Source organism: Brassica napus, chromosome C8 (assembly GCF_020379485.1).
Source record: "Brassica napus cultivar Da-Ae chromosome C8, Da-Ae, whole genome shotgun sequence".
In the NCBI taxonomy this organism is placed as follows: Eukaryota; Viridiplantae; Streptophyta; class Magnoliopsida; order Brassicales; family Brassicaceae; genus Brassica; species Brassica napus.
This window is the reverse complement of record NC_063451.1, coordinates 34,163,817-34,307,995: the sequence shown is the minus strand read 5'-3', so window position 1 is coordinate 34,307,995 and position 144,179 is coordinate 34,163,817. Positions and strand designations below refer to the sequence as shown.

Below are 144,179 nucleotides of genomic sequence, written 5' to 3'. Positions count from 1 at the left end.
TATGTGTTACATTCTTGTTGGGGTTTGAAGTTACTATATGGGCTTTAAGGCCCCATATAGATTAAGAGTTAAAGTGGAAATCAATCAATCCTAAGTTTGAAGTGTTAAAGTGGCTTCAGAGCTTCAACGGTCGGAAAATCACTAAATTTCTTTTGATCAGGCGACTATGAATTGCGAAGTTCGCCGAGCCACATTTTCATGAGTATTTATTTTCTGATTGGTCTGTTGAGGTGCTTGATCCTAGACGTTTATTATTCAATATAAGAGAAGTTAAGTGATGTGATTATATATGTTGCTGAGTTTTATAGTAGTACAGTTAGACTAACCATCGTAGAAGAGCTTATGGGTTGTATACTTGTATGGAAAAAGTTTCTTCAGATGTAGCTTAACAACTGAATTATGCAATGAATGAAGACAATCTTTAGCATCTTCACAAGCTTGGGAACTTAACTTCCAGTTTTTTGTCTCCAAGTCTCGAGTGAAGTCTTTCTTCTCTTTGAAGAAGAAGAAGCATATACATTTCTTTGAGATGGAAATTCCACAAATAGCGTCCAAAGAATCACAGACTACGTTAAGTAGGAATCAAACCTATATCATGTAGTATTTGTTTAGGAAATGTGTAGGTGATTAGAAAACTAGAGAATCCATTGAAAGACTAGAGTACAAGCTAAAATGGCTGATCTCACAGAAACAAAATAACAAATAATTTGCACTCCTGATACTCGGGATCGAAAAGTTGATATGCTAGTAACATAAGACAAAATGATTAACCTCAGCAAGGATTAACCATCCGGTTTGTGGTCGTTGCCATCTAACTTGGTGTATATGATTACTAGTTGCTGTGACACGTTAAGCTTGATCGCCAATACAAATTCTTAGCTATTCATGAACCTCTTCTGATGGTTGTCTGAATAATTTCTCCTCACTGATCTGTCTCCTCTGAAAAAAATAAGTCATTTTCGATTATTTATAGCCTCCACAGACCACAGTAGCCAGATTGGTAGAAGTCTTATTAAGATTGATCCATTGCTGTTGTGATGCACTGAAAAAACAGTTCGAAACTTGTCCTTCAAGGAAACTAAAAGATATGAAAATCTTGTAGAGCAGCATATTCCAAATAGTTTCCAAACAAAGTCGACATGGGATCTACATTGATTATCCGGTGTAGAATATTTGCTTTAACTGCTAACGCTTTATAGGTCACATGCCTCCACAGTAACCAGATTACAGATGGGGACTAATACTCTGCTGAGCAGATCCTGAGTCTTGATCCAACAGACACTATAAAACAAATTCTCCGAAGTGAACAACACACAAGTTCTCCCCTGGAGATCAGTCTAGTCCAGAAGTAATTTAAGCGCAAGACCTAATCCTTATATGATTAGAACAAGACTTGTTCTAAACAAATATCCTCATTTTCATTCTAAACCACTTGTGCAAGAACTGTAATAACAGAGTAGAAAGTAACAAGGCAAAAGATCCTTAAAGAGTCAACAAAAGAAAAAAGCCACAAATTCTAAAAAGACCAGACACACACTAAAAGAGTAAGAGATGATCCCTAGAAGACTGACAAGGGCAATAGAAAATCGAAACCCTCTCGTAAAGACAGAAGCTTTATGAAAAAGTCATATCTTCATTTGAGGGAGTTCCTCCCAGGTGTTGTGATGGAGAGATCCGGCCACGCAAAGTACTCAACGGCGTTGCTGCTCTCTAAACCCTCGAACTGCCACGTGTACGGTACCGCAACCCCTGGGACATTAGTCGTCGCAGAATCCCCCACGGTCGAAAACGGCCACACGGCTCTTCCGAGTCCGAAGCTGACGTCATCAAAACTCGACCCGAGCCCGATTCCGATAACCGACCCGGTTCCGTGCGCTGCGTTGTTCTGGTTCAACAGAGAGGTGAAGTTGCCGGAGAGAGATAAAGCGCTTCCCTTTCCGTCGTTTTCGAGCGGAGCGGTTACGGTGTGGCTAACGCCGTTAGAGGTCGACGAGTGAGGGAAGAGAACAGGTGTCGCTTGCAACGGAACGCTGCTGGTTCCGGAGCAAGTGCGGGAGCGTTTCGCGGATTTGCGAGTACCGCCGCCGACGGGAATGTCGCGGAGAGTCCCGCCGTGAGTCCAGTAACGGCGACAGGATTTGCAGAAGTGACGAGGCTGAGAGAAGTTGTAGTTGTTGTAGTAACAGAACTTTGTGTTGGTCGAGTTGCAGCGAGGACATGGGAGCTGCTCTTGCTGCTCGCTGGCGGTCGGAGGAAGCCCTGTTATCACGCCGTGAGGTCTCATCGCTATCTGTCGTGATTCGCCGGAGTCAGACATCATCATGGTGTGGGAGAAGCTTTTCTTGTTTGTGTGTTTTGGGCTCAAAGGTTGAAACTTTAGTGGGATTTGGGGAGTTTATATGGAGAATGGGTATGGAGAAGAAAGTCAGGCTTTTTTGACAGAGGGTGTTGGGTTCATTTGAGGCCACGCTCTCTCTCTCTCTCTCTCTCTCTCTCTCTCTCGTCTTTAAAATTTGTCTTTTTATGGGGTTTTCTTGGAATAGTTGAGTCGGCTATTGATTGTTATGAACAGTGATGGCTCTGTTTCCTCACTAGGAGTCGGCTCACTTCATTACGTAGGTGGCTCTTCTTTCAAAGATCTCAGTTTGAAACAATGACATGAATAAAACCAAAAAAATCTCACATTCTAATTTCTACAACCTTAAAATGTTTCTAGTGATAGCATTAGCTTACTAGAGGTTTTGAAATTTACTAGCTTAGTTTAATATTTGAGTTACAGTTTAAGATATAAAACTTTTTAAGGTAAAGTGGAAAACACATACAAAAACATTGCACCTAAACTGCCGCCATGAAATCGTCGCAATATTTGACTATTGCGAACAGTAGTATTGATTAAGTGAATAGTGTGGCACACTGAACGTTTTCATTGACATATCCGAGGTTGCAGTATATGAAATTAAAACGTTCTAATCCTACTTCATATCTTATGAAATAATAAATAAACAAAAAATGAATAACTCCATTTATGGAGTAAATCTTATTATGAAATCAAAAATAAATAAACAAAAAATAGATAATTTTATTTATATTATGAAATGAAAAATAGAGTAGGATTGAAACATCTTTTATTTTATACTCTTTTTTAGTCAATTTTAAAGTAAAAAATGAAGTGAAGTAGATGCCCTTACCTATCTTATAAATCATTTTTAACACACAGAGAGAAACAATTATTGTACTTGTTTGTCTAATAATGCGAATGTTTAGCCACAGATTCATGGCGCTGCCTTTATGTTTTCAAGTTTTAAAATCAACAGACAAAACCCATGTTCGGAATCGCGCTAGGCGTGAGTCGGGCGGTCGGCTTGGGCCTAGCGAGTTGTAGAAAAATCAGAGATTAATCGCCGATTAATCGGGGATTAATTTTTAATGGTTATTCAATTTTCAGATAAAGTATAGATATGAATAGGTGATTTCCATTTCAGGTAAAGATGTTATCTATGGCAAAGTGGTTTCTGAAGCTTAAATAAAAGGGACAATTCGCGAGTTCGATACTCAGTTTCCGTTTTCTACTATTTTTTGTTTTTTCATTAACGGCATAGTTGTAATTTTAATCATCTTCTTCCTCAATATGTTATAGGGTTTCGCAAACTTAATTGTAGAGCCGCCACACCTTTGTTTCACTGATTTCATCAGTTTCTTTTGCGTTTTTCTTGATATTTATACTTAATACTCATAGATTTAACATCTAGAACTCGATTATAAGCTCAAAACCTCAAAAACTTGAAATTTTTTGACGATTCCGAGTTATTGGCCGAATAAGACGAAATCGCCTCGCTCAACCTCCGCCTAGCGTTTCGCCGCCGCTTAATCGGGTGGTGCGGCCGCGTTTTAGAACATGGGACAAAACTAATACTCCCTCCGTTTCATATTGTAAGGAGTTTTAGAGAAATGCTTTTGTTTCAAAATGTAAGTAGTTTTCGTATTTTTAGGTAATTTTTATATTTATTGAATACAGTGTGACCAATCAAATTAAATAGACTTATTTTTTATTGGTTAAATTATATCTAACCTATTTATTATAAAATAATTTTTAAAAACATAATAATTTTTTTAATTTTCGTGTTTTTAGTCAAAACTACTTATACTATGAAATGGAGAGAGTAATAATGACACAATTTACCTCTTGTGAAAAACAAATGCATGTGGAATAAAAACAAGAGAAAACAATGATACGGAGATAATGCATAGAGAGAGAGAGGTGGTGTTAGGTCGCAGTAGGCAACACATAGGTAGGAAGACTATTGAGCTTATCAATGTACGGCCAGTTCTCAGTAATTCTACAATTATTATCTCTTAAGTTTTTTTATTATTTCAATTATTTGAAATTTTAATTACTATTTTGTATTATGCTCGATTATTAGAAAAAAATAATACACCAAGCAATCTAATTTTTCGATATTTCATTTTTTCGTATTACAAATAGTAGTAATTTCGGTAAACGTTTGAAACATATAAGCGAATGTCTTCACTAATGTTATTTATTTATTTGAGTGGCAGATTTAATGTAACTCATTAAAACAATATCATAATTAGTGTTATTATTCGACAATATAAAAAGAGCTGAATTCATGTTCCAGAAAGTTGGAAACAAGTGACACGTTTTCTATAATTTTCGTTGGATTTTAACTTGAAAAATGGATAACTGGATTTATTGTATACTTTAATATGAGACGAATTAAATTATTATTTTTTGTTGTATCACGCAGCTTTCGAGATTAAAGTCCAAAAGTTTGATCCTGTTTCATTGTTCGCTGTCCAAGAAAAAACAATATTGTAGTAGTAATGTACCCAAAACATTTTGTTTGTTTATATGGAGATTATTCTTTATTGAACTTTTTTTTACTAAAACTGTTCTTCGAATTAAATAGGCAGGTGAAAGTCGCTTATTTATTCGAAGTTTATCACAAACGTTTGCGGGATTTCCAATCAACACAGGTAATGGCGGTGGACCCTGCTTTCGTGTTTCTTCAGTAATGTCGTATCATAAGTCTTACAAAATTATCAATTATATAAATTTTGAAACAGTTTTTGGTTTAAAATTGTTTAATGTAAATCACGCTGTAAACTTATGATGTTTCTTGTTTTGACAGCGAATCAGAATCTATGTTAGTCGACTAACCGTTTTGTATTGGAGTTTGATTGTTCAAGAGGACCACATTAATCCTCCTAAATCGTGACCAAATCTATGCAGAAGACATGATTATGAGATCTAAAGTTAATACATGGTGCGTAAACAAACATAACCTTTTCTAAAGAAAACAAGACTACGATCATCTTGTAAGTGTGACAAATTAGTATTGCATTTTTCTTCTAAATTAAAAAGCCTATCACTCAAATTGAAATGAGTATATAAGTAAATAAGATTGTCACCATTTATATGCCAACCACAAAATGACATAAATAAAATATTATAGAAGGAATCGGAGTCGGGAGACCGCAATCAGAGGAAAATGTGTGATGATAAATCTTCACGCCTTGTCCCAACCCTTCCCATCATTCTGTCTCTCTCCGCATTTCTCGTTCACTTCTCATCTTCTTTTTCCCTTCTCAATTAAATTATTATCATCATAATACTCGTTAATTATTTGTAACTTTCCATGAAAATAACGAACTTTGCAGGTTAACGTCAAAAAATACCCTACAAAACATAAAATGTGATAAAGACAACTGACAAATCCGACGTTTTCTTTAAAGTAAAGTTTTAATACTGGTCTGGTCCGTGTATGTGTATATAAAAAGGAAATAGAGTTACAAAACAATCTTACAGAAATACGTATAGAAAAACGTCAAAAGAAAACGGTCAAAGAGACAAGAGTGAAGCTGTCGGGTCGGGTCGAAAGGGGTGGATAAGCACGCGCAGTCGGAGGAAGATGATATGACCCACACATGAACCACCATCCAAATCAACGACTTATTTCTCTCTCTCTCTAGTCGCTTTCACACCCTAAACAATGAAGAGAGAGAGAAGAGAGAAGAGAGAGCAGAGAGGTGTGGTTTGTGTGTTGTGTTGTGGTGTGCCATATGGGCAGACGATGTGTCTTATTGTTATTGCAGCCGTCCTTTCGTTGTCCGTATCCTGGTCCGGACCGGTCCTTTCAGATCATACTTCTGACACACTCTCCCTTATTCCATCTCTTTCTTCTTGTCTTTTTCCTTCATGATCATCTCTGTTTTCTGATTCCGATTCTCAACAACCTTTGATCTGAGTATGTTTTAATATTTTTCGTATGTGCATCAAAATTTAGTTTTATCTACGATCGCTTGAGAGCCCACCCAATGTTTTTTTTACCCTAGTTACCAACTATAAACAAGTCTACAATTGACTATTCCCTTTGTTCTTTCTTTCTTTAATAAATCTGAGTCTTTTTTTCTTGACTGAAAAAAAAAGAAAGGAACACAGATTTATCATTTAGACAAGATTACATAGAAACTCAGAGTTTCTCGATATAGATTCATTATAATATTAAAAACTGGAACAAGATTACATCCGCTATACGCAAGGGATAAAGTTCAAATATATCATTTCGACAAGTGTAATAGTAGTGTCCATCATAGCAGATATTGGTACATAAAATTAAACTATACCACATGAGTTATACTCCATATCTACAATATCAATTTTTTTTAAAAACAGCTAAACATTTTTATTTGAAAAAGGGCTTAAAAATTAAAACAGCAAAACATGAACAAAATGTATTGTAATTTTAAATGTAATATAACCATATATATATAACCAAAAATGAACAAAAAGAAAGATGAATATCACAATGTTGGAAAAAAAAATTACATTAATTTTTTTTTCTCAAATGTTACTACGAAGGTGGATGAGATTAAAGGGAGACGAGCTTGGAGTCACCGTACAGTAATTTGTCAGCAATGAGAAGATTAGCAGCTTCACTAGGCTGGTACGGGTCCCAAAACTACAAGCTTTGACCGGTCCTTGCAAAGACACGACGTTGGTCCACATGGCAATATCCCCGCCAATCTCCCTTCCGTCCCACAGCACGCCTCTCTCGCCGTCCTAAACCCTATACATCACTTTCACATTGATCAATAAAACTCGCACAAAATCACAATTTTTTCGAGAACATTTTCCTTAATAGTGTAAAACTTTTAAACTAAAATTCCCTAGTCAAAGCTCAACCTACTCACAGGCTAAAATTCATGACCCTAATATAAACCCAAACATGTAACTGCTCATTAGATGTTTTTTAAAACCAATGGGCCGATATTATATTCTTACCATATTCTTTGTAGTTGACAATGAGGTCCATGATAGACGCTGGCGTAAACGAAGTGTACGTCTTTTAGACTATCTTTCAATTCCACCAGCAAGAGATCTTTGAGACGAGCATTGTACTGGAGAGTCAGCTTGTTTGTCAAATCAACACACTGCTTATCCTTTAGCTGATTGGTTGATCTTTGGTACGGTAAACACCCGATTCGAGCCACATTACCCACCACAAATTTACGACCATATAATCTCTAACGTTTCATCCCACAAAACTATTTTAATTAACAGCGATCAGTAGAACATAGTGTTCATAATTTTTCCAGCATACCTTGAGTTGGCCACGGAGATGACTAACATGTCCTCAACAAAAATTTCAGGAGTTTGTGTTAATCTTGCTTGTGCCGCAACAAATGGGACTAGATAGTCGATGAGAAAATTATTTGAGCCAATAACTAAGGAGAATATTGATTTATTTTTGATGTGATCTCTGGCCTTTTCTTCACCTTAAAGTTTATCGAACTGCTTTCTTGTAATGGTAAGGTAATCAACTTGTACATCCATTCCTAGCCGATTCACCTATACAATCGTAATTTTGAAACGTTAATTATATAAAACAGTCTAATGCACATTTAGGTACATGATCAAGCAATTAAGGTAAAAACAATAATTTAACAAATTTATAAAAAAATATTTTAATTTTTTTTAACGTGAACCTTTTAAGCGGACCAAACGAATGCTATACGAAATATACGTCACATAAAATGTGCAGGAAAGCACAAAACACTAACAAATACACTTCCAGCAGGATTGAGAATTCCGCCACCACCAGATGCGTAATTGACACCATTTTACTAGTGCTTCACCATTTGCATTTGTACTAGATATGGAACTGCATAATTTGGCTGCCCTAGCTATTCTCTTGTAGACAACAAGATAGATTAAAAATAGAGAAATTAGGAGCTACACCAACAAAGTATAGCGTAATTAGCAAAATACCAACCTTAAGCGTTCATACACTGTGCATTTTTTATTAATACACAAAAGTCCCTACCCTTACTTCTCTCCAACTGACAATCTCGATAGGCCAGATCTTATACGAAGATTTTACGCGGATTTTGCAAGCTGTCACAAAATCTTCTCAAATATATTGTTGTCAGAAAGCAAACACGTACCGTCTCTTCTATGTCATGTAGATAGAGTCAATTTCGAAACTTCATTTCTCATTTCAACATCTTTCTTTTGTAACTCTCTCCCAGATTCCATATTTAATTTCTAGATCAGTTATTCAACCATCATCGTTGGATTTACCGGAGACGATGAAATCAGAGGCTATTCAACCACCTCCGTCGGAGAGAATTTTTTCGCTGCCGGTGAAAAAACTTTGGGGGTTCGCATGCGGTATCAGACAAATACTCAACTCTCAAGTTCTCTGCTGATGCGTCTCCGGTGAAGCTCTCCACAGCTACGTCTCCGATGAAGCTCACCGTCTCTGTATCACCGATCACTTTCTTCTTCCCACGCGTCTTCAGTGAAGCTCTCTGCAGCGCGTCTCTGGTGAAGCTCTCGGCCGTAGCTTCTCTGGTGAAGCTCTTCGTCGCTGCGCCTCCGGTGAAGCTCTCTGCCGCTGCGCCTCTAATGAAGCCTTCGGCCGCTGCGTCTCCCGTGAAATTTATTTGCCGTTGCATCTCCACTTGAAGCCTTCTCTAGTGAAACCTTAAGTTATATATGTTGTAGGATTGACAAGTCATATAAGATCTTCATTAACCGTGTACATATTATATTGCTTGTATAACAACTTGATACTAAAAAAAAATCCAGTTTTAGTCTCAAGTAACTCATTTTATAAAGGTGTATATATTATATTAGCTGTCTAACAATTTGTCATTTACCAAAGAAAACATTTCCAAAGCATTATTTGTATATTTATTTCATATATCATAGCTATGAGCTTGATTCTTATGATAGCAAAGAATGTGATATTCAAAATCGAACGAGTTTATCTAAATAACTTGTTTGTTAACCGTGCAAATATTCTATTAACTGTCTAATAACTTGACAATACAAACAAATCAATTGTTATCCCAAATAACTCATCTTCTAACCGTGTATATATTATGTTAGCTGTCCAAGTCACTTAGACGTCTAACCTTTCTTAGTGCGAGGTAAATTTATTTTTAGCTGAGCTTTGTCTATTTTATCTGGTTACAACATTTTTCAAATATTTTGTATTCCCTTTTGGTGAAACTAATATTATTTTAAAAAAAACACATAAATTTTTAGTAGGGTATACACCATCTTAGTATAACATTTGTAATTATTCATATGTTTGTCTAATAGAATTTACAAATAATATTTGTATTTTGAATGTTAAATTTCAATTAACTTCAATGGAAATATCAAAGAGCTTTTACACAGCCTAAGGTAAAACAAGTTTTGATGATACTAAGTCATTTAGACGTCTAACCTTTCTTATTGTGAGCTAAAACTATTTTTAGCTGAGCTTTGCCTATTATATCCGGTTAACAACATTTTCAAATATTTTGTATTTCCTTTTGTTGAAACTAATATTATGCTTAAAAACACACATAATTTTTTAGCCGGCTATACACCATCTTAGTATAACATTTCAAATTATTCATATGTTTGTCTGATTCAATTTACAAATGATATTTTTATTTTGAATGTTAAACTTCATTTAACTAGCTTGCAACCATCATGTTTTATATTTTTTCATTTACCTAACTTTATATGGATATCTACTATTGTATTTTATTTAAGGTTATCTATTAGAATATATGTAAAAATAATGTGTTAGCGATGAAAATATATAATTAGCCGTCCAGGTTTTGTTAATTGGCCAGTAATATTTTTTATGCAAGTTTGTAACCCGCACATATGTCTTTCAGATCCATTGCTGATGTGTATTTGCGTCACTTTGAACCACTGGGAATTTCTTCTACCACCAAAAGCTACACCGCCACCGAAGTTGCTTGAATTTAATCTACCAAAAACTAGCAGTGATCATTGATCTAGGTTTCTAATTTTGGATGAAACTATTGGCTATAACGGGAAGAAAAGCTCACATCTGATATCTATCACACTCTTCACGATGAACAAACGAGGAATTCGATGGAGAAATAAACCTACAATAATAACAAAGAGTTCATAATCTATAGGTGTACTGTGACCACTGTTAATAAAAGGAAAACAACAAAATCTTCTCCGAGAATTTAACACAACAACCGAACAACGTGGATCGTCGTGCAATCTTAGTTGTTAAGGATTCCCTGCGATTGCTGGAATAATCTTCTCAGATAAAAACACGACGGAGGAGTAGATATGGAAAGGATTGTGGAAGAGAAATCAAAAAGTTTCACTAATTCTTTACATGGTTTCTCTGTCTAAAGAAAAACTAAACAAAACCTTAACTAAATCTATAAAATATCTTCCAAATCCTACTACTGCACACCTAAAAACCTACTTGCCTAAAGATTAAAACGAAAGTAGCTTAAAAGGGATAGGAAAGTCATTTATCATCACTCTGAAACACTATACAGCCTAAAGTTTTACTGTTTTTGGTATATACTTAATTTCCATGTCTTTCATTGGTTTTGAGCTAATTAGCTCTTAAAAATAGACATTAGTATAATTATTACAATAAAATAGATATTGATTTATCTTTTTATGAATGTTTTAACTAAATTACCAACGATGTCTGCTATGGTACGGCCGTTAGTAAATCGGCCGGTTGGATTCCCACGGGGTGGTTTGAAATTGATGCCATTAGGAGGAGTATTGACTATAGACAACGTTTGCAAGTAATTGTTATTTCCCGCATCCACTAGCGAATCACCAAAAATGAATGATGCAGCTAAGCCGTTTTAGTCTGCTGCGTTAGCTATTCATGAAGATCTTGATCCAAGGAAAATATGAAGAACGAGACAAAATAAATAGCTTTGTTCATTGTCATGAACTGGTTTCTAATATTGCTTGTGTTACGGGTGTTCTTTGACAAATTAGTGTTTATATAAATAACTCATATAAACTCTTTTGACGGGTTAAGAAGCTATGAAAAGCAACCTCATTTGTTCGATTTTAAACTGGATTACGTTGTTTAACAAACAAAAAGCTCTTTTCATGGTCAACATGTTTCCGATGTTAGCACTACAAAAACAAAGAGAGTTAGGACACCAAACTTTGTGGTTGTTTGTGGTTGGGTCACGAGCTATTTCCCATTATAACTACATATTAGTAATAAGCAACTTCAATATCACAAAAATTCAGTTTAAGAATATTGTTTTGATAGGAAACTTGAAGCATCAAACCCGTCTGTCTGTTCTCACGGGTGGAAGAGTATCTTACATGGTAGAGACCTATTGATAGGAAACTTTGGAAAAGCTTTAGGAAACGGATGTACTACAAGGATATGGAAAGACTCCTGGATCTCCCTAGATCAACAGTTCAAACGTTATGGCCCTATACCCGAAGCGGCACTAGACTTAACTGTCTCAGATCTTCTAACTACTGATATGAATTGGAACAAAAACAGGAATGAAGAGCTCTTACCTAATCTCTCGACACAAATCCAATGCTTACGTCCAGGCCATCCAGAAACAGAAGATATCTTCATCTGGCAGCCGCTTCCATCGAGTGTATACTCAGCAAGATCGGGCTACTGCGCTGCAGTATCACAAAAACAGACATCATGCTCAACACAAACCTTTGACTGGATACGAGATGTGTGGAAACAAGAATGCTCACCACAAATGAAAGTCTTTCTATGGTCGATCATCCAGAAAGCACTTCCACTAGGCGAAAATCTACAGAGCAAAGGAGTAAGGTCAGAGGCAGTGTGCATCAAATGTAAGGAACAAGAAACGGCGATTCATACCTTCTTTATATGCCCATTCGCACGTGAAGTCTGGGATAAAGTCCCTTTGAAAAATGTAGTTCACATAGCTACAGGAGATAACATTAAAGAGGTAATAGCCGCATTCAGAACCGCTTGCTGCCTCCCACCGACAGGTATATCCAGAACGATTCTTCCCTGGATTGTTTGGTCACTATGGACAGCAAGGAATCTACATATCTTCGAGAACAAAGTCTTATCAGCAGAGGAAGTGGCAACGAATGGTCTAAGCCTAGCTAGAGAGTGGATCAACGCACAAGGAACGGTACAACGAGTCAGAGAAGAAATACCTAGATCAATCAAGAGTAAAACTCCTCAGGCGAATCCACTCCTTGTCAGCACATGCAGATCTGACGCTGCTTGGGATAAATCATCAAAAAGGGCGGGACTTGCTTGGAGCATAACAGGAGGAACACTGAGAATCGACAGACAGGGAAGCCTCACTGAGAATCATGTCTCTTCTCCGATCGTCGCAGAAGCCCTAGCTCTCCGATCGGGTCTCATCACCGCGGTAGAACTTGAAATCCCACGGATCAGAATTTTCTCTGACAACTCAACGCTCATCCGAGCCATCAACTTCGACATGCAGACCAAGGAAATCTTCGGAATCATCCGTGATATCCATCGAATCTCCTCTGCGTTCATCGAAATTTCTTTTCATCATCTATCTCTTGATCTGATCAAAGATGTCGATCAGATTGCCAAAAGGACCCTACGCGGCCCAAATGTTTAATTTCCCTGTTTGGGCTTGACTTGGGCCTGAGGCCATGTTTCTTTAATTTCCAATTAATCAAAGTTGTGCACAAAAAAAAAAGAATATTGTTTTGATATAACATACAGTTGTATCTTCTCACGAAGATGATACATAATATATTTTACTTTTATATTAATTATAATTTTATTAAATAATTTTGACATTTATAAAACTATATTTTATATATTAATTTAAATAAAATAAAATATTATATCATCAGAATATTATCTTGAACTCCCGAAATACTAAGCATGACACTGCATACATACATATATATATATATATATGTTGTTAATAATGCACATAAATACACGGGCCATGGCTTGGGTCGTCATGAACTTCAGTGCCGGTACCACTGAAATTGCATTGCGCCTTGGTGGAACCTTCGTTCTGGTAATACAAGTTCATCACAAACGACGCATGATCTCTGAGAGTGTTTGGTTCGTAGCAGACTCCACCTGGTTGGATCGGTGTACAATCTCGAAAACCTCCTGAGTCGCTGCAACACCAATCTATAGTCGCTTGTAGTTGTTCATCTGTCGCATCAGAATTCGCCACACACCATACATTTCTTTGGGCCATGGATACTGTTGATATGAGGAGGAAGAAGAAGAGCACTGTCAATGATAAAGACATTGTTGTTGCCACCATGTCTGATTGTAGATGATATATGTTAGACGCGAGAATCTTGAATGAAATCAAAAAACAAAATGGGATGAAAAAATATTATGCGGTAGCACTTTTGAAAAAAATAAGAAAATAGACGAATACATGGAGTCAATATTTGATTATTTCCTTAATTTAATAAATCGTCCGTAGGTGAGAAGTTTTTCGTACGATTTTTGAGTTTCAGGATAAAACCACATGAAATTGTTTTGTTACACCAAAAACAGAACATCTGAACTTATTATTCACACTATATTTTTGAGACTTACTTTAAAAAACTTGAGGTATTGATGAAACTTTTGTAAGATTATTATGTATGAGTATAGATTGTTATATCTTTAATAGAAAAGAAAATATGTATATATATATGAAAATTTCACAAAGCAAAGCTACTCATAAAGTAACTTGGACATTTGTCAAAAAGTTTAATAAGCTTTAGCCATTTGTCACTAAGTTTACTTTGGTTATTAACCAAGTGTACTTAGCTTTACCATGTGTCACCAAATTGATTTATCTTAATCACTAAGATAACTTAGTCATTAAGTTTTCTTAGCTTAAACTATTTGTCTCCAAATAGACTAAATTTAGTCATAAATTAATCTTAATGATTTTTCCTTGTTTAAAGATAACTCTTTCATTTTACTTAGGCCTATGGACTTGCAAAATGTGGTGACTTTTCTCCACATAAAATACAATATTTACTTCACTTCACATCAGATTAGATTTTTACCAAATCCATTAGGCTTGTGAAAATTCTATGCACACACTTAGTTTTACTCATTCGGTTATGCTTGTAAAAATTAGTTCCAAAATCTACACTATTAAAACACCATCATTCTTATTTTTTTTTCTTTTAATGAAAAACTCAACTGACCTAAAATGTCCATACTTCTCCAAAGAAATTTTAGTTTTTATTAATGGCATATTATTTTTTTAGTTTTTAGACATAAACTTATGTAACTACTAATTCAATTCATTTTAATCATGATCCATTAAAACTTATTCTGAAAATTATAAATTTAACTTTCTTAACAGGCTTAAACCTATTGTATGATTATAAACAGAAATAAATGAATATCTACGTTAAAATTATAATAGTACTATGTTTAACTATAAAATATTAATGTCAAATTGTAATCAGATATAAATTGAAACTAAACTATTTTTTATTAACATAAAATTTATTAACCTACGTAGCAATCATATTTTAACATTTATAGTTAACTCAATTATATCATAAATGGGTATTTTACAAAAGGGGTTTTATTATTTAATTTCCAAACTATATCTTTCTTGCATGTACATACCTTGAGATGATATAATATGTGCTTCAGTCTTTAAATACATGCTTTCCACATTGATTCAGCCTCTAACATTGTATTATAGGGGAATTAAGTATCCCACAATTTTGTTTTTCAACAAAATAATAATATATTGATATCATAAGCATTTTACAAGATACAAACACAATTCAATACAACCATTGATCCAAATACAAGAAGTTGGAAATAATTTCGATGAAAGAGTAAGTACAAAAAAAAAAAAAAAAATTCGATGAAAGAGTAGAGAGTAACCATGTTTTCCATAAGAAAGTCTTGTAGGCTAACAGATGAAATCTGTTATGCCCCTCTTTGACATACTTTTTATGGCTATCATCTCTTGGATGAAACTCCAAAATGCACTTGACAATGCTTCTGCAAATAATTTTGATTTAAGAATTGTTGTTGGTGTATATAGACCTTTCCTTCTCGTTGAAACCAATATATGCGACCATTCTATCAACATTACCCCATGCTGATGAATGATTAAATATCCATGTCAAATATGGTATAAGAAATGCGGTAGTTTAGGTAAATTCCCAAAATTAAAAGGTTTAGAAAATATATACTTGTAAGAATACATCATCATTGTTTGTAGTACTTTGCATTTCATATAGCGAAATATTCAATAATATTTAGAAATTATGTTACCTCTCTATTTTTAACATAAAAATCATGTTATCTCAAATACAAAATTTTTAGAACAATGTGTGCGTATTTCAATGGTCCATACAAAGCCAGGTTGTTTTTTTTTGGGAACTTATAAAGACAAATTGTTTATATCGAGATATGTTCTAAACATAGGGAATTTTACACATACTCGTCAAAAATACTGTAAGCGTATATATAATATTCTTTGACTAAAACTTCCATAGTTACATGTTGATTTTCTTCTAAAAACGTTTGATGCAGTCTATTATATACTTTTTGCTTTATTTAACTGATAATACTCTCATACATTTCATACGAATGTTTTATCTTATGTGATGTACAAAACCAAATAATTTCTAAATCGATATTTTAAGGAATGGTAATGGATCAGTTGCACGGATCGTGCTGCAAAGGAAAGGCCTTAGAGCATCATTTAGCTTATGCAAACTCACTTAAGTTTCTCAGATATTAGAGAATGTGTTTTACCATTCACTTGTGTTTCTATTAGTTTTATAAATAACTAAATAATAAAAGAGTAGTGCGGGACAGAGTGCGGGAGAGTTTTGGTCTTCAACCACACCCGTATTTAACAAGAGATGAATATTGTGTGGTTAGAAGAGTACGCTTCGAATGGTAACAGCGGTTTGAGCGGTACGAGACAAACGGATTGGATAATGCGGTACTTCTCAACTGCGGTTTGTATAAGAGAAACGCATAATGCGGAACAACTGCGGATCGTCTAAAATAAACGGTTCAAAACAAAGTATGAATGGTGACAAATATAATGAATAGTGCAACTCAGAGAAGTATTTATATTTTCAAACTAAAAAATTGGTGGAACTAATATAATTCTTTTAAAAGTATTTTATACATTTGAAATATAAAACTAAATACGCTATTAGTGAATTTTTATAACTAATATCTTGTGTTATTTTAAAATTATAATTGCATTAGATGTTGTTTAAACAAAATTAAATAAATTATAATATTTATTATATTTTTACAATAAAAATAACTTTTTTACAATAAAAATAACTTTTTTACAATAGTATACACTTTTTTTTTCTGTTCAACAACAGTAATCATTTTGAACCACACCATATTTATCTCTTGTTAAACATGGGTGTGGTTGGAGACAAAAACTTTCCCGCACTCTGTCCCGCACTACTCTCTTATTATTTATTTTATTTATAAAATTAATAAAAACACAAGTGAATGGTAACACATATTCTCTACCGCCGTGCGTTCTTTTCATTCCGCAAGTAACATCCGAGGCCATTCGAAGTTGTATACTATTGCTGAACAGAAAAAGAAGAAAAAAGTGTACACTATTATAAAAAAAGTGAATTTTACCATAAAAATATAATAAATATTATAATTTATTTAGTTTTGCTTAAACAACATCTAACACAATTATAATTTTAAAAATAAAACAAGATATTAGATATAAAATTTCGCAATAGCATGATAAATTTTACATTTCAAATATATAAAATAATTTTTTTAAAATTATATTAGTACCACCAATTTTTTAGTTTGAAAATATAAATATATCATATGTATTCCGCAATTATACTATTCATTTTATATGTCACCATTCATACTTCGTTTTGAACCATTTATTTGAGACGATCCGCAGTTGTTCCGCAATATGTGTTTTTCTTATACAAAACACAGTTAAATCATACTGCAGTATCCAACCCGTTTGTCCCGCACCGTTTCAGAGCCTTTAAATAAGTTTCTCACGACAATTTTTAAAAAATAAAAAGAAAAAAGAAAATTTTGAATCATTGAATATATTTGTATATGAGTCTTTCTAACCAGAGACAGTCTTTCTATTTCTCTTCCTCTTTTTCATTGTTTCAGATTATTTTAATGGCTAAAGACCTACCGAGATCGTGGGTATAAGATAATGATTAATAGAAGGAGGCTTCCTAGCGGAATATAAGAAAGCGTCTCTTAATTTTTAACTAAAAAAAGTTAAGAATTGGTTTTTAGCTTTTTTAGTTAAAAATTTAGAGACGGTATCTTATATTCTGCTAAGAACCCCACCCTAATAACCTCCATTAATCATGCTCTAAAACCTATATTAAAAAAGAGTTTCTCTGTCATAATATGCATAGCTTTTTAATTTGTCTGAGCTAAACCAAAGTTGATTTAAAATTGAGAATAACCGTATAGTTAACTGAATACTATAATTTCAGTATTTTTTTGTCCGAACAGAGTATATCCGCCGAATATACGACCTTATAAAATATATTCTAGAACAGTGTTAGAACATGATTAATGGGAGAGATCTTTTGGGGTTCTTAGAGCATGATTTGGTATTTTTATGTTAAGATGTGTCTTTTATATTTTTTATTTATGAAACGTTTTTTTAGTTAAAAATTATGAGACGTATACATGCGTTGATCATGGTCTTATAAACTGTTGGATCAATCTTTTTTTTTTTGGATCAATCTCTTTTACATAATAAACATTTAAATAATATAGTGTTTTTCGCTTGCGTACAAAAATATATAACTATTTATTGTGGCTAATTCTCCCTTGAGCCGAGAAGCTAGGAGCCACCGTTAACCTAGAAGAACCACCAGACGAATCTGTCATAAATTCCAACGGCGGAGAATTCTCCGAAACACGCCACATCTTCACCGACCTATCTAAACTCCCACTGTACACAATCCACCGTCTCTCACCCGATACAGACTCTTGATCTCTCTCCACGGCCAAACACTTCACCGGACCTGCATGTCCTGTCAAAACCGAAACACACGCGTGCTCTCCACCTCTGCCGCCACCACCACCGCGTTCGGGTCTCCTCCAAACACGAATCCCAAGATCAGCAGAACCACTAAACAACAAATTCCCCGCCGCGAAGAGACAAAGAACAGCGAGTTTATGCCCTTTCAAAATGCCGCCGTTTTTCATATTATCATCCCGTTCCCAAAAGTTAACGGTTCCGTCAGATGAACCGCAGTAAATTAACATCCCGCTCTGATCAACCGCTATCGCCGTCACGGCGCAGTCTTGTTTCAATAACGTTTCGGAGAAGAAATGTTTCGTCTCCTTGGCTTGATCCTCTCTCCTCCACACTTTAACCGAACCATCCGCTGAACCGGAGAAAACCAAACCGTCAAAACCCGCGACGACCGCGTTCACCGCGTCATCGTGCGCGTTCACCGACTCCAAGCATCTGAGGTCAGAGACTCTCCACACTTTAAACGTTTTATCCCACGACCCCGAATACAAAAGCCTCCTGTCTTCGCTTAACGCTAGACACGAGATGGCGTCAAGATGTCGGAACCCTTGCGCGCTTGTGCTGGTTCGGTTCCGTCTCATGAAACCCAAGTAAGAGGAAGAGGCTATGGAGTTTTTGATGTAGTCTCGGATAAGCGGCATGGTGCCAACGCGACGGAACACGCTCGAGTCTTTAGACGAGACTTTCCAAACGCGGATCTTCCCGTCTTGATGTCCGGTGAATATCTTGTCTGCTGCAAGAACAATAGCTTTAACCAACCCGCTGTTGGATTTGAAAGTGGAGAACTCGATGTGGTTTTTCCAAACCCTAATGTTCTTGGAGTCAGATCCTGTGAAGAGTAAATCGCCAGAGGTAGCTAAAGAATAGATGTGGCCTTCTTCGCGGACCAGGGATCCCATGAGAATGTTGGGAGAGTAGTTCTTAGGTTCTTTGGCGTGCGACGCCGTGGATTTTGACGCAGAAGAACGTGGCGGTTCTATGACGTTGGGATCGACTTGTACGGACCATGGTGATTTGGACAATGGAGAAGAGCAGCTTTCAGAGGGAGTTACATCGACGTATGTTATGTCGTAAAGGTCAGGGTCTGGATCAGTTTCTACTTTCTTTAGTTTTGTAAATTTCTGGCTGTTGGTGTCTTTGCTTGAAGGCATTTCAAAAACAAATTAGGCTTGAAGAAGAAGAAACAAAAGATTGGAGATGATGGTGCCTATCTTGAATTTATGGATAGTTGTGTGTTCTATATATAGTTCATACAAAATCACAACCGTTTAAATCGGAAGAACCCTCCATAGTTTTTTTTAGAGATGAATACAAATAATAGTTGCATCTATCTAAATTTGTTAAATATATCTCATAGCAAAAGGAATTGCATCATCATTGCGATCTTCTTGATTTCTATATCCTCCATTATCACTGTTATAATTAACTAGCATAAGAAGCATTCATTATAAAAACACATTAGGACAACTTTTATATGTTGAAGTTTTTTGGTTGGGGTCGGCCCAGAATATAAACCACCTAGCCTGTTGATTAAGACATGGCATTTTTAGTTTATTTTCCTGTTAATGTATATAGATAAATAATATTGATAGTTTTATAGTTAGAAGAATATTGCTAAGGTATTTTTAGTTAAGTTTTTTCATTGTTTTGCGGATTATGAGCACCTTATTAATAATAAATTCGATTTATAATAGATTTATAATCTAAAACTAAATGGTAATGAGTGGATTGACATTATTTATGTATATATTAGTTAATTGTTTTTCAATTACCAATGTAAGATTTTCATTCATTCATTGATTCTGTACTATGTGAAATTTAATTAGAATTAGTGAAAATTTAATTAATATAAAATCAATTGATGATAAGTAAGTAGATTATATCAATTTATATTAGTTAATTATTTTTCTAAAACTATGTGAGATTTTCATTCATTCAACTTTCAATTTCTTTCAAATAGTTTTTTTTAAAGTTTTTGTCACAAAATAGCTCTCAAAAAATAAAATGATCAAAATAGCTCTTTTTATTTTGAAAATTTTAATTTTAATTTTTTATTTTTAAAAATTTGAACTTATCCCCAAAACCCAACCCGTTAACTCTAAATCTTAAGTCTTAGATTAGTTAACCCTAAGTGTATAAATGTATATTTACTTTTTAATAAAACATCTTTTGGTCATTTTTCTCTTTTAGAGTCTATTTTTGTGAAAATAAACTAAAAAAAATAATATCTAGGAGAATTTTTCGAAAAAAAAGAAGAAAACATAAAACAGTACCATGTTCATCAACCAAAAGACACATGCATGTTCCTCGCTTAATACGAATGTGTCTACTACACAGTTCGTTTGTGTTGGTATGTTGCTCATACAAATAATATCCTCAAAAGTAATCTCATCTCTTCTGACGAGCTTCCATCAACAAGTTGCTACTCCACCTTTTCTGATGAGCTTCCATCAACAAGTCCCATAATCAATCTTAGAGAGGAGATGCGTCTATCACCACAAGCCAATATCTCATCAAGTCCTACCACAGAAGACGACGACGGCGTGAATAGAAAAAAATCTCGATTTGCATCGCACCACGTTGGAACCGAACCCATGACTGCCCACTTGCTAGCACTCAAGTCGTACACATGAACTACTCCATCATAACAAGTTCGTAACACTAAACACTTTCCGTTGTAAGCTTCTACGTACCAAGTAACTATTTTGTCAATCACTCCGTTCTGGATCTGCTTCTCGAGGACCCATTTGGGATCACTGAGAATGTTCTCATTGGCTGATACCAAAGTCAAGCTATTAACTCCGGGTGCAAAGAGCGTTCTCGAAGTCAATCCCCGGGGGAAGTCAGTCTGGATCAGCCGTGCTTGCTCTGTTTCGGGGTTGAAAGCTATGATGCTTCCGTCGTTTCTTAGCCAGTGAAGAGACCCGTTCAAGTAAACAGGGTTCTTCATACGGTCATCAAGATTGTTTGTGTGGCAAGTAAGTGTAGTTTTTGAATATGTCCATGAGTCTCCGGCGTTAATCTCGAAACCATACTTCGTTTGATCGGTTTTTGCCATCTCGAATATGTACACAACTTTGAAATTCTGTGTGGTTCGATCAAGCTGATTAACCGCGAGCCCTAGCTGCTTTCTCTTGTCCCGACGAGTCAAGAATCGAAACTTCTTCCTAATGGGGTTTGTCACGCATAGACGACCATCAATGAAAAGTAGAAGAAGGCCTGAGCAGCATTCCAAAATATGACACTCCATTAACCTGTTTTTGGTTTTATGTGACCTAGAACCGCTGTGTGGGTGGTGGTAGACTAGGTAAGGTGAGCCATAAGTGGAGATATGAAGCAAACTGGATTTTATCTGAGAATAGTATTCAGATACAAAAGAAGGATCGTGTATATGGGACTGGAGTGATGTATTTGTGCAACACAACATAGCCAGAGCTCTGAGATCTGTCTTGAAGAGAACCTTGTTCAAGAGATGGCCAGGCAAGCTGTCCATTATCGGAGAAATTAATTGGGGTTTTGTTATGATGCTAGGTGTGTTCGTTTTTTTTTCTTTTTTGTGTGTTTGTGTTTGTATTTATATATAGTACCTACGAAAATTCCAAGAAGAAATTTGATTTGCAAATTTATAAATTAAGTATAAAAAGGGAAAAGATCTAATAGTTTGTTTATTAAAAAAGAAAAAGTAAATTTGACTCTTAATTATAAATTTGACTCTAATTTTGTTTAAAAACTAGTTTAAATTTCATACTTATTTTGCATTTAAGTCATTTATTATCAAAAACAGTACTTATCAAAATGTCATTACTATATTCTTCAACTGAGCAGGAAAAATAAAAAATAATGATTTTGCCTTTAGACAAACTTAATTTGTACAACCACTACTTTGTAGTAGATCTGACCACTACAGTGTTAAAGGCTTTCATTGGGAGTATATGAACAGCCAATGATGATGGCGGAGGTGTAGACAAGGGCGGAAGGAGAAGGAGGTAGTGGTGTAGGTGACCAGGAGTATACGAATCTCGTTTGGTTGCTGTGGTTTGACGGAGGCAAAGGAGGTGGTGGTGTAGGAGACCAGTTTACCCTAATTTGCTTTGCTTTGGTTTGTATGATAATTGGTTTCTAATACCAGCTTAATTTTGTAACCAGTTAACCGATATGTAGTTTGGGTTGTCAATAAAATATATTCTAATTACAAATTTCTTTTTTATTTTAATTAAATTTTCTTTTAACATGAAATACCTTTTATTTAATTTACTTAGGCTTTGAATAGTGACCAAGGGACGAAAGGGAACACTGAATTCCTTATCATTCCAAAAAAAAATCAACATTCACAAGGAATAATTTTTCCTTCTTATTCATCTCCATTCCTTTTTTTGTAGAGAAATATAGAACAAAAGCATTCCTTGTTAAATTTGATAAGGAACAATCATTCATTTTCATTCCTGCAATTTTATTCCTATATGTTCATTTCCTATTCGTTCCTCGTGTTCCCGAAAATGTCACCAATCGGAGTCTTAAACTAATTAGTTTTATAAATATAATTAAAACATATAAAAGCCACGCAATAACTATAATTTATTTGGTAAGTATTTGTTAATTGCCACAAATACGAAGTGACTACTTACAGATGTGTGACAGAAATATTGTCACAAATTGTCTCGTACTTACTAACGTATTTGTGCGTAACACTTTGTGTCAGTTTTGTGACAACTTTATCTAGTAACAGTTTGTAACAAAACTGATACTATTGTAATTGTCTCTATAGTTGTGACATTTTTATGACTAAGTTGAATTTGTGACGACTTTATTGTGACCTTTCAGAAACCGTCACATATCGGTCACAATAGATAATATGTGACAAATTATTTGTATATTGTGACTAAAAACATTGTCACAATATCCATTTATTCTTGTAGTGCATGTTTTATATATCCCATAAACATAAATTTATTTCTCTTCGGTAAAATATATATTTAATTATTTATATACTTAATTAATTAGAAGCTCAATAGATTTTTGTAAGAAAATTTTCACTTTGACCAAATTTACTTAACTTTCATAGATTTAATAGAAATTTGTTATATTTAGTTTCTTCGGCCACATATTTACTTAATTTTTACGGATTTATACAAGGTTTCTAGGTTTATTTTTCTTTGACCACTGATTTATTTAGTTTTGATAGAGTTAATTGGGTTTCGTTAGATTCTTTGACCACTAATTTACTTAATTTTGACAGATTTAATTAAATTTTGATAGATTTGATCTGACCATAAATTTATTTAGAGCATCTCTAATGTTTAACTTTCTCTTCCTCCAAATTTGAATTTCTTAGAAAAATAAAGTAACATATTCTCCACTGGTTTTCTTTATATTTTCTTCAAAAAAAAATTATAAATATATTCTCCAATGTTAAGATTGCCATTATGTTCCTTTGAATCCGAGTGATGTAGTTATCTGTTTATGATTGTAGTTGCTTTTACTCATACTCATACTCATATACCATCATGATGATTTGATTAGGTGGTTGCTGATAGAGGACCTAAGATCAAGTACTTTGTATCTATCAAGTTTTGGTAAGATCAATCCTAATCAAGATTGTTCTGATCGTATATCTTATTACCATTGTTAGATACCAAGAATAATATTCTTTGGTATCTAACAACCAGTGTCATATTTGTGCTAGTGGCTTGTTGATTTGCTTCTGGTTGTGTATTGTTTTAAACCTCCATGCTTCCTCTTAATATTCTTGAATGTTCATGAAATGCATGAGACGATCATTTCAAACAGTCTATTCTACGAATGAGTTAGTTGTGAAGACAAGAAACGTCATTTGCAAAACTAATTTATATCATCCATGGAAAATTATGATTTTCTGACGAAGATTTAGTAGAATGATATTAATTTTCGTCACATATTATTGTCTGTCAAAAATTTCATCAATTCTTTGCCTAATGTTTAACTAATGTATTTACTTTTGAGATATTAAAGCATGTCCATCCATAGAATTTAAGTAAAGTTAAAAAAAAAACAGTTTAGCGATAAATAATAATAATTAAAAACTAAATAAGTATTGAAATACTATTGAGTTAAAGTTCACATCTTGAGATACTCATTTAATTTTAATTATTACTAGATCTCGACCCGCCCAACCGCGCAGATTTTTGTTTTCATTTATTTTTATATAAACATTTTGTTTTCAATTCTAAATTATTATAATATATATGTGTCTATCAATTTTTAAAACATAATAAGTTTACGATATATACTCATTTAATTTTAATTATTATTTGTCAATAGATATTTTTAGAGAATTACATGGGTGCTTCTAGGCCTGGGACGGATCCAGATATCTGGAAAATTCAGGGTACCCGGATCCGGATCCGTGAATTTAATATCAGGATCCGGATTCGTGATTTCCGAATATCATTCTATTACCCGCGGATATCCGTATCCGGATCCGGATCCGTAAAAATAATTAAAAATACTAATTTTTTAATATACTACATAAATTAAATATTTATAAATATATTTATATATGTCTATAATATTGTAAAAACCAAAATATAATATTATAAGATTAATTCATGTATAAATATTAATATATCAAATATAAATATTTATGAAATTTAAAAATTTAATGTGTTTTAAAAATACGGATCCTGATCCGGATATCCACACCTAAAAATTAAGATATCCGGATTCGGATTCGGTTTGGACGGATCCAAGATTTTACTATCCGGATTCGGATCCGTGCACTCCGAATATCTTATTTTCGGAGCGGATCCGGAGCAGATCTCGGATAGAATCCAGATCTCGGATCGAATCCGGATCTCGGATCGAATCCGGATCTCGGATAATAAGTCTCAGGCCTAGGTGCTTCTATAGAAGAGTCTCTAGCTAGAAAAAAGTATAAAACAATGAGAATTCGGCCAAAAAAAATATCAACTTTATACGAATTGCCAAAAGAAACATGAACTTTTGAGCTGACCAAAAAAACACCAAACTTTCATTGACTTTAGAATTAATTAACAATATTTTCGTTGACTTGCCAATTTAGCACGCCGTCAACAAATTTAACAGAAATATTTGACATCGTTTATTGTTGGCGTTAAGTGAAACGGCGTTAAGTGAAACGACGTCGTTTTATATGATTTGAAATTAAAAATATATAGACCCCTGGATTTGAACCCAGGTTGGTTGGTCAAATGGCAAGGTATTTTAGCACTAGGCTACTCACATTTTCAATGTACTTACTAGCATGTTTAGTTTTATTTGGTACATATTAAATATAAAAAATTCTCTAAAAACTTAATAAGATCTTTAAAATTCCAAAAAAATAAAAAATAAAGAAGATTTTTATAAAAAAATTATTTTTCTTTTTAAAAAATAAAAACTCTTCCAAAATTTTCTAAAAACTTAAAAAGATCTTTAAAATTCCTAAACAATTGAAAAAATATAGAATTTTTTTATAAAATTAATTTTGAAATTAAAATAGAAAATAAAATTTTATTTTTTCTTTTCATAAAATAAAAAACTTCCAAAATTTTCAATTTTTTTAATACATTTGCTAAAAGTTGAAATTAATTATACACACATAAAAAGTTGATAATTGTAATTTTAATTTTTTGCATTTTATTATAATTTTTTAAAAAATTGGATTTTTTTTAAAAAATGAAAATTTTGGAAACTTTTTGACTTTTTAAAGAAAAAAAATATTTTAATTTTAATTCAAAATTAATTTTATGAAAATTTTGGGAGATTTTTTTCTTAAGAAATATAAAATTTTATTTTTGTAAAGAAAAATAAAATTTTATTTTCAATTTTAATTTCAAAATTAATTTTATAAAAAATTTCTTTATTTTTTTCAATTTTTTGGAATTTAAAGTTCGTTTTAATTTTATAGAAAATTTTGGAAGAGTTTTTATTTTTTAAAAAGAAACATAAAATTTATTTTCAATTTTAATTTCAAAATTGATTTTATAAAAAATTTCTTATTTTTTAATTTTTTGGAATTTTAAAGATCTTTTTAAATTTTTAGAGAATATTTTTATATTCAATCAGTACCAAATAAAAGTAAACATGTTAGTAAGTACGTTGAAAGTTCTACTAGCCTAGTGATAAAAGACCTTGCCATTTGACCAAACAACCTGGGTTTGAATCCAGGGGTCTACATATTTTTAATTTCAAATCATGTAAAGCGACGTCGTTTCATCTCATTTGAAAACGACGTCGTTTCACTTAACACCAACAATAAACGACATCAAATATTTCTGTTAAATTTGTTGACGGTGTGCTAAATTTGGCTAGTCAGCGAAAACATTGTTAATTAATTTTAAAGTCAATGAAAGTTTGGTGTTTTTTTGGTCAGCCCAAAAATTCATGTTTCTTTTGGCAATTCGTGCAAAGTTAAGGTTTTTTTTGGGCGAATTCTCGTAAAACAATTAAACAGTATAAAACAATTAAACAGTAAGGGAGAAGGACGTTAGATAGAAAGAATTGTCTCTAAACGAAGGTACTTTCTATCGTTCTAAAGAAACTATGAAGCCATGTGTCTTCTTCCAATTCACATGCTTTTTTTTTACATTCTAAATTTAATTATTCAACCAAATTATTAATATAATTATATGAAAGACTCATTGTTGATAAATTGACCACTAGTGATGCTCTTAGAACACCCGAGGCGTGGAATTCTCAACAAGTTTGTAACGATTATAATGAAAAAGAGAAAATGTAAAGGATAGAGAGACGAACCTTGAAGAAATAGACTTTCGACAAAATTGAAAACTTATTTTAAATGTGTCACTGTATTATTAGTTCATTTTTGCTGTTGTCCTTTATATTTTAAAATCTACAACTAAATAGTAACAAATATAATGATGAAATATTTAAGAGGGTACCTAACCAGAGACAATCTCCGATGTATTTTCTTATTTTTACCTATAAAATAAAAGAACTCTATAATAGAAATGAGTTTTGGTCCAATATATTACTTTAAAATAGAGATCTACAAATATAGAAGAATACTATTTCTTTCTCAATAAATAGAAAAAACAACAATTTATATTTTAGAGATAAAAATAGAGATTTTAGAATGATTTTACCTCTAAATGCTATTATAAAGATATAAATAGAGATAAATTGGAAATATTCTAAGGGCTTGTCCAACTGGAAGTTGTAATGAATATCTAATGATTTAGAAAAATAAGAAAAATACAAAATTAGGAGAGAAAATACCCATAAATTCTCAATTAAGTCTCTGCAACGTACTTATAAGAACTCCTTTCTCCACATGTCATAATCTAATTAGTTTAACTATTTAATTTTAATTAAAATTTAATAATTCACTTATAATGTTTTAAAATAACAATTTTTGGTGTTAGTAACCTCGTTATAAGAACTCATGCGTTAATGTTGTTCTAATGATGCTCTACTTCTAGTGAGTGCTCTTACTCATAGAATGCCTATGTGGAAAACTTTCTCGTGCTGTAGAGATGTAGATTAAATAGAAAGATGCACATTGTTCGAAAAAAAGATGCTCAAAAATATAAGGGATGAATGAGTTTCAACCCAAGTAAGGTGATTTTCAGTAGGGTGGGCATTTCGGTAATTTTCTCAATTCGGTTCGGATTTGGTTCAGTTTGGTTAATTCGATTCTAGTATTTTTTCAATTGAAATAAACCATGCTTAGTTTGGTTTGGTTCGGTTCAGTTTGTGTTTGATTCGGTTTATATTCAGTTCAGTTTGTATTCAGTTCGGTTCAGTTTGTTTTTTGGATCAGTTTAATTAGGTTTTTCTTAGTTTATTTTTTTGTAAGAAAATTATATTTTAAAACATAAATTATGTAAACATAAATTATGTGAACTAAATTCAATATAAAATTGAAACAAAAACCTTTAAAAAATCACAAAAGTATATAAAAATTAAAACAAATGAAAGTTAACTAAAATAAAAAAATCAACATCGTTAGTAATGTCTCTTATCCCTTATATATTAAAGGATAATCATTGTAATAAATGCGTTACCACTAAACTGCACACATGTCACGTGTAAAAGCATTGTAATAACTGCGTTCACACTAAAATGAACACATGTCACATGTAAAGAGATTCTCAGCCAAACTCTAATGTTCACACTATGTACTTTACGATTTTTAATATACAATTTACATGCATGGTTCTTCTTTACTTTATTTTTATTGTTTACAAATAGAACTGGACAAATTATTCATAAATTTTGATTCGATTCGTTATCCGTTTTGATTCGAACCAAAAAATCTGGATATCCGTTACTCTACGAAGCAAATCAAATACTAAAATACAATATCCGTAAAAAAACAAATAAAAATATCAATATTTATAGGAATAGATATCCAATTTGATCTGTTATATGCATATATATATATACATACATATATTTAAGGAATTATATATAAGTTATATATTATAGTTTATATGAATTTTACACTATTTTTGTTTTCAAATAATTTCATTTTAAGAATTTTATTTTTCATGTATTATTTTGAAAAAATATCTTTTAATATTAATTAACAGTATCTTTATATATTTATCAACCATATTTATATACTTTTACATAAACATACATGTGCACATTGACGTGAGCACCTAATAACTAAGTATTTACGACAACTGAAATATCTAATTTTTTTGGAAGTTAAAATATTCTTTTTCTTAATGCTTATTTCACTATCAACCAAATTGTAGTAAAATGATTTGTCTTAATAATTTTCTTTTCTTTTTTTAACTATTATACGTTTAGAAACTATAATATGAAACCATTGGTTCGACATCACGACTATCTAATATTCATAACATAAAAACAAACAAATAATAGTAATTTTTGATTATCACAGGAAAAAAAGAACCAAAAACATCAAACATTTTAACCGAACAAATCAAATAAATATTGATTTAAAATGATAGTTATATTTTAGGAGATTAAAAACCAAAAAATAACCTAAAACCGAACCGATATCCATATTAAACAGATTAATGTATCCTTATTAAAAAGTAACGAAACTAATAATCACATTCCGCGCAAGGCGCAGGTTATTACCTAGTATCACTATTAAAAGACATGCAATCAATCATCTTCCATGTAACGTTATGGAGAAGAACTTTCGTTTTTAATAAAATTTGTCTTAGGTTTTAGGTTTTATGTTTAGATTTAACATCCACGTTTACATATATAAGAATATAAAAATACATATTTTTCTATTTTTTTAAATCAAATATTTTGATGATTACATATTAGTTTAGAAGAATATATATTAATGAATAGTTTAGAAGAATATAAAAATGGATAATACATGGTTTGGTATTAGAATTTTAGTATATTGGTATTACTAACATTTTTAATTTAAATAATTACAAAAACACATCGGTTTTTTGGTTCGGCTTGGTTTTAAACCAAACCGAACCATTCGGGTAGGAAAAATATTCAACCGAATGGTTTGAAATAGACTTTGGTTCGGTTTGAATCGGTTTCGGTTCGGTTGGTTCAGTTCGGTTTTTTTGCCCACCCCTTCACATTAATTTAAACTAATAAAAGGAATAATTATACCTTCTTATAGCTAGCAGAAGAAACGCATTATGAAAAATACGATTTGGACCACTTTTATATGTTGAAAAATTGAACAATGCGTTGGTTATTGTTATGTTGAATGGAGTTACGATAAAATATACAATCTGATCAAGTTCCACCACTTCATATACATGATCGAGTGTTGGAAAAAGATGTTCTCCATTAGGTTCTTGTAGATATCAATCGGTCTAGTAACCAATATTGTGCTGATATTTTGGCTAGGAGAACTTTACAATCACTATTTCAGTGGTGTATGTTCCATTCTGTTCTAACAAGATAACTGGAAAAAAAGAAAAAAATCTTCTTGATTTTTATTTTCCCCATCCTTTTAAGTCAATGTAATAAAATAAATCATAACTAGCATAAGAAACATATATATTATGAAAAGATGTTTTGGACAACTTTTTACATATTGAAAATTTGAACATGTGTTTGCTATTTTATGTTGAAGTTTTTTGTTGAGTGATTTTAAGCAAACTAGTAATGACAAGTTTTTAATTTTATTACCAAACATTATAACATTGCTAAAAAGAGAGACGACGACGGTACTTTATCTTCTCCACAACAGGTTGCTCACTTTGGAACGAATTTGTTTAAACCAGTCTTCTTTTCTTGTTGGTACTTTGCTCATACAAAAAGTTTTGTTCGGCCGATCTTTTCTTAAGTTGATTTTCAACTTCTTCGGATGAGCTTCCATCAATCAGTGCTATAATCGAGCTTAGAGAGGATATGCGTCGATTACGACAAGCCAATATCTCATCAAGTCTCACTACAGAAGACACAGACCGTGTAAACTGAAAAAAATCCTGATTTGCATCGCACCATCCCGGAACCAAACCCATGGCTACCCACTTGTTAGCACTCAAGTGGTACACATGAACTACCCGGTTGTAATCTCTACACTCAATCAACACTAAACACTTGCCGTTGTAAGTCAGAACGTTCCAATAATAAAGCTTCTTTTTGTCCATCACTCCGTTGTGGATTTGCTTCAGGAGGACCCACTTGGGTGACGATCACTGAGGATATTCTTAAGGGCATAAAAGTAAATGACTTCCTTGGTTGCCGATATCAAAGTTATGCTATTATCGCCAGCAGCAAAGAGCGTTTTCGAACTCAGTCCCCGGGGAAATATGACAGGGATAAGCACTGTCTCGAGATTGAAAGCCACAATCTATGTTGCATGGAAACTCCGTTGAAGGTCTGTTTCACGTTTCACGTTTCGGAAACGTTTCAGAATCGGAATCTCTCGGAAACTCGCGGAAACGCATTGGAAACTCGTTTCTTAAAAATCTCAGTTTGGAAACTTAATGGAAACTTGAGTTTCTATTTTGGAAACTTGCGATTCTGTTTTGAAAAGAAAACTCTTTTTATTTAATTTTATTTTAGAACAAATTATATAAATAATTAATAAATATAAGGATTAGTTTGTTATTTTGATAGCGGTCATGGAGCTAATGAAATGAGTTAAAGATGATGTTATTGATCTTTTGTTTATTTGTATTCTAAGATATACTAAACATAAAAAAAATGAACTCAAATATTAATTAATTATATATATGCATATATATTTATAGACGTTTCTAAAACGTTTTGAAAGTAAAAAAATCAAAAATCATGTTTCCATGTTTCATCAGTTTCCATGAAACCTAGGCCACAATGCTACTGTTCTTTCTCAGCCAGTGAAGAGACCCGTCTACGTAAACAGGGGGTTTCATTAGATCACTTGAGTGGCACGAAAGCGTCGTTTCCAAACGTCTCCATGAGTTTCCACCGTTGATCTCAAACTTATACGTTCTTCCAACATCGATCATGTGGATGACTTTGAAACTCTGGGTGGTTCGATCAACTTCATCAAGCGCGAACCCAATGTGCTTTTTATTTTCACGTCTAGGTACCCCAGTGAAACTCATGAACCTAGACTGATTAAAGAATCGAAACTTATTGGTAAGTGGATTCAAGACGCATAGAAGATTATCAATGACTAGTAGAAGAAGTCCAGAGCAAGATGCCAAGATATGGCTCTCCCTTAAGCTATCTTTGATTTTGATTGACCTAGAATCTCCGTTAGGGTTGTAAGAGACATAACGTGAACCATAAGTAGAGATATGAAGCAAATCGGATCCGACAGGAAAAGAGTATTCAGATTCAAAATACGGGTCGTTTATATGCGTTTGGAGGGATCTATTTGTGCAACGCATCATCGCCAGAGATCTACCATGAAGAGAATCTTGTCCACAAGATCCCTAGGTAAGCCGTCCATTATTGGAGAGACTAATTAGGGTTCTTTGATATAAAGTTTATGTTGAAAGCTATGGCTTCAGCTTTAGTCGGACGTAAATCGCATTATATCTATATATATTATCAATGGGCCACAAATCAGGTTTGTCAGCTTAATGGGCTCCTAGACTTGCCGCCCAAGCTACATGTATTTGTTGAGCAGAGCAGAAAAAAGGAAACTCGTTCTGGTTTAAAGAGAAAAAAGAAAAATAGTAACCTCCCAGGCTGTACAGATTCATCAAGCCTTGAAGATTTTTACAGTTGGTGGAGGTGGTAAGTATTTGGGTTTGCCGGAACAGTTCAGTCGGGTAAAGTGTCTGATTTTCAAGGGGTTGTTCAGAGTGTTAAGAATCAATTGGGACCTTGTTATAATCAATATTTATCTCCTGCTGGTAAGGAAATCTTGATAAAATCAGTTCTTCAAGCTAAGCCAGTGTATCCTATGAGTTGCTTCTTGCTCCCAAAAACAGCTGTTGAAGTTAACTCTCTTCTATCTGGATTCTGGTGGGGTCAAAGTGACCGTAAAAGAAAGGTATAATAGATTTCTTGGAAAATATTGTGTTTACCAAAGAAGGAAGGTGGTATGAGATTCCGTGATTTGAGAGCCTTCAATTTGGCTTTATTAGCTAAGCAAGCTTGGAAATAGTCCAGAACCCTCAGTCCTTGCTAGCAAGAATCTATAAAGGAAGATACTATAACTCGTTGACATTCTTACAGTCGACAAGTTCAACTAGTTCTTTGTATGGATGGAAATCTATACAAGAGGGTAAAAACCTTCTAAAGAAAGGTTTGGTTTTGCAAGTAAAGGATGGGAGAAACATACGGGTTTGGGAAGATCTCTGGCTTCCAGGTGTTCCTCCACGCAGATTGGTATCTCCTTGTACTCATCCTAACATGAGAGTTTCTGAATTTATAATTCTACAGCAACATGGAATGTGGATAAGTTGAATGCATTACTTCAGCATGAAGATGTCGAGTTGATCAAATCAATCAGGCTATCGAGGTTTAATATGTCAGATCAATATGTTTGGCCATATACTACAAATTTGGAATATACGGTAAAATCAGGCTACTGGACAGCTACCCATGATTTTATGGATGAAAATCCTATCATCCCTCCTGAGGGATCTTTGGTTCTAAAGGCTCAGATATGGAAGTTAGAAATTCTCCCCAAAATTCAACGGTTTCTTTGGAAAGCTATTTCGGGAGCTATACCTACTTTGTTCAGCTTTGCTCTCGTGGGATTAATACTGATCCTGTTTGTCAGAGATGCTGTTTGGAGGAAGAGGCAATCAATCATGTTCTGTTTTCCTGCCCTCATGCACAAGCTACATGGAGATGTTCAGGTTTGCCGGTATTGAACATTCAGTCTCAAAATCTTGAAGATAATATTTCTGCCTTGTTTGATATTATGAATGATGCTGACATTCCAAGTAGGATCCCAAAGCTTTCATTTTGGGTATTATGGTATATTTGGAAATCTAGGAATGAATTCCTCTTTGCTCAAAGAAATGTTCACCCCATGGAGGATATTTATGGAGCATCAGAAGCGAATGCTGAATGGAATTCAGTGTATGTTGGAAAGAAATCTACAATGGAAAATTCTACTAAACCATCCTCATGGCTGTCTCCTCCCTCAGGTTGGTTAAAATGTAATTTTGATTGTAGCTTCAGAAATGAGAATGGTACTGCTTGATTTGGATGGATCATTAGAGATGATGAGGGATCGTTTATTCTTGCTGGAATGGCTCGGGTAAATAATGTATCAAATGTGTTGCAAGGAGAAGCCTTGGGGATTATTATTTGCTATGCAACAGGTGTGGATTCGGGGTGTGGATTCGGGGTTTGAGAAAGTTTTGGTTTGAAGGTGATTGTATTGAACTTGACCGGGTAGTGAATCAAGTGGTTCTGAATCATATGCTCAACTTGGTAACGTCCTTCATGATATTCGCCATTGGATGTCCCTACTACCTGATTGTTCTTTAGGCTCGGTCAATCGTGAAAGAAATATGGAGCAGATACCTTATCACGTCATATTTTCGACGAATAAGTAGATGTTTCAAGTTTTTCAGTTCCTCCTTCTTGTATTGGCCATATACATTATAATTATCAATGAAACGTTCAAAAAAAAAAGTAACCTCCCAGGCTACATGTATTTCTCGTTATTTCCTTATCTCTTCCAAAAAAATTAAGAACTTTCATCAATATAATGAACCGCAGTCTCTCTCTCTCTCTTGTTCGTTTTCTCTCAAAACCCATGGCATTCGACGATGATCTTCCTTCTCAACTTTCAAAAGATGTCAAGAGACAAAACAGAAAAACAAAAACTGTTAGAAGCAAAGATTTTAAAACACTCATTCGCCTGCCACACGAGCTGCACATGTGGCAAGGCACAAAGGACACCACACCGTCTCTCCCAAAGCAATTAGATGCATCCAAGTTCTCAGAATGATGAAGCGACGCCATGCGCGCTCTTCAGTTCCTCGCCACCAACGGTAACTGTAACGACCCGATTCTGGTTTCAGAACTCGTTAGCTGGCTAAGGCCCAAGCAATACCCGAAGCCCCGTGATGTTTGTCTATAAATACTCATTTCTCCAGTTCTAGTAGCTTGTTTGCGTGCAAGAAAAAGAAATCAGAAGTTGAGAGAGAGAGAGAGAGAGAGAGAGAAGTGGAGATTGCACCACCTGTGTTTGCCACCGGAACCACCACATGCCGTGACCACATCGAGCTCATCACCGCTGTCCGCCCTAGCAGTTACTCACAAGAAATCGCCGGAAACCACCGCCTCATAAGCTTTGTTTTCGTCCGTTCAGTAAATCGGCCATATCCTCCTTACTATTGAGAATCTCGCGCATGCAACGCCACCACTATGTTCCTATCATCGAGGCAAAGCCGTAGCCGTCGACCTCGCCGCAATCGGAGCCCGGATGAGCCTGCACGCGCCCCCGCAATCATCGCCATCCGCGTGCGTGAAGTCGACGCGCCACCGCCGGAAATCGCCTCTGCCGTTCTCCATCGCCTCGCCGTCGCCGTTCTCTGCCGTCGTCCGCTGTCGCTGTCGGTAAGCCTCCGCCGTCGCCACCGGTGACCGTCACCGGTGACTCGCATGTGACTCAGTCAACTCGGCTGAGTCAACTCAGCGAGTCAACTCGGCTGAGTCAACTCAGCGAGTCAACTCGGTAAACCGGTTGGTTGACTGGTTCGACCGGTTTAAATTAATTTTGGTTCGGTTAAGGTAAATCGGTTGGTGATGTCAAATTGATTTCTGGTCAAGGGTTGACCTTTGACTAGCGAGTTCACTTTTTCGCAAACCTTGACCAGTTCCGTTTTTAACCGTTCGAAAGGCGTTCTGACCCAGAATTTCGATCTGATTTCAGATATGGAGTCTATTTGAGAAGCTGGAGTTCATAGACACTACTTTTCTATTGCTAAGGTGAGGGTCTATTCCCGAACTTCTCGTACTTGGGATATGACTTCGAATATGCATACTTTAGTCTTAATATGTTTCTGTCTCTGTGAAATTGAATCTGTCGAATGTTTGTTTGGAGTCTGTTTAATAGTTAATTAGGTTCTTTGCTTAAACCAGAATAGGAGTCAGATGATCCAACCTTGCTTGCATAATTGAAATTGATATAAATATGTATAATAAATATATATATATATATGTAGTATTGTTTTCGGGAGGCAGACTTGGAGTCTGCCTGTGGCTAGTGGGGCAGAAGTTTGTACCTGCACGCTAGAGTTGGGGGGATACGGCGGCTTTAATTCGATCCACGTCGTATTCTCGAGATCGATAAATCGTCCACGGGCGGTGTGTATGGGCACTAATCCCGTACGTGTACCCCGGAGAGGGAGGCTTATACTGGAGGGGTGATACCGGGCACTATCTCGGCGTTTGGTCCGTTAGCGAGCAGCGACTATATATATATTTATACGCTGGGACCGTGATTGCTTCTTAGGTACTTTAGGTGCCATGCTTGTAACATGTTTGGATTAAATTATGTATATTTGGAGTGTTATGTCCGGGTCCATGTACTCCGGGGATAGCATCCCATACCTCACTGGGCGATTCCCATGTCGCTCACCCCTCACTCTTCCAATTTTCAGGTGAGACAAACAAGTATGTGATATTTGAACGGACTTGGTGCTACTAGACTTTTCCTTCGGATTTTTATTTGGGTTTGGGTGAGTGTAATTGGGTCTATGGGCTCTTATATTACGGGATATTATTGGTGGCCCATCGTCCTTAGTGAGAGGGAGACGGGTGTCACATTGTTATATGATGATGCGTCGGGGATGACACGCTGTCCTCCAGATAGGAGGTGACGGGTGTCACAATTTTGGTATTAGAGCAAGGTTCCGTCCCGGGATGGCGGTCAGGGGATTCGGTTTTCAACGTTCTTTTTGTTTAAAAAAAAATATTTGGAAAATTCTTTTAGCACCATTCGGTCCAGTAATTACTAACTCAAATGTCTCTCTTTCTATGAAGATGAGTAAAATCATCGTCATTCGTCCTTCGACTAACATGATCCCACCCAGATGGTCAACAGTTGGGCAATGTCTCAGTTGATCAGATTGCTCAGGAGTTTATCAGTTCTTCTGTCATTGTTCTGAGGTTATCCAGGAGTGGACGTGATGTTTCTGCCGCCACCAAGGTTCAAGCCGTCGTTCCACGAGTTTTGTTACGGGAGATTATGTGGTATGAAATTTGAGCCATTGGTTGGCATGTATTATTTGTGTGTATGAATATGTGACTATTTTAGAGGTATGTTTAGTTGTAAACTCGTGGGGATCGCTTTTGGATTGGGGGTGCAACAGCTTACGTTGTGTTGATATTGGAGTTACGCATGGTTTTGGTTGCCAGTTTTTGGCCTTATTAATCGTTTCAGAGATGTGTTAGTTAGGACAGCTGGCATATGATGTGAAAACTATTTATATTCATCGCGGTGTACCACTTATGCTTGGAGGGCTGATGTGTTCGGAGACTCGTCAGAGATGGAGCTACGATTTTACGATGTCATCCTAGGGATGGATTGACTGTCACGACCTCGAGTAGTGTTCGATTGCCTGAGGGCAAGAGTTCTTATTGATGGAGCAGATAGAAGTTTTTATTGCATGCATGCTACATGTCGAGGAGTTATTAGATACAAGAGCATATGGATTTTTGGCGACCATTTCGATGGTTAAAGACGATGGACAACATGAGTTGTAGGATCTTCCGGTTATTGCAGATTATGAGGATGTAATTGTGGCCTTTGGAACGGCCACCACTGGACACATGAGACGTTCTTACGATTGAGTTTGAACCAAGGACAACACTGGTTTCACGAATTTTATACCGATTAGCGCCAACAGAGATGGACGAGCTGAAAAAGCATATTGAATATTCATTAGACTGATTACTTCACCGTGGGAAACATCAGCATTGCTTGTAAAGAAAAGAAGATGGGAGTTTCAGGCTTTGTATCGACTACATAGACTTGAACATGGTAACCATCGTATTGATGAGTTGTTGGAAGAGCTGCATGGAGGTTCATCGTTCTCGAAGTTTGCCTTGGCATCAGGATACCATCAGATTGCTATAGCTGAGGAGTATGTACGGAATGCAGATTTACGTTATGGATATTATGAGTTTGTAGTGATACCATTTGGGTCAACGTGTGCACCGATAGCATTCATGAAGCTTGTGAATAAATTCTTTCATGAATACTTGGATAAGTGCGCAATTGTATTCATCTTTATTCTTGAAGTACGAAGGAGCATGATGAGCATTTGCGGATTGGATATTGGCATGAGGATCATGTCATTGCATATGCATCGCGTCAGTTGAGACCTCACGAGACCCACTACCATATTCATGATTCGGAGTGGCTGCAGTGGTATTTGCGTTGTAGTTTTGGAAATCATAATTGTACGAGAAGGAAGTTCAGATTCTCTGGGATCATTAGAATCTGAAATTCATCTTCATTCATTAAAACTTCTACTTGGACAGTGCAGTTGGATTGAGTTTGTAGCAAGCTACAGTTTGGATATCGCATACCATCTGGTAAAGACAACCAGGTGACAAATGTCTTGGGTAGGCATTTGAGCAACGTATCGGGAACCATGGAGGTTCATGAGTTACTGGGACATTTGCTAGTCTTAGATTGTGTGCCACTACTGTCAAGGGAAAGACATATGGCCTTGTGGCTTGGAGCAGGCAGTTTTGCTATAGAGGATACGCCATGCGCAGGTTAGCGTTATGGTTTTGGTTGAATATATCGAGATTGGGAGTATTGGATATCATACAGTTTCGAGAAGGGTGTAACCGTACCGAAACCGAGTTTGTGTATTGGACGATAAGCTGTTAAGAAACGGAATCTTAAAGTAAACACATCACTCGCATTTCTCTATCTACCCGGGAAACACCAAAAGGTTCAAAGATAATAAAGTGTTTCTATAATTGGCCTAGTATGAAAAAGATTTTAGCCACATTGCGTCGGAAGGACAGATATGTCAGATGGTTTTGTATGAGGATCAGATACCTTTCAGGTTATTGTTGAGCTTGCTTTTGCCGGAGTGGAAATGAGACATGGCGATTCTAGATGTTGTTACTGGATTTTAAATCACCATATGTGGAAAGCATGCCACATGGGTAGTCATGGATAGACTTACCAAGTCAGTCCATTTCCTAAGTAATTTAGAAGGCAGAGAGAGCTGATCAGTTGGCGCGGATAATATATATATAGTATTGTTTTCGAGAGGAAGACTTGGAGTCTGCCTGTGGCTAGTGGGGCAGAAGTTTGTACCTGCACGCTAGAGTTGGGGGGATACGGCGGCTTTAATTCGATCCACGTTGTATTCTCAAGATCGATAAATCGTCCACGGGCGGTGTGTATGGGCACTAATCCCGTACGTGTACCCCGGAGAGGGGGGCTTCTACCGGAGTGGTGATACCGGGCACTATCTCGGCGGTTGGTCCGTTAGCGAGCAGCAACTATATTTATACGCTGGGACCGTGATTGTTTCTTGGGTACTTTAGGTGCCATCCTTGTAAGATGTTTGGATTAAATTATGTATATTCGGAGTGTTATGTCCGGGTCCATGTACTCCGGGGATAGCATCCCATACCTCACTGGGCGATTTCCCTGTCGCTCACCCCTCACTCTTCCCCTTTTCAGGTGAGACAAACAAGTATGTGATATTTGGACGGACTTGGTGCTACTGGACTTTTACTTCGGATTTTTATTTGGGTTTGGGTGAGTGTAATTGGGTCTATGGGCTTTTATATTACGGGATATTATTGGTGGTCCGTCGTCCTTAGTGAGAGGGAGACGGGTGTCTCATTGTTGTATGATGACGCGTCGGGGATGACACGCTGTCCTCCGGATAGGAGGTGACGGGTGTCGCAGTAATCCTAAAATTCGGTCCGAGTCGGAAGAGGATGACGGCCAACGAAAGATTTTTTTTTTAATTAGGGTTTATTTCCGAAAAGTGTTTTCACATGTATATTGTTAGTTTATCATGTTTGATTTGAATTACATGACAGATTATAATTATATTTGTGGGTCAACCACATGGTAGATCAAAGTTTTTTAATGTAACAAAAAAGTTATACATTGCTATAGCAAGAGAAACACACATTATGAAAATAAGATTTAGACCACTTCATGTGTTGAAAAATTGAACAACCGTCGGCTATTGTTATGCTGGAGTTTATGGTTGGTTGAATGATTCAAAAACTAGTTAAATAAAAACTTTCATTTTTTTTTGTCAACAATAAACGGATTCATATAGACTCTGTGAATCAAACTGATAGCTCCGCATCCATATGGACTACAAACGAGGGTTGCTTTCTTGCAATGCGTGCTAGACTATCCGCCCTTGAATTATGCGTCCTTGGTATATGGATGAGCTCTGAGCTGTGGAAACTTCTTTTCAGGACCTTGATGTCTTCCAGATAACTTGCAAATGCGGGCCATTCTTCGGGTTCAGAAACCATCTTCACCAACTGAGAACAATCCGTCGCAAAAGTGACAGTAAACTGTCTTAAATTCCTCATACATTCCATTGTCCAAATGAGCGCCTCTATCTCCGAATGAAGTGGTGATTGACTCACTCTAGTGTTCCTTGCTCCCAATAAACTATCAAAACCTTCCAGAGTGCTGCACCATCCTTGTCCCAAAAATCTCTCATTTTCTTTCCAAGATCCATCCGTAAAGCACCACCGACCAGGGATAATTGGTACCCTCTCGTTCACTACCGATCGGGCCTGTTCAGTTCTTTGTGCATGATTAATTTGCGCCTCAGCCCATAGAGCGTACTCTGTTTCAGCCAACCTAAGAGTATCTCGAGGGTCAATATCCAAATTGCTAAAAACCTTATTATTTCTCTCTTTCCATATATACCATAGAATCCATGCAAATTGGTGATCCTCCATTGCCGAAACCACCCTCCAAAATAAATGTTCCATGTTTGCAAAAAGGGATTGAAGGGGAAAATATCCGGGTTAGACGGAATCCGTGAAAGAGCCCAGACCTGAATCGCCGGGGGACATTCAAAGAAGGCATGATTTATGGATTCCTCAGGTGCTCCACACCGTACACATATCGTATCCCCTTGTATTCCTCTCGAACGTAGATTCTTCTTTACCGCTATGCAGCCTGTTACCAGTTGCCAAAGAAAATGTTTTAACTTAGGTGGGCATCGTAATTTCCAGCAGTGTGCTTTCAATAAAGAAATTGATGGACCAAACTCTGGAAGTGTCCTAACTTTATCTGGGTACACCCACTCCACCTCATAACCTGATTTAACCGTATATCTTCCATTATGTGTAAAATGCCATCCGTCCCGATCTGCTATCCGAGACCGGCTTAGAGGAATACTTTCAATTAACTGGACATCGTTCTGGTCCACCAAAGTCCTAATAACATGTGAATTCCATGTTCTTGATGTTTCATCAATAAGTGAATCCACTGTAAGATCGGGGTAAAGATTGTGTTGATTTTTGTTTGCTGGTCTCGGGCGGGTGGATGGGAGCCAGGGATCATTCCATACTGAGATGGAAGATCCTGATTTGATTAGTCTTTTGCTAACCAGAGATCTAGCTGAGACAATACTACGCCAGCCATAAGATGACGAGTAAGATCTAATTGGTTCCAGGGGTGACGCATTCCTGAAATACCGTCCTTTGAACACTCGGGCAAATAAAGTGTCTGATTTCTCAATTAATCTCCATAATTGTTTCCCAAGCATAGCCGTGTTAAAGTCTGTTAAGTCTTTAAAGCCCAAACCTCCTTCAGCCTTAGGCAAACACAGTTTGTCCCATGATTTCCAATGCATTCCTCTAGTACTGCCCCCTGGACTCCACCAAAACCGTGCCATTGCGCTTTGTCAGTTTTTTCATCACCGTTTTTGGAATACGATAGCATCCCATTACATGATTTGGCAGGGCTGTTACCACTGATTTTATAATCACCTCTTTACCCCCTTTAGTAAAAAAATTAAAAGTCCATCCGTTGACCCTGTTATTCAATCTCTATTGAACAAAACCAAAGACTTGTATTTTTGACCCTCCCAAACTTTCAGGTATACCCAAGTATGAGCCCATGCCACCTAAGTTCTGTATTCCCAAAATATCTCTTAATTCCTGCCTTAAACCTTCCTCAACCTTATGTCCAAACTGGATCGAAGATTTTTCAAAATTTATCTGCTGACCTTCCTCGCTTTTTGATTTACAAAAAAAAAAGACTATCATCTGCAAAGAGTAGGTAGGATATCGGAGGGCAAGCCCTGGCGATTTTAACACCCGTCAGTAGTTTTTCCCTCTCCGCCTTTTTAATATTCGCAACCAGCGCTTCCGTACACATAATGAATATATAAGGAGAAAGAGGATCCCCATGATGAAGTCCCCGCTGCGGAATTATATTTCCCTTTGGTTGCCCATTACGTAAAACTCTGTACTGTACCGTGGAAATACATTCCATCATCAATTTTATCCAATGATGATCAAACCCCATTTTGGATAGAAGTTGTTAAATGAAAATCCATTCAACTCTATCATAAGCTTTACTCATATCCGTCTTTATAGCCATAAATTTATCCTGACACGCTCTGTTAGTCCTCAGTCCATGGAACATCTCCTGAGCTATAAGTATATTATCCAAAATCAATCTCCCCGGCACAAACGCCGATTGTGTTTCCGAAATAAGAGAGGGCTGACACACCTTCAACCGCTGGCACAATACCTTCGATATAACTTATAGCCTACATTACATAAACTGATAGGTCTGAGTTCAGTCATTCGCGTAGGTCTCTCTGTTTTAGGAATTAAGCAAATATTCGTCATATTTAACCTTGTGTCGAGGGTCCCTGATGATAAGAAATCATTAACCATTTCCAGTAGATCATTTTTTATTATATGCCAAGAATGCTGAAAGAAAAGAGCCGTCATCCCATCCGGTCCTGGGGCTTTTTCCGGATGCATCATGAACAAAGCTTGACGTACTTCCTCCTCAGTTGCCAGCCGGATTAACCTCTGATTCATCTGTGGGGTAATCGTAGAATTAATCTCATCCAAAAAGCCATCAAACTCCGTAGGAGAGGTAGTCTGAAACAATTCTCCAAAATAATCTACTGCTACCTTCTCTACACCTTGTTCCTCGATAATCCAATCACCATTCGTATCATATAGGCCAAAAATTCTATTACGAGCCCGACGTTGTTTTGTCAGGGCATGATATAACTTAGTATTCAAATCCCCTGCAATATGCCACATATTGCGACTTTTCTGTTGCCAATACTCTTCCTCGTCTTTATACGCTTCCTGCAATTTCCTAGAGACCTCCAATATGTCCTCTTGGGTTCTATTATTATCATTTTGGACCTCTTCCAAAGCTTGTTGCAGCTCACTAATTTTTTCCTTTCCATATGGTGGATTATTTTTTCGCCATGTAAAAATCTCATGTCGACAATTAATAATTTTTTATACAAAACCCCGGAATTCTCCGCCGCCGATTCCCTCCAACCCCTCTCAATTGAATCCAATAAACCCTCCTGCCCTATCATCTTTTTATCAAAACTTTCAAATTTTAAAAACTGCACAAAACAAAATGACATATATAGTGAACGAATAGAGAGAAGAAAACATAAAACAGTGCCATGTTCCATTAACCAAATCACCAAAAGACACATGTTCCTCACAAAATACGAATGTGTCTACACCACTCTTCTTTTGTTGTTGGTATTTTGCTCATTCAAATAACATTCCCAGATGTAATTTCACCTCTTCCTTTTCGTCAACCGACATTTTCATAAGCTGATTTTCTGGTGAGCTTCTATCAACCAGTGTCATAATCGAGCTTAGAGAGGAGATGCCTCTATCACCACAAGCCAATATATCATCAAGTCCTACCACAGAATAAAGTGAAGGTGTGAACAGAAAGAAATCTAGATTCGCATCGTACCAAATTGGAACCGAAGCCATGACTGCCCACTTGCTAGCACTCAAGTCGTACACATGAACTACTCCATCATAACAAGTTCGTAACACTAAACACTTTCCGTTGTAAGCTTCTACGTACCAAGTAACTATATTTTTGTCAATCACTCCGTTCTGGATCTGCTTCTCGAGGACCCACTTGGGATCACTGAGAATGTTTCTGAGTGCATAAACGTAAATGACTTTCTCATTGGCTGATACCAAAGTCAAGCTATTAACTCCGGATGCAAAGAGCGTTCTCGAAGTCAATCCCCGGGGGAAGTCAGTCTGGATCAGCCGTGCTTGCTCTGTTTCGGGGTTGAAAGCTATGATGCTTCCGTCGTTTCTTAGCCAGTGAAGAGACCCGTTCAAGTAAACATGGTTCTTCATACGGTCATCAAGATTGCTTGTGTGGCAAGTAAGTGTAGTTTTTGAATATGTCCATGAGTCTCCGGCGTTAATCTCGAAACCATACTTCGTTTCATCGGTTTTTGCCATCTCGAATATGTACACAACTTTGAAATTCTGTGTGGTTCGATCAAGCTGATTAACCACGAGCCCTAGCTGCTTTCTTTTGTCCCGACGAGTCAAGAATCGAAACTTCTTCCTAATGGGGTTTGTCACGCATAGACGATCATCAATGAAAAGTAGAAGAAGGCCTGAGCAGCATTCCAAAATATGACACTCCATTAAAAAATGTCCCGATCTTCTGGATATTCTTGTGAAGAAGATAAGTTTTTATGTCACATTTATATGCAAATTTCTCAAGATCCAATTCAAGGTGTTTATCAATCATCCGATCAATTCTGGGGTCGTGTGGTCGAAGCTTACGACAATGGAAAAGATGCAATGTGGAGTGACCGGTCTAAAAAATCAATTCAATCCCGAGTTCAAACAATTCAAAAAGCAGCGAAAAAATTGCATGCATGCATAAAACAATGTGAAAATAGATGCATAAAACAATGTGAAAATAGACATCCAATTGGTGCTTCAAGTGATGATATTGTAAGAATTAATTTTTATATTTACATATATTTTTTGGATAATTTTTGTATGAATATTTGAATGTTTTTTTTAAATGATATGCAGGTTAATCAAGCCAAATTAATGTTAAGAGAAGATCTAATGTTTAAAGGAGGTTGGAAATTTGAGCATGTGTGGGACATTATTAAAAATTTTGAAAAATTTCAAGATGGTGTTGCCCATGCCAAACGATTCTCTAATCCATGTGGTGTTGAGTACACATCTTTAAAATCAGATATACTCAATCTTGATTCTCCAACTCAAGCATCACCAAGGTTATCTTCTTCTTCACTAAACTTAAATGATGAGAGTGAGAATATTAGTGGATCTCCCTCTTCACGACCACTTGGAGTAAAGAAATCCAAAATGAAGCGAAAAATTGTTGATCAAACCGATTCGGTTATCAATACATTAGAAGGAGGAAATAACCAATTCAGGGAGCAACTAAAGAAGTCAAGTGAACAAGGACAACAACACTTGGAGATTCAAAGACAAAATTATACTTCGATTTTTTGGATTTTACAAAACATTTTTAATATCTATAAAACTTTTTTTGTGATTAAAAACTATTATTTGGGATTTAAAAAAAAATAATATATATATTTTATAAATTTCTATATTTATTAAACATTTTTAATATTATTAAAACTATTTTTTGTAATTATTAAACTATTTTTTATTTATTAAAACTATTTTTTGTTTATTAGAACTATTTTTATATATTTATTAAACATTTTTAATATCTATAAACTTTTTTTGTGATTAAAAACTATTATTTGGGATTTTTTTTAAAATATATATATATATATATATTTATATTATATAAATTTCTATATTTATTAAACATTTTTAATATCATTAAAACTATTTTTTGTAATTATTAAACTATTTTTTATTTATTAAAACTATTTTTTGTTTATTAGAACTATTTTTATATATTTATTAAACATTTTTAATATCTATAAAACTTTTTTTGTGATTAAAAACTATTATTTGGGATTTTTTTTTAAAAAAAAAAAATTAATTTATATATTTTTATATTTATTAAATATATTTTTTTAATTTACAGGTCTCATGATGATCAGACCCGGCCTCGACAGCGTCGTGGTCGTGGTGGTACGGGGAGCCAGTTTCGGGATTCAAGCCATTTTCAGGATTCCCCTTCGCCCCATAGCTCCTACCATACATCTCCCTCTGCTGCACCCGCTCCTGCTCCTCTCGCTCCCGCTGCTGCACCCGCTCCTGCTCCTCCGGGTCCTCCGGGAGTGAGGAGTGTTGCGGAGTTGGTTCGACAGCCCGGTCGTGACCATCTTCCCTATCTCACTCCGTATCCATATGGACGGGGTCAAACATGGTAATTAAACATTTTTTTTCATTAAAATTTGATTCATTATTAACCGTTTGTTCTTTTTATTAGGTTCAACCGATCCGGGAACGGGATCAGCGAATGGATCAACCGTTTGATGTACTCGGCCCTCGACAAGGGACATCCGACTTTCACTGACTTCCCTACCGACAAGCAGCATCTGTGGTTTCATCAGTTTGCGGTAAGTATCCTAATTTTTTACTTATATTTTTAATATTTAATATAAATTTTCTACTAATTGTGTTTTTTTTTCAGCAAGAATTCAACTGGAATTCCGATGAGACGCTCTTTATCTATCACCACTTCGTCCATAAAGTTATGGACAACTATGGGAAGCAGATCCACGAGTGGAAGAAGAAGTGGGAAATCAACAAGGTTTGTTTTTAATTTATTAAACAATTTTTTAATTTATTAAACGATTTTTTAATTTATTTAACTATTTTCTTTTTTTATTATTAAAAGGTCCCAAAGTCGATAAACAACACGGTCTGGACGGAGTTGTGTGCGCATTGGGATAAGGAAGAGACGAAAGAAACTTCTTCCACCAACTCCACCAACTGCAGGAGCGACCGTAAAGGGAAGGGCGTCTTCAAGCATAACTTGGGTGCTCAATCTATTGCCTCTCTGGGAGATCGCATGGTAAGTTCAGTCGCTTTTTCTTCAATTATTTAAGTTTTGAAATTTTATTTTTTTGTGCATTTCTTCTAATTTCTAATGTTTCTTTAATTTATGTTTTTTTCAAGGCGGAAGAAAATGATGACGAGCCGGTTGATGATCTCGCCCTAATGAAGAGGGTGTATACCAACAAGAAGACCGGCCGGATTGATGACGGTCTTGTGAGGGAAGTGGTCACCCTGGTCCAAACTCAGGTGCAGGACGAAGTGTCTCAGCTTCAAACCGAGGATGACGCTTCGACGGCTTCGACCAACTTGTCCCGGTTTCGAATCAACGAAATCGTTGAATCCGTAAGTTTTTTTTTTAAAGTTCAATTCATTTATTTCTGGATTTAATTTGGCTATTTTCTATTTCAGTCGGTTCCAAAGAAGAAGAGACGTTTGGTCGGTTTGGGTCGTCGCACCCGGTCGGTTCCTCCTTCTTCTGCACCACCGCCCTTTGTTGATCCAGAAGTACTTACGGCTCAGTTGAAGGACAAGGATGATCGCATATCTTTGTTGGAGACCCAGATGGCGGCTCAACAGGCGGGCTATGAGGCACAGAGGAGGTTGAACCAGCAAATGATGGAGATGATCCAGAGGATGTAGAGGATGTACCCGAACGAGGTGTTCCCGGACGTGCCAGACCCGTAGTTTTTTTTTTTTTTCTAAAACTCAGAATGTTTTATTTTTATTTGTACAACTTTGAATATTAACTAATATGATTTCAATTTTAATTTTAATTTTATATTTTCGAATTTAAATTTCAAAATTTTTATTTTTTTAAAAAAAAATTAATTTTTTTTAAATTCCGAAGAAATAAACCCTCGGAATATACCGAGGGACTAGTTCCTCGGAATTTTCAGAGGGTTCAAATTCCGAGGAAATGAACCCTCGGAATATACCGAGGGACATGTTCCTCGGAATATACCGAGGGACACCTTCCTCGGAATATACCGAGGGACTTGTTCCTCGGAATTTGCCGAGGGTTCCTTTCCTCGGAATTTCCCGATGAAAATTCCGAGGAACATTTCGTCGGAACTTCCGAGGTAAATTCCGAGGACGTTCTCCCTCGGTATATTCCGAGGAGCTTTCCGACGAACTGGTGGTCCTCGGAGTTTCCTCGGAAATTTGTTTCCTCGGAATTTCGTCGGAAAATTCCGAGGGATTTCCGAGGAAAATTGAATTTCCGAGGAGTTATTTCCGAGGACTTGTTTCGTTGGTATGTCGTCGGAATAACGTTATTCCGACGACATACCGACGATTTTTTCCCTCAGTATGTCGCTGTTTTCTTGTAGTGGAGATGAAAGAAGAAAACAAAATTTTATTTTGTGACTTAAATTCCATAAAAGATCCAAGTGTTCGTGAACATTTCCAAGCAGAGAAAGCACGGATTTTACAAAAGCGCAGTCACCAACAACAAAATCAACAAATTCCTCCTCCATCAACATCGTTTGGACAATATTTTAACAATCTTTGTGGATCCGGTAGTAATTTACCAGAGTATTAAGTTGTTTTAATATGTTGTATTGATTAATATTTAAATAAAAAGTCTTTGACTTTTAAATAAAATAATATTTTTTTTATTTTAATTATAATTGACTTTTAAATAAATAATAATTTTTTTTTTTAATTATAACTATAGTTATAAGAATTAATAATTAGTACGTAACCAAAAAGGTGTGATTTTATATGTAAGAATTGTATTTCTTCATACATAAGTATTTTAGTTACAATCATAAGAAATTAGAAGACTACTTTGTAAATAAAAAAGTAATAGAGGAATGCTATTTTTTTTCTTAAATATAGAGGAAAAAATAGCAATCTCTGTTTTAGGCGGGAATAAATAGAGGTGGGTTAGAGCTGATTTTACTCTATTATAGCATTTAGAGGCAAATATAGGGAAACGTTGGAGATGCTCGAATGGGGTTTGTCACGCATAGACGATCATCAATGAAAAGTAGAAGAAGTCCTGAGCAGCATCCCAAAATATGACATACATCTATGGTTGTGAGTGACCTAGAACCGCCGTGAGGGTGGTGGCAGCCTAGATAAGTTGAGCCATAAGAGGAGATATAAAGCAAACTGGATCTGATCTGAGAACAGTACTCAGATACAAAAGAAGGATCGTGTATATGGGACTGGAGTGATGTATTTGTGCAACACAACATAGCCAGAGCTCTGAGATCTGTCTTGAAGAGAACCTTGTTTAGGAGATGTCCAGGTAAGCCGTCCATTACAGGAGAATTATTTAGGGTTGTGTTATGATGTTAAGTTTCTAACCGTGTTTGCATTTATATAGGACCAAAGCAAATCCAACCAAGGAAATTGATTTTGCAATATCTCATTTTTTGGGTAAACATATATCTTTTTTTTAATTAAAAAGAAAGATTTGATATTTGTTTTATTGAAAAATAAAATTTATAACAAAAAGAAAACTTTAATTAGTGAACGCTACGACATGCGGTTACCGCTTGGTGCGCGTTCGAGTATAAGCGATTAGTACATGAATTTGTTAATTTTTTAGTACTTATTGTGAATGGAAAGTATTAGATGATATACATATTCTGTTATTAGTTTAGATATCCTCGGGTATATTCCCCTATAGTCTTGGTAGTCAATTGTGTATCCCTGAATTCCCTGAACTGTTTGTACTTTATAACGTCAATGAAACAAACATATGTATGTAAAGGGAAATATCATATCTTTGAGAAAGAAATAAGAAGCATATATGCGTGAAGAAAAGGAATATAGTAAACCTTTTTTCTCCCAATAATATTGAAAATTTTCGTCAATATAATGAACCGAAGTCTCCTCTTAACAGCACTCTCTTCCTCAGCCTCTACCTATCTCTTGTTTCCTTTTCTCTCAAAAGCAATGGCTTAATCCGATGATCTTCCTCTTCAACTTACAAAAGATGTCAAGAGACAAAACAGAAAAACAAGAGCTGTGAGAAGCAAAGACTTTGAGACACTCATTCGCATAGCCACACGAGCTGCTCATGTGGCAAGACACAAAAGACACCACACCGTCACTCCTGAAGCAATACGATGCGAAGCCTGACTTTGACTCCTCGGGTTACCATCAAAATAAAGGCCTTGCGCGCTCTTCAGTTCCTTGCCACCAATGGTAACCCTAAAATCCGGTCTGAGTCGAGATCCGTTTTGGTTCACTTGCCTGGCATTCTTGCAAATAATTGAAGATTTAACAAATCTATAACTATTTTTCTTGTTTGACTGAAAAATCTGTAACTAAATTTGTACATGTATTTGGGTTTGTTGTGTATTTCAGAGTTTATCATGGCTGATTTAACCCACGTGGCCACATTACATATTCACATTTTATTAATTTCTTTTGGGGTCAACCACATGGCAGATCAATGTTTAATTTCTAGTTCCTCGAGGAATAGCCTCTCATCATAATTTCAGTAGGGACGTTGGGTATATTAGCGGATTTATTCGGTTTGGGGACTGGAAATTGACCTACCTTTTCGTTTTACCAAAAAGCCATTGAATTGGATAATAATATACCAGACGGAAAACGCTCGAGTCTTTAGACGAGATTTTCCAAACACGGATCTTCCCGTCTCGATGTCCGGTGAATATCTTGTCTGCTGCAAGAACCATAGCTTTAACCAAACCGCTTTAGACTTTAACGTGGAGAACTCGATGTGGTTCTTCCAAACCCTAATGTTCTTGGAGTCTGATCCTGTAAAGAGTAAATCACCTGAGGTAGCTAAAGAATATCCCATGAGAATGTTGGGAGAGTTGTTCTTAGACCATGATTAACTCGGGGTTCTTAGAGTGAAGTCCTTATTTAAGAACTGATTTGTACGATTCGTTCTCCTTGATCTTGACTTGTAATCAACTCAATCACAAGTATAAAGCGGAAGAAGACACGACGATATGTTGACCCGGTGTTCACCGCACCTCTCCGTACCGGAAAGGCCGCTATAGCTCACCGGAGCTGGGATCGAACCAGCAACTTCACTATATTTGCTCACAAGCGAGCTCTGAGATACAATCCTAATCTCTCCTCTCACTACAAGAAAACATCAAGGATTCTGAGGGAAAAAATCGTCGGAATTTCGTCGGAATATCGTTATTCCGACGCAATTCCGACGAAATACGTCGTCGGAAATAATTCCTCGGAATTTCTTTTTTCCTCTGAAATCCCTCGGAATTTTCCGACGGAATTCCGAGGAAAAAAATTTCCGAGGAAATTCCGAGGATCCCTTGTTTGTCGGAAAAGTCCTCGGAATATACCGAGGTAGAACTTCGTCGGGATAATTCCTCGGAAGTTCATCGATCGATGCGTGTTTGGACATATATACATCGATCGATAGGAGTATACCGACGGACTTTTTCCTCGGTTTATTCCGAGGAACTGTTCCCTCGGTATATTCCGAGGGATCCGTTCCTCGGAATTTTCCGAGGGAGTTGTCCCTCGGAAAATTCCGAGGGAAATGTCCCTCGCTATATTTTTTAAAAAAAACGGATCGATCGATGCGTTTTTGTTCAAAAACGCATCGATCGATGTAGTGAAAAATATAATTAATTTCCTCGAAATGTAAAAAATATTAATTTTTTTGAAAAAATAAAATTTCTGAAATTTAAATTCGAAAATATGAAATTAAAAGTAAAATTGAAATCATACTAATTAATATTCAAAGTTTCACAAATAAAAATAAAACATTCCGAGATTGGGGAAAAAAAAACTACGGGTCTGGCACGTCCGGGAACACCTCGTTCGGGTACATCCTCTGCATCATCTCCATCATTTGCTGGTTCAGCCTCCTCTGTGCCTCATAGCCCGCCTGTTGAGCCGCCATCTGGGTCTCCAACAAAGATATTCGATCATCTTTGTCCTTCAACTGAGCCGTAAGTACTTCTGGATCAACAAAGGGCGGTGGTGCAGAAGAAGGAGGAACCGACCGGGTGCGACGACCCAAACCGAACAAACGTCCCTTCTTCTTTGGAACCGACTGAATAGAAAAAAGCCAAATTTAGAAATTTAAACCAAGAAATAAATGAATTGAACTTAAAAAAAAAGAACTTACGGATTCAACGATTTCGTTGATTCGAAACCGGGACAAGTTGGTCGAAGCCGTCGAAGCGTCATCCTCGGTTTGAAGCTGAGACACTTCGTCTACCACCTGAGTTTGGACCAGGTCGACCACGTCCCTCACAAGACCGTCATCAATCTGGCCGGTCTTCTTGTTGGTATACGCCCTCCTCATTAGGGCGAGATCATCGACCGGCTCGCCATCATTTTCTTCCGCCTTGAAAAAAAACATAAAATTAAAGAAACATTAGAAATTAGAAGAAATGCACAATAAATTTAAATTCTGAAACTCAAATAATTGAAGAAAAAGCGGTTGAACTTACCATGCGATCTCCGAGAGTGGCAATAGATTGAGCACCCAAGTTATGCTTGTAGATGCCCTTCCCTTTACGGTCGCTCCTGCGGTTGGTGGAGTTGGTGGAAGAAGTTTCTTTCGTCTCCTCCTTATCCCAATGCGCACACAACTCCTTCCAGACCGTATCGTTCATCGACTTTGGGACCTTTTAATTAAAAAAAAAAGAAAAAGTTTAATAAATTAAAAAATAGTTTAATAAATTAAAAAATTGTTTAATAAATTAAATCGAACCTTATTGATTTCCCACTTCTTCTTCCACTCGTGGATCTGCTTCCCATAGTTGTCCATTACTTTATGGACGAAGTGGTGATAGATAAAGAGCGTCTCATCGGAATTCCAGTTGAACTCTTGCTGAAAAAAAACACAATTAGTAGAAAATTTATATTAAAGATTAAAAATATAAGTAAAAAATTAGAATACTTACCGCAAACTGACGAAACCACAGAACCTGCTTGTCGGTTGGGAAGTGAGTGAAAGTCGGATGTCCACTGTCGAGGGCCGAGTACATCATACGGTTGATCCATGCGCTGATCCCGTTCCCGGATCGGTTGAACCTTATTAAAAGAACAAACGGTTAATAATGAATCCAAATTTAAAGAAAAAAAATGTTTAATTACCATGTTTGACCCCGTCCATGTGGATACGGAGTGAGATACGGAAGATGGTCACGACCGGGCTGTTGAACCAACTCCGCAACCCTCATCACTCCCGGAGGAACAGGAGCGGATGCAGCAGCGGGAGCGAGAGGAGCATGAGCGGGTGCAGCAGAGGGAGATGTATGGTTGGAGCTGTGGGGCGAAGGGGAATCCTGAAAATGGCTGGAATCCCGAGACTGGCTCCCCGTACCACCACGACCACGACGCTGTCGAGGCCGGGTCTGATCATCATGAGACCTGTAAATTAAAAAAATATATTTAATAAATACAGAAATATATAAATTAATTTTTTTATTAAAAAAAAATCCCAAATAATTTAATCACAGAAAAAGATTTATATATATTAAATTTTTTAATAAATATATAAAAATAGTTCTAATAAACAAAAATAGTTTTAATAAATAAAAATAGTTTAATAATTACAAAAAATAGTTTTAATAATATATATATATATGAAAAATATTTTTAAATCCCAAATAATAGTATTTAATCACAAAAAAGTTTTATAGATATTTAAAATGTTTTGTAAAATCCAAAAAATCGAATTTATATAGAATTTTTTTTTGTAAAATCCAAAAAATCGAATTTATATAGAAAAATCGTTTTGTAAAATACAAAAATCGATTTTATATACAAAAATCGATTTTATAAATACAAAAAATAAAAAAATTATAAAAAAATTCTAAATCAATTCAACAAAACAAATTATTCAACCAAATCACAATTCTAAACCTATTATACAACCAAATCACAATCCTAACCAATCACCCTAACAAAAATCTATCAAAACTACACAAAAACCTAACAAATAGAACCTAAGAGAGTGGGATAGGGTCCTTACATGATTTGTGTAAGAGAAGAGGGAGATCGCCGGAGATATCGTCGGAGAGAAGGGGGAAATCGCCGGAGAGGAGGGAGAGGAGAGGAAGAAGAGAGAAATGGGGAAGAAGAAGAGGCTCGTGGTTATAAAACCTAGGGTCCGACGGACATTATCCGTCGGAATTCCGTCGGAATTCTAATTTCAATTTTCGCGAAATATTTGCCCGGTAAAATGAAAATATTCCGAGGAAATTCCGACGGATAGTAAAATATCCGTCGGAATTTCTTCGGAATATTCCGAGGAAATACCGAGGAACTAGTGTTTGGGGTTTCAAAACATCAATTTTTTTTGCCGTATTTCATTTCTTATACAATTGTAATGCATACCATTGAGGATTCTTTGTATACATGAGCATAAACCATGAAATAACAAATTTCAAAACTAATTGAAAGTATCTTCTTCCTCGAAATTTCCTCGGAATATTCCGAGGAAATTCCGACAAACTAGTGTTTGGGGTTTCAAAACGTAATTTTTTTAAAAACAACGCATCGATCGATGCGTTTTTGAACAAAAACAAATCGATCGATTACTAAGATGGCCCGGGCCGTAAGATTGTGATCGATCGATGAGAGTATCCCATCGATCTATCGACAATCTGAATTGTTCCTCGGAATTTCCTCGGAAAATCTTGTATGTTTTTTTAAAAATGCATCGATCGATGCGTTATAGAACAAAAACGCATCGATCGATTACTAGGATGGACCGGGCCGTAAGATTGTGATCGATCGATGAGATTAACCCATCGATCTATCGACAATCTGAATTGTTCCTCGGAATTTCATCGGAAAATCTTGTATGTTTTTTTAAAAATGCATCGATCGATGCGTTATAGAACAAAAACGCATCGATCGATTACTAGGATTTACGGGGCCGTAAGATTGTGATCGATCGATGAGAGTAACCCATCGATCTATCGACAATCTGAATTGTTCCTCGGCATTTCGTCGGAAAATCTTGTATGTTTTTTTAAAAATGCATCGATCGATGCGTTATAGAACAAAAACGCATCGATCGATTACAAGGATGGACCGGGCCGTAAGATTGTGATCGATCGATGAGAGTTTCCCATCGATCGATCGACAATCTGAATTGTTCCTCGGAATTTCCTCGGAAAATCTTGTATGTTTTTTTAAAAACGCATCGATCGATGCGTTATAGAACAAAAACGCATCGATCGATTACTAGGATTTACGGGGCCGTAAGATTGTGATCGATCGATGAGAGTAACCCATCGATCTATCGACAATCTGAATTGTTCCTCGGAATTTCGTCGGAAAATCTTGTATGTTTTTTTAAAAATGCATCGATCGATGCATTATAGAACACAAACGCATCGATCGATTACAAGGATGGACCGGGCCGTTAGATTGTGATCGATCGATGAGAGTATCCCATCGATCGATCGACAATCTGAATTGTTCCTCGGAATTTCCTCGGAAAATCTTGTATGTTTTTTTAAAAACGCATCGATCGATGCGTTATAGAACAAAAACGCATCGATCGATTACCAAGATGGCCCGGGCCGTAAGAATGTGATCGATCGATGCGTTATAGAAACAAAACGCATCGATCGATGCGTGTTCGGAAAACAGAATTATAAGGCAAAACCCGACCTTTTTTGGATCTAAACCTTAGAACTCTCATCCCCTCCGATTTCCCCTATAATTCGCCCCCCCCCCTTTCTCTCTCTATAATCATCCGATTTGAACAATTTTGGGCTCTATTCCACTTGATTTTTCGAGCTCTACCTGATTCCTACACTCGTCTTCACCCTAAGACAGGTATACTCCGCGAATCTCCACATTCTGAAATCGTGTTCTTGAGCAATTTTTGGGTTTTGTGAATTTCTTATTTCCGTGTTGATTCCTTGATCAAATATGCATGAAACAGATGTTTAAACATGGAATAGAACACAATTGTCTGTGATCAACGAGTTTGGAACACAATTGAGATGATTTAGGGATTGAGAATTTTTTTCAATTTCGTTTTTTTTATCACAACTCGATTTCGCCTTTCATTTTCATGTTGCTTTGAGTTCTTAATTGATTATAACCATGTTGAGAGCAATGATTCTATTTTGTAGAGAATGAAGCGCACGAAAACATCAGCAAAGAAGAACACACAAGAAGAGGGTTCGTCTCAGCGAGAGACGCAAAGGCCAAAGAAGTGGGATAAGTCTGATACCACCCACTACAACAACATGAAGAAGGTAGCCGTTCCGGCTACACAACTAGCATGTCCTGAGACGATGACAATATTGGGAATCAAAGCAGACATTGAAGGACTGTTCCAGAACATGGGTCTAGGCCAACTATGCAACCTCAAGGAACCCACTTATCCGGAGTTGGTACGCCAGTTCATAGCATCCGCATACGTCACCCGTCCCGATGATAGCCATCAGGAAGGTTTTCTGGCATTCGTAGTGCAGAAAGTATACTATGAGGTATCTTTCACAGACCTCTGCGGACTATTTGGATTGAGTGCGGGGGAGAGGACATATGGTCTTTATTGGACTTCAGAGCTGTTGAACTTCTGGGAAACGATTGGCACAGGGGTTTATAGATCTTCTCAGGCAAAGGAGTCACTTATCCGGAGCCCAGTACTGAGATATGCGACACGCCTCATTGGCTCATTGCTATACGGGACAACCACAGCCGCATCAGTCACGCAATGGGAGTTGTGCCTCCTGTACCAAGGTGTGAGGCATTTGCTACCGGCATTTGGAAACTCTACATTCCCACCTGCTACTGCCTTCAACATGGGAGCGGTGCTGGCCGCAAACTTAGCAGGATACAAGGGGAAAGTAACCAAATCCAAGAGCAATGCATGTGGATTTGGTGCAGTGATTACTCGGATCCTTAGACATGTGGGTGTAGACTGTGAGAACCACCAGGTAGCACTGGACAGATCGAACAACATTGCTTGGAACTACCTGGATGTCATTTCTCTAGTAAGTAAGGAGTTCATAGCTGGTCCCCACTCGAGGATCGATCGGGATGGTCCTTACGTCTACGTATTCCAGGACCGAGCGAAGAAAACACTCTACTGCCACCTGCCTCAGATCGGCCTGACTGCTCTACTTTCAGAGGCTGCAGTTGAGTTTCTACCCCCTGCTACCGCACTAGTAGACAAGCCATCCTTCTTCACGCCAAAATATCAGACCAAAGGCAAGGGCGTGGTTGATGAAGAAGGACAAGATGAGGCTGCACAAGCCATTCCAGATGATTCACAACCCCATCAGCTACTCCCATCAGACTCCAGCCAGTACAAGCTGCAAGAGCTTCCACCGAACGCCACTTCGCGCCAGCAACAACATTGGAGAGATCAGAGCATAAAGACAAACAACGACATGCTACACAAGATCTGGGCTGCCATTTCACGTATCAGGCCGTGTCGTTGCCAAAAGGATGATGTAGTTCATCGGGACAACTCTCCATCCAGCTCTGGTTCGGGTTCGAGTGGTACACACATGGTAAGAAAGAGGTCCAAGAGACCCAACGATGCAGGAACATCTGGAGCAGGAGACGAGGAGTAGGAGCTATCACCGGCTATTTTATTTTCTTTTCTATTCTAACGTTTTATGGTCTTATTTTCTGTTAATTTTGAACTGAGTTTTTTTTTAGGTTTCTTAATTATGAGTTCGTATTTCTTTTACATGGTTTCTTTGTTTTATTTGGTTGTGTTTTGTGTAGCTTTTAATTCGTATTCAGCTTTGCCTTGCTAGATAAACCAAATAACTATTATCCAAGGAAAGAGGTTATATCAAGTGTTCCTCGGAATTTCCTCGGTATTTCTTAAAAAAAAAAAAAAATAAGTTCAATGGTAGTCTGTTTCCGAGTCATCATCACCAGATGAATCTGAATCTGGATCTTGGTGAAACTCTCCAATTACTGGTTCATCCTCTACGTGAACGACGGCTTCCTCTCCAAAGTCGGTTAAATCGACTACAAGGCCAACTCCAGCTAAATCTTCTGCTGCACTACAGTTGCCGGATGTGCTTGGTTGTAGTGGGTCTTCCAGCTCAGAACTTCCCTGAACTCGGCCTCTCGGGTTGAGTCTTGTAACAGTAACCCATGGATCATCTCTGTTCCTTACCCGGGGGTACTTGATATAACAAACCTGTAACATTTAGAAAAATTATAAATTAATACACATGATGATGAATCATTCTGAATAATTAACATTTAATTACCTGATCGGCCTGGGAAGCAAGAATGAAAGGATCATAATATTGCAGCTTTCGCCTCGAATTTACTGATATAACACCAAATGCATCTGTTCTCACACCTCGATCTGGGGTGTTGTCGTGCCAATCACAATAGAAAACAGTACAGCGCAATCCAACCATGCCCAAATACTTGATTTCCAAAATCTCATGTATGTGTCCGTAGTATACATCATCTCCTGATGCAGAACAAACGCCAGCATCATAAGTCGTACTCGAACGTCTCCTCTTCTGAGTTGTGAATGCATATCCTCGAGTACAAAATCTCGGATATGACTTCACAACAAAGTTTGGTCCAACGACCATCTCACGTATCCAATCGTCAAATGTTTCACCTCTGGCCAAACCAGCAGACACCTATTAATAGCACATATATATATATTATATCAATAAATGTGAATTAGTATAAATATGTGATAAAATATATTTTAATTTGTTTAAAGCACTCACATAAGTAAACATCCATCCAGTAAATTCTCTCTGCTTCATTTCTTCTAGTTCGTCCTCTGTGGCGTATCTATACTCGAACCGCTTTTCTGCCATGAAAATCCTGTATATGATGACAATAATGTAATTAATTAAGATTTAAATTTCAACTTGTTAAAATAAAAATTTGTAAGCTCATTTATTTACCTCTCATATTGAAGAACGTCTTCGCAGTTGGTGAGCAAATATGTTTGCAAATGACTGCGCTCCTGCTCAGTAAGTCGACGGTCCTTTGGTTTTCCGCTAAGTCGTCCAACGTCTGTGAAAATGTCTGGAACCGTAACATGATATGTTGCCCGTTCGCCTCTATCATCATGCCGAGCAGGTCTTCTGTTTTTGGTCTGAACTTCTGCTGGAAAGTAGTACTCGGCAAAGTTTGAAGTTTCTTCATTGATCATCTGTGCGACTATAGAACCTTCCACCCTACTTAAATTTTTCACCATCTTCTTCAAATGGAACATATACCGCTCATACAGATACATCCATCTATACTGCACAGGACCACCAAGTTCCAATTCTCTTGCCAGGTGAATAACAAGATGCTCCATAACATCAAAAAATGAGGGAGGAAATATCTTCTCAAGGTTGCACTGAATCACGGCTATGTTAGTCTTCAAATTTTCAATACCTTCAAGAGTCACTGATCTCGTGCATAAATCGCGGAAGAAACCACTTATCCCTGCAATTGCTTCATGAACATTTCGTGGTAATATTTCCTTGAAGGCGAACGGAAGGAGGCGCTGCATCATTACATGGCAATCGTGGCTTTTCAAGCCAGTAAACTTTCCTTCCTTTCTGTCGATACAGTTACGCAAATTTGATGCGTAACCGTCTGGAAATTCCACATCGTTTGAAATCCAATCAAAGAACGCATCTTTTCCCGCTGCATCAAGTCGGTATATGGGAAAAGGAGCCCTACCATTCTCATCAACATGAAGTTCTGAACGAGCACATATATCGACTAAATCCAGTCTTGACTTCAAATTATCCTTTGTTTTACCTTGAACATTAAGGATCGTGTTCATGAGATTGTCAAAAAAGTTCTTCTCAATATGCATGACATCTAAATTATGCCTTAGCAGATGATCCTCCCAGTATGGCAGATCCCAGAAAATACTTTTTTTGTGCCAGTTATGTAGTTCTCCAACAGCATCTACCGGAAAACGCTCATGTCCACCGACTTCTGGCGTCCTTTCTGCACCAAAATCTCTTAGTTGTATCTTCAAATCTTTCCCACAAATTTCCGGAGGTGGACTGTCAAACACCCTCTTGTTCTTCGTAAACAAATTCCTACTCCTACGATATGGATGATCAGGTGGTAGGAATCTCCTGTGACAGTCAAACCAACACGTTTTCCTTCCGTGCTTTAGTTGGAAAGCATCAGTGTTATCTTGACAATATGGACATGATAGCCTTCCATGCGTTGTCCATCCAGACAACATACCATATGCTGGAAAATCACTTATTGTCCACATTAGTACTGCCCGCATTTGAAAGTTTTCTTTACACGAAACATCGTATGTTTCAGCACCTTGAGCCCATAGTTGTTGCAACTCATATATTAGTGGCTGAAGAAACACATCAAGTGATCTCTTAGGATGCTCTGGTCCGGGAACGAGAATCGAGAGAAACAAAAACTCTCGTCGCAAGCACAAGTTTGGGGGGAGGTTGTATGGTGTAAGAATGACGGGCCATAGAGAATACTGTCTTCCACTCTTGCCAAACGGACTGAAACCATCAGTACATAATCCAAGGTAGACATTTCTTCTCTCATACGCAAAGTCGGGATACTTTGATTGGAAATGCTTCCACGCTTTTGCATCTGAAGGATGTCTGATCTCACCATCTGTTGAGTGCTCCGCATGCCATCTCATTGGTTGCGCTGTGCGTTCAGACAGATACAACCTCTGCAACCTTTCCGTCAAAGGTAAATACCACATCCTTTTATATGGCACTGGAACTCTTCCAATTGTATCTTTATAACGAGGCTTTCCACAAAATTTGCATGTAACCCGCTGTTCATCCACCCTCCAATAAATCATGCAGTTGTCGCTGCATACATCTATTACCTGATACGATAAACCAAGACCAGCTACGAGTTTCTGAACCTCGTAGTATGAACCAGGAGCTACATTATCCTCGGGTAGAATACCTTTTACAAAATCAGCAATCGCATCCACACAGTCTTCAGCCAAATTATAATCTGTTTTAATGCCCATCAATCTTGTAGCAGATGATAAAGCTGAATGACCATCTCTGCAACCTTCGTACAATGGTTGCTTTCCAGCATCCAACATATCATAAAATCTCCTAGCTTCTGCATTGGGTAAATCTTCCCCTCTAAAATGATCATTTACCATCTGCTCAGTACCTACACCATAATCTACATCCGTTCTAATTGGTTCTTCTAATCTAACCGCTGGCTGAGGTTCACTAGTACTACCATGTTCATAATCAGTTTCCCCATGATGATACCAAATTTTGTAACTTCGTGTAAACCCACTCAAATATAGATGAGTCCAAACATCCCACTCTTTAATAACCTTTCTATTTTTACAATTAGAGCAAGGACATCTTAACATACCTGTTTTTGCTTCCGGTTGTCGGTGAACTAACCCCATGAATTCAGTTATACCTCGTTGGTATTCTTCCGTAAGCAATCTCGTGTTCGGATCCAAATGAGGTCGATCGATCCAAGAACGAAAATAATTTGAAGAAGACATATTTTTTATGAATCAAATTCGTGTGTAAATAGAGTAAGAGGGAGGATGAAGATATGAAGTGAATGAAGAGGAAGAGGAGTGCTTGTATTTATAGTTTAAATCCTACCGACATACCGAGGAAATTCCGACGGAATTCCGACGGACAAAACTAGTTCGTCGGAATTTCCTCGGAATTTTGTAAAATCCCCCAACGGCTCTCCAACGGCTATAATATTTCCTCGGAATTCATCGGTTTTTTCCGAGGAACAGAGTTTTCCTCGGAATTTCCTCGGAATATTCCGACGGACTGTAGTTTCCTCGGAATCCCGTCGGTATATTCCGAGGAAATTCCGAGGAAACCCAATTTTGTGTTTCCTCGGAATTTCCTCGGAAATTCCTCGATATATTCCGAGGATTTCATTTTCCGTCGGAATGTCCGTCAGAATATCGCTGTTTTCTTGTAGTGTCTCTCTCTACCTCTCTTGATCGTAACAAACTTGATCGACAGACTCTAACCCTCTCAACAACCTGAGCTATTTAAAGACTCTCCCTTTCTATACAAAACGACATCTCTATTTCTCGTTTTACTAACTAATGGATAACTCCGGTTTACCTAAACCAGATCCTAATTAGATTATCAACTAAACCCGAGAGAGAGAAGAGTACTAAATTACTTACAAAATACTAAGACATATTCTTCAAATCTCCACCTTGTCTTGTATTTGCTCCCTTCTCTTCTAGTGACTCAAGATGAATGCTTCCACCTTCTTTATCATGAACAAACCGCTCACTCGCATGAAACACCTTCACGCGTAAACACTTTCCTGAGAAAACTCTCTCAGCTTCTGATCTCCTGAGCATACTTACTCAGCTGCAGGCTCCACCTGAGCCTACAGTCTCCTTCTTCAGTTTCTTGAAACCCTCAGCAACTCCAAGGCGTCTCGAAGTTTGCCAACTGAGAGGACCTTGGTGAATATATCTGCTGGATTATAGGCTGTTGCGATCTTCACTACTTGAATATAACCTTCTGATATCAAATCCCTGATGAAGTTATACTTGATCGCCATATGCTTTGTTTTCTCATGAAACACTGCGTTCTTTGCCAGTGCAATAGCACTCTGAGAATCACAGTGAATCTTCACAGCTCCCTGTTTGAAGCCTAACTCTCTCATGAATCCTTGCAACCACATTGCTTCCTTTGCAGCTTCTGTTAATGAAATATACTCTGCTTTGGTTGTAGATAACGCCACCACCTTCTGCAACCCGGACTTCCAACTAACTACATTACCTCCCACAGTGAACGTCATCCCTGAAATTGATCTTCTCCTGTCCAAGTCTCCTCCATAGTCGGAATCACAATAACCTTCAACCTCAAAATCTCCTTCATTCGTATAACAAAGCTTTACGTCTCTTGTTCCTTTTATATAACGCATGACCCACTTCACTGCCAACCAATGCTCCTTCAAAGGTTTGCTCATGAACCTACAAACAAGACCCACTGCATATGCAAGATCAGGTCTAGTTCCAGTCATTGCGTACATAAGACTGCCAACTACATTCTGATACGGAATCACTCTCATTCTATCTTGTTGCTCTCTGTATTCTTTCTCTGTTGCTGACCGAAGCTTGAAGTGAACTCCCATAGGAGTTTGAACACTGTTAGCTTGGTCCATTCCATATGTATCCAACACTTTCTGTAGATAGTGACCCTGAGATATCGTAAGTGACCCTTTAACTCTGTCCCTGACTATCTCCATACCCAAAATCTTCTTCGCTTCCCCGAGATCTTTCATCTCAAATTCTGCACTCAATAACTCTTTCAGCTTAAGTACATGATCCTTCACCTTTGAAGCTATTAGGATATCATCTACGTATAGCAACAAATACACATATTGTTCGTTTTCCATTTGCTTGAAGTAAACACATAGGTCGAAGTCACTTCTGCTATAACCGTGCTTGGCCATGAGCTCATCAAATCGTGTGTTCCATTGTCGCGGTGATTGTTTCAGCCCATACAGAGATCTCTTAAGCAAACAGACTTTATCAGGATGCTTCTTGTCTACATAACCTTCTGGTTGCTCCATGTAAATCGTCTCATCAAGGTACCCGTGCAGAAACGCCGTTCTGACATCCATCTGCTGCAATTCCATGTCGTGATGAACTACCATAGATAAAAGACATCTGATAGAAACGTGTTTGGCCACGGGAGAGAAGATCTCTTGATAATCTATTCCCTCTTTCTGACTATACCCTTTCGCAACTAATCTCCCTTTGTATCTTGGTGGCTCCACTCCAGATATACCATCTTTCCTTTTGAAAACCCACTTGCACCCTATTGGCCTCTGAGTCATTACTCTATCAACTAACACCCACGTCTTATTCTTCTTTAAGGACTCCATTTCTTCATCAGAGGCCCCCAACCACAAGTCTCTGTCTGGATCCTCTAATGCTTCTTGGTAGCTCCTCGGTTCAGTTCTACCTGCATCCTCAACAACAAGATAGGCATAACCAGCAATATCTTCATCATTAGGATATACCTGATAATCTTCTAATCTGACAGGTGCGCGTATCTCTCTGCGACTTCTATCTCTAGCCAATTGATAATCACTCAGATCCTTCTCCTGAGACTCTTCAACTTCATTTGTGTTTTCCTTTTCTTCTTCTTGTTTTACACCATGACTAGCTCCACCTTGAACGTTAGTGTCTGAGTCTCTCAGATCTCCTGCATCATCAAAACTTAAAACTTGATTAGTCGACAAACGAGTGTCTTTAGATGTACCTGCCTCAGACTCGGTTAAGGAGCTCTTGAACATCACGTCTTCTCTAAAAACAACGCTTCTGCTTATGACACATCTCTCATCTTCTATGACCCAAACTTTGTAGCCTTTTACTCCTTCTGGATAGCCAACAAAGACCCCCTTCTTAGCTCTAGGATCTAACTTCCCTTCTGTAGAGTGTATATAAGCTATACACCCAAATCTCTTCAGGCTCGAAAGGTTAGGCGTGACTGAAGTCCATCTTTCTTTAGGTATTTCAAACTCAATTGCGGAAGATGGAGTTCTGTTGATAATATAAACTGATGTAGCCGCTGCCTCTGCCCAAAACTTTTTCTCAAGCCCACTCTCACTAAGAATGCTTCTGACTTTGTTCATGATCGTCCGGTTCAGTGTCTCTGCTATCCCGTTTTGTTGAGGGGTATATGTACACGTCTTGTGACGTACTATCCCTTCTTCTTTGCAAAACGAATCAAACCTCCTGTTACAGAACTCTAGTCCATTATCTGTACGAAGTCGCTTAACTCTTCTCTCTGACTGAACCTCTACCATTTTCTTCCATTCTACAAATCTGTCAAATGCCTCATCTTTGGTTCTCAAGAAATATACCCAAACTTTCCTGGACCAATCGTCTGTGAAACTCAGAAAGTGCTGACTGTTACTCAGGCTTGGTGGAACGTTAGGAGATCCCCATAAGTTAGAATGGATATAGTCCAGCTTGCCCTTTGTGACATGCTTCGCTTGCCCAAAGCTGACCTTGTGTGTTTTTCCAATCACACAGTCTTCACAGAAGTCAATTTCCTTCAGTTTCTCCTTTTCTAAACATCCTTTCTGTGCTAGAACTTCCATCGCCTTCTGACCCACATGTCCTAGCCTGCTATGCCACAGACGAGTGTAACTGTTCTTGTCTGCATTTTCTGTCTCTGTACCGGCGGAGTTGCATGAATCCGAGACTCTTCCCTATCCTTTTAGAATATACAGAGTATCTCTTCCTTTTCTCTGACCTTTCATGATAACCGTGCATCCTCTTACTACTCTTAGTTGTCCATCAGCTCCTTTGAACACACACCCTTTGTTCTCCAAAGTTCCCAGTGAGATAAGGTTTCTTCCAATGCTTGGCATGTACCTTACCTCATGAAGAACAAAAGTAGTACCGTCTTCATTTTCAAACCTTACTGAACCAACTCCTTTTACTTCTGCACTTGTGTTATTTGCCATCCTTACCTTCCCTGCATCTGCTTTTGTAAGGCTCAGGAACACTTCTCTTCGTGGAGTCATGTGAAATGAACAGCCTGTGTCCATAACCCATTCTTCTTGATCAGCCGACCCTTGAGATAAGTTTATCTCACTAGCTATAAGACCCACTAGGTCTTGAGCATCATCTCTAACCATTGCAGCTTCTCCACCTCTGTCGTTTCCCTGTGGATTCTGCTTGTTTCTGTCTAACCACTTATAGCACTGTTTCTTGAAATGTCCTTCCTTTCCGCAGATCCAACATACTTTCTTTTTCTCTGCAGACTTCGACCTTGACTTGCCATTACGCTGCTTTCCCGAGCTAGAGAAGCTCCTGCTGTCTGATCTTCCTCGAACGTAGAGCCCTTCAGACCCCGCTCTAGTACTTGATAGTGACTTCATTTCCTTTTCCTTTGATCTTGCCGAACTTGCAACATCCTCAACCTTTATTGCTTCCCTGCTATACTTCAAAGTCTCTTTAAGCTGATCATACTTCACTGGTAGCGCATTGAGAAGTAACACTGCTTGAACTTCTTCTGGAACATCGATGCTTAGATGACTTAAGTCACCTACAATCTTGAGGAAGTCATCTATGTTCTCGTCTATAGTACGTTGGTCTTTCATCTTGAACCCATACAGCTCAAGCTGGGCGTGGACCCTGTTTGGTAGTGACTTAGGCATGTACAAGGTCTCAAGAAGTGCCCACGTTTCCGCTGCGGTAGTACACCTCTCAATCTTTCGCAAAACATGATCTCCTACATTTAGGAAGATCAAGTTCATCGCCTTTTCGCATCTTTCTAATCTTGATTCCTCATCTACTTGAATCTTCTTGTTATCTTCAGGATCTTGATCGCTCTTCTCCTCCTTGGATTCTTCATTAGAAGGCTTCTCGACGAGCACATCCTTCAACCCTGACACGGTCAGATAAGCGAACATCCTTCGTTTCCAAAGAGAGAAGTCTCTGTTTCCGTCGAATCTCTCGATCTTGACTTTATCGCCGTTCATCTCTGATCGAGCTCGATCTCCCCAAGATCCGAACGAATCGATCACCTCTTCTTCTTCTTAACCTGGCTCTGATACCACTTTGTACGATTCGTTCTCCTTGATCTTGACCTGTAATCAACTCAATCACAAGTATAAAGCGGAAGAAGACACGACGATATGTTGACCCGGTGTTCACCGCACCTCTCCGTACCGGAAAGGCCGCTATAGCTCACCAGAGCTGGGATCGAACCAGCAACTTCACTATATTTGCTCACAATCGAGCTCCGAGATACAATCCTAATCTCTCCTCTCTCTCTACCTCTCTTGATCGTAACAAACTTGATCGACAGACTTTAACCCTTAGCTCAACAACCTGAGCTATTTAAAGACTCTCTCTTTCTATACAAAACGACATCTCTATTTCTCGTTTTACTAACTAATGGATAACTCCGGTTTACCTAAACCAGATCCTAATTAGATTATCAACTAAACCCGAAAGAGATAGAAGAGTACTAGATTACTTACAAAATACTAAGACATATTCTTCACGATTCTTAGCTTTTTTAGTAAAAGTTAAGAAACAGTTTATTAATTTCCACTAAGAACCCTTCCTAAGAACCTCGGGTTAATCATGCTCTTAGGTTCTATGACGTTGCGATCGACTTGTACGGACCACGGTGATTTAGACAAAGGAGAAGAGAAGCCTTCAGAGGGAGATAAATCGACGTATATGTCGTAAAGATCAGGATCTAGATCAGTTTCTTCTTGTTTTTATTAGTTTTGTAAATTTCTGGCGGTTGGTGTCTTTGCTTCAAGGCATTTCTAGATATAAAGAACAAATTAGGCTTCAAGAAACCAAGAAGAACAAAAAAAAATTGGAGATGAAGGTGCCTATCTAGAATTTAAGATGGTTGTGTGTTCTATATATAGTTTATTCAAAATTACAACCGTTTTATCTCAGAAGAACCCTCCACAGATTTTTTTATATAAACCCATTATTCTATTTAAGTTTATTAAATATATCTCATAGTCTTAAATAAATTGGAGCAACCCCAATGCAAGGCTCTTGAGATACTGTCAAGCATGTGCGGTGTACCATCTGTTTACTTGTAAGCGGCTTGATTTTTTACAAAAATTAACATTCAACTAATTATTGGAAGCATGATAAAATAATTATAATTTGCACTTGAGATACTCAAAATTAGACCAGTACCGATGCATGTTGATATTTGTCATCAATAGAGTCCTAGACGATAAAATGTACAATCTGAAGTTACACCACTGCATATACACGATTAAATGTTGGGAATAGATGTTCAAGTCCATTAGGTTATCGTACAAATCAGTCTGGTAACCAATGTGCTAGTTTGCTGGGAGAACTTTACAGGTCTCATTTCAGTGGTAGCATTCTTTTCCTAACAAGATATTTTTTTAAAAAAAAGAAGAAAAGAACAAAAAAGAACAGTGATAGCAAAAGGTCTATTTGATTTGTATCCTCTCCATTATAATTTCAACTCAATTTGATAAAATGAATCATCATACACTGTGAAGACTAGCATAAGAAACATACTTTACTAAAACACGATTTGAACCATTTTATATGTTGGGACGTTTGAACAACCGTTGGCTATTGTAGTGTTGAAGTTTTTGGTTGGTTGAGTGATTCTAAGCAAACTGATTAATATGTACTTCCAATTTTTAAACAAGCACACAATCATAACCGTAGAAAGCATAAAATAGTGTTCATTAGCCAAATTAAGACGCAACATGTTCCTCAAATGATACGGATTTGTTCACACCACTCTTCTTTTCTTTTTAGCACTTTGCTCAGAAAAAAAAACTGTGTCCGGCTGATCTTTTCCTAATTGTTTTTCCACCTTTTCTGATGAGCTTCCATCAATCAGTGCCATAATAGTGCTTAGAGAGGAGATGCGTCCGCCAGCCCAAGGCAAAATCTCATCAAGTCCCACTACATAAGAAGTCGACGGTGTGAACTGAAAAAATTCGTGATTTACACTACACCACCCTGGAATCGAACCCATGACTACCCACTTGTTAGTACTCAAGTCGTACACATGAACCACTTGGTCGCAAAAAAGTGGTTCTTCTTCCTTCGCCCTATACTCCCTCAACAATAAACACTTGCCGTTGTAAGCCTCTAAGTTCCAATAACTAAGCTTCTTTTTGTCCATCATTATGTTTTGGATTTTCTTCACAAAAACCCACTTAGGATCACGGAGAATGTTCTCAAGGGAATAAACATAAATGTATTCCTCCGTTGCCGATATCAATGTTAGTCCATTATTACCTAAGGTGAATAGCGTTTTTAAACTCAATCCCCGGGGAAAACTGGTCGGAATAAGTCGTGCATGCTCTGTTTCGAGATTGAAAGACACGATGCTTCCGTCGTTTCTCAGCCAGTGAAGAGACCTTTCCAAGTAAACAGGTGTTTTCAGTGGAACGCTTGAGAGACAAGTAAGCGTTGTTTTTGGACGTCTCCATGAGTTTTCACCGTTGATCTCAAACTTATACCTACTTTCATAGTCTGTTCCCACATCGACCATGTGGACTATTTTGAAACTCTTGGTGGTTCGATCAACCACCAACCCGATGTGCTTTTTGTTTCCCCGATTAACAACGCCTGTATGGCTAAACACCCCAGTGAAACGCATGAACCAAGACTGGTTAAAGTATCGAAACTTCTTGGTAACTGGATTCACGACGCATAGACGATCATCAATGAAGACTAGTAGAAGGCCAGAGCAAGATCCCAGGATATGACTCTCCTTTAAGGTATCTTTGGTTTTGAGTGACCTAGAATCGCCGTTAGGGTTGTAGGAGAGATAACTTGAGCCAGACGCCGAGATATGTACCAAACCGGATCCAACCCGAGAAGAGTATTCAGATTTAAAATATGGGTCGTTTATATGCGTTTGGAGGGATCTATTTGTGCAACGCATCATCGCCACGGATCTGTGATCTATCATGAAGAGAATTTTGTGCATGAGATCCCTAGGTAAGACGTCCATTGTAGGAGAAATTAATTAGGGTTCTTTGATGTGATTTTTTTTCTGCTTTTTCTAATGTTTATGATGTTAATTGTTATGTGTGTTTGCATTTATATAGGAAACAGATTTGACATTAATGTATCCTATCCTTTTAGTAAAAAGAAATATTTAATACTTTGTTATTTGTAATGTAACTTGAAAAGGATATTGTAATGTAATTTGATTTTTATCTATTTTAATTTAAGGTGTTGGGAATCTCTACAAAACTTGGAATTGTGCCATTGTCTGTTCAACTATAGACCAGTGTTAAGATTGCAATTATGTTCCTTTGAACTCGAGTGATGTAGTTATTAGATCCCATATCGGAATGTTGGAAGGGAACCTTAATCTTTATATATAAAGTTGGTTTTTTCCCTTCTTATGACATGTGGAATGGGGGTTTGTTGACATGTGTCCTCATGTTTTTTTTTGTATTTAAATTTTTTTTCTTTTAAATTATTGCAATTTTCTCCATCAATTTCTAATTGTGTATTATCTAATCCTTCTCACACTTATTGGTCTCTAAAATTCAAGAAATAAATAAAATAATATAAATATATTTTAAATATTTAATTTATTCACATCTAAAAATAGCAAGACTTTTCATCATTTTATTATTTTTACTAATTTTTATTATTTCATTTACAAATTATATTTATTTCAATATTAGTATCATAAGATAATCAAATTAAGAATAAGAAACTAGACAACCAACACATAAACTAAAAAAGCGGGCCAAAGGGAGAATAATAATCTAAAGGCCAAAGCCACCAAAAAGCAGGAAAATATATGCCTAAAACACCGGAATCACAACCAGTAGCTAAAAAGAAAGAAACACCTCACAGACTAAAAAAGAACATACAATACGGCATGCAACTAAAAAACCACAAATCTCTGGATAGAAGGGACCAAAGCTCCAAGAGACTAACTCCGCACACCTATACCAAGGAAAACATGGAAAGAAAAGAAACAACATGAGAGAGGGAGAATGGAAGACAACCACCAAAAAATCAGAGACTAAACTTGAGACCAGAAATAACCTTCCAAGCCCACATAGCATACACGAACGAAAACATTATCCAAATCTCGACTGGCAAACATGGTGAAAGGGAGAGCCACCAGAGATGCGATGAAAGCTGCAAAGAGATGCAAGAATAGAGAGGGAAAGGGAGACGGAGCGAAATCAGAAAACTATGGAGCCGTCCTCGAGCTATATATGAAAGAGAGCATAGAAGTCAGAACACCAAAAACTGGATCTTGAAAACCAAAACGAGCAGAGACTATTGACGGTAAGCCAACGAAGAGGAATACAAAATCAAAGACGAATAAAATCTGACCCAACCAAGGAGATGCAGTTCCTAACATCAGCTGAAATCTAAGGAAGAAGATGAGCAATCAATATTGACTGGAACAACCTACAATGCTGTGGGAAGCAACCGAACAACTGAAAACTCATAAACCCAATCTGCAACAAATACCATATAATCTCATAGGTGAAGAAGGCAAGAAGAACAAGAGAAAAATGTGAGTCTTTTTCCGGTGATGGTGAGAAGCACCGCACACCAGATTTGTAACGAAATATATAGACGGTGAGGGCTCAAGTTTAAAATATGGGGAGAGGGCAAAAAACATCTTAAAAATTATAATTTTCAAAAATATGAAAAAAATATAATACAATTTTGACGATGAAACCGTTAATCTTAGAATCAACAAATGCGTAGATGCAAAGTTAATGAAATTCAATATTAGTTTACGTTAGAGACTCATTTGACTACTAACAAGTACTATACAAACAACAACACATTATTCAAAAAAAAACAAATGCAAAATATATTAACTTATCACCTACTACATAACAAACTAAAAACATCAAATAATGATCTTAACAAATAAAAACGATAACATAATTACATTATCCAAAAAAAAAATCATGCTCTTAGCAATAATAAAACAATATTCCGCGCGAAGCGCGGACACCCCCTAGTAATATATAAGATAGAAGGGTCACCTCACTTATCACCAATTGGTTTTAGGTTGAAAGTCAATCTAGCTTAACATGGTATCAGAGCTCGATCCACGCAGTCCAACCCGATCCATATCGATCTGGCCCAAAGTTGGTCCATCGATCATTGTCCGAGCACTCCGAGATTGACGCTCAAAGAGTCATCATCTCGAGGGGCGTATTAGACACAAAGTGTCCTACATCGGATGTTTGAAGGGATCCTTAGTAATATATAAGATTCAATTGGTTTTAGGTTGGAAGCTCATCTAGCTTAACGGTAGTTTTCTGTTTAGATTGTAATTGTTTCCTCTCATACTCATACCATCACGATAATTTGCTTCTGGTTGGGTAGTGTTTTAAAACTCCATGCTTTCTTTTAATATAACTGGAATGTTCATGAAATGCAGGAGATGATCATTTATTCTACTCTAGGAATGAGTTAGCTGTGAAGAGAAGAAAAATAATCTGCAACAAAACAAATTTATGTCATCCATGGAAAACTATGATTCTTTCTTTTGTTTTTTTTTGTCACCAAGAAAACTATGATTATCTGATAATGATTTTAATAGAAATAATATTCGATTTCATCAATTCATAGTGTCTCTCAAAGTTTTCATCAATTCTTTACCTTGTAATGTAACCAATAAATTTACTTTCTGAGAACATTTCTCAAAGAGTAGATATCTCTGCGCGCGAAATTGTTTCACATTATGCGTAGTTAATAGAAAAAGTATTGGTATCCTTTATATACTAAATCACAAATCACATTACCAATAAAATTCTGACACATGGAATAAAATTAAGTATTTAAAGAAAAAATCTAAAAGCAGAAAAAAAAGAAAAAAAATTAAATGCCCTATATAAATCGTTAATATTTAGAGTTTCTAATATTTATCCCACTGCTTCGTGATCACAAACACGATTTCAAAACTGTTACTTTTTCTGTGGAGGAAGTTTAATTCACGAAGCTATAAATTCATGTCTATTTGCCTTCAATGTAATTTCCTATAATTTTGCAATGGTTCCACTTACTCTTTCTGTAATAAAGTTACGCTATCAAACTCCTATGTGCAGTTTTGCTTCATTGGAACCTGTTAAGGGTGAAGAAATTTCGAGAAACAATGGATATGGTGGTTGGTGGATCTAAGTTGATGGAGATTCTACCAGTTCAAAGAAACTTCACTTTAAGATCTGGCAGAAAATGAAAAAGACGGAGAAGGAAGATAGAAAGCAGACGTAGACATGGTACAGTAGCAGTAACGATTTTGATACTTTTTTCTCTATAGATTAATGTTTCAAATATTGAGTGAGAAAGTTGGTTTTGATAAGGTTATAGGAACTTCAAGGGTTGAAAAGATGCAATGCCAGTACTGCCATCGAAACATTGATCAAATTTCTAGAGAGAAGTAACAGAGGTATATATTAGCTATATGTATGTATTTTTTGATCAAAAACTACATGTATGTATTATCTTTTTAGTTTCTCGAAAATTTGGTCCACGGTCTCTGCACTACATAAACTTTTTATTTAGATGTTTGATATATCAATACACAACTAAAAGTGAGTAAAAAGAACAATACAAAGTGAACATGAATTTATTGCGTCCTCTTGACTACATGGAATAGAAGGAACTCAAACAATCAAATTCTTCAATGTTTATATTCTATAAGGTAAGTAATAAATTTGAAGTCTTCGTTCTTGAAAGTAAGAATGGTTGGAAAATCACTCATAATTCACTCTTTCTGTCAAATTAGTGTTCGATTATTCATTAATACATATAATTCTGTAACTATGCTTTCACATCACCATCTCAGTACGAGTATTAACTAGAAGTTAGATGCTTTAGTGATGAGTCTGTGAGTTTATCCGTTATGCCATATATAATTAAAAGATAGCATACACTAAGTACTAACTATCCTCTATTCTTAAAATAAAGTGTCTGATAACTTCCACTTTTACGTACTGATATTTATCTCTTGATTTGCTTTCATAAAATTGTGTCTCTGTTACAAAATTTTTGACTGTTTTTGGATTTTAAATATTGTTTTTGTTTGCAATTGGAATACTAAATCTAATAAGAAAAATAAATCATAAGTTACAGGTTAAGAACTAAGAAAAACATGTTAAGAGTTAACTAGAAAAAAAGAGGAAGAACAAGACATAAGGCATAAAACTTAACAATTTACCCAAAAAAAAGAAGAACAAGCCATAAAAACTGAAAAGTTTCAAACTAATATATTATTCGTGAGCTAATTAAGATCAATGTAAAATTTAAAACAAAGCTAACTGAATTTTATATGTTTGTAGTTATTTATGATAAATATGTTTATGGTTTATTTAAGTATATTCATCTCTTTCTGATAAACTTTTAAAAAGATTATAGATAATTTTATTATAAATATACAAAAAATTAAGAATTTTTTCCTGTACGTGATATAAATGGTCAAGAAATCAGGATTGTTAGTATAATGGGCGTCTAGACTTGCCATTCAAGCTACATGTATTTGTTGAGCAGACGAGAAGAAAAGGAAATTCGTTTTGGTTCAAGAAAAAAAGAAAAATAGTAAACCTATTTCTCGTTATTTCCTTTTTCTCCCAATAATATTGAATTTTTCGTCAATATAATGAACCGAATTAGTCTCCTCTTACTCACACAGCACTCTCCTCCTCAGCCTCTATCGATCTCTTGTTTCCTTTTCTCTCAAAACCGATGGATTTCTCCGATGATCTACCTCCTCAACTTACAAAAGATGTCAAGAGACAAAACAGAAAAACAAGAACCGTGAGAAGCAAAGACTTTGAAACACTCATCCGCATAGCCACACGAGCTGCTCATGTGGCAAGCAACAAAGGACGCCACACCGTCTCTCCCGAAGCAATAAGATGCGTCCAAGTTCTCAGAATGATGGGAAGCTTGACTTTGACTTCTCGGGTTATCACCAAAACAAACGCCTTGCGCGCTCTTCAGTTCCTTGCCACCAACGGCAACCCTAAAATCCGGTCTGAGTCGAAATCCGTTTTGGTTCACTTGAATGGCATTCTAGAAAATCATTGAAGGGATTCACAAAAGGGTTCTGCGTGGAAGATGATGACGACCAACGAAAGATTTCAAAGATTAGGGTTTATTTTCCGAAAAGTGTTTTTAACAAATCTGTAACTAAATTTTCACATGTATTTTGTTTTGTTTTATATTTCAGAGATTATCATGTTTGATTTTAATCACATTAGTTTTTCTTTTCGGGATGAACCACATGGCCAATCAATATATACCGCTTTGAGCATGATGAGATATCTATATAAATGTTGAAATTATATATTATGATTATGTACGGCAGCAAGCCCACATATGGTCCAACATAACTTATGTTTGTGTTAATATTATTTAGTATCGAGTCATGGCTTTCATAAACTGATTATATTCTTAACATTCAATAGATAAGGTTTCAATTCTGTAACTTGTTCTTAACATTCAATAGATAAGGTTTCAATTCTGTAACTTGGTCAAAAATTTGCTGCTATTTTTTTTTTTTTTTTGAAGACTAATTTGCTGTCATCTTCTTTATGATTAATACTCTTGGGCTTAAATTTTGCGATGGAGATTATGATAGCGAGTATCCCATCCCTTGTATATTAATCTTGGAGCATTACAACATATTTTCGTAGTCACGTATCATCACGAAAATGATTCTTAAAATTGTTAGAAAAATAAGTTTGTTCATATAAACATATACTATGTTTTTTATTAAACTAGCTATCAAATTAATTAGTAATGTACAAAAGAATATTTTTTCTTTCCTTGAATAAAAGTTACGGAATTACCTAATATGGTTAACATATATATGACAATTAATGATTATGAATAATACATATTTGATAACAATTTTTCTAACATCTCTTTTTTGTTTAATTTTATACTATTAAAAGAAATTAAACAATCACATTAAGTATATAATAAAAAAAATTTAGATTTTTTTATATGTTATATTTAAAATTTTTACAAACGACTATAAATTAATAAAAATGGTAAAAGTCCCACACTAAAAATTTTGTGATCAATGGTTTAACTTTTTTTTTGTTCAAGCAAGATACAAATGATCATATATCGTATGGGTCAGCGTTCAGATACACGTTCGGGTTCGTATCGGATATTTCAGTATAAAGTTATAGAACTCATTCGGGTATATCTATATTTCGAGTCGGGTTCGGGTATTTTATGTTCGGGTTCGGATATTTTTGATTGGGTTCGGATATTTAAATTTTGAAGGAAAAATAAATAAATTATTCATTGTTTAAGTTTTTTGTATTTAAAATATATTTTAACTTAACTGGTTTTCTAATTTTTAAAAGACAAAAACTATTAATAGGTTAGAAAGACACTAATTTAGTTGTTGTTTTCAAATTTTAGATGCAACTTTTGTTAATGCAAGAAACAAGAGCTTGATATGTATTTTAAATGAGTAGCAAATGATTTTATCCATAATTATATGTATATTATCTAATTTTGAACAATGAGCATCATTAATATAAATATTTTGACTAAAATGAGAGAAGTAAACTAAATATAGGGTTAAGTATACCTATGTTTGGTTATCTTCGGATATCCATTCGGGTTCGGAGATTACCCGTTCGGATTCAGATTTTATCTGAACTAGTGAAATAAATAATTTGTTTTGTTGTTCTTGAATTAGATAATTTTTAGGTTGAGCTGGTAAATATATACTTGACTGACATTTTATATTTTGAGTTTGCATTTATATTATATAACAGCTTGATATATTAGATTTAAACACTAACCTGTTAATATAGTTTTCAGGTGATTTTTTTTTCAAAATTTTGATTCTTAGATATGTATCTGGAGTGAAACTAATTTTTACATATGTCTATTTTTTTTTTAAATTGACACTTATGTAATTCACTGAATTCATAGAAGAAGTTAAAAAAAAAGAAACTTAATTCATATCAATGAAACAAAGACGGAAACGAAAGCACAATTTTATAGAAGTAGAAAATGAAATCACTTATGGAGAGTCAATAGTAAACAAATCGAGAGCATAAAACCTAATCCCCTTTCGTCATTATACAATCGATGTTGTCTATTTGGTTTTGGTGATTTGTGTCAGCCGCAAAACTTAATTTCTTTTTGTGCATATGAAGTCTTAAAAATAATTAAAATGAGATGTAATACGCTAACTATTCAACAACGATGATATATTTAAGAGACTAACATTTGTATTCGTCATTATATAATCGATAAAAATTGTAGTGTTGCAAAATGTTAAAACCATTTAATAAATAAACATTATTATAAAAAATCACCTCGCGCATGCGCGGATTATCATCTAGTATATAGTATACTGAAAACATTAGGTTAGAATATTACATCTTTGTTAATTAGGAAAGACAGAATTAATTTCTTAGTTAAAATATGTTAAATATGTTATTTTTAGGGAATCATTCTACATATATTACATATTGACAGCCTTGTGAACCAAGCATTATGACTTGCTTTCTATATAACTCGTTACGTAGATTTATTGCGTGTAAAACATACTTTTAATAACTATATAAAATATCATAAGAATATAACATATCTTAAAAATTAGTTGTAACATATATAACTAACGTAAAGGTTATATCTCTGACTTATTTTGATGACACTAACATATGACTTCTCAGAATCGTCTAATATATCTATCAAAGATCAAATATCAAATACGGCAATATGTTCCATGTTTATCATAATAACTGTAAGAAAATAGAAAATAGTAGTCTGCATTAAAGTCAAAATTTTTACTAGAAATGTTCTCCGCTCGACACATCAGCGTTTTTTAAAATAAAAGCTTCTTACGAAGACACGTCATAGACTAAAGCTTTTAAGGTAAGTTTTCAAAGTGTTTTTCATTTAATAGGATATGGGATAAAATCAAGAGGATACACAAGTCCACAATTTTTTATGGCGTATGGTACCAAATTGTTTACTATTTACAGTTACTAAAAGTTTGTCCGGTCTAAGTCCATGATTTTTTATAAAATATTCAATTTATTTCTATTTAAATAAATGTATCATATATATAAAGAATTTTATAATTTTTTAAATTATGAGATTTTTTTAATATTAATCGTTAATTAAATTTTTAACATTATCATATATTATTTTGATTATATATATATGGAATAATGAGCAAAATGAATAAATTGTTAATTAAATTTTAGTTATAATCTATTTCTTTTTTGCTCATTTACGTTTTTATGTAAAACAAATGTTAAAGGTACAGCTAATTACGCCTGGATTTTTTATAAAGTATTAATTTATTTGTACTTAAATAAATATATCATATATAAAGGGTCTTATTATAAATTTATAAATAAAAGAAATTATTTTATTATTTAGATTATATATAAAATAATGAGAAAAATGAATAAAATGTTGATTAAATTATAGTATAATCCAAGTAGTTTTTTTTTATTTTGCTCATTTAGTTTTTATGTAAAGCAAATGTTACTGGTTTTTTTTTTTTTTTGCGTTTAGAATCATTGAATTTCTAGTTTTCGGTACTCCAACCAATGTATAAACCGACTCTTTAATTGATTTTTTGCTGACAAAAAAATGATTTATTTAAATCCCTAATTAGATTGATTGGGCAAACTAAATATACAGTCAACTAAATAGGTTGATCAAATTTAAGCAGAATAAGAGAAAATGCAACTGGCTAATATGGTTTCTGACTAAAACGATTGATTTAGCAGGTTGTTTCTCATACCAAACCAAACTACTTTATGATTGGAAATAAACCGAGTCAAATACTAATCTAGACGACAGTATACTATTGTTCTCTAAACCAGTTGTTGAGAACCTATTATAAATGTAGAACTAGATTTTGACCCGCGCTTTCAAAGCGCGGGTTTATTTTCTTTTTTTTTCAATGGTCAAAATATTTAGTAAATTTCATATTTCATATATTTGTGTTTTATTTTATAAAAAGACTTAAATTTTTTATCTTTCTTTATCATGTTTCATTTTAAATGACTATTTATGTTTAAAAAATTAAACTTTATTTTTTTAATGAATTACGTTGGTATAACTCTGATGAATTAATTTTATTATGTGGTTAATATTTTTAATGAAAATAATTATATACTTTTAATAAAGATTTATATTTTTCAATGAAAAAATCAATTTTTTTATGAATGCTTAAATTATATTAAGAAAAGAAAAAAAAAATTAAGAATGGTTGAAAAAAATTATTTGAACTTGAACTCAATAGCCCAAAGGAAAAAAAAAATGTGAGAATTGGATCTGATTTCTTAATCGGCCCAAATGGCCCAAGAGAGATCTGATGTGGACAGTGGGCTGGATAAAAAAAATGGCCCAATATAGATGTGTTATTAATATTACTTGATTGCCCTTAATGAAACATGCAATGTTAGTAAAGAAATGGCAGACTAAGGTAAAAATGACAATAGAATCCTGCTTTAATAGTATAGATAAGACACAAACCAAACTAAACGACAAACTTTATAAGGAAACCACCACTCAACAAATTAATATTTAAATCATATAAACTGTACCATAAGATTAATCCCTTAGAGTATGTCCAATGGTTTTCTAACCATTAGTTTAACTAGTGGTTGGTCCGCGCGAAAAATTATTTATTTTCCAATAAATTGATTAATATTTTTTATATCATATCCTTTGTTTAGGCTTGTATAACTCTATACTTTATTTTTATAGCAGTTGTGGATTTAGGTTAAAAAAAAATTCGGAAATCATGACATCTTTTTTTTAAAAATAATTCTCCATTTATTTGGATAGAATAATCTAAAGGCTCTTGTTTATACATAAAATGATATTTATTCATTTTTGTTCTTGTATTTATTGTATTACTTTCAGTCTTGTTCCATTTTTTAACTGTAATTTTTTAAAAATCTTGTTTTGATTAACTATTAAATTTTCATTATGATTTTGTATCAATATCTTATTAATTTCACTTAACTTGAGTTTCATGATTTAAAATAAAAAGATCTATCAGATTAATTGTTTTTATTTTATTTTTGTTGATCTTGGTTATAACGAAACTTGTAAAAAGTACATCATCGTGTATGAATAATTATATTATCCACTTTTATGAAATTGCACTATATATTCTTGAAATTTATGGTTTTGGATTATATTATTTATTTGTAGTTAAATTTCTTTTTTTTATTTGGTTTATATGCTGTTTTTATTTCCTTAACTATTTTTATTGTGGTTTTCCATTAATTTTTTTTTAAATTTTCTCTAAGTTTACGTCTAGTGATCAACTTTTATTGTGGTTTTCCATAAATTTTTAATTTTCTCTAGATTTAAGTTTGGTAACCAATAAAAGGTTAAATTTTTACTACGCATAAACATTGCGATAACTTATCTTACCAATCTAAAGTGGTTAAGCCCACTAAAATAATTACAGCCAATGCGAGGGTTTACACAGCTCAAAACCTTAAATATACATAACCTAAATGAGGCCATGTACCCAAAAAAATCAGGAGATTATTTTGTTAGGTTTAGTGCAGTAGATGACGTCCACTAATTTAAAAATAATTCAAATTAAATAATGCTCATAACCAACTCAACTATTTAAATGGCATTGTACCAAAGATAAGTAAATAAAAACACTTTGGTGCTGAGTAAAAGTATGTGGATTACAGTATTATTGAAGAAAAACATAAAATTTTGAAACAAACAATGGAATTGAATTTTGCAAATTCCAAGTCTCCATAGTTGGAGTGATCAGTATTTCGAGCTTACTTTGAACCGGGGGCCTTTTCATCATCAATGGGAGTCTCGGTGGAGGTCAGGACTGAATCAGTATGTGCAGGCTCTGGGTCAGTGCTGGCTGGACATCCTTCAATAATTGGAACATCATCTGGCCCGATTGTGTGATACGAACAACTGCTTTTCACCACTGGATTTGGGACCATAGAAAGTTTAACAGCTATAGACATATCATCGCTTGTGTGGTGCTATATTAGAAACTCCACAGTTGCTGACAATATTTTTTTCAAATGTGAAGCCTAGATAAATGAGCAAACGCAGAAAGCAAGCAGCAAAAAAGTCTCTTATTTTCAAGTAAGAGACGTTTTGATTGGTTAATTGTGCGCAGTATGAAAAAGGAGAGACAACAAAAAAAATAACAACACATGTAAATTGGTCATGTTGTGACAGTACACATGAGAACTGAGCTAAATGCAATAATAACAGTGATCCTTATTCAGTGAACGTACCTGTAGGGGTGAATTCAGAACGTAGATATTAAGTTCAGAGAGTCTGACAGATTCAAGTTTCTTAACACCACCATATTTTGGAAGATATACCAGAGGAACCACTCTCTGCTCTGCAGAGCCTGCATCTGGTATGTTTAATGTGGGAACTAACGTCGTAATAATCGTGAAGTAGTAAGTAATTGTAGGAAGAAATAACAGACTCTTTTAAGAAACACTGAGTGGCTTGGCTTTCATGATAAAAGTAGAACTGTGTCCCTAATGTGACGTTTAGGACTAAGCGACCTGCACAAACAGATTAAGAGAGCATGAAAACTGATGCGTTCATGTTATTGTAAATCACATATGCACAGACAAATAATTTGGGATTTATGTTGGTTGCAATCATTACCTTTTGTCTCCACATCCAAGAGTACTAACTTGTCACGCAACCTTATCAAACACACTGACACACAGTGGTTGACCTGCAGAGGTTGATGGGGTTTATCAGTAAGAAACATCTATCAAGTTAAATAAAACTTTTAAAACTTAAAACTTAATGGTGCTTGCGTAGGGACTACGTACCTGTCCAGCTGGATCGTGACCATAACACGCTGTATCGACTCGTTTTCGTCATTGTAGATGGTGTGTATACTCCTATCCTGACCAAAAATATCTGAAATGTACATAATTGTAATATACACCCGAAACTGAGGTAGTACAACCTCGACAAAGCTGGTATGCTCGGTAAATCGAATACAGACAGGAGAGGCCCACAGTTTGAAGTGATTATTGCTTCTAGCAATATAGAACACACTAAGCTCGTAGACAGCGCCTTCACTCAGTAGATTTTTAAAACTGTAGAGCCGATGTGCGGTGATGGTACCTTGTATCAACATCGACTGCAAATGAAAACAGTGGGAATTTTAGGCGGACCGAATGAGGTGTTCCTTAAATCAAGTTTTTATAAATAAATTTAGATTATCAGTACCTTCTTGTCAAGCAATACCATGTTCACCACCAATAAGCTCGTCTCCTTTCTTCAGAGTACCCACTCCCATAATTGAAGAAGACGTGTCACCACCACGTCCTCAAAACGACCAGTCTCCAAGTCAGAAATGTATAATTGGGAAATCCCCTTTTTTTTTTAGCTTCAGTTTGGTGAGAAATCGAACCGCCTTCAAAAAGAGAATTGGAACAGAGACTTAAACTGAGAATGTATTGAAGTGGAGATGAGAGTAAGGTAACCATAAATTAGGCGTTACGGGGAGGCTTTTGGGAGAACCGTAGCCGAAGGGTTGGCGAGAGAAACCCAGATCTGGCGAGACATTGGAAATGCGTCGAAGAAGAAGAAGGAATCGCCACGTAAAGTTAGATTTTTTTTTTACTAAGCTGACATGGCATCTTAAGACAATCTGATTGGCTTGAATTTCTGATCCTACGTGGATAGGCTCAATAGAGCTCATATATCCCTTTTAATATAGTATATATATATAGATTATTAAGTGTGTACTTTATGAAGTTAAGAACCCTTGTTAATATAATTAGTTATGTAAAGGTCTAATGGGAGAGAACTCCTTCGAGGTTCTTAAATATATTTTTTTTAGAAGGTGAATTATTAAATTTAAATTTTACAAAACTTATAAATTATTAGATTTCATATAATTTAAACAAATATGACATAAAACATATTAAAAATAGAAATACAAATTTATAATTATAAATTTTAAACAAACAGGAAAGAAAAGCATAAATAAAAATTGGTAGACGAGTTCAAAACGTTGAGTGTTCCCTTAACAGCAGGATCAAAGAAAGTTATAAAGATCATTCACAATCCACAAAGAAATGAAAACAACTACTTGAGGGGATAAAGAGCAAAATCTGGGGGTCTTTGACATCATAACAAAATGGGGAAGCAGTGTGGAAAACACCTTCGCATCCATCAATAGCAGAGTCGAATGATCCTTCTTCCAGAAGGTCTGCTTTGAACAAGTGAAGTCTTTCCTTTGCACCTTCCAAGGAACCAAGTGTTGGGTCTTTTTCGGATCACCTAAAAGGGTGAATCATGAAAGAATCAACAACAGAATGACAATAAAAGACAAGACTTTGATATGTAACAAGCAGAGACAAAAGGAGATCAAGGGATCATCCAAAGCATCGATCTTTAAAATGTAGTTTTGGAACAGGTGAGAAAACCAAAACCAACATGGGACATAAACACATTGATGCATTGTTAGAAGATCTTTAATATATATAAAACAGAGCTTTCCAATCATCATTATTCATCATAGGATGGAGCTTGCCTTCTGCCCTTTGCTCTTCTTCTTCTTTTGCTAAGGCGGTAGCAACACCACTCGTATGGCTGCGTCAAATACAGCTTTCACATTCAGCATTTTAAACATCATGGTTTTTTCATGTCGAAGATCTAAAGAGCAGCAACACACACACACACACACACACACTTGTGTCACAACTAGTAAATAAAAAGGTGTGAGATCATCAATGTTAAGTAATCTCACCAAGCTTTGATCCAACAAGGATGATGGGGACACCAGGCGCGTAATTTCAACTCCGGGATCCACTGCAAACACACACAAGAGGGAGAGTAAACAAAACTTGCACCAAGACAAGATCTTAAGTTATTAAGAAAGAAAGACCAATATGAGAACAAAACAACACTTGCACCAAAACGTCTCCAATTTCTAATAAAACTTATTAAGATCCAACAACACTTGCAACGATTAGAATGAGTGAAAATAACATTAAAAAAAGAAGCAAAGATGGAAGAAGAAAGAAAGAAAGAGCACTTACTTGCTGAACTCTATAGTGTTTTTGAATAATGAATATCTGAGAAGGAGGTAAGAACTTCGATAAAGCTTTGATCAGTAAAGGAAATGGCATCCATGGCGATCTCAATCTCCTTGGACTTCCTGCAAAAGTCAATAAGGAATCAATAACAGAGGAACAAAGAAGAAAACTCAGTTTAAGTTTTGTTTTTGCTTACGGTTGAAGTTAAATGGAGTTTTGATGCAGACAAGAAACTCAGGCAAGACGTGTGTGTTCATGTGTGTGCTCCACACAATATACTTCTTCGGAGAAGCTAAATCATCCACACCAGAATCAAACTCTGGTGAGCTAGGACAAGACTGAGTCGACCCTCATGGAACAACCTCGGAGGCATCATACGACGAAATCGAACGCTCTCGAATCAAACGAACATCAATCGAACCATAACTAGATCGAAGATCTATGGATCTTATACAAAAACTGGAAATCCAAAACAGGATGAAGACGTATCAAGAAGGAGATCGAGATCAGAATCTAGAGAGAAGATGGAGTGATCGAGACTGGAGGAGGAAGAGAAAAACTGATTTTGGATCAAAACGCCCACCAAGGAGAGAGAGACATAAATGAGAGGTCCAATACGAAAATGACAAGTAAGTGACACGTAAGTGACACGTAAGGGACACGTAAGGGTGCTTACCGACTCTAAGAGCATCTGCATTGAAGGTTCAATGCCCAGATTCACACCATTCCCAAAAAAAAAAAAATTATAATATTCTCATTTTTATGAACTAACCCCTTGCAGGTTCGCTGGGATGAACTCGGTTCATCACTGTAATGCGGGTCCCACGCCACGTGACGGTCCGCGATTGGTCCGCTTATTATTATTATTATTATTATTATTTTTGTTTGTTTTTTGATGCAGATGCTCTAAAAATCTCATATTAAGAGGCGGTTATGTGTTTTTTTATTCTTTTTCATTTTTTTTTGTTTTTTGTTTAAAACCCCTCTTAAGAAGTGCCGATGGAAGTGGTCTTAGCTCTGGTTAATGATGATTCTAGGTGGTCATGTTTTGTGCTGGGTTCTGTGGACTTTCGGTCTCTTTTAATTGCTAGATGATGATGACTATATTTCTGAGAGTTACTCAATGTGATCCACAAAACTTTATGACCGTTTTGTGGAATTTTATGTTAGTTTCGTCCGGCTACGATGAGTTAGTGATTTGTTGATTTGTATGTTTTTTGGTTATCGGATTATCTGATTCATAAACTGAGTAATTCTGTATTATAGAAAAAGGAAGTTCGCTGGTAAATACTTGGAAAGTGGATTGGATGTAACTATTTATAAAGTGTACAAAAAAGAGAGGATAATATAGTGTAAATAGTAAAACAAAACCTTTGTGAAATTCTATTGAAATCTTTTGTTTCATTAATGTTGGCAGAAATAAACAAAATAGCATCACAAGTAGAAATATGCTGTGAATAAAATGTCTCTGTTGATCTTGGAAACAGATTCTTCTAGTTTAGCTTCAAGCTGTGTTGCACCTAAATATTCCAGCTAATATGAACTTTGACAGAACTTCCTCCATTCTCGTTTCAAGAACCCTTTGACAACATGACAATCTCCATGATATCATAAAACTTGCATTTTTCCCAAAAATCAATGTCGATATCGACCTGTCACATAAAAACTAAAAAGCTATCAAACCCAAATCTTGAAGTGGTCAGGTTTCTTGGATGAGCAGGGGGAAATCGTGTTAGTGAATACCTAAGGCAAGACAGCCGAGCTGGCCAATCAAGAGATTGAGAACCTGAACGCTATTAGGAACCAGATGCAGGTAGCTATTGGCTCACTTCTCAAGGTGTGTGTTTTTGCTCTTTCATTATGAGGTCTCTTAGTTTTGTTCGTGTCTTAACTTTGAACCATTCTGTATCAAGGATGATGGCATTCTGGTTATTCCAACGAAACTATCTATTCCTCCAGACCTTGATAGCAAAGAGATCGTATCCGACAAATATCAGAACCACGCTTCAAGTCTACTCTTTTTTTGTTTCATCTGATTCCCTGCATAAATGCACAAAACATTAAAATGAGATTCTGTCATAGAATGAGAAACAACGAAGGATTCTGATTCTTTATAGCATAGTAACAATTAGAAAAACTAACCATGCAACTTCAACCTCTTCCTTCAAATATGTAGAACAGGTTCCCAAACTGAATCAGACTACCAATGATGAGAATCGAACACCAAATGTGTGTGTTTATATCAACCATTCTCTCAACGCTATATCAACAGAATACCAGTGATGAGCTCTCAACACCGAATTTGTATACAGAACCAAAATTTAATTTTATACTTTCTCCGGTTTCCTCTACCAACCATTCTCTCAATGTTATATCTCTTGTCACCTGAGCAGGATAATATATTCAGAAAGTTTTAGAGTCAAAAGGTTCTAGACAGATACTGAGAGCCCGTAACATATTACCATAGCGACAAAACGGCCAAAAGATTGTGCTAAATTTCACATATGATTTAAAGAAACAACATATTCAGTGGAATCAATTACCTTATCATCTACCAGAACCATATTGATCTCCATTAGCTCTCCACCTTTCTTCACATTCCTAGCTTACCAGAAAAGGAGGAAACGGGTAAGAACAGTCTCCTTACGCTGACCAGCCTTCTGAGGATTTGCCATTTTAGAAGATTGCAATAAGAGTAGAAGATAGGGAGACGAAATAGTGAGCTAAGGCCTCTCCATCAGGTTTCATATACATATATGGTCGTCGAATTTGGTGAGGAACGCATGGAAAGGTGAGACGTTACAGAGAGGTGATCGTTGTCTTTGATCTCTGCAACTTTCGTCGGCTGAGGTTACAAATGTCTAAAGGCAGAAGACGACTAAACTTATTCTCACTACACTAAGCCTGAAATCTACAAACATTCATAAATAGATATATAATTGGGCCATGAATGTTTCTCAAAGCCAAAATCGAAAAACAAAACTCAATTCAAAAACATGAGCGAATGATAAGATGACACATGGCGAAAAATGCCCAAAAAAGAAAAAAAACTCTATTTTATTAGTAAAGATCCACGAACATTATAGGTTTTTTTTTTGCTAAAAAACATTATAGTTTTGTAATGTCATGTGCAAATTTGAATTTCAATATAGAAAAGATAGTCACACACAACTTTTACACAAAAAGATTGATCACTTAGAAAGAAAATAGTGGATTAAACAATCTGTTAGGGAATAAGGTTTTAGTGAAAGCATCCTTATATTTACTCTTTACTTTATCATCTTTAATATATAATGCATATTTATGTTTATGTAATAATTTGCTTTCAAGTTTCTGTGGAGATTATAATCTTATATATGAAGTAAGAAAGAACACTGGATCAAGTTTACAAAATATGAAGATACATATACCAAATCACCAGTCTTAATGTATATCTTCAAGATAACCCAAGTGATTAAAGATTAAACAAACCACCTCCTCGTTCTCAACTTGATAAACAGATCTCTAACAATGGCATGAACTTATTAAGCAAAAAAAAAAAAAAAATGGCATTAACATATATATACATATAACTTTCTTCACTTTAAATTATATACAAGATAATGAAGATCTTATAGAAATCGAAACACTTACAAATCGATCAAATGCAACTCAGCAGATAGGCAACTATATTGTTTCAAGATCTCTACCAAATTGGTGATGGAAGGAGAAGCTTTGATCAAAAAAATATTTTGAATATATTGATATTTAGTCAAGGAATTTTGACCCGAACTGAGTTGGAGTAAACCGATTCAATTTCTGAAATCCATTAATTTATTAACCTTCTAACTAATAATTGGAGTTTCAAAAATATAATGCTGATTAGTTAAGCAGCTACAAACAAATCAACACTTGGAAACAATATACACAATTTACAAAAACAATAATATTTGCTTATATAATAAAAGGGAATATATCATAAAATATATTTTATTTGATCTTTTAACATATAAACACTGCAGAACTAATATAACACTTATAAGCAAATTGAAACAAAATATAAATAACTTTTCAGTTTTACTTAGATACACTTTTAACTAAGATCAATACCAATGACATTGACTTCTACAAATAAATTAATCAACTAACAAAATTTAAAACTTAAAATAAATAAATTATATAATTATTAGTTGTAAAAATAGAATTAAAGTTCTTAAAATTTAATTTTAATTCTTGTTTTGCTTTGGAGTGTAAGATAGTGTGTTTTTCCCCCTCTTGTAATAGTAGTATTTTAGTAGATACGTGGCTGCTTTTGACTTAGAGCTAAGATTCGTTCGGACAAAGAGTTAAAAGAGAAAGAGAACGTGTTCCGGTTCGGAAGTAGAAAAAACAACAAGCAGTGTGTCATAAAAAAACATAAACGTGAGGGGGTCTCTTCTTTTCACCCGCAAAAAACCTACCCCTGTCGCCTGCGAATCACAACTTCGCCTCAAATTCTGATCTATTCGCAACGAAGCCGAGCGATAAATCGAATCGCATGATCGATCTGGTTTGATCTTCCCTCCTCCTCCTCCTTCAATACTCTTTCTCGAAATCGAATCTGATAATAAACTTGATTGTTGTCTGTTTTTTTGATTCTTCGATTTGTGTTGTTGTTGGTGTAGATCTGAGGCGATAGAATCAGATTTTATGAGCGATGTTCAGTGATCGGCGGAAGCGGGATATGGCCACCAATCACGGTGGATACCTGAACAACAACAACAAGCCTTCTTATGGAAGAGGCGGCGGCGGAGGAAGTATGGTGGTTCTTTCTCGGCCGAGAAGCTCGCAAAATGCTGGGCAGAAGCTATCAGTACCACCTCCACTGAACCTTCCTTCACTCCGTAAGGAGCATGAGCGCGTTGATTCATCCGGTTCCAGCTTTCTCTCCGGAGGTGGAGTCTCTGGGAGTGGAGCTAGACCAGCTTCCTCCGGGATGGGATGGAGTAAGCCTGCTTCTGACCGTGTCGAAGAACCGTTGATACGGGCTGTAGAGAAAGTTTCGACCTTGAGGGGTGAAGATTTTCCATCTCTCAAGGCCTCTCTACCTTCAGCTTCTTCAGTGTCTGAGACACAGAAACATAAAGATGGTCTGAATCAGAATCAGAATCAGAAACAGAATCAGAAGCGAGAAGAGTTTCCGAAAGAGAACAGAGCTGTGAGACCTCAGAACCGGTTCTTAGGTAATGAAGAGTTGAGCGAGAGACCTAGTTTTTCAGATGGGGTGAAGAAAAAGGATTACCTTCTTCCAGGCCCATTGCCTATTGTTCGTATGTCCCCGCGGTCCGATTGGGCTGACGATGAGCGCGACACTAGTCACGGCTTCAGAGATAGAGATTACGGCTATTCAAAGAGTGAACCAGTAGTAGTAAGGGAGGCCAATGCTTGGAGAGCCTCCTCACCTCTCCAAAACGAAGTTGCAAATAACAATAATAATAATAACAATAGAGGTATTTACGGAGCAAGGCCGAATAGTAGAGGCAGAGAAGGTCTTAAGAAAAGTAACTACGTCTTGTCAGGACCAAGAGATAATGTTTGGAATAGCTCCGGAGCTAGAGAGGCTCATGGAGGAGGAAGGCAACCATGGAGTAATAACAATGGAGTTGATCATCAGAATAGAGATAAACGCCCTTTATTCAAGAACGACAAACCTCATGTGGAAGATCATTTCGGCGACTCTGGATTCGATGTCCACGATCCTTTCCCGGTACTTGGCGTTGCCAAAAAGAAGAAAGAGGCTTTGAAGCATTCGGAGTTCCACGACCCCGTCCGGGAGTCATTCGAGGCTGAGCTCGAGCGGGTTCAGAAGATGCAGGAAGAGGAGCGCCGGAGAATCATCGAGGAGCAGGAGAGGGTGATCGAGCTAGTTAGAACTGAAGAAGAGGAGAGGCTGCGGCTGGCTCGGGAGCAAGACGAGCAGCAGAGCAGGTTAGAGGAAGAGGCCAGAGAAGCCGCCGTTAGAAACGAGCAGGAGAGGCTAGAAGCCGCGAGGAGGGCGGAGGAGCTGAGGAAGTCGAAAGAAGAGGAGAAGCATAAGCTGATCTTGGAGGAGGAGAGGAGGAAGCAGGCTGCCAAGCAGAAGCTTCTAGAGTTGGAAGAGAAGATCTCGAGGAGACAAGCCGAAGCCGCCAAAGGATGCAGCAACTCTTCAGAGGATGTTGTTAAAGAGAAAGAGTCTTCAGATGTTGATTGGGAAGACAGCGAGAGGATGGTGGATAGGATCACTACTTCATCAGCTTCTAGAGACGGCTCCTTTGGGTTCCAGGATAGGCACAAGCCCTTTTGGAGAAAGGAAGATGTAGAGAGTGGTGGCAACTCGAGGTTTATTGAGAATGTTCCGCAGAGAGATGTAGGTGAAGGTTTCCCCAAGGAGTTCTTTGGGACAGCTGGATACATCGGCAATGCAAATTCCTACTTCAAACCTGGATTCCCCGAGCATTCAGTTGATCAGAGCTGGAGAACTCCTGGAGACGGAAGATCCTACGGTAGAAACTACGGGATGGAACAACCAGAACCAGAGCAGCAGCAGTATGGTAATAACCCCGGGTGGGGACAAAGCCAGAGCCGTGGACGCCGCGGTGGTGCATACCCTTCTTATCCGGAGAAGCTGTATCCGAATCATGAGGAGGATGATTACTACCCTTTTGGAAGACCAAAGTATTCAGTCAGGCAGCCACGTGTACTCCCCCCTCCTCCGCAGGAGTCTAGGCAGAAGCTGCCCTTCAGAAGCGAGGCTGAGCACCATCCTGGCCCCTCGACGTCTGTTCTCGCCAGCTATATTGGGGATCTTCAAGACCATCATCATGTGATGTCGGGAACTGGTATGGATGATCATCGTTTCGATAGCAAGCTGACCGGAAGATGCGACTCTCAGTCTTCGCTTTCCATCACCAGCACGCCTGATTCACTTGTTCATATCTCTCATGATGATTTGGACGAATCAGGGAACTCATCTGTGTTGGTATCTTCCAGAAAGGGAGACGGTGATGCTGGGAAGGATAGTTTGATGAATGCTACGTGTCCTGTGTCTTGTTGGGATAACGAAGAGTGGGCTCTTGACAACAACGAACGGTTGCAGGAGCAAGAAGAGTACGACGAAGATGAAGATGGGTACCAGGAGGAGGATAAAGTCCAAGGAGTTGATGAGAACATTGATCTTACACAAGAGCTTGAAGAACTGCATCTCCAAGAGAAAGACTCTAACCTAGTCTTGGGCTTTAACGAAGGAGTCGAGGTTGAGATACCTAGTGATGACTTAGAAAAATGTCAACAGAAAGACAGTTTCTTAGACGGTGAAAGACCTTGTAGCTGTGATGAACAAGCCGCCAAACCTGCTGAAGTTTCTGATAATGCGTCTACGAGCTTTCAGGGTACTGAAACCAACTCAGCGAGTTACCCAACAGTTTCTACTCATCTTGTGGCACCGCCTTACAGCATTGGTCTGCACCAGTCACATGTACCTTCTGCTTCAGCACAGATGGAGGATCGTGTTCAGTTTCAGTTTGGATTGTTTTCTGGTCCATCACTGATACCTTCTCCTTTCCCTGCCATACAGATTGGTTCCATCCAAATGCCTCTTCCTCTTGATCCTCAGTTCGGCTCCTCGCTTACTCATATCCAACAGCCTCAGTCACCATTCATTCAATTTGGTCAGCTAGGATACACATCCCTAATAACCCAAGGGGTACTCCCACCACCTCAAAATCCTGGATCCATGGCCACTGGCCAGCTTGGTCAAGGTAGAAATGCAGCAGCGCCTGCCTCAAACCCTCAGATCAGTGTTCTTAGGAGACCAGTGGATGTTTCTGATGGGAACAAACTAAAGAATGCCAATATCTCTCCAGCGAGCGGTGAGGTTGCTGTGCCGCCACCTCATAAGCAAGGAGAGTTCTCTGGTAAGTCCGAACCAGCCTCGAGAAAAATGAGCCATGGAAGATCAAATTTTGCTGATAGACAAACAGGAGGAGGCCAAGTAGTTAGTAGAAATTCTGGCGGCACTGGTGAGGCTTCTCGGGGAGATGCTGGTGGTTATAGAAGATATCAACGTCAAAGGGTTGAGTTTAGGGTTCGGGAATCAAACTGGCCTTCTGAGGAGAATCGAAATGGCAATGGAAAGTCTCAAAATTCTAACAAAAGTGGGAGTAGAAAGTATGTTGTGTCCAAGTCCCAGAAGTATTCCTCAGATAGCTCAGTGTCTGGTTCGAATTCTGTTCAGAAAGTTGAAGGTCCTAGTGATGATAATGATGATGATTTTATTGAGGTGAGATCGAAAAGACAAATGCATAATGATCGTCGTGAACAGAGAGAGAAAGAAATAAAGGAAAAGTCCCAGGCGTCAAAGGTTCTGTTGCAATCTAAAACTCTACTTGTAAGCTGTTATTCTAGTCTCAGGTAATTCTTAGTAAAATCGAAATTATTTTATTGCAGGCATCCAGGAAACCTCGGTCAACTGTGCAGAACAGTACTGCTGCAGCCAGGTCCAACAGAAGTCCACCAGGTGGCAGGGTTGTGAACACTAAGCAGATTAATCCTGTCTCCAACAGACATCTGTTAGCCCCAATAGGCACACCTTCTCCTAAAACAGATTCTCATGGTGATGAAAAAACTGGGAGCAGCAGGTACTTTCCTCTATTTGATCAAATGTATGATCGTGTTTTGTGTTCACAGAGATTATCCCTGATCAAATGCGTTTGTGTTCACAGAGATATCCCTGATCACAATCCAGCGTCAAGTTTTGTATTCAGCAACAAAAATAATGTTCAAACGTCTGTGGGGACTTGGAGCAACCAACTCACCGATCAGCCGGTGAGTTACATACTTTGTTCGATGGGTGCTGAATTGTTGATTGAGAAAACGGTTTCTGGGTTTTTGATGACCATGTTTTAAAATAATATAGTAGTTGGTATTGATTAATCTGATTTGTGAATCGATGCTAGTCTTGTATTTAGTTGTGTGAGCTGCTTCACTGTCTTAAAAGGTTTTTTGATTTAGCATGTACGCAGCTGAGTCAGAATGTTATTAAGCTTAACTTTTTTTTTTTGAGCAACGTATTAGCTTAACAGAGAAAGATTTTTTTTATGCTTCTGTGAAGTACCTTAGTTAGTATAATCTTAACTAAGTTAATTCACGAAGCATAGAACAGATCTTTCTCTACTACTCCCTTGAAAAATAAAAGGAAACGGATGAGGGAGGAGTTCTTATGTTAATGTTCATGAATTTTCATATTTTCACCATAATCATAAACTTCTGCTAATTTTCAGATATTGACTTGTTCAGTAAAGAGAAATTACAAGGATCAGTACCTGTTAATAATGTAGTTTAGTTTCTCAAATGACTGTGTTCCATTTCCATGCATATGCAAATAAATTTTGTGTTTTGTTTTGGTTTTGTAGGTAATGGCCCTAACCCAGAGTCAGCTTGATGAAGCCATGAAACCTGCGTCTCTTCTTTCATGTGTTTCTGTTGAGAATGGTGTCAACCGAATTAGCGAGCCAAATCCTAAATCAACCTCCTCTGTCGCGCCGCAGAAGAACAATACTTTTCCAAGCCCAGTAAACTCATTACTTGCAGAAGGCAAAATCCAATTTGGTGAGCTGATGGTTTAGAGACAGCCCCTGCTTGTCCCCTTTTGAATGGCTCTTCTTTGCATATAAATAATGATGCCTCTCTTTTGCTTCTGTTATCAGGGGCAGTTACATCTTCTTCCTCTGTTATTCCTCCTTGTGGTGAGAACAACAGTTCTTTATACTTTGAAAAGGATAGAGCCCCATCATCATCCACTGGCATGGAGATTTGTGAAGCAGAAGCTGCTGCGTCAGCCATTGCCGTTGCAGCCATAACTAGTGATGAAACCGGTGGGAGTACTGGTTCTGTATTACCTGCTGAAACCAAAGTTTATGGAGGAACAAGTGGTAATATTTACTTTATGTTGTCTTTCTGCATTTTCCCAAATGGTTATTTGTTGTCTGACATAATCTCTTACGCATTGGCAGGCACTGTTGTGGCGCAGCCTAGTCTATCAAAAGCTGAAGAGTCTCTCACTGTTTCTCTCCCAGCAGATCTTTCAGTGGAAACGCCAATCTCTCTGTGGCCACCAGTGCCAAGTCCACACAACTCAAACCAAATGATCAGTCACTTTCCTCAAGCCCCTCCTCATTTCCCTTTCTATGATATGAACCCCATGTTGAGAGGACCTATCTATGCCTTTGGCCCACACCATGACTCGGGAGCAAACCAACCACAGTCTCAGAAAGGTCCTTCCGGTCCACCTACGACGTGGCAGCAGCAGCAGGGTCATTCGGGAGTAGATTCCTTCTACGCTCCTGCCGGTTTCACTGGTCCTTTCCTAACTCCACCTGGTGCTATACCTCCTGGAGTTCAGGGCCCTCACATGTTTGTTTATAACCACTTTGCACCCGTTGGACAGTTTGGAGGGTTGAGTTTCATGGGCACAACTTACATCCCGTCTGGGAAACAACCGGATTGGAAGCACAACCCTATGGTGTCTTCTTCTCAGGCTGGAGGAGATGGTGGTGATGTGAACAATCCAAATGTGTCTCCCATGCAGTGTAACGTTGTGCCTGCTTCTCTTCAACACCTTGCTATGCCTTCTCCTCTTGCCATGTTTGAACCATCCCCTTTCCAGGTATTTGACCCAATCTCTCTCTCTCTCTCTCTCTCTCTTAGTCATCTGGTAGAATCCATGGATTCATATTTATTTATATTGGTGTGGGTCAGTCTTCTTCTTCTCAGGAGATGCCTGTTCGAGCACGGTGGCCTTATATGCCGTTTCCGGGCCCCCCAACAATGCAAATCCAGAATCAGCAGGAAGCAGCAGTCGATGGCTCACCATCTCAGTTTAACAACAACAACAACATGCTTCCTCCTCCCGCCAACAGATATCCAAACATCCAAACACCCACGGTGGCAGATGCAGTGGACTCCTCAAACTCTTACGGTTCTGCTTCACAACCAAAACCTATCACCACCTTGTCCGATCCCAACACTCAGAATCCAGCTAATCCTGCCTTCAAGCCATCACGAACACCACAACAACAACAACAGCAACAATCCTCCCAGGAGAAGAACACACAGTCTCAGCATGTTGGTGGGTCCAGCCACCACAATCAACATCAACACCAGCATAACAGAAGGTCAGGCTTCCATGGGAGAAACCAGGCCGTAACTAGAGAGAGAGGCTACCATAACAACACAAAGGTGAAGCAAATTTATGTGGCTAAGCAGAGTAGTAGTAACAGCAACAACGCATCTGCCTCTGCCTCTTCCACCACAACCACTTCGCCTTCAATATGATGGGTGGTCATTATCATTATCCATATGTCCGCTTAAGATTATATGAACACAAGTCAAATAACATAAGCAGCTTTGGCTTCATAAGGAGATGTCCTTCTTTTTGTATTTCTCATTGGATAAAAATAGATTTGTCTTATTTGCTCTCGTTTGGGGTTTCGCTATATGGAACTTTGGTATCATTAGTTTTGAATTTATGTTTTGGGTGAAATACCTTATTCATAGTTCCAATGTTTTCCCCATAATATATATCTCTTGTCAACATTGTCTTGTATTATTTTTACAAAGCAGTAAACTCTTTTTAATTTTTGTAATGTCTTTTGCTTGTTTTACTGAATGTATTAAACTGAAAACTATTTACCGACTGATTTTGACTTAAAAAGTTAAAATGTGACTTTACATTCATTACAAGTTTTATAAAGCCGAAATGCCAACTCAAATTTGTTAAGCCTGCAATATCCCAATATCAGACTATATGTTAACTCTCAAAGTGAATCATACACAGGTTCGAATGTCTCAGTGGAAGGTACACTAGGTTTTAAGGAGACTCAGCAACTCAGTCATTAACACTTGAGAAACTTTTAATCCGAAGAGATTTTTTACACAGAGCCAAAACTTGATGTTCACATGTATAAATTTGGTTACTGTTCAATCTGAAGTCGACCTGTACAAGTTGTAAGCACGATTTGATGATTAGTTATTTGAAAAACATTTATTTAGAACTTTTTCTGAATAGCAAATGCATTGACTTCTTGTAGTATAACTTTTTCTGAATAGCAAATGCATTATGCATGCTCTGAACGTATAAAGTAAATATGGTACTAAAGAATTTGTATGTTGTATCAGATGTCTTATGTGAGAAATAGATGATCTAAGTCACCTTGTTTACCAATGCTCCTGCTGAGGTGATTTTGAATTGATACCAAAGCTTAAATATAATATACTGATTTGAAAATTTTGAAAAATGTTCGAAGGAAAACAGTTTACTTAAAACAGTCTTTTGCTATGAGACCATTTGCTCAGCACATAAGATCGTTTCACATACACACACTTTTCTATAATTTTCAAACTCGTAAATTGCATCACTACATGCCTTTTGACTAATTTTCAAACTCGTAAATTGCATAATGCATTTGCTATTCGGAAAAAGTTATACTGCAAAAAGAACACAACAAAATCAAAGAATATACTTTCGCAAATCGTATAATGGGTGTCTATATAAAATCATATAAGACATAGTAACAGAACATAAAGCAATCAATCAAGTCATTGTATAATGAGCAATAATGTAATATACAGACAGGTTGGGTCCAAAATAAATTGGTAATTCACTACAGTATGTGTAATATTACAAATGATGCATGGGCTCCACGTCTGTTTGGCCGTTTCAAACAGCCGTTAATTATTAACGCCGTTAGTTTTCATCTCGGTGGGGATTGGTTAACGGTGCACGCCACCACTCTCGCCCACTGCTTCAGCTTCGTCTTCACCGTCTGCGGATCATCGCCTATTCAAATAATCTTATTAGTACAACTAAACGACAAATTCTCTGTTGTGTATATATATATATAGGTTTGTACATACTGGTTCTGTATAACGTGGAGGGGCTGGTATCGCCGTCGGAGAGCGAAGACGACGACTTGTTAGAAACGGCGTCGTTGTAGCTCTTTTGAACGGCGTAGTAGAGTTCCAAAGCGGGAAGCGTGTTGGACAATCTCGGATCGGTGACTTCAGGGGATTCGAATCCGAACCCGAGTTCGATACTGGCTTTGAGTTCGTCGAGATCGTCGTCCGTCAAGCTCTTTCCGCGGCGGCGGTTGCGGGAGATGTCTCGGCGCTTTGACCAAGCTTCCTCGCGGATGAGATCAGGCGACCATGAGTGTTGCTTGGAGAGAGAAGTAGACGGAGGCACGTGGAGGCGTCGCACTTCCCCAGACGAGGGGGTGTGCGGCGGCGGACGGCGAGTTTCAGGCTCAATGGTTGGTTTTTTGGTAAATAAGTGGAAAGTCATCTGGTGAGAGATAAAAGTTAGTTGAGGATTAGTTATAAAGGAGTGAGAGTGTTGCCGACTCAGAGAAGTTGGGCCGGCCCAAGTCATGATGGCCTGGCTCTTACTGTATTTTTATTATAATATAATATGTGTGATTTACCTGGAATTATTAAAGCGTAAAACAAGTTGTCATTTGGATAATATATACTTAGAAAAATTGGATATTCTACTTTTTTAATTATAGAATAAAGACATTCCACGACTTAAAAGTCTTATCGAAAATCTTTGTAGTGTATTACTTTAATGTATTTGAAATACTACTTGGTTCATTTTCAATAAACGACCTTAAATAATAACATCATTATATAACGTCCTTTCGAAGGAAAATAATATTGTTTTAATACCAACTGAGGAGAAATGATTTAGTTTAGGATTCTCTTTTTTAAACAGATTTAGTTTAGGTTTCTCTTTTTTAAACAAATTTAGTTTAGGATTCATTCTAGCCAAATCAGGTTCTTATGGCCCAGTAACTAAACGATGGATGAAGCTATCTTGCCTCCATGGGTTTATTTCATTCAAGCTATCTTGGGCCGCTTGGCTTCAATCATTTTGATAAGAGAACCTCCAATCTTTTTCTTTTTTCTTTTTTTTTTTTTTTTTTTGTCAACTGAGAACCTCCAATCTTAGAATCCGCAAGATCCAGCTTAAATGTTGAAAACTGAAAATACAGTAGGAATCTCACAACGTGTAATTCATTAATGTCTTAAATCAAATGTGCCCTAAAAATTAGTTAATAGCCGAACTAACGGTGCTTAAATAAAAGTATAAAACTTTAGTCCTTGAAGTAAATACGGTAACGGGAGCAGAATAAGTTGTTGAAACGAAAAAGGTCCAATTTAGACAGTGAACCAAACTTAACAGACTCATTATGTTCATAGCCAGTTATAGTTATGTGAAACTCATTGTGGGGGTGGTGTGGGGAGTTCTTTCTTTACCCGTTAAGAGTTTGATGAGCGCATTGGATAAGCATGCTCTGAAAATTATAATATATATTATTGATGTATGTTTTTATATGTAACGAATTAGTTTTATTGACCAATATTACTTGTTCCAAAAAAAAAAAAAAAAAAAAAAAAAATTGACCAATATTACTTTACTTATTATTATTATTGCTAAATTAATACCAATTAATTTTCTCTAAAATGTAAAATTTATTGATCAATGAAAAAAAAAATTCCAAGGAAATAAAAGAACTACAATATATAACTGAAGTTTGACCAAATGTTAGAAAACTTTGGTTTACTTGAAACTTTGAACTCGAAACCATTGTTGGGTAAGTCTCCAAAACTGAGGATGGTTGTGGTAATGAAGGAAATATAGTTCTTTCTCATTAGATATGATATATCTTGTCACATGAAATGTCAAACGGACCAGAAGAAAGTGATCTTGCCAAAGTTATGATTTGAGAGGAGAGGTGCTGTGAGGTATCTTGCCTAAGATGTCACACAAGTGATCTTTTGATTTATCTTACAACAAAAAAAAGACACTATTCCAGCATTAAGATCCGACTGATGTAGAAAGAAGATAAAAACTACCAATAATGTGATAAAAGAGCACTGAGGTACTATATAATTCATACACCTTTCTAGATTCTTTTTATTTTCTCGCGGACGAAACTACTCATAAATTGAGAAAGAGTTTATGAAAGTCAGTTAACGAGTGGAGGCATAACAATGTCATATCTAGAATCTTTTGTTAGTAATAAAAAATTTCAAAGACTAGTCTTGGCAACAACGAGTTCTCCAAAAGTTTACGGCCATATACTACTATAGGATTGTACAAATATGGCATCATTGATTTAATCTGTATACAGAGAATTAAAGAAAAATGTGAACTTAAAATATCAGTTTGGCAAAACCACATTCCAACATTAAAAAAGTTTCTAAAAGTGAATCAAAATTCCAAACTAATAAAGAAAACAATGAGATCACTTTATTCTTTATAGATCGATTCTTGGTTAGTTGAAGGCTATAAAGAATAAATAAACAACAACAAAATGGGTTTTTTCAAAAAAAAAAACAACAACAACAAAGCGTGACTGGTTTATAGAAAAGTGGTAGCAAATCAAGCTATAAAGTTTCTTCCACTTTAAATATAAATATTCTATTTAATATTATAGGTTTCGATTACTATAAAAAAACAGAATAGTATTTTCAAAAAAAAAATCATGTGGTTCTAGTTTATAATTTAAAATGTTGTTTAACAAGAAAAATTGTGAATTGTGACGAAACAGCCACAACAACACAAATTTACAAAATAAATTGTATTGTTGTTTTATGTGTCATCTATCAGAATCTCTCTTTTTCATTTAGAAACAAAATAATATTGGCAGTTTGTCGTAAACTGCAAATTAAGAATAAACCAAAAACTTATAAAGTGAACCATATATTTCAGGGTATGGTTATCACCATATAGAAACAAATAGTAGAAATATAGGTTGCAAATGGCATAAAAAAACAAGTAATCATATGTAGCACTTAAATGCTCTGCTTGGTCCCCATTCGTCGCACTTCTCTGCCTTACTCAGTTGTTCTGCTTTCAGTTGTAGATATGATTCATGATGTTTGTGGGGCTCCACTTCTATTTCAGCGATTAGATATGGAATCACGATGCTCTCTCTCGTCCTCACCTTCCCACCAATTGACACACAAACATAAAACTTAAAAGAACAAGTACATGTTATCGAGCAATGTTGCTTCATGGATACCACGGATATCTCCTCCAAAGAGGCTGTTGGACTAAGATATTACTACCGAGTTATGGATTAGGAAATAGGAAATAGGAAATATTATAATGTTTAAGAGTTATCTAAACATTAGATAATGTGTTTAGGATTTATATTTCAATATATAAGGAGATACCAAGGTGTGGTATAATTTATGAATTTTGTGAGTTTTGATAGCTTTAATTTTGAGTGATTTTCTAAAGCATTGAAAAATTAATAAGAGGGTAATCCTTAGTAAGTTTGATTGAGATTCATATTCCAAAATTCTATAGAGGCTACAACAAAATCGGCTTTCGAAAGCCTGAAGAGTTCGCTCGTTAGTGATCAAGTCATTCTCTTTTGATCCATATAAGATATAATGTTCACAACAAAAACAACTACCATGACTCAGTCGTCCGACCAATCTCGAAAATTTAGTTATAATTACGTTTGGTCAGTTTATTTTACTAATGCTAACAGATTTAATATTATCCATATACAATATGTAATTATTATTTCATTAATAGATATTATCTCATCTAACATCAACCAACAAAAAATCAATTACGAAAACCAACCCATCACAACAAGAGATTTGACATTATTCATAATTCGTACGAAGACATTGAACCAAACCAAATTTGTTGGACCAGATTGACTGATCGAAAGTTGTGATCGCGTGGGGACATATCAACGGTCGATAGAGTCGAAGCCACACAAAACAGACCAATATTGTCTAACGACAATGACAGTTTGTAACGACATTTGAAATTCAAGGATATTGCCATAAATTTCTTCGACATATATGTCAACGATATAAGGAACATCACGTATAGTCGAAGATGTTTGACCTTATAATTTGGCATGCAAAATAAGAGGTTTGATAAAAACTTGATTTATAATAGTAAAACCTTATTATTTGTAATTCATTTGTCATGCAAAATAACAGATATACTATGCCTCATTTCAATTATGCCAGTAACAATAAAATATAGCTAGGCTTCTCTTCTACATAGTAAATCAATTATATTTTTTTGTCAATAGTAAATCAATTATATAGTAAATCAATTAAAAGACTACTAGACGGAGACCGGGACTTCTCTCTCTCCTCTTGAGATGAGATGAAGCTTTCATCGGTGCTCTATCAGGGCTTTGATTATCGTTCTTTAGGTTTGCTTCTGGGAAGCCTTGGTCCTTTAAGAAGGCTTCGCCGGCTTTGTTTCCGGGAGAAGGTGACTCCTTTAGCATCTTTCTCGCCGGCTTCTTTCCCACGTCGTACAATTCTCTCGTTTGATGGTGGTTCTGTCTTTGGGTTCTTAAGTGGTGACTCGGCTTGATTTCGTGTTTGATAGCTTCATGTGACGGATGAGATCTCGATTTATTCGATTGATGCTCTCCGATGATATGAAATCAAGGGATGTTGGTGTATGAAGGGTGAGAGAAGGATTTTAATCGTTTGGGTGGTGGCTCTGTTTCTGGAGGAGGTCTCGACTTCTCGTGTGACGCTCTCCGGTGATAACAAGCAACGGTGATGAAGTGGTGAGTCTGGGTAAGCGCTTGCTCCCGGCGAGGTCCGGTGAAGCGCCTTCAGTTTCCGGCGAGGTCCGGTGAAACGCCGTCCAGTTTCCGGCGTGATTCTCCTTCTGACGCGTGTCGTGCCTCGCTGTTGAAGTTTTCGACACGTCTCTTTGTTCGGCGTGACAAGTGTGTCGCGTCATGTTTTTTGGTTTGGGTTTTTTGGGTCCGTCCGAAGCTTGGACCAGTGTTGGACCTTTAAGTTTAGTTTTTTTGTTTATAGTTGGACCTTTGTCTTTTTATAATAATATTATCAGATGGAAAAAAAAAAAAGGAAAACAAACAACTAAAAGTCTTCAAAAGAAATGTTATATATGAAAGGATAATAACCAATCAAAAGTATATTGATATAAAATATTTAACCATATATTCATCTGCAAAAGAAAACAAAAAATGGATGAAACTGGATCTGGAATGTTAGAAATTATACTATATTTCTAACTGGCTCCTATGAGTTATGAATTCAGTCAATCATCCACAACCACATACATATTCATAAAACAATCAATGAACTAGTTGCAAAAAAAATGGCACCTCCCTTATATCTCTTTCAAAATCATTAGAAGATGTTAGATTATGTGGTTGGGACAAACGGACCCTACAAAATGTCGCACAGCTTCAGCTACAATTAAACATCTAACTTGTCAATGTTTCAAAAGCTTCACACCCAGACAACGAACACTCTTCACTTTATGAGAACATTTCATTAACTATTACCCATACCTAAGTCCAACCTTTCACATCGTTATATAATATAGTTCATGTATCAACGAAAGATGGTCAATTTAATAAATAAAATGTAATATATTGCCTTTGTCATCGATGATAATACCAAAATCTCTAGTAAGTTTTACTCTTAGATCTGATCTACCTTCTTTTCTGCTCCAATTTTTAATGATCACGAGATCTAAGGTTGAAATACATATTGCCGGGTATTTTTTCGTTATTATATGTTGATGATCAACGACTATCAGTCTATCACTATGATAACCAATAAGGTTGTGGATTTCGTCAAATAAACGAATGGGAAATGAAAACAAAAACTTGGCGATTCAGCGGTAAATAGGATAATCCTAACAATGTTTCAATGAATTTGTATATTTTAATACTTTGGAAGGAACTAAGCGCTCATAGCTTGGTGGTAAAAGAGGTATAGCTGTACTACCCGCCACTCGGGTTCGAGCCTTGGTCACAACGGATTTAACATCCCTTCCGTTGGGACGCTGGACCCCTTTCGGGGGATAGATGGGAATGTGGCTGTCCAGATACCAGAATTATCAAAAAAAAAAAAAATATACTTTAGAAGGATCATATACGTGAATGGTATGACGCGACCAAACGTTGACAAATATAAAAATAGATAAATAGCTACAATTTTTGAAACGGGTCGGACACAATTATAAATGGGACAGTGCAAGTGGATGGTGTACAAGTTACTTAGCTTGTTAGCTTGAGCTCTTATCTTTTAACTTTTTAGATGTTGGTAACACTATACGGAAATGGTAGAAAATAATCCAATGAAAAACATCTTGAGGAAAATATATACTGATATTTTACAGTTACTGAATTTGCTGAGTGAAGGAGCGAATTTTATTTTATCTTTTTGCCTAATGAAGGAGCAAAATTTGCGACTTTGGAATATTGTATAGTTGGTAAATACGTGCACACTTGAAAGAATCATTACTTCTTTTCACCAACGGTTATAATACTGTATATGTTAATTAGGAAGTATGATTTGTGTAGATACACTGATAATTATCAAAGCAAGTGGTGTTGGTTGTATGCTATTTTATTGTTCAAATGGGACTACAAACAAGGTGAGTATAATTAAAGTTTCTTTCTTGACCGGCCTGAAGTAGCTTAATTATGTTATTAAGATTTTGTATCATCTGATTTTTTGCGAGTGTGAACATCAAAACAAATCTAATTTACAAGTTAATATCTTTAAATAGCATAATAAACTCCTTTAATTTTCCATTAATTAAGCGCCAGTCACGTACGTTGTGTAGAAGTCTATGCCGTTGACCCGTTAACATATTAAATTTAACAAATAAGCCATGGTAATTTTACTATATTTCGAAAAAAACGCATAAAGTCTAAGACTCAAAGCTAGTTAAAAAAACAAAAAAAAAACAAAACCTAACATGTGAATTTGTTTTCCCCGATACCTAACATGTGGTTAAGCTGACAAAGTGACCGTTTATTTGAAGATTAATGCTTTTAATACTAGGCAGCTTCGATGACGTTAGAAAATGGAAAAACAAACTACTGTGTTTATACATGATGTAATTTTAAATTATGTCCACGCATTTAAATAAACCCATTGAAAATTGTACTACTTAAGACTATCATTTTAAAATTTATTTCCTCGTTATAAAGAATCCATGCCATATTGGTGTCGGCATGTGAGACTCCCGAGTAGTGTGGCCTAGAGTCGCGTGACCGTTTTTATTGCTTACCACCCAAAGATTATGCCTCAGCGGTTATTGATTCAACGTCGCATTAAATTGAACCACAACTATATAGGTAGATAAGTAAAAAGTTCTAGCAAAAAATATAAAAATACAAGCGGTGGACTCTCAACTTTACAACTACAATTCATGCTTAAGCTGCATGTGTACTGGTTTCTTTCTTGGACTTTTAAATAGAAAAATATAGAAAGAAACAGAACACTTTAATCTACTTCATTATAAATGATACTATATTGGTATGGTGTTTGTGTGACTAATATGGTACGGGATTAATATGCTACTTTTTCCCAAACTGTTTACTGTTAAGTCCACTGCAAAGATTATGATTATGTGGATAAATCCAAATCAAAACTTAATATTGATCAATATCGATGTAGTGAGGAGTATGATTTGATGCAGCGTGGCGGAGTGGGTATGATATTGGCTTACGTCTAATCACTTTTCAACCTTTGTTATCCATGCTTTTAAATCCGAAACACACCTCTAATCAAACCCATCGAGATCAACTATAAACCGGACTGATTGTCATTTTTGGTTTAAACCGAATAAAATTTTGTAAAAAACAGTACTTTTTTGACAAAGAAAGTTCAGACAGTACTTAACAAAACCAATGATCCATAACAAAAACAAAAAAGGTTGATCTAACTAATCTCGAATAGTTTATAATTTATTATATAATACCTAGTATATAAATAGATTTCATATTGATATACTACGGTTTAACTTATTCGGTTCTAGGATTAGTTGATAACATTTTCTCCATAAATGCAGCATTATGATGTATTACCAGTGTAAATATAGCATAATTTAAAACTTCCATGTCAAAATTTTCACCATATTTATTTTTGGTTGTCAATTATAGCCTATCAGTTATTATATAGATTTTTTTTAAGAAATTAAAAAATTATCTAAGACTTTTTTTTTAAAAAAAAGAAAAATTATCTAAGACGTTTTAAGCATATGTCAATTCAGTTCACTTGACATTAATTTTTAAACAAGATTTAAAACAGTTGATTACTCGAAAACAAGGAAATATTTATGAACAGATTCTAAATATAGTAAATATTGTGATTATATGTTATAATTTGGTGTTTATTTCCATAATTTACGCATGGGTCCTACGAGTTTCCAAGAAAATCAGAGCCGTGAAAGAGAACTCAACAAAAGTGTAAACCGATCAGAAAGGTATCTGATGCTGATTTAGATAATTAAAGAATCTCAACGAAGAAATTTGTTTTTGAAGATTTAATCATCAAATTAACTACTCGATGAAGTCATTAGAGATTCGAATTATTTTAATATTTTTCGTAAAATACTAAATCAAACCAAAAATACATACTCCTAGAAAGGACAACTCGTAGGACCCACCAACAAAACTTGCTATAAATATACGAAGCTCCTTACTTTGATCAACGAAGCCTCTCTCTCTTTCTTTATCGCCTATCATCTTTTTCAGTTTGCCTTCAGACATATCTGAAACCCCATAACTCATAAAGCTTACTCATTTTGCCATAACTCTCACTTTCTTTTCCAAAGAAAAAAAAACAAAAATGGTCGACGTTGATCGGAGAATGACCGGTCTCCGGCCATCACACGCTGCGGGTCTCCGTCGTCTCTCAGCTCGCGCCTCTGCACCAACGACTCCAAGGGTCAGGAACAGTCTCGTATCTTTCTCATCTCTCGCCCACCAAGTAATCTCACATTTACACACTTCGAGGATCCAAGTCCAACCGGGTCTAACCGACGCAGAGTTCGCCAGAGCCGAAGCCGAGTTCTCATTCTCTTTCCCACCGGATCTCCGCGCCGTTCTCGCCGCCGGCTTACCCGTCGGCGCTGGTTTTCCAGACTGGCGTTCTCCCGGAGCCCGTCTCCACCTCCGAGCGATGATCGATCTTCCAGTCGCCGCCGTGTCGTTTCAGATCGCGAGAAACACTCTCTGGAGCAAATCTTGGGGCCCGAGACCGTCTGACCCGGAAAAGGCCTTACGGGTCGCGAGAAACGCTCTCAAGAGAGCTCCTTTGATGATTCCCATCTTCGATCACTGCTTTATTCCTTGTAAACCGTCTTTAGCGGGTAACCCGGTTTTCTACATCGACGAGACCCGGATTTTTTGTTGCGGGTCGGATCTATCCGATTTCTTCGAGCGTGAGTCTGTCTTCAGAGGATCCGGGTTGTCTCCGGTTGTTCTCACTAAGCAGCGTTCTGTGAGCGAGATAACCGCCGTGTCTTCGTCCTCGTCCTCGTCCAACTTCTCTCGAATGAGCTTAGATTCGGGTCGTGTTCACGGGTCGGACACACCGAGATGGGTAGAGTTTTGGAGTGACGCGGCGGTGGATCGTCGCCGGAGAAACTCGGCTTCTTCTATATCGTCGTCACACTCTTCATCGCCGGAGAGATACTTAGACTTACCGAGATCCGAGACGCCGAAATGGGTGGACGAGTACGTGAACCGGATCGGGTCGGTTTTAAGAGGAGGCGGGTGGAGCGAATCCGACGTAGATGATATCGTCCACGTGTCGGCATCTGGTTTCTTCGAGGATGAGATGGTAATATTAGATAATCAAGCGGTTTTAGATGCTTTGCTTCTGAAAGCGGGTCGGTTCTCGGAGTCGCTCCGTAAAGCTGGTTGGAGCTCCGAGGAAGTGTCGGACGCACTGGGTTTTGATTTTCGACCGGAGAAAGAGAGAAAACCGGTGAAGAAACTATCTCCTGAGGTCGTTAAAAGAATCGGGAAACTTGCCGACTCGGTTTCTCGGTCATGATAATACTCCCCGACGAAATTTCTTTTTCTTAGATCAAAAAATACCCTAATACATTATAAAGTTTTCAAAAGGTCTTAGATATTTGTAATCTTTTACCCACCCACATAGGAAAAAAAGAAAAAATCATGGTTCTCAAAATACGCTGAATAGTAATAAATAAATCTGGAATTTGTACATTAAAAATACAGGGATTCTCAAATTAATTTTCAATTTTCTTTGGAAGTAAGGGCTGAAAATAGATAATTTCTTGTGCGGTCGACAAAAAAAGATAATTTCTTATGCGGGGTGCTTTTAGATCAATTCTTTTTAGGTGAGGTTCATTTGTGGAATATCTCTAAAATCTTTAAAAAGAAGCACCAACGCGCACGTGAGACGACTTTCCCAAATAAAAATGCAAAATAACGTTATTGGGTCCCGCGAACAAAGGCAGCGGCCGACGTCCTTTTCTTAACACAACGCTGTCTTTTACAACCCTACCCTTGTCGAACGACGTAACCAAAACAATGATATGATTACTCAACTCTGAACGATAAATACAACGTACCATTATTATTATTTTTGTTTCACTTTGAAGTTCGAGGATTTGGTTTCAAGTTTTTGCACTTGAATTTTGAATTATTTCTGGTTATATGTGAAAAAAAAAAACAAACAAACGATCGTGTTAAAGAGAACAATAATATTGAACAAAATAATGTAATTGAAGTAGTTTGGACAATTATTGGAGATATTGACAATCTGGTTACAACGAGACCTCCACTTCGACAACATCTGTTTCACATACTGTCTATGCTCCCCTAGACTTCATTGATGAAGGTTTGGTTCACTTTCACCCTCTCCAGCAATGTATTTGAAATGTGAGACCACATTAGGTGACCATGGAGATAAGATCAAGCAGTTAGGTGAAGCATCAAGCTCAAACAGATTTGCAAACCTAGCCATGTTGGAAGAGGAAATAGAGACTGAAATTGTTTCTTCCCCCACTCATTCTCTGGCCCAAACAGTCAACACTAACTCACCTTTTGTCTTCAACTCCTCATTGCCGTCATCTCCAGCTTCAGTGTCTGATCCTCTTATTCTTAATTTGCAAGTACCAGATGAATTTGGTTTCACTTTGGCGGTGAATTCAAGATGTAGTTCAGATATGGCTCATAGATCGCGTGGAGGTCGTTGCTTAAAGCCTTCTCAGAAACTAAAAGATATGGAGTGGTTTACAGTTGGTAAGAAAAGAAGGCGTCGAAGAGGTGGTACTGCTCATCATCGTTCTTCCAGCTAAGACTCAAATACCATTGGGTTCTTCATCTTCTCGTTGTCCTTCTTTTATAAAATAGTTATAAAAGAGGAGACCGACTAGTCTGGACCAACTTATGTGGAACCATGATACCGTATAATTCAAGAAAAAAAAAACTATGTTGCACTTGGCTTGCAATTTGTTTTACTTCTATTCTGAACACTATGGCTGAGCTATTCTCTTGTATGTTTCTAGTATTTAACCCTGTTCAAAAACGCGGCCGCCTAGCCGCTTAATCGTCTGCCTAGGCGGTAGTCGCAGACTGAACGTGGCGAAGAGGACCAACTCGGTGACTCTACGCGGGGTTGCAATTTTTTCATTACTCGCCCGCGTAATACTAAAACGCGGCGGAAAATAATAAAATCGGTTGATAAATGTCAGTTCAAACTCAATTAAAATCAAAGCCGAAGAAGGCCAGACACACACTTACACGTCGTTGCTTTAATTGAGATTGATCTTCGATACCTGAAACCCTAATCGAAAAAGTGGAGACAAAATCAAGCGTTGAACTGAAGCGTGGAGATGAAATCAAACGTGGATTGAGAGTTAGAGACGAACTGATGCTGAATCAACTTCATCAACAGCCAACCTTCCTCTGTTTCACGAACTGGAGGTAATTTCGTTTCTATTCTTCGTAATAACCAATGTCACAATCGTTCAGTCATGTTGTAGGAGTTCTTAAAGATGAAAAAAGACCCATTTAGATTGTTGAGTTTTTATATTTTATGAGTTTTGTAAAACTGTTGTTGAGTTCTGAAAATTTTATGAGTATTACTGATTCTTACATGTGTTATCTCTTGTTTTAGGAGTTCTACAAGATGGAGGAAGAATCAGCTTAGGTTGTTTTACAAGTTTTGTTTGTATGGATAACTCACTTTAGGTTGTTAGTGAAGCTTTTTAACTTAGTTCTTAAACACTTGTTAAGTTCTGAAACTTTTTTAACCAATTTGATGTCTTTCTCTTCCTAGGTCACGGATTTTTAATGTTTTTGAACCTTAGTTTCACGTTTGATTGTATATTCATATGTAAAAAATTGATGTTTTTTTGTTTGTCGTTGCAGGGGTACGTTACAATATCTAACACATCTTCCCATTCATGGTGATTACTTGATCTTCGACAACAAAGGATGAAAACCTTTTCTGTATGTTCTCAAGATCAAGACAATCTATTTTTGTTTATTCCATGAATTTGATGTAATGGATTACTATGTTTATCTATGAACGTTATATATATATATATATATATATAATATGTCTAAAAACTAGGCCCCGCGTATGCCCCGCTTAATCTCCGATTTTTCGGTAACTCGCTAGGCCCGGGGTTACCGTCCGACTAGCGCCTAGCGTAGTTCCGAACAGGGGTATTTAATAGTAAACTTTTTTTTCAAAAAAAAAAAGAAAAATTACTGGAGATATTTTTACCAAACAAAAATGGGAAATTAGGCCAAGTATACACAACAAAAACTACAATTTACTAACTAACCAAAAACGTCTTCTCTCTCCTACTTTCTCTTTCTATCTCTCTCTACTCTCTCACCACAAATCTAAATTTTTTTTTTCTTGGTTATTTGGCAAATAAGCCTAACAAAAATTATTGGAGATATTATTAAGGAACTCAAGCCAAAATAAAAAAAAGTGTGTAATATACCAAACACTTAATAATCGAGAAAATAATTAAAGGTTAGATGAGATGTATCAGACCGTCAACAGCTGGGTACACTGAGAAATTAAAATGCTTTGCTTACGTACGTTGTGATCAGTGATCCTAAGTTCCTAACCAACCTTTACCAGTAAAAGGACTGTTGCTGCAATCATTATTTTTCAAATAATAATCTTTGTATATTCTTAACATTTCTGGTATCATTATTGTTTTTGTACACCAAGCTTCTTGTACAGTTTCAAATTATTTTTCCAAAAGGAGAAAAAATAAAATAAGAAGGCATACATAATAGATCGTCAAACACGACTTTAATCCAAATAACTGTTTTGTTCTCTTTTTCAAAGACACTATATCATTGATAACAAATTAGGATTATAAAGGGATAAATTATTACATATATTGAAAATAACAACATGAGAAGTGATCTAATAAAAATAAATTAAATCAACTGAAAAAACTAAAGCAAAGTTATATATCAAAAGGAAACTTGAAACTTTTTTTATTTTTGGTCAAACCTAGAGCTGAAACTTATATTTATTTTTATTAAGCTAAATATTTTCTGATAAAGATGTTATATAAACCAAAATCAAATTTATATCAGACTGATGACATTAAAACTCGATATTCTTTAGTTTTTTTTTTTTTTGTTAAAGGGTTTGATATTCTTTAGTTATACCTTCTTAAAAGAGAAAAGGAACTGAAACATAATATCTTAAACAAAAATGCACTTAAATAAAATAAAAAAAATCGAACGAGATTATAACAAGTTTATGCTCCAATGTTCAAGATTAATATAAGAGGTCATAATCGTACTTGAAAATATTTGTTTTGTATGTTTACGTCGGTTTTTTTCATCAAAACGGTCAGTGCTACCCACTAAAAAGAACCATCCGAAATATCTGACCGTTGCTCCTCCGATCACGTGCAGATGCCACCGACAATCACGTTCCTCCCCATCCGTCTTATAACTCACACATGGCATGTCATATATCGATCCAGGCCGTTGATTAGACAGATGCGTATGGACATGTGGTGAGCCATGAAGCCGAGAGGTGAGAGAAGTACAAAGTGTTGTCCGTGTTTCCGTGTATCGACGTAAGGGATGGTTCGGTCCGCTCGATACGTATCGATTACGCAAGTATGATGTGTGTATTTTGAAACATTCGTGTATCGATTTAAGGGATGATTCGGTCCGCTTAATATGTTACGTGTGCTGCTAAGTGTGAAAGCAGTGTTTTCCTTTTTGATATTTGAAATATATTTTGAAAATCTAATATGTTAAAAATAGTCTCCAGCAGGCGTAGTTTTCATAGATTCAAACAAGTTGAAAAAGATAAAAAAAGGTACTAGTTCGTATAGTTGTCGTTTCTTTCGGCTTGTACATAAGTCGCAACTATCCCTATAAGCACAGTTTCCCTAAAATATTAATGTTTTCTACGGCCAGAAAAAATAATGTTTATAGTAAACAAGAAAAAATATACAACTGTACATACAAACTTTTGACAAATGACTACTGCTTGCTCTCTGTGGGGGCAACCACAAGTTTGGTATAAGACCTTTTGTAGAATAAGGGTGTTTTGATCCATGAAGATCCTCAAGTAAGAGTTGATGCGGCGTTTAAAAAAAAATGAAGATCCTCAAGTAAGAATCCATAAATAAAAAATTCTCATAACTATTTTCTCTAGTATGATATAACATTGATTTGCACTAGTTCACCTCAAATTAATTAAGTGTAACATTCTTCATTAAATTAAGAGTCTTCTAATATATGGATCCTCTTGTACCATTTGCAAATGGTAGGCGCAGTACATTAACTTCATTGAACTTTACACTCCACAATCTTACATTTTCTACCCACAAACCGAGAAGCCGTTTTGAGTCGTAGGACGAACTCGTTATGTGGAAAATACAACAAAGTATGTTTGGATCGCATAGGATCCACAAATGTGTTATTAGATCACTTTTTGTAAGTGTAGTTGAAAATCTAGTGAGGTTAAAACCATGTAATCCATATTTGGTGGATAAAAGTTGATGTTTGAGCCAAAGAAAAATAATCCTTAACGCATAAAAAAAAGCATAGCTCAACTATACTAATTTCAAAAAATTTATGATAGTAAGCCTCTTTTTAATGTGTTCTAAAAACGATTGAGACTCTAACATCTGTTTGATGTTAAATAAATTCGTCACATAGTTTATCTATTGATTAATCCAATCAACGTACAACTAAACATGTCAGATCAATCACAACAGTCAAATTACTTTGATGAACATTTATGTTCTTTTTTTTTTTTTTTTTTTGGTAACTCTGGTATCTGGGCAGCCACATTCCCAACTATTCCCCGTAGGGGGTCCAGCGCCCCAACGGAAAGGATGTTAAATCCGTTGTGGCCAAGGCTTGAACCCGAGTGGCGGTCAGTACAGTTGTACCTCCTATACCACCAAGCCACGAGCGCTTGGTTAACATTTATGTTCTTCTCAAGCTATAATTTATATATGAAAACGACCATCTAACATCTACCACTCCCTAAAATCGAAGTGTTCGTAAGAAGAAAACAATGTAAAAGTTTTATACCATAGCTACAAACACAGTAAAACAGTAACTACTAATTAAGATAAACAAATGTCGATACTGTAATGGTGTTTCCAACTAGCTAGAGAATAACTACCCACTAATCGGTCTTGCCCCTTAGTGGCGATGAGATTAAATTGTTATCTCTAGATTTTCCACTTATACATATCTTTGGTGACTGTAGTCAATTGGTCTTGTTGGTGGTTTTTGAATAAACTCGTCTAAACTGATATTTCCACCTACATATCTTCAACATGAAGAGGACATATGTAATCATATTTACAAAGCAGACAACCTACCCACACAATGACTGCTCTTGGCTTAACTAAATGCTCAAAGAACTCTAGGTAAGAAATGTTACAATGGACTTAATTATCCGGTTTGACCTAATTTGTATTAAAGCCCTTCCGGTTCTGATTTAAACTTGAGAAGTGCAAAGAAAAACGATATATTTGGTAAATTTGGTAAACTAAAATTTGATAAGGACATACTTAATCATATTCACAAAGCAAACAACTTGTCCACAAAATGACTACTCTTGGCTTAAACGAAATGCTAAAAAAAACTCTAGCTAGGAAATGTTACAATTGACTTATCCGGCCTAACCTAATTTGTGTTAGACCCCGTCCGATTCTGATTTAAACTTGAGAAGTGCAAAGGAAAATGACATATTTGGTGGATTTTGTACCCTCCCCCACTCCCCCAAATCAAATTTTATAAGGCTTTCCTTATCTTGAAGATTTGAGCATATCTTATGTTGTTTTCATAATTAGGAATGTTGTTTTTGGATTTCTCCATTATTTCTTGATTTCTATAAAGCATGAAAATATATGTAATGAACAGTAAAAGATGATTGTATGATACTAATTAAACAATTTTTTTGCCAATGTAACTATTTTTAGAGCATCTCTAATTCAATTGCTGCATATTTTAATGCAAAATAGAGTAAAACAATGCAGGAATGAACAAAAAATAAAAGCATTATTCCATAACTGGTTACTGCATTTTTTACTCTATTTTACTGTAAAATATGTGATTGGCCTGGAGATGCTCTATGCAATACGCAAGTTATGTAATTTAGCGAAACACGAAAGAACCATTTGCAAGGATTACTTTAAAAGGGAAAATCCCATAAAAAACTTTGAAAGTGTCACTTACTACCACTTTAAACCTTGAAGTTTTTTCACTAACACTTATAACTTTCAAAGTGACATTTGTATCATAAAAAAACTTCAAAAGTAAAAAAGTTGACATGTTGAACAGGTTAAAAAATGATGTGTCAGTTTTTTTTCAAAAAATAATTATTTAATTAATAAAAGAAATAAGATTCTAAATAAAAGTTTAGAAAATTAAATAAAAATCGAAAATTTAATATAAATTCAGTAAAATCAAAACAAAAATCAGAAAATTAAATAAAAATTTTAGAAATAAAATAAATATTTTAAAAATTAAATAAAAATAAAAAATAACTAAAAATTCAATAATAAATAAGATTAAATTAAAATACAGAAGAACTAAATAAAAATTCATAAATTTCGAAAAAAAATTAGAAAATTCAGAAAACATTTTTTTTAGTTACAAGATTTTTTTAAAAATAAATCATATCATCGTTGACAATAACAATTTTAAATATATCACTAGTGATGATGATGATTTCTCACATAACCATTAACATTGTCGATTTTTGGCATATCTCCAATGATAGTTTCCGACATCATCATTGAAAATGGCAAAAAAAAAAAAAATCGAAACTTTTGAATTTTCAATTTTTTTTTACTTTTTCTGTATTTTAATTTGATCTCATTTTTTTTTTTTGAATTTTTAGTTAATTTTTAATTTTCTGATATTTAATTAATTTCTGATTTTTAATTAATTTATGAGTTTTTATTTAATTTTTGTGTATATAAAAATAAACAAAAAAAATCAGAAATTATTTAATTTTTAAATATTTATTTTATTTCTGAAATATTTATTTTATTTTCTGATTTTTGTTTGATTTTCCTGAATTTTTATTAAATTTTTGATTTTTATTTAATTTTCTAAAAATTTATTTAGATTTTTACTTATTTTATTAATTAAATAATTATTTTTTTTTAAAAAAACTAGCACATCTTTTTTTAACCTGTTCAACAGGTCAACTTTTTACTAGAAGTTTTTTATGATACAAATGTCACTTTGAAAGTTAAAAGTGTTAGTGAAAACATTTCAAAGTTTAAAGTGTTAGCAAGTGATGCTTTCAAAGTTTTTTTATGCGATTTTCCTTTACTTAAAAGCTATATGGGTGGAAGCCTATTTAGTCCAGTGGTTTGACTAATGGTTCATTAATGCTTATACACCGGGAGGTCTGAGGTTTTAACCCCAGAAAATGCAAATTATGCAGATCATGGAGAAAAAGAGGTACAAAAGGTCTATCATCAAACATGGATCTCATAAGACAGCTCGGAGTGATGCAGTCAGACGTGCATTCTCATATGATGATAGAGTTATCGACTGTAAAATCGTGTATATAATATTTTTCATCGTTGTAATAGCATATTTAATCGGACTTAAAAAAAAAAAACTATATGCATGTATTCTGAATGGGTCACATAACCTTTTAAGCCCATTTCATCCTTTACCCTTTATGTTGGTGTATATAATGTGCACGTCCGTCCATATTCTAACCAGGCTTCTTCTGATTTGAATATTTATATGTAACGCAATCGTTATTTATATATTGACATATTTTATGGATCAGATCGATCTTCAACATCTATAAGATCAATGGTTTGAGATTTTATACATGGCAAAAAATGAAAGAAATTGTGATAACAAATTTTACGTAACGTTTGAGATTTTATACATGAATTTCATGTATAAAATCTATTTTGCATGAACCATTCAAAGCATCGAGATCACATATATATATATATATACTAGGGTGGCCCGCCCTAAGGACGGGATGAAGATTTGAAAATTATTTAAATAGTTAGAATAATTTTTCTAATATAAATTTTTATGAATTAAAATATACATATTAGTTTATTTTGGAAGGTTTTTTTTAAGACTAAAATAATCATGCAATCTTGATAATTAGTTTTTTTTTTTTGGTGGCATTATTAGTATTTTAGATTAGGTAAATATATCTGAGAAAAGTTAGTATTTGGACTGTTTATTATTAGTCATATGTGAATAAGTTTGTACGATATATTCCATAGATATTTTTAACCGGTGGAACACATAATATACATATTTGAGTCTCTGTATTTGAAACCAATAATTTGACTTAAGTGTAAGTTTTACTATGATGTTTCTACGGGGAATATAAATCTCTAAGACAGTGCTCTAAGATAAGATAGAGTAGTATGCTTGGCAAAATTTAAAATAAAACAGAATCAAGCGCCTCAAACTAATTAGCATTTGTAGTTTTGAAAACAATGTTTTCGTCGAAGCTTAAAGCAAATATTGGCTTGTTGATATTTTTACGTTAATGTAAAGTGTTTTGTTTTTTAAGTGAATAAATTAATTCTGTATTGGTAAATACGAAGAAGACCGGTTTTATTGGTTCACAGACTAACCCATGACTTCTACATTTATATTCTACAATCGTGTTTTGCGTGTGTATGACGTAACCGACCCTACACAAATTAAAATTAGCAAATAGCAACTTTATAAGCTTAAAACATTATTTAAACTTTAAAATAAAGTAATAAATTTTAAACTTTATAAGTTAACATAAAACTAACCAAATTCAATTGTCAAAACATAATTTTTTAAAATTTGACCAATACCAAAAATAATCTCACCATTAATATCCCAAACACAAAGTGACTTGGCTGTTTAAATAAGAAATGGTAGTCTTTAAATATGGTCGGTCAAATTATAACAGAATTTCACTTTCGTCGATAAGATTTGTATTAAGAACAATTTATACTGGAATGCTAAATAGACTTCATAATATAAAAGTGAATAAAGACTGAAACAAACTTAAAGTACCCATATAATTGGAAATATCTAAAACATAAATATCCAAATACTTGAAATTAAACAAAGATGCATAAGCATTATTAAAACTGAGATTCTGATCAAAAATTTGTTACTGCTACATCCTAAGCAACACGCGCCTTCTTGACCACCTTAGAGGATGAGACGTCCGGATTCTTATGCGCAGTACCGTATAGACCCATCTGATCTATTACCAGTGGCCCTTCCAGATGCAAACCCAACAGGAGCTGGCTTGCCATTAGGCATGTTGTCATCATCATCCTCGTTACCTCCCTGATCCATTGAGATTGTTATACATATACGTATTTGTAAACAGCGATAAGACAATGAGATAACGTATTACACATTATACTTACATTGTCATCCACGTCATCGTCTCGCACACGACCAAGCTCATCAACAATGCTGAATATCAATCTAAAGAAGTATTCAAAACGTTAGTGGAATGCCGTCAATAAACTAACACTATTACACATTATACTTACATTGTTGTTTCTTTCTGAAACGTTGCTTCATATATCATGTTATGGTGAACGTCTTATGATTGCTGGTGAAGTTATAAGCAGTGACCCTCAACTGGAAAGTGTATGACTTTCCTTCCATATCTGCAATGAACGAAGGTATCCTAGAGTCGTCAGGGTTCACTCCATCTTCAGCCTAATTGACAGGAAACCAAATACAAATTAAGCTTTTATTTAATAGGCGATAAAAACGCAAGTAGACAGAGGTGTATTTTACCAGCATCTGAACAGCCTCACTTTGCTCTGAGATTATGTAGTTTCGTCATCACACCATCAAACCGAACAAATGTTCTTTCAGCAGTATCATCAGCAATAGCCATCTCAACACGATAGCTGAAAGGAGATGGTAATGAGGAAGCCAAATTATTACACTTGTATACGTCTAGATGTATTACATACATAGATATAGTAGGGACGTAACTCACCGAAGTTTGAAATATACATCATAGATATATATATATATATATATATATATGGGTCACCTGAAACATAGTTTGAAATAGATCAGTGTTGATTAACAGAGGAAAGTTAACTGAAAATAAATATCAATGTTAATTAACAGAAAATCAAAATCAATGATAACAATCAGGATGAGTTTTACCAGAAAATAACTATCGGTGCTAATAAACAGGAAGAGGAACTATCAAAATCTGGAAAAAAGGAACTTACATTCACGTCAACCATTAACATATCGACCCACACCAGTTCACCACCACGCTTAACATTTCTGGCCTCCCCAGAACCGAAACCGCAGGAGCCTCGCCTCGACGACGGAGGAGCACTTGTCGGACTTCAGATCAGAGAAAAAAACCTTGAGTTAGCCATAACACGATCAATTAGTATAAGATTTAAGAGATACGAAGATATGAGGAGATCAACGAAAGGAAATCTCACACGTATTTATACCGAAACCACAACATCTCAGATCGAAAAGCATTGAAGAAGACGGAGTGGGGGTGTGAATCAATGGGAGTAATCAAGTAGCCTTTACTCAGACCGTTTCAAATGGGGAGAAATCCCAAACATCGCCGCAGCGCCGTCGCACGTAGAGGATAGACACACTTCGTTTCATCACTGCAGCGGATTAGGGTTAGAGGGTCTCCTTCACGCCGGACCCAGATTATTTCCAATTTAGAGCCCAATTACACAATATTTACGAACAAAACCCAAGACGACAGATATTTAAGGAACTAATGCGTTTACAAACGAACCTTTAATGAACCGCTGCCACGTGTCGGCTCGACAACATCTGAATTAGTGACATGGCATCATAGCTGGATACTGTGGGAGAGATTCAAGGTATACTTTATATATAAAGATATATATATTCAACAATGAAACAAATATATTATCTTATAAATTATATCCTTATCATGTCTTGTGAGGTGCACCAAAATAATATAAATTGAGTACATTTAATATAGCACAAGGAAACAAGAGTCAAAGAATGTACCAGATACCAAAAAACCTTTACAAAAAAAAAAACAAGAAACAAACAAATAAAATAAAAGTTTTGATCTATCGTCTTCATCCCATAATATTTCTTCATTCGGCACAAATTGGTTTTATTTTTCTGTCACAAACTATATAACATCATCAATTTGTTTGACTGAATTCTTTCTTGAACGAAAATTGTTTTAGTTCGTATGTCTCTTGATTCCTCAGGCTCATATCTTATAGGTATTGACTTTGTTTGCTTTTCGTGAGCTTTTTTCTTTGTTTGATTCAGTTTAGTAATCAAGTACTGTAACTTTCATTTCTTTCTAGCCAATAGTGCTGGAAAGCGGACCGAATATGTCCGGCTTAATCCCTTCTGCGATGGGTTAGTAATTTTCCTCAAAAAAAGTGACTACTAACTAAAATAAAATTTAGAAATCTGCATCAGTCTAATCAGTTCCATTCAAGTTTGTGGATTATCAGCTAGACATAATAACTAAAATAAAAAATTTACATTTTGAATATATTTTTAAAAAATATCTTTAATAATATAAATTGTATATTTTAAAATATAAAATATAATTTTGAAAATATAAATAATTTTTGGTTGATATATTTTATATTATATAGTCTTTATAACTAAAATTTGGGTAAATGATAAAAAGATTGTAAAAAAAATTATTTTAAACAAATTTGTCGGGTTAGCAGATATTCGTCGTTTCAAATTGGTTGTCCACATATATCCTACATCTATAGTCTGCATCCGCTATGTATAAAAAAATTGAACTATACCCACTATGCGACATGTCAAGCGGAGCAAAACCTGCTGTTTTTGAATCAAATTCTCCAATCCTATTGGTCACAACCAAATACTACAATAAAGTTTTTGAAAATGATTAAATAGTTCTGATCTGAAATCCAGATTAACATGTTCTTAAAAATAATATATCCAATTTTAATACTTATTAGATAAATAAATTAAAGATCATGAGATATAATTTGATTTAAATCCACTTAATATACAAATTTACACAATATATCTATAAAATAGTTATATGATAAATTAAATATACTTTTGCAATATTGAAGATGTAACATGTCTGCTCTGGAGTAGTCGCTGACGTAGTTATTGACGCATAAGACGTGTTGAGTGGTGAAGACCACATGTTGCAAGGTTCTGAACCGGAGTCGTGTAGACTTAGAGAGCAAAAAAATATTTTGGAGATAAAGAAATGTGAATAAACTTGAGGAGCAAATTTATGACTTAAAGAAAGAGGAACAAGTGCATTCTAAAAAAATGAAAGTTGGACTTATTGATATGGAAGATGTCCATATCCAAGTAGATTTGGAGACTAGAGTTTCAGGAACATGGAGAATAACTATAAGACAGATATGGGTCATAGAGACACATTGGCTGATAAGCTCTTGGAAGTGTTCTTGGGTCATGCGTTAGGATCTTAACACTAGACGTGTAAAAGCTGAATTAAGTAAATCTTGTAATAGATTGTTTAAAATTGATTCTAACAAAACATAGTCTTTGCTTATATTGTTTTGTCTTTGGGTTTACTTCTCGCAGTACTATTGTGGTTGCATCTTGCATTAACAAATATAACTAAAATTAGTTTTTGTTGACCTGAATATTTATTAAAATATTATAAGTTTTCATTTAGGAGTCTTATATGATAAATTTATTTAATTAATTTTATGTAATATTTTTAAAGAATTTATTATATTTTTTTTATCATTTTTGACTCTTTTGGACAATATTTATATCAGATCGAAATATCCTTTTATTTGCAGCAGACTTGGATACTGACAGATAATATTTTGTCAGGGTTTAAATATCGTGAAACTGAGAGTATTAAATAATTTGAAAATATCCAATCTACACCAGGGTAACCCATGCCTTTAGGAGGTGTGGCACGTGCCACAGGTTCATTGATATAAAATGCTATACAAAAGTCAGCTCTTTTGGCTTAAATTTTTCAATGGTGCCCCAGGTTAGTGTGGGGAACTTAAGTTCGAACCCGTGAGAACTACTTATTGTTTTCAGATTTCTTTTTACACACTTTATTATATTCTTTTCACCTTTTCATAAAATAAAATTTTCATTTCTCGTTTGTTTTTATTATCTAATAAAAATGATTCAATTTTCGTCCTTTTCTTTAAAATTAATTTTTACCCTTTCTACAATAAAAGTTACATTATTTAAGTTTTATTTTAACAATTTGTTTTATCAAATATATATTTTTCAACAAAAATTAAAACAACAATTAAATAAAAAAAACTTAGTCATAATAAAATTATATTTTATATAATTTTGTATCTTTAAAATATTTAGCATTATAAAGAATGTTTTATCTTTTTTATCAGACTCGTTTAAAATAAATATAAAATTTTATAGAATAACTGAACGTGTATTTTAATGACTAATTTAATTTATGATTAATATTATAATATATATGATACATTTTATAAATATACATATTATATTTATTTATTTATTTGAATAAAAATATTTATATTATGCCATATGTTAAATTATTTTCTGGATCCGCCCCTGATCTACACCAAGTTTTTAACTAACTAAATCGACATTAATCTTTGTCCTTTGAGCTTATGCGTCCATAAAGCTGTTACTACTAGTTTTTTTTTAACAGAACTACTAGCTTTTTTCAGAAACATTTTGAAATTCGAAGAAACTTTTTTTCATTAAGAACATGGTATAGTGAAATCGATACATTAACATTGATATAGCACTAATTGCAATAACTAACTAAAGAGGGCTGCATGAACTTTATCCTGTCACATAGAACATGATGACTATAATCCAATATAAATAAATATATAAGAGAATTGGAAAAAAGAGACACTTTTAATTTTTATTTGTCCAAATAGAATTTTTGATATTTTTGAATATTTTAAATATGTTTTACCCTTATTTAATGGGAAGAATAGTAAACAAAGTTTTAAAAATATAAAAAAAATATGAAGATCATTGGAAACATTAGTATAACTATTTATATATTTAATTTTTTTTTTATAAAAAATAGCGAAATCATATTTTATTTTATGTTCTAGCTACGGATATAATACTCATTCTAGCCATCTACTTACTTTAGAAATCAGAGTCTAAGTATTATACATAGATCTATCTCAGATATAAAATACAAATAAAATTTTCTTCTATATTCTATCTTAGCTAGATTTAGTTAGGGTTGGTCTTCTGAAGATAATCGGGTTGGTGTTCTGAAGATAATTACCTTTTCTCCTCGCTGGAGAAAATTTGGATTGTCTGGCACCCGTCTATTCTAGTCACTATCATCTCGAAATCTTTGCAAATGATTACAGTGGAGGTAACCTGGCCCAACATCAGCTCCAAATTCTTTATCTCGGTCATTTACGCCTCTAATGACTCTGAGGAGAGGGAAGGCTTGTGGTCGGAAATCACCAATCTAGCTTCTTCCCACTCTCTTCACTTGAAACCTTGGCTGCTCCTTGGTGACTTCAACCAGATACGAGCTCCATCTGAACACTCTCTAACAATCATTCTGAACATGGATAAGAGAGCTAGGGACTTTAACCAGTGTCTGAGTGATGCTAACTTGGAGGATCTGAACTTCAGAGGTCCTACTTTCACTTGGTGGAATAAGCAGAAAAGAGCTCCAGTGGCCAAAAAGCTTGACATAGGCTTATCAAATGATGAATGGTATTCTCTCTTCCCTTCTTCGATTGTGCTATTTGGCAGCACTCACTTCTCAGATCATGTTGTAATCGCGATCTCGCTGGATCCTGCTAGAATTAAATCTAAGAAGCCTTTCAGATTCTTCAACTTCCTAGCCAAGAACCCAAACTTCCTCAATATCATTGCTTATAACTGGTTCTCCTTCAATGTCACTGGATCCGCAATGTTCAGAGTCTCCAGGAAGTTAAAGCTGCTTAAAAACATCATTAGAGACTTCAGTAGACAGAACTACTCCGAAATAGAGAAGAGGACAGCTGAAGCTCACGATGAATTACTCTATGCTCAGTCTTCAATGCTAACCTCTCTTTCGACAAGTAATGCTGCCTTGGAGATATCTGCTCAACGAAGATGGGAGGAACTCTCTACTGCAGAGGCGGGTTTCTTTTTCCAAAAGTCGTGCATCCAATGGCTATCTTTTGGTGATGGTAACTCGAGACTCTTCCACAGATATGCGGCATCAATGCAAGCGAAGAATCACATTCATTACCTCATCTCTGACACTGGTCAGCGGGTTGAGTCGCAACTTGGAATGCAAGATCTTTGTGTGAGCTACTTCTCTGATCTTCTTGGAAGCCCCATCGCTCCCCCGGTATTTATTCAGAGTGATTTGGACCTTCTATTCAACTTCAGGTGTTCTGCGGAGCAGGCTGCGGGCTTTGAAAAAGAATTCACCCCTCGGGATATCAGGGATGCCTTCTTTACTCTGCCCAAAAATAAAACGTGTGGTCCTGATGGTTATTCAGCCGAATTCTTCACAGCATCATGGTCTGTCATTGGGCCAGAGGTCACTGAGGCGGTGCTGGAATTCTTTCGCTCTGGGTCGCTTCTAAAGCAATGGAATTCAGCCACATTAGTGCTCATTCCGAAGAAGCAAAATGCTTCATTGACAACGGATTTCAGGCCAATATCATGTCTCAACACGGTGTATAAGGTGATCTCTAAGCTATTGGCTATGAGACTCAAGGAGATTCTGCCGCAAATAATATCAAGTGTGCAATCTGCGTTCCTTCCAGGCAGACTGTTAGCAGAAAACGTGTTATTAGCCACTGACCTTGTAAATGGCTATAACACTCAAGCTGTTTCTTCACGTGGAATGCTAAAAGTGGATCTAAGAAAAGCGTTTGACTCTGTCCGTTGGGATTTTATTCTTGCCACTTTACGAGCTATTGCTGTTCCTGAGTCTTACATCAGCTTGATTTCAGAATGCCTATCGACGGCTTCATTCACTATAGCTGTCAATGGTATAGCTGGTGGCTTCTTCAAGAGCAGCAAGGGCATTAGACAGGGGGATCCTCTATCTCCATACCTCTTTGTGCTTGCGATGGAAGGTCTCTCTCGCTTACTCCTGGCTCGATACGAATCTGAATCCATAGGCTTCCATCCAAATACCAACAGTCTCAAAATATCTCATCTCATGTTCGCTGATGATGTGATGATCTTTTTTGATGGAACCGCGAATAGTCTGCATGGAATCTCTGAGTGTCTTGATGACTTTGCTTCATGGTCCGGTCTCCACATGAATCCCTCTAAAACAGAGTTGTTCACCTCGGGGTTAGAGCTAAGTGAGTCAGCGGCTATTGCTGCCTATGCATTCCCTGTGGGCCAGTTCCCAATTAGATACCTGGGTCTTCCTCTAATGAGCCGGAAACTAAAGATCTCGGAGTATAGCCCGCTCATGCTTAAGTTAACGGCAAGGTTCCAAGCATGGTCCGCCAAAGCTCTTTCCTTTGCCGGTAGACTGCAACTCCTAAAGACAGTCATATTTGGTACAGTAAACTTCTGGATCTCAGCGTTTATCCTTCCGAAAGGCTGTATAAAGAGTATTGAAGCATTGTCTGCTCGCTTCCTTTGGTCTGGCAGCTTGGATAAGAGAGGCATTGCAAAAATGTCATGGAAAACAGTTTGCTTGCCAAAGGAGGAGGGTGGTCTAGGCCTGCGTAGTTTAGTAGTCTGGAACCAAGTCTTGTGTCTCAGATTCATCTGGCGTCTACTGTCCAAGGCAAAATCTCTTTGGGTTGAGTGGCACTGGGACTCACATCTTCAAAATAAATGTTTCTGGACTATAGAGCCTTCGGCAACGCACTCGTGGATGTGGAAGAGGCTTCTGAAGCTGCGACCCTTGGCCCTTCAGTTATGCAGGTCTGTGTTAGGTAATGGTGATTCTACGAGCTTCTGGTTTGATGTATGGACACCTTTTGGTCAGCTGATATCCCATATTGGTCCGAATGGTCCTAGAGCCTTAAGAATGCGAAGTAATGCGATGGTCTCCGAGGCTATTGGAAGCGCTGGCACTACCTGTTCCTTGCCCCACCCGAGATCACAACAGCAGCTGGAGCTTCACACATTCCTTACTACGGTATCTTTACCTCTCCAACATGAGGCTGAGGATATGGTGCAATGGGTGGCGGGGGACTCTCCTTCTCGAGAGTTCAGTTCTGCCTCTACATGGGAGGTAATAAGACCTAGAGAAGCAGCTAAAGATTGGATAGATGTTGTCTGGTTTAAAGGAGCTATCCCCAAGTTGGCGTTTACTATGTGGGTTGCAAATGGTGATAGACTGCCGACGCTGTCGAGACTAGCCGGGTGGAATATTCCTGTATGTACAAGTTGTGTTCTCTGTTCCTCGTCGGTCGAAACCAGAGACCATTTATTTATAACTTGTCAGTACAGCTTGAGTGTTTGGAAAGAAGTGCTTCTGCGATGTCGTTCTCCTGCCCGCCTATTCACAAATTGGTCGGAGCTGCTGTCTTGGATTCGAGTGTCACCCTCTAGGAAGGTTACCCTACTGCGCAAGCTAGCATGTCAATTGGTGGTGTTTCACTTATGGAAGCAGAGGAACAACGTTGTCCATAACAAAGTCTGGGTACCGGCTTCTCTTGTGTTCAAAGCAATAGATAGAGAGATGAGAAACATCATCTCAGTAAGAAGATCTCGCAAAGGTTTCAGGTCATTAATGCAATTGTGGCTGTGATGATAGTGATGTCTTGAGTCTGAATTTGTTCCAGCTTGTTTTTATTCTTTTTTTGCCGGGTTGGAACAGAGCTTTAGATTATTACAATGTAAAATCTTTAATCATTTATGATATTTACAGTTTAGCAAAAAAAAGAAAAAAAAATAGATTTAGTTAGGTAATATTATAGCAAGATGTCTTTAGTCTACATGTATCTTTATTAGAACTTATAACCACGACTCTATGAAATAACTTTTCGTTTTTATGTGTCATAACTTGTTCTGTCTTTTACCTTATCATACGCGTACCGAAAAATAAACCTTACACCCTTTCTTCAGTACTCTGATATACGTAGAATACATATTATAGCCAAATCACGAAAATATCGAAACTTTCATATTTCCATAAATATCTTTTCCTAAATCAACACTTAATCTACCCTAAATCGTAAGAGGATGAGAGATTATCAGTGATAACGTTGGAAGTTGGAACCTTTGTGCTATTGTTTGTGTATATTACTATAGAATTTTTTTAACGGTAATAATAAAATATCTACTAGTCTGTGACTACTATTCATTTTAACTATAAATATTTGAAAAATTAGGCAACATGTCCATAACATAACAAAAATTAACTATCTACCCATTACAATTTATAGGCTAGAATATTCTGTATATTTTATCTAATATTACATTAACTACCCTTGTTCAATTAGAACCGTTTGATCTTACATGCATTTCTCATCTTCTTCTTTCCTTTGTTTTTTTTCTTCTCCTTCTTTCAATTTTATTTGATATATATCTTTTGTATTATATATAATTCAACCAAATAATTATGTTGATGAAAAAATACAGATTTTTCTACATATGTCATAACTTGAAATTTTTTAAAAATGAATTTTTAAAAACTGTCGGACAAAAGTTATACTATACAGTATATCCGAATCATATTAAAATAGAAAAATACGCTTAATTTAACGTATATCCAAAATAATGTTTTATCAATATTTATAATATACTATTCTATTTGTCATAATAGTATAATTTTCTCTTCCCTCTGCTCGTTCTCTTCCTCCTCCCTTTCCACTTCCTCCTACCCTTTCTCTTCTTCCTCTGCATCTCTCCTCAATTGAAGACTATATCAGATTTTCTATATTATTTACTTAATGAATATAGTACAGTATAATATATCATTTTACATCATTTATCAGATGCAAGTACACTCGCTTCAGAGGGAATAACGTCAAGAGTAAGTTTAAATTGTCCCATCAGCTGCCTATTACTACTGCATGACTATATTTTTCATTTTTTCACTCTTGTGGACATTCAACAAATTCATCCTAAATATTTTAATTACAGACGATTTTTTTTTTTTTTTTTGGACGAATTACAGACGATTTTAATGTTGTTCCAAATCGTGATTTGATTCAGATAGTAGGTGATATAAATTGTGGTGTCAATAGGGAGCAACGGGCATATATGATGCTTAGGACATGAACACAGCTGTATCAGTACCTCAGTACCTTGCCTCAGGAGGCAACCTACCCCAATATTAATGTTATTTAATTATTAGAAAATTTAGAATTATATGCTATTTTGATTGGAAGATCCCTGATTTGTCATGAAAAATTGCCGCAAATACCACATTCATAGTACCACTTTTCATGTTTACACTAATCATTTTCACCCTCATTTTTAATGAATGGTAGAAGACATTTATACCCATAGGGTTAACTAATCTAGACCTAGGGTTTATAGTTGAGAGGTGGGGTAGGGTTTTTGGAATATGAAATTTAGGATTCTAATAAATATATAAATAAATACTTAAAAAATATTTAAAAATTTTAAAAAATAGTCTCAAACATAATTTTCGATTTTCAAAAATAAAATTTGAAAAAAATTAAAAAAAAATCGAAAAAAACAAAATTCAAAAAAAAATTATAAAAAGTTCGAATTTGAAAAGTATAATTCAAAAACATAAAAAAAAAAATTATTTTTATTTTTTATTATTTTTATTTTATTATTTTATTTTTTATTTATTTAAATAATTATTTAATATATATACAGAGAAAAATGATATAAAAGTCTTTTACCACTTAATAAAGAATATATTTTTGAAAATGTTCATTTTGTGGTGGTAAATATGAAAAGTGGTACCATGAAAGTGGTAAACATGAAATTTCTCCTTTTGTCATATTCAAACAGTGCCCATACTCAACCAAATAATATGACGCAACTATATACCGTATATTACAAATATCCTATATAAAACCATTATTTCAAAAACTACATATAAAACCAATAATTTATGGAAATATATTTGTAATTTTATTTTTTTAGAAGTTAATATATTATTACATTAGATATAATATTTAAAATAGAAGCAAAAGAAAACATGTATATCCGCAGATAAATTACATAAAGAAATGCAAATTCTTCTTTTAAAAAAAAAGCCAATTCTAAGATATTTATTTTACAGTAGTAACTCTTTCTATTAGCTTTAGAAAAAAAAATGTACTCCCTCCGTCTCATAAAGTTACATGTTTTAGAAAAAAAAAAGTGTTTCAGAATAATCTATTTTTTGTATTTTCAATGTATGTTTATCAAGTTAATAAAATGATTAATTGAAATTTCACAAAATTTAATTACACTTGTTGAATTTTTATTGGTTTAGACCTATGGAAAAAGACAATCACAAAAATTTGTGCATATATAAATGAGATTTAATATATTTTATTAATATGTGTGAAAAATTTAAAATATGTATTATTTTGAAACATAAAGAGTACTAAAAATCACCTTTTTAATGAAATTTAACAGCTCAAGAATGTTAAATTTGATTCAAAAGAAAATATAACTTTTTACAGCATTTGCTACTTTGTTTTTGCCTTTTCAACCACACGTTTGTGGTCGGGTGGTCAAAGCGTTCTGTGGATCTCCAAGGGACCAGAGTTCGAATCCGTACTACACCAGATTTCTACAACGCATAGCCACCGAGGCTTTCACGTTCTCTATCCGGGGAATGTTTTACCTTTTTTTTTTTTTTTGCCTTTTCTATCAAAAGAGACGAGAAACAGAAATTCTGAGATTACATCCTCACTGATATAGTGATATCCAGTTCTCGAAAGCATTATCTAAAGTCTTGTCACGCGCCTTGATAGTAATTCTGCTCTTGACATGCATGTCGATGATCCTAGAGAGAACCCGGAACTGATAGCTTTATTGGTAAAGCCTTTTTCCAAAGGGTAGAGGTGCTAAGTTGTCTCATCAGTTGCGGGGAGGGGATTAAACAATAGGCTCTTGTTCCTGATCTAGGGAGATTGCGAGCTTAGGCCCAAAGAAAATAATAAAAAAAGGAATAAGGAGGGGTTCAACTTCTAACTTTACACTCTAATTTAGTTCGTCTTTTACACGTGTCCAATGTTTGCTTATGAACATCACCTTGGTTCGGAAATAAAAAGTTGTGTGGACAATAAGTGATATTAAGGGGGCATGATAGAAAAACTGTAATAACAAAATTTAATGGTGGTATGGCATTTGTATCCGACAAAAAAAAGGGTACGAACAAGACTTCGAATCTTAGTTAAGAATTTAAGATCCGGTGTGTTTAATTCAAACAATGACTTGTGGAAGTAAAAATGTGAGAAAGGGGAAAGTAGCATCTATATTTGTTACTACTTTCAAAGCTGGTTTCTTGATTGAAAAAGTGACTGCAGAGAAACGTCATCGTTGGTTGGTTTTCTTACATGTTTCTGTGTCAACATAAGAGGGTAAAACCAAGTCCGAAGCAACTCAATGTGTCTGTCTAGTTTGGTCTAATGAAAAATAATATATTAGCGTTAATTCAATTAACAAAGAACACAGAAGTAATTGTTTGATGTATTAAATGTGACGTCAAAAGAAGCTATTTTGTATTTGTACATGAATTGCTTTGTGATTTTGACTAAATATAGCCAGGCAATAGTCTTGAATTCTTGATTGAAGATCGTGAGGTTTGGATATGGTTTGGACTTTTTCTCTTTTAAAGAAAGTCATTTATTAGATTTCTTATTGAAGTGTTTCCAACAGGGCAACATGATTTACTACTATATCTTTTTTTTTTTTTTTTTTTTGTCAACACTACTATATCTTTTTCTTTTGTTAACAAAAGTGACCACGTAAATATTTTCTTTAAATTTTAAATAGGAAGCAGAATTTAACGAAGATCGCAATATGTCCTTTGCGATCGGTCTTGATAAGCGTGCCATATGCCAACTGAGATTTGATTATAACATCAAGTCCATTATAGACAACATTCTTCCATTATATATACTCCTATATATCAAGGCGTATACATTGTGATGATTTGATTATATTCACGTCTTATTCAGCTGTTTGTAATAAGTTATAGCATCAATACGAAGTAACAAGACAATGCATCTCAAAATTTCCCTTTCCCTCAAATTATTGGATGCAAATTATTCGACTAGTTGAGAAATATTGAATTCAATGTATTAAAGTCGCATGAGCAGATTCTGGCGAAACAGATGCATTTGATCAAAATCGTTTCTGACATATTTCAAGTGGATTTATAAACAAAACATAATAGCAAGAAGTCTAGATACAAAAGGCTACATGACTACCCTCTTTCCCATTATAGTTCAAACTTCAAAGTAAGTATAACTTTAAGAGATCGAAAAATACAAATTTTCAAAAACAAAAACAAATTATAACTGAGAAAGATAGGAACTTCGTGAGATATGAAGGAGGCTTCCAACGATGGCTGGAAGCAATGAACTAGTTTTCTATTTGTTCCCTCTATTTTTTCTGTTATAATCTCTTCAAAAATGTCCTTTGAAAAAGCTGCATATCATAGTAAAAAACGAACACCTTTTTTCTTGTGAGTCTAATTTAACATTACATTAAAATAAAATAAAATAAAATAGGAACTTCATGGTGACTGCCTGGATGGTGAGGGCGCTTCATGCACCTTGATTTGTCCAGACTCCAGAAGAGCCTTGTTTTCACGGCTCGTGGGTCTGACATCCAACCGATTTATGAAACATGTTTTTTTTATATAAAATGGATCATGACCGTCGATCCAAATAAAGGACAATCCTTTGGTGAATTGACGCTCAATATGACTTCAATATAGTAATTTTCTCTTCACCAGCTAAATGAATATTGGATTTTAGTTTTTGGTTTAGTGTTTTGTGATATATACCAATCGACTTCAAATTCGATAGAATACATGATAACGAGAAGAAGAAAACTATAATACATTCGAGTTGCTATGATTCGGGACAAAGTGATCAATATTCATAATTACACCAACTGTAAGTCTAATTTATTTAAACTTGTATTGAAACTTATTCCGTAAATAATGTCTTTGTTATCTTCTAAACTAAACATTATCTATTGTTAAAAAACTACAAATTATCTATAGTTCAAAAAAGTGCCATGCGCAAAAGACTTATTACATATATATTCTATGCATGGAAATATGGAACATCAACATGTTAAAAGCAAGAAGACATTTTTCAACAGCTAGTTAGTACGTATACCGTATGCATAGATATATTTATGCGTGTAAAAATTTAAAAGGGTGAAAAAAGAATGATGGAAACAATCCTTTGTCACATAGTGTATATAAATTATATATACATATATCTTAACGTTATGTTTTATAATAAGTTAAAGAACAAGGATGGCAGTAACAGTTTAAATTTTCACACATAACTCTCCATCTCTCTCCCATATATCACCACACCTCTTCTGTGATTCAGACACACAAAATTTTCATTCTTTGTCAGATCTTTCTCCTTCTTCCTCCATACAATTAATCTCAGCAGCTTCTCCACATCTCTCTCAAAGAAAAGAAACCCTACAAATTTCCAAACTAAAGAAGAAGAGAATGGATAACTCTGACATACTAATGAACATGATGATGACACAAATGGGAAAGCTTCCTGATCACTTCTCTAACCCAATCCCTAATCCTAGCTCGCATAACATCATGATGCCCTCCGAATCCAACACTTATCACCCTTTCTTCTTCAACCACAACAACCATATCCATCCCCCAGTACTTAACCCAACCATAACTCTCCACCACCAACCCGGTTTAAATTTCCGGTATGCCCCTTCCACGTCATCATTTATCCCGGACAAAAGAAGAGGAGGCGGCGACAACGCTGACATGGCGGCGATGCGAGAGATGATCTTTCGAATAGCCGTGATGCAACCGATACATATTGATCCAGAATCGGTGAAGCCACCTAAGAGGAAGAACGTGAGGATCTCTAAAGATCCACAGAGCGTGGCGGCTCGGCATAGGAGGGAGAGAATCAGCGAGCGGATTAGGATACTTCAACGCCTTGTACCCGGCGGAACCAAGATGGATACTGCGTCGATGCTCGATGAGGCTATCCATTACGTTAAGTTTCTCAAGAAGCAAGTGCAGTCGATGGAGGAGCATGCGGTGGTTAACGGCGGAGGAATGACGCCAGCACCGCTGGTTGTTGGTGGAAAAGGATGCGGGTCTATGCGATCTGATCATCACCAGATGCTTGGAAATGCACATATTCTTAGATGATGTTCTTTTAATGTATTTCATATTATACTATTAATATGAAGAGGAAAAAAACCTCTCGGGAGGAGTGGAATTTAATATTATGAACCTGTGAGGGTTTTTTATATTTTTGACGTAATTTATTTTTTCCTGTTTCTATAATCTTCGGGATTAATTCAGCAGGCCTGTGCTGTAAAGAATAATTATAGTTTCTTATGGTCAATGCTAAAAGAATTAGTTTTTGATTACCAACTGATCGATGAAATACTTGAAGCTGGCTGTAATGATTTCAGATGGGGTCTATATAATTTCTTATAGCAACTGGCACACATATACATATCATATCGTTATTTATTGATATGTAGCTAGTGGCTTGTGGTAAAAGTAATACCATTACTGTATCATAAACTGAATTATAATATAACAGTGTGCGTGGATAAATTTTGAATTTTTCTCTTTCTTTTGCGTGGGTGATTTTTTTGTTGTTGTTGTAAATTGAACGTGGGTAAATTTTGAATTGTAACAATATGATCCCTTCTATGTATACACTTTGAAAATGAAAACTCAAACATCTCAATCTATTGAACGAAAAGCTCGTGGTTAATCCATTTTCTTGTTCATTGCCATTATAAGCTCCGTGCGATCACTCTCTATATTTATTTGTTTTTTTTTTTTGGCGGCAAACGTCTATTCTATTATTCAAACTTGAGGTGGTCTGGGTAGCCACGCCGGAATAGAACAACCAATAAAACATAGGGATCTATGAAAAGAACACGCATTCCTAGCTAACGAATCTGCAATCTCATTTTGCGTCTTTCGTAAATAGCTGATCTTGAAGTTCGAAAAGCACAACTGAAGGGTTTGAATGATTTCCAGATCAGTTGAGAAGTTAGGCCACGCTTTTGGTTCTTGTATCATTGCAATCAGGTCCTTGCAATCCGTCCCAAATTCTGACAGGTCGAGTGTTGTATCATGCTCTCCATTGCCCATCTTAGCGCTTCTAGCTCTGAGTGTAACGGTGTTTCGCGCTGCGTTAAGTTCCTGGATCTCATAAGTTGAATTTTCTCCGTGCTATCCTTCCAGACCCATCTCATATTTATTTGTTTATATCTTTGTACCCACGCCACTTGATAGCTAATAATAGTTCCTAAGCTTTGGCTTTGACCATTTCCAACCCATACCTATTTTTTCCTCTATAATTCCCACAAAAATAGAATAACTCTATTATAGGGCAAATTTTGCTCCAACGGTTTACTCTATTATAGAGGAAAAAATAGAGGGATTTCACTTTTCACTCTATATTTGAAGTGAAAAAGTGAAATTCCTCTATTTTCTCCTCTATAATAGAGTAACTCTATAGGAAAAAATAGGTATGAGTTAGAGATGCCCTTAAAGGAATCAAATTCTATTTTTGTGAGAATTATATAGGAAAAAATAAGTATGGGTTAGAGATGCCCTTAAAGGGATCAAATTCTCTCATGACACACATGAATTTCAAAAATTCTCTCATGACCCTGTTTTAATTTGTTTTTAGTTTACATTAAAATTTAAATAAAAAAACAAGGAAAAATAACTAAAAGCCCAAACAATTTTGATTTATTTACAATCATTACCCTTACTATCCCCACCCATAAACCCGACCCATCTAAAACTCGGACCCTATTCCCCTAAATCCCTAAATCGTAACACAACTTCCCCACTTTCTTCATTTCACGATCTCTGAACATTTCGATCTTCACTCATCAATTCCACCAGCGAAAATGACATCTAAACTAAGATTCAGCAAGAAAAAGAAAGAATCCCACCAAGGAAGAAAAAAAAATCCTCACCGGCAAAGAAGAAGGAGGTTGAACCGGCTAAGAAGGAGATGACTTTGCCGACGGGAAAGAAGAAGCGGGGTAGATCGTCTCCAGAAGAGGAACACAAAGCAGACGACGGTGGGTCGTCATCTCAACCCACGAAGCGGCCGCGTCTTACTTCAAACCGTAACCCTAAAAATCTTCAACCTAATCCGGCTGCTGCCTCCGCTTCTCCTACTCTGGCCGCTTCTCCTACTCAACCCGACAATGAGGAGACACCCTTAGGACCACCAGCCACATCAGAAGATCCTCCACCAACGAAGAGACCAAATCCGCCACACCAACAAGATCCTCCGGATGCATCTCTTTCCCGGTTTTCCACTAAGGGTGGGACACCTTCTTCGGAACAAGGAGCCAATGAGAAAATGGGATCGCATGGTGAGCCTCCCACATCACGAGAACCTAATGCTACAGAAGAGCAAATAATGGTAAGAAATCATTTTGAAATCAGTTTTTGTAATATGTTACAACTAAGATATATTGTATACAGATGTACTAGTAAACCTAGTAGTACTTAAAGATAAGTGTGACTTGTACAAATGAAGAAGTTTAAATTGTTTTACTAATACAACTATGAAATGAAATGTAAAATTGTATAACATGTATAATTTGTTACTAATATATTAGTTTAAAATGGTGTGCAGATATTGGCATTTGAAAGTATCCAAGTGCTGAAGGAAAATTTTAGAGAAGATGTTGAAGAATTTGATGATAGCTGTCCAAGAATGTGCAAGTCGAGATTCCTATCGAATGGGTCGTCAGGATATGCGTTGAGCGAGATATATGAGAAGCTTGGAGAAACAAAGGTGATACACTTGAAGTGTATTTCTGTGTCATTTTTTCAAGTCTTCATATTTTTACCTTAATGTGTGATATTTTGGTTAATTTTTCAGAAAATTTCTAATATTTTGAAACCAACCGGAAGCGAGTCAGATCTATCAGTTGAGATCTTTGATGATGGGTTATGGGATGATGTTGAGCTTGGAGATGATGGGGATAGGGATGACCCAATTGTTGACGGTTGGAACAAGATTATTGTCCATGACCAAGTAAAGATTCTTTGGGAGGATCTGTACAAGATGGATGTCAAAACTCGAAAGATAGAACACGAGCCTGAGAGGATTTGTGAAGAACTTGAGGGTCCGAGGGTGTGTGAGGAAATTGAGGCAGGATGTTAGAGTTTGGAAACACGAGTTGCTCAGTTGGAATCAATCATGAAGGTGAGAGATGACATAAGCAAGAATAAAGAGTATGGCAGATGACCGCAATCCGAGGGACAGATTTGGGAACATGGAGAACTTGTTTGATCATGATCGTTTTGACACTGGTGGAGGCCAAGAAAATGGTATAAATTATGATCTTATTTATTAGGGTCTGTTTTTAAGACAGATGATTAACCTTTAAATATTGTTATTTTAGATGATACTGATAAAGATGCCACAAAGGAGGGTGAGACTGAACCCGAGCAAATGGCAGAAGATGATGCTGATAAGGAGGCCACGAAGGATGGAGAGAATGAGTATGAGAAAGAAAGCCAGGTTGATGCTGATAATGAGGCCACAAAGGAGGGTGATAATGAACCCGAGCAGATGGCAGAAAATGATGCTGATAAGGAGGCCACAAAGGATGGAGAAAATGAGCATGAGAAAGATAGCAATGTTGATGCTGATAAGGAGGCCACAAATGAGGGAATGAACCCGAGCATATGACAGAAGATGATGCTGATAAGGAGGCCACAGAGGAGGTTGAGAATGAGCCCGAGCACGCACTGCAAGGTAATGTATTTTATCCTAATTTTTATTGTAACTTAGCTGTGATTTGATTTTAATTTATTTTGTAGAGGATCTTGAAGTGATGGTGGCAGCTGCAGAGAAGTTTGAGAAAGAAGTTTCGGAGAAAGAAGTTTCGGAGAAGGAAGCTGCAGAGAAAGAAGTTGTGGAGAAGAAAGCTTCGGAGAAAGAATAAACAGATGAAATGGACGGAGATAGTGAAGAAGATTCACCGAAGAAGACGAAGAGGGTGCCAAAGCCTTCTCGTATGAAGCAGTCTCCATATATTGAGAAGTAATCTATGTGTTTCTTGTATTTGGAACTTAAAACTTTATGCTGCTTTTGGATGTTGGTGTTGCTTTTGTCAAACATAAGACTTGTGTTGCTGTTGTAAAACTTAAGACTTGGTGTTGCTTTTGTGAAACATAGAACTTGTGTGTTTCTGATTTAGTAGTGAACTTGTGTTTGTCATATTGTTGTTGAACTTGTTTGAACTTGACAGGTTTTTGGTATAATTAATACTACCAAGTAAACTATGGCAAAATTACTCTAACGGATACAACTGGTACAACTAAATAACAGAAGGTACAACCATGGGCGGATGTAGCATGCTAATTAGTAGGGGTACAATGATTTTTTCCATTATGATTTAGTTTTAGAGTAGAAGCATTCAATAAACCCTATAGTATTTAGCAAAGAAAATTTTGAAAACAGTTGGGGCACGTGCCCCCGTAGCCGTTGTTTTGCGTCCGCCCTTGGGTACAACTATTGTTCTTAAAACGTGATAATCAGCTAAAAGATAATAAAGTTATTAACAAGTAGTTGTACCAGTATTTTAATTGTACAATCTAATATATAGTTGTACCAGGTATTGAGTTGTACAAGTTTGTTCATTGTTGTATTTTGGTAGAGAATATGAATTGTGTAGTTGTACCACATTAAAAATATATATACCTCAGTTGTACAGCCTTTTAATTCTTAATTGCATTGAACCACGTACAAAGTAATCATTAATTTTGTTAAAATATATTTTGTGTACGTTTTCCAAAAATATAGTTAACAAACTAGTAAACAAACCTTTAAAGTATAAGGTAGATCATACACTTATGTGATTGTGTAATAATTGAAATTTTTTTTGGTAAAACTTCAAAAAATTAGGATGAACCACTCTTAGGACATTCCAACTTATATATTCTATTGTTATTTAATTATTGAAAGCCAAATGGAGTTTAAAATGTCATATTTTAAGAAGTACCAGTATTTCCTTCATCGTGTCATCATACAGCTATACTAGTTGTACCAGTACGACAACACAGAAACATGATTGTTATGTTATATGAAGTTTTATCAGTTGTACCTGTCGTACCTAACAGAAACAACACATTACATAAGTTCCACAACACTTAAATAAGTTCCATAACACATAAGTAAGACTCACAACACATAATCAAGTTCCATAACATATAAGTTAGAGTCATTCATCATTTATTTCCTTCGTTGTCACCTCCCTCGTCACCACTTCCCTCGCTGCCACTTTCCTCGCTGTCACTTCCCTCATTGCTGCTTTCTTCGTAATCGATGTCATCGTTGTCATTGTCATCTTTGTCACTGCTGTCACCAAGCCACTCCGAGAATGGTGCATACTTTTTCTTTCTCTTCCTCCGATATTCTCCCGCAGATGGGAATCTAGTAGTTTGTAATCTTCCTTTTTTTTTTCTCCATGCATACGGCGGGAACACAACCTGAGATTGTATTTCCTCATGAACTTGCCATGATGAATGATGAGGCACTGGATATATTGTCATACAATATGCGAATGTCCACTGCTCCATCCAATAATACTTAGAACAATAATTTTCAACCAACTGCTCTAGCGTATCATCTGTTGTAGTTCTGCAATACTTCATGATCGCAGCAAGCGCATGCACATAAGGATACCGGTCAATTTCAAAATGACACATACTTAAACTGGTTCTTCTCATCCACTACTAAGCGGGTGACAGTACGAGGATTCAACCTTTCCAACATGTACAAGTAAGACGGCAGTCTAGCAAAGCTCTCTGTTGGGCTCCCACGCAGATCGTTGATAGCTTTGTATTTTCCTCTCCAAGCCATAGCATACGAAACCCTAACACCCAGTTTGTTCTCAACCAAATCTATGAAATCCTTTGGTGCTGGAGTGTAATACCCCGTCTTAAAAAAAAAAAAAAAAAAAAAAACCCTAATTTCGGTTTTATGGAATTTCTCGGGGAAGCCGAAGGCTCGGGAAATTTGTATCCTCAAGATTAAGTTTAGTCTGGAGTCTATTAAACATATTTAGCTCATCAGAACGGGAGCGGAAAAATATTTGGGATTGATCGCGGGACGGAAATTCACCAGAATGGCCGAAATCGCGCAAATCGACCGAGAAGTTCGAGGTGGCTTGATCTAAGGGATCAGGATGTTGTGTGAACCATTTAACCTGCTGAGTATCAACACAAGAAGCAGGTGTAGACATGCATGAAGCAGTTCCATGCAGCTTGACACACAGAAGCACGAGGTGTCGCAGTACTTGCGATCTGCGCATGCGAACCGACAAGAGGGCCGTGTGTCGCGATGCATGAACACCAGACATGATGAAGAGCAAGTGGACGTGGAGTTGTCTTCTGGAATGGATAGAGAGCATGCAACAGGGCATGTGGACGCCCATGTGTAGCCACGCATGCGACCGGAAGCATGCAGGACGACACACATGCGATCGGGTGGCTCATTCTTACTGGCTGGTGTCTTCTATATATACTCAGCTCCCCTTTTCGTTTTAATTCATCCAAAACACTTAAAGACTTGGGTTAGAGAGAGAGAGACAAAAGTAGGAAAAGAAAGCAGGAGATTCCGAGCTGTTACGAGAATTTTAGAGAGTTTCTGAGGACCGAAGTACTGTCGGGAAGTTCCGAAAGACTGTCCAGAAGTGAAAGAAGGTTCTTTCCGAGTTCTGATCTGTCCAGACCAGTCCATTCAAGACATCGACCTTGGATTTTGGGATTTAGCATCACAGTACCAAGACGAAGATTTGGAGGGGAGAAAAAGGGTTTGGTCAACATCCGGAATCAAAGAGTCGAGCCACATCGCTTAATCACTGTGAGTCACGGTTAATTGTTTGTTAACGTGTTTTTAATGCAGGTTCCTGACATCAAAGACGGTTTCCGAGCTAGGATATCCAGACCGGTCTAGGTGTCAGTTTGTGGATCCGAGGCTTGAGACGATGTCTGGGCTAAGTGGATAGCAAGACTAGTCTAAGCACCCGGATTATTGTGATTATGTGATTATTATATGTTGTTATAGTGTGTACCTCGTGTTGGTACTGTTGTGTGAGAACCTCGTGGTGGTTCTAGTAGTAGTTTGCAGGTCATTGCTTCATCAAATGGTACCACTAAGCCGGTCGTGGTCCGGAAAGTGGTGGGCTCGGTTTAACTTGGCTTGATCACCATGGCCGAGTGTAACACGTGGATGTGACAGCCCCCGGCGAGTCCGATAGAGGACCGGGGCACGGCGATTCCGATTGAGGACCGTGACCGGGCGATTCCCGAGCGCCTACGCCTGTGTGGTGTAATAGTGAAGGGATTGCCGGTGTCCCTTATGTGGAGGAAGAATGATTCTGTTGGGCCCTAGGAGTATATATATATGGTTGATTGATGTGACACTCATAAATAGTGTTTTGATTTACTATGGTTTAGTGGTTTATTGCCTGAATCGGTCATGCTTTATCTTGAATATTGATTGTTGAACTACCCGTCTTGCTTGTGTTTGGGGTTGGGTTTAGAATGACGGGTAGTTGCATATGCTAGATAGGGAACCTTGGCTCACTGAGTGAAACTAGTTCACTCACTCCTCACATCCTTTTGCAGGTGACCAGTAGAAAGGACCATAGCGCTCGCGGAACTGTACGAGCTAGTGTAGATTGGACATCTTTTGCTAAAGACTCGTTTTCAAGATATATGAATGTATGTTTACCTTCGGCTGCGTCCATGAACCATATGTATAATATTTTGGGCTTGTGAACTTCATGTTTTATATATATGAAATAAAGTATGTTTTATATTCGTGACGTGTTGAATCTGATATTAGGTTAGTCCAACCTAACACAACTCTATGATTCGGTACGGGTTGCAAAGCCTCAGGCCGAAGATTAGAGGAAACGAGTTTTGAATGGATATTCTGGGTTACAGAATTATGTTTTGTGACTTGGAAAGTCTATTCTCAACCCGTCGTAACACTTCCGGACTTGGAAGAGGAAGGTCGTTCGGGCATGTTCTTGTTTGATTGTTGCCCGGCTGACTGACCGATGTCTAAAACAGTTCGGGGGTGTTACAGAGGTGGTATCAGAGGATGGTTTAGATCATGCGGTCAATCATGCATTTTTCGTGTTTTATCAAGTCAAATGTGTCGCAAAAGATGTATTAGAAAACCAGCAGAGTTCCGCTCTAATTAGTATTCTAAATAGAAATTTTTTTGTTTGTGGATTGCAGATGGAAAGGAGGGGAAGGAGTGATGGGGGACCAGATTGGATGTTGGGTATAGACAGAGTCCCAAGAAGAAGGGTACTGGGATATGAATCCGAGGGGAGAGTACAAACACTGACGCACACTAACTAAGAATTCAGTGAAGAAAACGTAGGAAGAAAAAACAATCTGTTTGGACATGATCAAGAGATACCACCAGAAGAAAACTTTCCACCAAACCGTACTTTAAGGAGAAGACCAGAAACAGATGATAGCGAGTCGAGTGTTTAAGGACCAAGACCAATAAGGCGGAACAACCCAATTGAACCAGAAGTTCATGATCAACCACAACAAGGAGTAGGAATGGAGCACACTCTAAAGATGCTTCATGACGTGATAGCGAGGTCATTACAACAACCTCAGATGCAACCTCAGCCACTCGTGCCACCACAACCTTCAGTTAGTACACCGATGTTACCGTTGATAACTGCCATGAAAAATATGAAGACACCACATTTTGAAGGAGGGACAGATCCATTTCAAGCCGACCAGTGGCTTCGAACAATGGAGAAAAACTTTGAGACCCTGACGTGTTCCGAAGAATCTAAGAAGAAGATGGCAGTGTATTACTTAGACAAAGACGCGGCAGAATGGTGGGAGAGTAGGGATCACCAAGTAGGACATCTGGTCACCACTTGGGTGGCATTCAAACAAGAATTTGAATGCAAGTACTTCACTCCAGAATCCAAGCGAAGGCTTCAACGTCAGTTTGCTAACCTAGTACAAGGAGACAATACAGTTAGAGAATATGAATCTGAGTTCATGCGACTGCGACGACATGTGCTGCGAGGACAAGATGATGAAGAAACCATGATATATAACTTTATGTTTGGTCTAAAACCAGAGCTAGAAAATAGACTGGCAGTCGAAAACTATGAGAGTCTCACCGAGCTAGTGGAAAAGGCTGTGAATGTGGAGATTGGATTGGAAGCTGAGAAGGCGGCAACTAAGAAATCCAAGCAGCATCAAGAAGGAAAGTATGGTGGAAACCAAAGATCTTTTAAGGGTAAAGATAAGGAAAAGGAATCGGGAGGGCCAAGTCGGCGATCTCTGTTCACAGGGAAATGCTTTAACTGTGGCAAGATAGGCCATAAGTCAAGTGAATGCTACGGGAAGAAACCTGGATCCTTTCAGTCAAACTCCTACAATCCTACATGTTTCACGTGTGGGAAGAAAGGGCACATCTCTACCCAGTGCAGCGTCAACCGTCCTATCCCAGCTACGCCAATCACTGTCCGTCCTCCTCCAGCTCCACCTGCAATCGCACCAGCGCCAAAAAGGCAAGCTATAGGAGGTAGAGTTTACGCTTTAGAACTAGAGGATACTAAACTTCCAGGCCCATCTAAGGATCCCATCACAGGTTTTTGGGTTCTTTAACCTTACTAGATTTATTTTGTGTCGTGTTATTGCTTGTGAAGGATTGGTTACCTTCTATTGGATAATTTTTATGTTGTTGATATATATATTGATGTTATGGCAGGAACCTACTACGGGTTACCTACAAAACAAAGAGTCTAATGAGCAACTATTTTGCTCAATGAGTTGGGTTTCCTAACAATTATTTATCCCCCCATTATGCATCAAACATTAAGCAACAAAGATCAATTATATTAAAAAAAAATGCAATGCAAAAATAAAGCAATCACGTAAACAAGCATCCACTCTTCACGAGTGGTTAGATCATTATCGATCGTCGAGGACTGCTTCTCGCCATTGGTTCCTATCTCGAAACGAAGTCCATAACACATCCCTTCTTGCGCCCACTGACTCTAAACACAAAGTCTAAAAAACCGATGGCCCAGATAACACACTTGCCGCATCGTCATGCAGCTACACGGTCGAGGGTAGCTAGCCTTATCACACGTGTCTTCGCGTCCTGTCCGGAACTAATTTTGGTAAGGCCCCGGACAAGGCATGGGCCTCAAGTGGACACCAATGACTCTCACGACACTCCACCCGAGTGTCGGACCCTCACGGATCAAGTCTGTGGATTTACGGGTTTCCCCGTTAAAATGTGATCAAACATGTTATATTATCTGAGCCGAGGCCCAAACAATACAATGCAATGACATAAGTATATGCAACACAACATCAATGAATCACAATCATGTTATACCCCTCGAGCCGAGGCCCGACGATATAACTCAATATCTTTCACAAACATCAATCATTATTATATCATTATATATCTAAACGTGCAACCTAGCAATGCATCAACCAATACTCTTGTTTTGCAGGCGCTAACCGCACACACAACAATCATAACCATAACCAAGATTCACCTCAACACTTAGATGAAAGTTTCGGACTGCAAACGCTTCTATCTCGCGGTCGGCTTCACTTTAAACTTTTATCGGAAAACTCTAGAACTTTAGAAATCTAGACACAGGAAGGGTAGGGTATGAAAGGAAAAGAAAGAAAAGAAAGAACAGAAAGCTAACTAAAAAAAATGAAAGCTAAAGACTAAAAAGTTACCTTAAGGTTCGGGTGTTATCGGGTTCTCTCGGGTGCCTATGGTCGGGTCTTAAAAGTGGAGAATGAATTAATGGGGTGGTCTGCTATTTATAGGATGGAGAATGAGCTCATGGGAGGGTTTTAGTCGTGCATGGCAAGCAGGAGGTGTCTCTGCCTCCCAAACCAACCAATAGGAGACAGCTTGGTGTCTTAATTAGCCACAATTTTGGCCAATAAAACTAAGCTTTGTGGCCAGCCACCAAAGCATCCAATAGAAATGCGACAAGAACTGCTTGGAGGTGGTACAGTCAAGGAGAAGCACATGTCCAGTTGCCTGAAGGAGGTAAGCAAGCAGCTGCATCTTCCGGAAGCTTCCGGATATGCTTAATACATCGTAGATGGGCACGAATGGGCCGCATTCAAATCCCGTACGTGTTATAAGATGATCCGAGCTGGAGAAAAATTTTCTCCTTGACAAAAACCTAGATTTCTTAGACCAAAACATTTTTAAAATAATTCTAAGGTCATTCCTATCTTAAGGCCCTATAATAAATTTTTCGATTAATTTTCTCGTTCGACTAGGACGTTCTAGGCCGAACCGCGAGCATTTTCATTCCACTAAACTTCCCGAAGAATTTATTTCTTCAGATGAAAAACAATTCTAAGACTTTCTAAATTTTTCTTATGTACCTTGGGATCCACAAACATCCACAAGAAAAGATCAATCCGACTTCCACTTACTTGAGTAATTTTCTCGGCTGTTATATGATTTTTCCTTGTCTGCGTTTTACTCTTTAAAGAGCGTTATTACATTCTCCCCCTCTCGATAGAATTCGTCCCGAATTCTTAGTGGTTTGATGCTCCACCCATCTGGTCTTCATCATCTTCCAAAAACAGTTCAGGATGAGTAGCTCTAAACCTCTCTTCATCTTCCCATGTCACAATTACTCGGCGCTGTTTTCCCCAAAATACTTGTACTTGAGGAATCTCCCGATTCTTCAGTTTCCTTATTCGTCTTTCTCCGATTCGAAGTGGTCCTTCAGGGTAAGTGAGGTTGGAGCGAAGGTTTTCTACTCGTTGCGGCTCTACTTCGGTAGGATCTCGTATATGCCTTCTTAACATCGAGACATGGAAAACTGGGTGAAGAGCCATATCTGATGGTAGCTTTAATTGATAGGCTACTTCTCCAACCCGTTGCGTCACTCGGTATGGTCCTATATATCGAGTGGCTAATTTTCCCACTTTTCCGAATCTATCTCTCCCTTTCTGTGCGGCCACCTTCAAATATACCCAATCACCAACTTGAAATATTACTTCACGTCTATTCTGATCGGCATATTTCTTCTACCTGTCTTGAGCTTTCTTCATATTCTCCCGAACAATCTTTATCTTTTCTGTTGTTTCATCTACTATATCTGGTCCTAACATATGTCTTTCTCCAACTTCAGCCCAACACAGTGGTGTGCGGCAGGGTCGTCCATATAATGCCTCATAAGGGGACATCCCAATACTTGCATGGTAACTGTTGTTATAAGAAAACTCTACCAAAGGCAAATATTGTTCTCATGTACCTGACCAGTCTAAAACACACATCCTTAGCAAATCTTTCAAGGTTCTGATTGTTCGCTCCGTCTGCCCGTCAGTTTCAGGGTGAAACGCCGTACTCATATGAAGATCAGTCCCCAATACTTGCTGGAAAGCTCACCAGAATTGAGCCGTAAATCTTGGGTCATGATCAGATACTATGTTGGTAGGAACTCCGTGTAATCGTACTATCTCCTTTAAGTAAACTTCTGCCAGTACTTCTACCTTGTTAACAACTCTAATGGGTAGAAAGTGAGCAGTCTTAGTTAGTCGGTCTACCACCACCCATATAGTATCATTCCCTCTTCCTGGGGCTCGAGGTAGTCCCGTTACAAAATCCATAGCCACTGACTCTCACTTCCATTCTGGGATTGGTAGGCTTTGCAATAATCCTCCCGGCACTTGATGGTCAGCTTTAATTTGTTGGCATGTCTGGCACTGAGCTACCCACTTAGCAACTGATCGTTTGATTCCTGGCCAGTGATAGTATCGACGTATATCCTGGTACATCTTGGTGCTTCCAGGATGAATACTGAATACTGAGTGGTGTGCGGTTCTCAAGATCTCTTCTCTTAACTCCTTTCTTACAGGTACTGTTATCCTTCCGTTCAGTAGGAGGGTTCTGTCATCAGCCAAATGATAACTACTATCATTTCTTCCGCCTGATTCTTCAAGTTCTTTTATAATCTTCTTTAGCTTCACATCTTCCTTCTGATCTTCTCGAATTCTTTGCAAGAGGTTTGCTTGATTCACTGCTTGTAATCCCAATGGCTCGCTGCCCTCGCCCTCTATGGCTGAAAGACTAACCATCTTGAATTCTGCGTTTAAGGCTTCTAAGTCTTTCTCAATAGCTGTATCACTTCTTCTCTGACTCAGTGCATCTGCTACCACATTCGCCTTTCCTGGGTGATATTGGATTTGTAAGTCATAATCCGTGATAAACTCTATCCACCTCATTTGTCTCAAATTCAAATCTGACTGAGTAAAGAGATACTTGTGACTCTTGTGATCAGTAAATATTTGAATCGTCTCGCCATAAAGATAGGATCTCCATATTTTTAAAGCAAATACCACTGCGGCCATCACTAGATCATGGGTGGGGTAATTCTTCTCGTGCTTCCTTAACTGTCTTGAACCATAGGCGATGACCTTTTCATCCTGCATCAGTACACAACCCAGTCCTACTCGAGAAGCAT

The 144,179-nt window shown here is 36.3% G+C and overlaps 12 protein-coding genes, 2 long non-coding RNA genes and 1 pseudogene across 25 annotated transcripts; 5 read left to right on the top strand and 10 right to left on the bottom strand.

Moving 5' to 3' along the window:
* Positions 1–1,396: 1,396 nt before the first annotated feature.
* On the bottom strand, positions 1,397–2,531 carry LOC106378808 (dof zinc finger protein DOF3.4-like). The gene has a single exon (XM_013818875.3). It carries the CDS (start codon positions 2,321–2,323, stop codon positions 1,634–1,636), a length of 690 nt encoding a protein of 229 aa, XP_013674329.2. The 5' UTR covers positions 2,324–2,531; the 3' UTR covers positions 1,397–1,633.
* Positions 2,532–11,005: 8,474 nt separating this feature from the next.
* LOC106378810 lies at positions 11,006–12,936 on the top strand. The gene is made up of 2 exons (XM_013818877.2): positions 11,006–11,112; positions 11,601–12,936. Exons 1-2 carry the CDS (start codon positions 11,006–11,008, stop codon positions 12,934–12,936), a joined length of 1,443 nt encoding a protein of 480 aa, XP_013674331.2.
* Positions 12,937–13,013: 77 nt separating this feature from the next.
* LOC106380230 (major pollen allergen Ole e 10-like) lies at positions 13,014–14,460 on the bottom strand. Of its 2 annotated transcripts, none has more exons than XM_022707990.2 (2): positions 13,893–14,460; positions 13,014–13,644 (listed from the first exon to the last, which is right to left on the bottom strand). In XM_022707990.2, the coding sequence occupies exon 2, from the start codon at positions 13,606–13,608 to the stop codon at positions 13,249–13,251; it is 360 nt and encodes a 119-aa protein (XP_022563711.2). In that variant the 5' UTR covers positions 13,609–13,644; positions 13,893–14,460; the 3' UTR covers positions 13,014–13,248. The 2 variants fall into 2 exon arrangements, with proteins under 2 accessions (XP_022563711.2, XP_013675489.2); XM_013820035.3 differs by having other exon boundaries at positions 13,014–13,610; positions 13,893–14,433.
* Positions 14,461–15,878: 1,418 nt separating this feature from the next.
* LOC111209156 (protein JINGUBANG-like) lies at positions 15,879–20,280 on the bottom strand. Its single transcript, XM_048764520.1, has one exon. The coding sequence runs from the start codon at positions 19,500–19,502 to the stop codon at positions 18,117–18,119; it is 1,386 nt and encodes a 461-aa protein (XP_048620477.1). The 5' UTR covers positions 19,503–20,280; the 3' UTR covers positions 15,879–18,116.
* A 337-nt stretch (positions 20,281–20,617) lies between these two features.
* Positions 20,618–22,058, bottom strand: LOC106378813 (putative F-box protein At1g57580). The gene has a single exon (XM_013818880.3). It carries the CDS (start codon positions 21,842–21,844, stop codon positions 20,774–20,776), a length of 1,071 nt encoding a protein of 356 aa, XP_013674334.1. The 5' UTR covers positions 21,845–22,058; the 3' UTR covers positions 20,618–20,773.
* Positions 22,059–29,230: 7,172 nt separating this feature from the next.
* LOC106369650 lies at positions 29,231–34,058 on the bottom strand (annotated as a pseudogene).
* An 8,569-nt stretch (positions 34,059–42,627) lies between these two features.
* Positions 42,628–50,765, bottom strand: LOC106378816 (putative F-box protein At1g57580). Of its 2 annotated transcripts, XM_048764519.1 has the most exons (3): positions 48,737–50,765; positions 44,191–44,390; positions 42,628–44,058 (listed from the first exon to the last, which is right to left on the bottom strand). In XM_048764519.1, the coding sequence occupies exons 1-3, from the start codon at positions 48,969–48,971 to the stop codon at positions 43,465–43,467; spliced, it is 1,029 nt and encodes a 342-aa protein (XP_048620476.1). In that variant the 5' UTR covers positions 48,972–50,765; the 3' UTR covers positions 42,628–43,464. The 2 variants fall into 2 exon arrangements, with proteins under 2 accessions (XP_048620476.1, XP_022570185.1); XM_022714464.2 differs by lacking the exon at positions 48,737–50,765 and having other exon boundaries at positions 42,628–44,690.
* A 17,120-nt stretch (positions 50,766–67,885) lies between these two features.
* On the bottom strand, positions 67,886–69,576 carry LOC106378817 (putative F-box protein At1g57580). The gene has a single exon (XM_013818882.3). It carries the CDS (start codon positions 69,120–69,122, stop codon positions 67,887–67,889), a length of 1,236 nt encoding a protein of 411 aa, XP_013674336.1. The 5' UTR covers positions 69,123–69,576; the 3' UTR covers position 67,886.
* A 4,276-nt stretch (positions 69,577–73,852) lies between these two features.
* Positions 73,853–74,197, top strand: BNAC08G21810D. Its single transcript, XM_013818883.1, has one exon. The coding sequence runs from the start codon at positions 73,853–73,855 to the stop codon at positions 74,195–74,197; it is 345 nt and encodes a 114-aa protein (XP_013674337.1).
* A 5,579-nt stretch (positions 74,198–79,776) lies between these two features.
* LOC106382420 lies at positions 79,777–83,757 on the bottom strand. Of its 7 annotated transcripts, XR_007327054.1 has the most exons (9): positions 83,384–83,755; positions 83,191–83,309; positions 82,899–82,960; positions 81,645–82,741; positions 81,371–81,557; positions 80,965–81,281; positions 80,792–80,864; positions 80,404–80,685; positions 79,777–80,084 (listed from the first exon to the last, which is right to left on the bottom strand). It is a non-coding gene; the product is annotated as an uncharacterized LOC106382420 (long non-coding RNA). The 7 variants fall into 7 exon arrangements; XR_001276866.3 differs by having other exon boundaries at positions 79,777–80,685; positions 83,384–83,757; XR_001276867.3 differs by having other exon boundaries at positions 79,777–80,165; positions 81,371–82,741.
* A 728-nt stretch (positions 83,758–84,485) lies between these two features.
* On the bottom strand, positions 84,486–87,298 carry LOC111208560. Its single transcript, XR_002660456.2, has 3 exons — positions 85,330–87,298; positions 84,931–85,227; positions 84,486–84,839 (listed from the first exon to the last, which is right to left on the bottom strand). It is a non-coding gene; the product is annotated as an uncharacterized LOC111208560 (long non-coding RNA).
* Positions 87,299–87,546: 248 nt separating this feature from the next.
* LOC106382421 lies at positions 87,547–94,822 on the top strand. Of its 2 annotated transcripts, XM_013822442.3 has the most exons (8): positions 87,550–87,715; positions 87,831–91,546; positions 91,633–91,823; positions 91,908–92,010; positions 92,598–92,793; positions 92,892–93,116; positions 93,198–93,850; positions 93,943–94,822. In XM_013822442.3, exons 2-8 carry the CDS (start codon positions 87,863–87,865, stop codon positions 94,516–94,518), a joined length of 5,628 nt encoding a protein of 1,875 aa, XP_013677896.2. In that variant the 5' UTR covers positions 87,550–87,715; positions 87,831–87,862; the 3' UTR covers positions 94,519–94,822. The 2 variants fall into 2 exon arrangements, with proteins under 2 accessions (XP_022563238.2, XP_013677896.2); XM_022707517.2 differs by having other exon boundaries at positions 87,547–87,715; positions 91,633–92,010; positions 92,892–93,850.
* An 892-nt stretch (positions 94,823–95,714) lies between these two features.
* BNAC08G21770D lies at positions 95,715–96,549 on the bottom strand. Its single transcript, XM_013819786.3, has 2 exons — positions 96,100–96,549; positions 95,715–96,022 (listed from the first exon to the last, which is right to left on the bottom strand). Exons 1-2 carry the CDS (start codon positions 96,524–96,526, stop codon positions 95,937–95,939), a joined length of 513 nt encoding a protein of 170 aa, XP_013675240.1. The 5' UTR covers positions 96,527–96,549; the 3' UTR covers positions 95,715–95,936.
* An 8,061-nt stretch (positions 96,550–104,610) lies between these two features.
* BNAC08G21750D lies at positions 104,611–106,299 on the top strand. Its single transcript, XM_013822443.3, has one exon. The coding sequence runs from the start codon at positions 104,866–104,868 to the stop codon at positions 106,075–106,077; it is 1,212 nt and encodes a 403-aa protein (XP_013677897.1). The 5' UTR covers positions 104,611–104,865; the 3' UTR covers positions 106,078–106,299.
* A 23,033-nt stretch (positions 106,300–129,332) lies between these two features.
* Positions 129,333–143,889, top strand: LOC106379941 (transcription factor HEC2-like). Of its 3 annotated transcripts, none has more exons than XM_048766246.1 (5): positions 129,333–133,066; positions 133,283–133,444; positions 133,532–133,983; positions 134,058–134,413; positions 134,479–134,857. In XM_048766246.1, exon 1 carries the CDS (start codon positions 130,123–130,125, stop codon positions 130,801–130,803), a length of 681 nt encoding a protein of 226 aa, XP_048622203.1. In that variant the 5' UTR covers positions 129,333–130,122; the 3' UTR covers positions 130,804–133,066; positions 133,283–133,444; positions 133,532–133,983; positions 134,058–134,413; positions 134,479–134,857. The 3 variants fall into 3 exon arrangements, with proteins under 3 accessions (XP_048622203.1, XP_048622201.1, XP_013675241.2); XM_048766244.1 differs by having other exon boundaries at positions 130,892–133,066; positions 134,479–143,889; XM_013819787.3 differs by having other exon boundaries at positions 130,894–133,066.
* Positions 143,890–144,179: the final 290 nt, after the last annotated feature.

What these genes read in the sequence shown, in the direction of transcription:
- LOC106378808 (XM_013818875.3), bottom strand. Translation starts at nt 2,323, where the DNA reads ATGATGATGTCTGACTCCGGCGAATCACGACAGATAGCGATGAGACCT.
- LOC106378810 (XM_013818877.2), top strand. Translation starts at nt 11,006, where the DNA reads ATGTCTGCTATGGTACGGCCGTTAGTAAATCGGCCGGTTGGATTCCCA. An exon ending in ACTATAGACAACGTTTGCAA is followed by an intron (nt 11,113 to 11,600) that starts GTAATTGTTATT and finishes TTGTTTTGATAG; the next exon opens with GAAACTTGAAGCATCAAACC.
- LOC106380230 (XM_022707990.2), bottom strand. Translation starts at nt 13,608, where the DNA reads ATGGTGGCAACAACAATGTCTTTATCATTGACAGTGCTCTTCTTCTTC.
- LOC111209156 (XM_048764520.1), bottom strand. Translation starts at nt 19,502, where the DNA reads ATGCCTTCAAGCAAAGACACCAACAGCCAGAAATTTACAAAACTAAAG.
- LOC106378813 (XM_013818880.3), bottom strand. Translation starts at nt 21,844, where the DNA reads ATGGACAGCTTGCCTGGCCATCTCTTGAACAAGGTTCTCTTCAAGACA.
- LOC106378816 (XM_048764519.1), bottom strand. Translation starts at nt 48,971, where the DNA reads ATGGACGGCTTACCTGGACATCTCCTAAACAAGGTTCTCTTCAAGACA. An exon ending in TAGGTCACTCACAACCATAG is followed by an intron (nt 44,391 to 48,736) that starts ATGTATGTCATA and finishes GAAGATCGGGAC; the next exon opens with ATTTTTTAATGGAGTGTCAT. An exon ending in AAGTTGTGTACATATTCGAG is followed by an intron (nt 44,059 to 44,190) that starts ATGGCAAAAACC and finishes GTTTACTTGAAC; the next exon opens with GGGTCTCTTCACTGGCTAAG.
- LOC106378817 (XM_013818882.3), bottom strand. Translation starts at nt 69,122, where the DNA reads ATGGACGTCTTACCTAGGGATCTCATGCACAAAATTCTCTTCATGATA.
- BNAC08G21810D (XM_013818883.1), top strand. Translation starts at nt 73,853, where the DNA reads ATGGATTTCTCCGATGATCTACCTCCTCAACTTACAAAAGATGTCAAG.
- LOC106382421 (XM_022707517.2), top strand. Translation starts at nt 87,863, where the DNA reads ATGTTCAGTGATCGGCGGAAGCGGGATATGGCCACCAATCACGGTGGA. An exon ending in ACCAACTCACCGATCAGCCG is followed by an intron (nt 92,011 to 92,597) that starts GTGAGTTACATA and finishes TTGGTTTTGTAG; the next exon opens with GTAATGGCCCTAACCCAGAG. An exon ending in TTGAACCATCCCCTTTCCAG is followed by an intron (nt 93,851 to 93,942) that starts GTATTTGACCCA and finishes GGTGTGGGTCAG; the next exon opens with TCTTCTTCTTCTCAGGAGAT.
- BNAC08G21770D (XM_013819786.3), bottom strand. Translation starts at nt 96,526, where the DNA reads ATGACTTTCCACTTATTTACCAAAAAACCAACCATTGAGCCTGAAACT. An exon ending in CTCCACGTTATACAGAACCA is followed by an intron (nt 96,023 to 96,099) that starts GTATGTACAAAC and finishes TTATTTGAATAG; the next exon opens with GCGATGATCCGCAGACGGTG.
- BNAC08G21750D (XM_013822443.3), top strand. Translation starts at nt 104,866, where the DNA reads ATGGTCGACGTTGATCGGAGAATGACCGGTCTCCGGCCATCACACGCT.
- LOC106379941 (XM_048766244.1), top strand. Translation starts at nt 139,249, where the DNA reads ATGGAGCACACTCTAAAGATGCTTCATGACGTGATAGCGAGGTCATTA.